At 37.9% G+C, this 107247-nt stretch overlaps 3 protein-coding genes and 2 long non-coding RNA genes across 5 annotated transcripts; 1 reads left to right on the forward strand and 4 right to left on the reverse strand.

Moving 5' to 3' along the window:
* Nucleotides 1-6: 6 nt before the first annotated feature.
* Nucleotides 7-4536, reverse strand: LOC136250616 (uncharacterized). Its single transcript, XR_010698599.1, has 3 exons — nt 2841-4536; nt 1293-1364; nt 7-1240 (listed from the first exon to the last, which is right to left on the reverse strand). It is a non-coding gene; the product is annotated as an uncharacterized lncRNA (long non-coding RNA).
* A 7136-nt stretch (nt 4537-11672) lies between these two features.
* On the reverse strand, nt 11673-78105 carry LOC136248451 (transient receptor potential cation channel subfamily A member 1 homolog). The gene is made up of 15 exons (XM_066040231.1): nt 77986-78105; nt 72819-73055; nt 72105-72303; nt 66950-67883; nt 66683-66866; nt 63095-63202; nt 61587-61675; nt 61386-61529; nt 54955-55081; nt 44662-44801; nt 40183-40292; nt 35865-36075; nt 25736-25832; nt 13667-13841; nt 11673-11936 (listed from the first exon to the last, which is right to left on the reverse strand). Exons 2-15 carry the CDS (start codon nt 73041-73043, stop codon nt 11890-11892), a joined length of 2790 nt encoding a protein of 929 aa, XP_065896303.1. The 5' UTR covers nt 73044-73055; nt 77986-78105; the 3' UTR covers nt 11673-11889.
* On the reverse strand, nt 77850-82933 carry LOC136248452 (uncharacterized). The gene is made up of 3 exons (XM_066040233.1): nt 81659-82933; nt 77986-78091; nt 77850-77932 (listed from the first exon to the last, which is right to left on the reverse strand). The coding sequence occupies exons 1-3, from the start codon at nt 82931-82933 to the stop codon at nt 77850-77852; spliced, it is 1464 nt and encodes a 487-aa protein (XP_065896305.1).
* Nucleotides 82934-89063: 6130 nt separating this feature from the next.
* Nucleotides 89064-106541, forward strand: LOC136250617 (acyl-CoA dehydrogenase family member 11-like). The gene is made up of 15 exons (XM_066042847.1): nt 89064-89378; nt 90307-90539; nt 92596-92695; nt 93172-93286; nt 93447-93589; nt 94467-94541; nt 94594-94668; nt 94718-94812; nt 98792-98891; nt 99094-99234; nt 100614-100706; nt 101818-101895; nt 103111-103315; nt 105630-105696; nt 106252-106541. The coding sequence occupies exons 1-15, from the start codon at nt 89163-89165 to the stop codon at nt 106364-106366; spliced, it is 1851 nt and encodes a 616-aa protein (XP_065898919.1). The 5' UTR covers nt 89064-89162; the 3' UTR covers nt 106367-106541.
* LOC136250618 (uncharacterized) lies at nt 96687-98241 on the reverse strand. The gene is made up of 2 exons (XR_010698600.1): nt 98152-98241; nt 96687-97712 (listed from the first exon to the last, which is right to left on the reverse strand). It is a non-coding gene; the product is annotated as an uncharacterized lncRNA (long non-coding RNA).
* Nucleotides 106542-107247: the final 706 nt, after the last annotated feature.

The raw sequence follows: 107247 nt of genomic DNA on the forward strand, positions 1-107247 counted from the left end.
CTCCAGGTTGGTTAATACAAATCGTTACGTAGTTTTGTTTGTTCTCTACAGAGCATAGAAGGCATTGATATAGAAAGAAAACTTGAGGCAAAACCATGAACAAACAGCTCAAGCATTAATGCATTGACTGTTAACCCAAAAGTCCAGGGTTCGTTCGATTCCTGCCTGACAACTTTTTGCAGCCCACAGGACAAACAGCTCAGTTAGTATAGCACTTCTGTTGTTTTTTAAAAAAAGGGAAATTGGGTGCATGCTCATTTGTGTGCTTTCCCGCGTGTTCTATTAGAGTATGTGCCATCTCTTTTGTAACTCTTTATGATGTTAACTGCTTGCCTAAATTATAAATTTAATTAACCAGGGTTTCAGGAAGTGTACACCTGTGTGTTAAGAATTTTACTCCAATCTTTGCTGGCAATAGAGCTATTGACTGAACTACAGTTTCTGTGTGATAGAACATGTAATCACCATGCATGCTACACTTTAGGATATCATCTTTAATACGGTGAAACCTCACTTAGTGGCCACCTCATTAATAAGGCTACCTTGTTACAGTGGCCAGGTCCAGAAAGTCCAGAAGTATCTTCCATACTATTCCATTGATTTAATTTTCGTTAATAGGGCCACCTCATTAATAAGGCCAGTGGCCACATACTGCAGGACCAAACTGGTAAAACTAACACAATACACTCTCAATAAAGGGGCCAGCTGAACAGACAGTCAACGTATCACTGCAAAGTTGCTGCTCCTGAGTACCTGCCAAAAGCTATGCCAATAGTTTTAGCAATGTGCTTCATGCTTTTAGCAGCCATTATGCCTCAAGTAATGAGTAATCCTATCTGTGCATTATAATGAAACCTGTAGTATACGTATATAGTTGTTACAGCAACTATAGCCAGGTGTTGATTTGTTGAAAATCTTGATAACAAGGCCACTTTGTTTATGGCCAGATTAATGAGGTTTTCATTAATAAGGCCACCTCACTAATAGGGCCACTTATTGTGGGTCCCAAAGGTGGCCCTATTAATGAGTTTCACAGTACTGATTTGTCATTGTGGTTAGTGTGGAATGTCAAATGGTCCTGCACAAAGGGTAGGCACTAATGCTAGTAATCACTATATTTCACAATGACAAATATATATATATACCAATATCATATTAGTGGTATATAACTACAGTGTGACTGTAACTTTCCTGCGGATGACATGGTGTAGTTCACATACACACGTACCTTGACAGGTTCCTAAAGAAAAATAGCATTAAATTATAGAGGTAAAGGACTCCTAGAAACCTACTATAATAAGTTCCACTAATGTTTACTCTTTCACCATTGGAGATGTTCATCATTGCCATAATGGGAAGGTCCTCTGTAAGATAACAGGTCAATCCGCACATGTAATTGTATTGTTGACACATTAATGTAACCATATTTATGGCATTTCTCTATAACTTCATACCAGGGAAAAGAAACTGATACAGTACAAGGTTTGGATCAAAAGAATACCTATGGCTTATCTCATGTATAATTGTGACCAGATCTGCGGAAAACCCGACACAACTGTGCAAGCCTAAAATTTACAGTATAAAGCATTGAATACATTGGGTGAAATACTAGCATATTATTGAAAAAATTCCGTAAATTTTTTGAACACCTCTTTCTTAGTGAAAGAAGAGACTAACAATAAAACCCTGGATATTATTTGCCTGCTCAAGAAAAGTTGGAAAACCTTTGTTTCATTGCAGTAGACCCAAGGATACATAAGTTATTAGCATTTGTTTACGTCACATTGAAACAATCGTATGCAATCAATTTTTCTTTACGAATTTCGCCTTTGTATGCAATGAAGAAGAGTGAGTATAGGAGAAACTTACCCAGTAATTGATTCCCCTGTTCATGGCGAACATGATGGTGAAGCGTTCAGCTTCATACCTCAATCCGTTGGTAAGTTACAACCATTTGTGTAAGCGCCTGTAATTTATTTTCCCTATACTTGCTGTACAAATCGATTTTTCTGTTGTTGCTACTTTGTAGGACTGTAACTCCGAAAGTTATTGGCATATGAGACTGAAACTTTGCCAGAGGGTACACTTGGCAAGTAGATTACAAATATTTAATAAACAGGAATTGAAAAATGCGTAATTGTGTCGGGTTTTTGCAATCCAGTCACAATTATTAACAAAAGTATAATGCTAAATTGTGCCATAAAACAGGCTTGCAGTATAGTTACAGTAGGGGCCATTAAAAACTTTACACTTTGTTTGGTTTTAACAGTAGTTAAACCATTTGAATAGTTATATTAGAGCTATCTTTTTAACAAAGCCACAGATATACAGTAAATAACACATCACGGATCATTGTTAAAACTATTGTTTTAACAAATTGTTTTAATGATAGGATTTGTTAAAATGATTGTTTTAACAATACAAATTGTTAAAACTATTGTTAAAACTATATAACAATACAATTGTTAAAACTATTGTTTTAACAATTGTAAGAGTTAAAATAGTATTATTACAGACTGTTATGACAAATTACATAAGTGTTTTATTAAAATACAATGTTTCACTATTGTTTTAACTATTATTAAAACCAAACATAGTGTAAGCTTTTTAACGGCCCCTACTGTATGTGCTCCTGCTTCAAGGAATATTACAGTCCAAATATGAATTACAGTACATATGTAACACAAGATAAAGTTAGCATTGTACACACTTGAGTTCATTATAGGACTATACTATTCTAGTGGCTGTATGCATCATACAATTGTGAGTACACAACACACATAAATCAAAATTACAAAAATATGTATATAAATTATACGTAAATCTATATAAATACTTACCTACACAATCTTTTCCATTAACTATGGCCAAATGAAGAAGAGATACATACAACAAATGCACACACATGTAAGTTACAATAAACACATGTAAATGCAGTAAGTAAAAGGTGAGCACTGAGACGTGTGTACAGATGCACATACATACGTATATAGCCATCAACAACATATGTACATAGCAAAGTAACAAATTTAATGTTGATATATGTGGAACACACACTACAGCCAAATCTACTAACACACAACAAACTTATTTTGCACATTTTGTAATTGAAAATGATACACATATGTATCAATGCACACCAAGATATGGTATAACTAATACAAGGAAAAATTAAGAATTTTAAGTTCAAGTAGGGATCAAAGTAGTGAAACACATGGGAGGTTGTCTACACTTGTAGATACACTAGTGGATATTTAATCCGTGCTTCAGTCTATATAGCATGAATAGAGATTAGATGTCCACGATATGTACAGATGACCTCCCTTTTTTCACTAATTGAACTTAAAATTCCTAAATTTTTTGTTTGTTCATCTTTTTTGTAATTATGATGGGTGAACTCCATGCAGTGTTGGGTAGTTCATTACATAATAATATTACAGTAACAGGCTAGCTAAGTAATGCTTAGTACATTATAGTACATTGTTAGGCAGTAGTTAAGTAATGCTTAGTATTTCATTAGGTAATAATGGGCTAGACGAGTAACACATTGTTAGGTAATAATATTATTGCAACAAGTAGTAACGTACTACTTCAGTAATACATTACTTTATGGTAACTATCCACTGGATATTACTAGCTTAAGCCGTCAATACCACACATTTTTTCAAAATGTTTTATTGCCTATAAGGACAGAGGAATAGACTGGCTAAGTTTGAGCTTCATATGTTAAGAAGTGTGGCAAATACAGCATTAGACAGTTGGTCAAGCAAATAAATTGATATGTACAGAAGCCATCAAAAAAATAATCTACAAGCGTTTACATAACCATCATAACTTACCGATACAACAGTGTACAGAGTTGAATCTTGTTTCATTGTTTCGCCATGAATTTGTGAATCCTTCAAGGTATAGTTTTTGCCCAAGGTAGCTGTGCTTCTATATTTGAGAAGGAAGGTGAATTCACTGAAAAAACGATCCCCGGTTAGTTCTATTGTCACTGCAACATAAACAAATGCCTGTAACCCAGAAACCCTTCCATGTATGAAGAAAGATTTTTGAACTCCCTATGAACAGGCAAACATGATGAAGCCCAGAAAATTGGTTTGTTAATTCACCGACCAGTGAGATGATAAAACTTGCATAATTTTTTTCTGCAGTTTGCATTTTTTACCCATTGTTTTTAAATGCATTTTATTACAAAAGTACTATTGTGTGTAGACTGATGGTTTTCCCAAATTTGGTCACATGTTACTTTAAAAATAATAATAATATTATGTAACACATTCCATAAGTAACGTGTTATGATAACCCAACACTGCAACATATGTTATAAATTTATTTTGCATCTGAATGTGTGCTCCACTATCAAATTCTGAGAAGTGAGAGGTAATTATTCTTCATTTTCAACTATGTTCAGCCTGTTACACGGCTTTACAAATGAAGAACAGTGTGAAAAACCAATCCTACCACTACAGAAGATGTGATAGATACACTACGACCAAGAGTCCATAATAAGAGAGAGTGTCTTACTTCAATATGCCTTATCAAAAATGAACCCATTTAGTGGATCCGTATATTCTAGTGTACTCACACATAATACCAATGTGTTAAATCAGGTATATCAACACCTCCCCTTCGAAGTCTTCGATAGAGCCGCATTCAGTCACGTGCGTTTAACTGGACAGCACTGTTTCGATTGTGGGATTTTTAATTATAACGCGTGGTGTTCGCATGGAATGGATAGTATTATTCAAGATCCTACTTCGACCACTACCTCCCGACCTGGGAACCGAACTAACCGAGGAATTCGCTGGTTATTTGACGAATTGTCTGAGTACGACACCCCAGACGATGTATCACCTTTTTCAACAGCAGACAATGAGCAGGAATCCAATATGGAAGGGAAGTCATTCTCGGTACCTATCGAGCCAGAAGTGATTCCATCAAGTATCGTCAGTGCCACCGACAATGAGCAGGAAGGATTAATGGAACAAGTTATTCCATCAAGTATCGTTGCTGCTGAGCGCGACAGTCAACTTCAGGTAGTTACAACACCTGAGCAACCTGCAAGATCGAATTTTGTCGGCGAGCCGCCTACTGTGAGTTAACGTGCAGTTGCTACACCAATGGAGCAGCAAGAATTTTTGCAAAATACTGTTGACAATGTTGCAAGTAAATTTCCAGAACTAGCATTTACACTGAGATACGATGGCTTGAATAGCAGTAACCCCGTGCTAACAATATCACAGAGAGCAGTGTTTAATCACCCCCCACATGGATTGACTTCTTGAGTTTGTGTTACCATACAATACAAACACTACAAAGTTCATGTTCTGATGAGACTGTGGAGTGAAGGAGAGATTGAATCAATTGATGATGTAATGGAGCTTTGTGATATGTTTGACAAAAAATCGAGTTACATATTCTGTCCTGGAATTGATCCTGTGCATTATGAAGATGAATACCGCAAAGCTATTCATTTTCATATTAGAAGTGTTCGACTGTCCGAGTTTCCATTTTCTCAAGTTGATTCTGTCAACTGCAAGCTTTGGTTTTTGCCTGCATCAAATATAAGCTTAGCAGAGAAGGCTGCAAGTAAAGTAAAGTGCCCACCTTGCAAGCGCTTGGTGCATGATTTAAACTTACAAAGAAAACGCACTCTGGAAGAAAGCCCAAGCAAAAAGATTAAAAGGCAACACCCCTCTTCTAGAGCACGACTGCAGCACATGTCACCTGCCAGTCAGCAAGCACGTAAATGGTATGCTCAGTACCAGCGATCTAGCAATATTCGGAAACTGAGTAAGCTGGAGGATAGTGAAGTAGTACTCAGTGATGAACAGAATGAGGAGATGTGTGAAGTGATGGAAGCTGTGAAAGCTGAGGATTTGGATAAGCTGTACCAAGAGGGAGACCAGCATGGAGTAGGGAGTGTAATGAAGACATTGTGGCTGACAGATAAAGATCGCCAGAAAAACAGTTTTTCTTGAACCAGGAGGAGAATTGTAAGTACAAAATTCATATGTTTTGTATTTATCATGTCTATTCTCAGCTGTTGGAGGCCGTGGGAACCAGTGGAGCAAATCCTAAAATTACCATCCAAGTCCACCATGCAAGCATACACTGGAGCTTTCATGCATGCTCCGGGAGCAAGTAATGTCTGCATTGTTGAGCAAGTATCTCAGTATGTTTTGTTCAAAGAAGAGTGTCGAAAGAATGGACGGCAGGAACCTAAATCTGATGGAGCCTTGATATTCGATGAAGTGAAAGTGGCCTGTCAGTTAATGTGGAACTCCCGGAATCACCAACTGATGGGGTTAGCAATGACATCCAAGGATATGACATCTTTAAGTGACATCTACCGAATTCTTAAAAATCCTGAAGCTAACCAAACATCTTATATCTTGCAATTTATTTGGAGGGACCTTACCAGCAGCTATGATATAGTGGGTCCATACTATACGTCTACTGCCTCAGTGGAAGCCAAATTTGTAGTGGCTTGTGTTTTCGAGACCATTAGGCTTTTTCAGCATCATGGTCTGAAAACTAGTGTGTTGGTATGCGATGGTGGATCTTCAAATATTTCTGCAATCAAAGCAAGTCATGACCATCATGGGGCATATTCAATAAAACAAGAAGGAGTTGACAGAACCTTGGATGGTTAATCCATATAATCCTCCAAACAAGATTTTTTGGTTGATTTGCCCATCGCACCAGGTAACAGTAAAATATTAATCGATTGGGTTGATTGTGGGATACTTTTTTTATAGCTGAAAAACATGGTTAATCATTGTTTTCTTCAAAACAAGGAGGGACAAAGTAGTTTAAACAGGGAAAAGGCTCAGACTTTGGATGGAAAGCCATTACTGACTTGTATAAGAGAGAGCTGGTACGGGTCCACATCAATCAGGCAAGAATGGTTCCACGAATAAGAGAGGCTCACTGTTTACGAGACTCGATCGTGGACCAAACTTAATGTGCTGCCAGCAAAGATCATGCCGGTAAACATTATAAATCTGAGATTTCATGTATATTTATGACTGCATGTATGTATTATTTCATCAAATGCATGCTTCATGCAAACACATCAAATGTTACTTATTTTATATATACACAGCAAGAGCAAGTCCTGGGGGAGTTCTTTTGGTATGTGAACCAGTATCCTCCACCAGACGATGCTTCTGAAGTGCAGGAGACTTTGGCTTACTTGGAAGCATGTAGCTTGATTTTTGAACGGGGGTTCCTGTCCCATGGTCGTATCAGAAACTTGGACAGCGAGATACTGCAGAACATTGCAAAGGGGTATGACTACTTTTCTGGGTGGCTAACTTCTATACTGAAGGAAGGTACAGTATTGATTCTGTATTTGCAATTATGATATTGAACTGTTGGTTGTTAGATCCAAAATATTCCCATACATCATCAACCCAACGATCATTCTTCTCTTGGCAAAGTATGATTACTGTATAGCATCAGACAAAAATGCAGCAGTCAACCTAAGTGATTGCAAGAATTCATGTACTTTTTATTAGCCAGATAATTTTGTGTCGAGGTCGTTTGTCACTTATTCACTGTTTTTATTTTGGTTGTTTGTCACTTATTCACTGTTTGTATTTTGTTTGTTTATCAGCATGGGACCTACTAAGAATTGATGTGTATGGATTCTGAGCATTCTACAAGTGGTTTTTAGCAACATACCCCACTTATTTCATCTCTCCCTTGCGCTTGTCAGGATCAGCAGTGGAAAGTTTATTTAGCCAGTATAAGTTTACTGCTGGTGGGAAACTGGAGTCTGTAAATTATACCACTGCTTGTGCTGCTCATCTCATCAAGCAGTGTGCTGTTTCACATCATAGTGGTGTAAGCTACAGGGAAAGCATTATTACATCATTACATTTGATTGTTTGCATAATAAAGTTTTTAAAACTATCAGTTGTTACTTCCTAGCTTAGTTACTAATTGGGTATGATGCACTAGAAGTTTAGCTCTCAAATGTACATCAACTGTTGAAGCCAAGCCTTTCTTTGTTGCCAGTTGTTGTTTAGTTGCTGACAAGAATTCTTGAACTCTTGTATTACAAATCTTCCTTGTAAATGTGTCGAAAACACTTCTTAATGCATCTTCGGAATACACAGTTGTCAAGTTAAGTGATTTGGAGGACAATGCCTCTGTAAAATCATCAAAACTTTTTGGCTGTCCATGTATTCTTTCATGTGCTACCTAGATGGAAATGGGTCATTGACAATTATTGACGTCTAATTGCAAACTAACCTTAATTAAATTGTCCCCTTCCTGGTGTAGTCCATCAAGATTTACAATTTCCTTAACTGCAGTATCCAGTTCTCTCAAAAATGGTATCAATATAGGATCAGGTGAATACATGTATCCTTGATCATGATACTTCAGGTAACTTGGTATGTTGACTTTATCCTTGGAATTCATACAGTGTAGAATCGATATTTCCTGGGATAAGATATCCCTTTGACTATCTTTGCAAGTCTTGATATGTTTGTAATGAAGATGCAGCATGTCTGATATAGCAGCACCACCGAAATAAAAATATACATCATCTCCATCAGTTTCCTGTGTTGTAGAACTTGTGGTACTAAAACTGTTACACTGAAACAGTTAACATGATCAAGTAAACAGTGATACAATGCCGATGGTATCGTCATCATTACAGGATTACTCGCTGGGACAGGAACTTCGTTCTCTTCACAGAATCTCAGCCAAATTGCTCGCGATTCACCAATCTGATAACCGAAAAAATCATTCAACCCAATTTCTGACATGGCATATTGGCTGCCTAGTAAGAATGCACTGCAGTACTTTTGCCACTGAAACTGAAACTGCAAGAATGGGTCTGGCCCCTTTTTACATTCTTTATATAAACCAACAAAACATAGTCGGTGAATCATAATGATGTCCTTAAAGGGTTGCTCTGTATCACGAAGTATACTGGTAATTTCCTTTAGCTTTTCAGGAAAAAATTGTTCATCAAACTTGACACAAACCTCGCTTTGAAACACAGAAATCTACAGAATTCAAAGATGCCAATAACTCCTCTCTCTGTCTCTGGTTCATCGCTTTTGATTTTCTCTTCTTTGTTGGAGATAAGGAACTTTCTGACATCTGGGCTGGCTCATTACTGGCTTGTGTACCTTTTCGTGGACCCTGTGTCTGCTTCTCTATCTGTAGTCTGTTTTGCTACACTTTTCACCGTTCTAAAGGTAGCAATAAAATTCATGTACACGCTTCTCATGAAACATTTATACTTATCCAGCGTTGTTACTTGGATTTTTCGATTTATCCATCGTCCTTTTACGAGTTTTCCTCATTGCCGTAGCAGTTTCTACTAGGCATTCAATGGATCTAGACTGTGACTCTGCTGCATCGATATCGCCATTCGCCACGCTATATTGAACAGAGTTGTTAAGTGCAAACCAATTTTTTGGTGCAACTAAACTTACTTCTCATTATTACTCCAAGTATTTGCCTTATCTGTACCTTTACTTCTCGCTTTACTTCTTCCAACGACGCCATGCCTAATTACTGCCACTCATTAAAACTGATGCACATGACAGGGCGTGCACTTTGTAGATTAACACCAAGAGGCCATAATATAAAGGTAATCAACAATTCTTTGAAGGAAGCCAGTTCGCCCTATTATACTTAACGGGTTCATTTTTGATAAGGCATATTGAAGTAAGACACTCTCTCTTATTATGGACTCTTGCTACGACAGATAGCTAGTCAACACAGCCATGCATAGAAAAGCCATAACATGACATCGTAAATTGACATCTTGCACTGTCAGTGAAAAAAGAGACACAAAAGGAGGACAAAGATAAGTCCATGATGCATGCATTGTACGTACTACGGTTTGCTAAAAAGCAACTTTCAGGATTAACAGTGAAAAAATCAAGCCCATATACAGTCTTAACCATTATCGAATTACGCTTGGCATTAGTATGTAAGTCACCAATACTGTCAAGGTACGTACATACTGTGAAGGTATTGCAAGGGTGGTTTCTGGTCAATATTTTTGTGACTTCCATGATCTCTTATAAACAGTACTACCATGCTTTATGATTAATTTTTTAGGTATTCATGTATTGAACATATAGGTATTCATGTATTGAACATATACCAGTTTACACTTCTAATCTCATGGCATAATAATATAAGTATATACATATGTAATTACTACTCACCTAAAGTACACTGAAAGTCAGCTGCAAAGTATGTAGAAAATACAATTAATCAAATCTTAGATGCATATATAATATTTTACGTTTCATTTCAAGTTAATGTACTGGGATATCAATGTATTTCTATTTTGCTCTGAAAATTTACTCATTTCTAATTACATTCTATATAATTATATGTACTGCAGTCTAATATGTGCACAAAATGATCAGACTGATATCATTAACTGATAAGAGGATTTTTTTTTCCATGCCTTCAATATTAGTAAATGAAACAAGACTAGTGAATAACAGAGTATAATGTGTAGATATATATATATATGAGACTGTCTCAGCAAAAACCCGATTTGTTTGTACGACTTCCAAATATTTTCTTAGCATTATCTGCAGTGTCCAAGGAATGGATCACCAAAGTTTCAGCCTTCTGTGGTGAGTAGTTATGGAATTATAATGCTAAACAGTAGGAAGAGCGAGACAATCGATTTGTACAGCGACTATACTGAAAATAAACTACGGGTGCTTACATTTGCACCATTTGCATTAGTCTACAATGTTGCAATTTGGAAATGTTCACCATGGATTAGCAAATCAACTGAGGTATATTAGCCCTGTAGTCACTTATGCATATGGGTATGAAGGCAGTTTAGTTGAAGAAATGACAACAATCTTGTTTACATTTACCACATTGCAAACAAACATATGTCACATGCATAACGTTGGAGCTATGGAAGATTTTTGAACTCTCCATGAGCAGGTAAATAAGATGGTATATAGTTTTAATCAATTTGAGTCTTCCTTCTCCAAGTAATGGCCTGATAAAAACTTGCATATTTTTCTTTGTAGCATGCATAATTTTACAAATTTTGTTTAAATTTCGTTTTTCTCAATACACATGCTTGTGTTAACAAGTTGGGTTTTTGCTGAGATGGTCACATATGTGACTGGACCTGCAAAACCACAAATGTTTACACACTTTTTAAATTTTAATACATTTAGATAGCAGAAGGAATGATCAGTCAAAGTTTCAGCTGAGAGCTTTAGAAACTACAGCACCACAAAGTGATAACAACAGAACGATCAATTAGTACAGTAAAATGCGGAAAATAAACTACACAGGTGTTTATTTAATAAAAGTCTTTCCTATGACTGGTGCAAAGTGAAAAAAAGTGAAAAATAGACAAGAGTGAACTGTACATCAAAAGCAATGCCTTGTCTTGCGCTCATGTCTTGCATCTGTTTGAGAGAATACTAACACAAAACAAACAGTTTTGACACAAAACAGACGTATAAAATATTTACAGAAAACTTATAAGTATATCTACTTTGTTCGAAAATGTGGGATTCTTGCAGATCCGCTCACATAATCATTATAATAAAGTAATACTAGTAACTATATATATAAGGAGAAAGTTTCTAAGCAAGGAAAGTACTAAAGCTTTGCACAAAAGTATATTTCTATCGTACATAATTAAATTGGGGGTAATTATGTTATAGGCAGGCACAAAAGAGTATTTTTACATTTTGTCCTTTACAAAGAGGTAACCTTAGCTAAATCAATTATTGAAACTAGTTATGTTCACTTGTTGTCTAGGAAGTCATTTACAATATGCACAAAAATTCTTTTAGATGAGTTAATTGCATAATAATGCAGTAATAATAATGCATTCATAATCATTAACTTATCTCAGTTGATGTACTTAAATCCTTCATTAAATTTCTCCTTACCTATACCTGCAAGGGAATTAACATCAAGCAATAAAATTGTATGGTTTAAAAGGTATGTATGTATATGTACGTATATAAGCACACAAATAGGATTGCACAGGCTTTCATGCCTCTAATCCTCAATCACAATACTAATACATTATAGTTATACCACAGGAGGAATAGAATATTTTAGTTATGGACTCCAGTCCAAGGCGAAGCCAGGATGAGTGTTAATAGCTAAGACGTTCTACGACAGCTATAGGCTTATATCCAAGAAAAATACTGTGGTCACCTTTATGTATATGGCTTCATATCCAGCTTGCATAAACATGTTATGCTGACAATGCATTTTGATTGCCAACATTGCACATTTGGTGTTCACACCTTACTAGACAATACAGTAGTTACTAACTAATACTACCATATTGTCCGAGTAAATTCTTTGAAGTATGGCTTCACTGGGATATAATACATTAAAGCATTTGCATGGGTGAAGATCAAATGAATAAGTGCTATTATTACTGAAAGCACTGCGTATGGAAAATACAGCACTCCTGATCATGTTAAATCGCCAGAAGTAGCCAAAATGATGCTATGTGTTTTTTTATATAACCAAACTTGTACTATATAGACACCGATTGTCTGATTGCTGAAAACCGATGCAGTTTGAGTCTACACAATGAACGCTCCAAACAAAGATGACCAAAAAACACTTTAAATCAGTTAAAGTACTGCCACGCTTATAGAAGTGTACCGATAATCGGATCAGCTAAAATATTGGCCACCAATATGGTAATTTTTACCAATATCGGTATCGGTACAGAACAGCAAGAGGACCGATATTGCTACCGATATTTATACAGTAGCAATAGTTTGTACATAAACGGATTATGCATTGGTTTCTACGTTATCCATGTGGCTCTTTAGTGCCAGTGGCTTATTGTTCACTGTGCAACAAGCGCTACGCTACAAGAAGCCATACAAATACATGCGATTCTGGTGTTTGTTGCAGGAAAGCTTATCACAGTCTCTACAAATGAAGCAGTTATAGAGTACCTTTGTAATAAAAGGAAGGGTCACAGGATAACCAAGGAAACTTGCTGTACCAGCTTTCTCACAAGCCATTAGAATGCGGAGTAATGCATGTAAGGCTTCATGGGAGTGTACATAAAAATGTTTGTGGGTATCTAATTGTCTGGATTGCACAATAGAAACCCAAGCTGTATACCACCACAGGCAGAGTACATGTACATGTTGTGGTAAATGTACACTTTTGTTTGCTTAAAACTATAATGCAAATATCGGATCGGCTATCGGTTATCGGCTTCTTTTGGTGGCATCAATATCGGATATCGGTACATGCCAAAAACCCATATTGGTACACCTCTACATGCTTATGCAATATGGCACTCAGGTGTAATCTCAGCTGAATATAGCACTCGGCTTTGCCTTAGGCTGTATTAGTCTCTCGCAAATTCCCTTGTGCTATTTTCCCCATATTTAGCTTGCAGGGGTGCTTTAAAAGTTAAGGTAATAACTTGTAATATTTATGTACAGTGGAACCTTCAGTTTCCAACTACCATTTATAATTCTACATGATTGTTCTATTAGAGTAGTCTTTATGTTGTTACAACTTCAAGTTTACAACTTCAAGTTTACAAACTTTTCTAATACTGGGGACATTCAAGGGTTCTATTACCTGAGGTCCCTCTGTACATATGCACAAACACACACATGCAAAAATTCTAACTTACAATCATGACTATTTGGTGTTGGTGACAGCAAGGCAAAAGCAGTCAAAAATGAAAGGAAAATCAAATAGGTGAACATGTTGACAAAGTAGAAGTTACGTCCAAAGGATTTCCACTTGTGATCCAGCAGTTTTGTCACAATGGGGTGTTTGAGAAGCTCAATTCGTTGACTTTCAACCTACAATAATAACACATAGAATGTTAGATAAACTTGTTTGACTACTCATATATGATGCACATTTTAAAAAAAAACAAATATCAATAAATTAAACATGAATTGTTAGCCGAGAAAAAATGATATATCAAACTGATAAAAAATGTAGACTCCAGTTATTAGGAGCACATAGTTGATAAGTGCATATTGCCTTTTAATCCTTAATTCCTTTACAAAACGCATGCATTGTATCCACATAAATCACTATAGTGGGTATTGATATTCATGATTAATAACTTCTATAAGGAAGGGGTCCCACAGACTTGCAATTTAGATTTTTGGAATGCTGACAACATAAAGAATAAAATGGTGTACAAGTTTCACCAGTTTCACCATGGTTTAAACACAGCAGTGTAACATGTATAATGTTTTAAGAAGAAATTCTTGAGGTTTGCGAACTCTGTAGATTCTAATTGTGCATAAAGTTTATTTGTTGATCTGCAAGTTGATATATCAAACAGTACAGTAGTACCGTTTAAGTAGGGATTGCCCCAAAGCCACCAAAATTTCACCTTTGAAAATCATCCTAGAGACATCTTGCACTACGAAAATCACCTTATGGAATAGTACTAGTCCATATAATATATAATACAGCCTTAAATATAACAAAACACTTACAGATGGCCGGATATAGAATGATTGCCAAACTCAAATTTTAGTCTCACTACCTCAAGGCTAGAGGCCAAACGAAGCAGCGCACGGCCACTATTTTATACCACAATAACAAACTCACCAGTGGGATGTGCCTTTTGGGATTCCAATGAGTGTAGGCCCTCTGCACATTGTCTTTTCTTTTATCTTTAACCAGGCTGCTTGTCTTCTTTATCCAACGAAACCATAGCGAGGTGTTAATTTTCCATAGCAACACTTTCTTTCAGCAGCATATTTAGGCACCACAGAATTATTTCAGAGTTGGATTTCAGAACCGTTTCAGTCCTGGCACTACTATAAGAGGTATACTAGCTAGATATCTGCAACTTCGTGATTGGGATCCTGTTTGTGATAGGTTCACAACCACACCCATCAAATAAAGATTTAAGTTGACTAATAGTGATAGAGTACAGAGACCACACCTCTTAACAATCCAGCTATTTACTTAACAGTAAACAAAATGACCTCACTCCTAGCTAGCTTGTCTGACTCGAGATACTCTAATACAACAGTCATGCATGTATGATACTCTAATAGAGCAGTCATAAGATACACTGTAGCTATATGGCTATGCTTCAAAAACTAAACAAACTAGCATTTAAAAAAATTGTTAATTTAAAAAGTGAGGTAAGGATCTATCCAATAAAACGTAGTGAAACAAGAGATGCATGATGTATTACAACATAGCTTGGTGGGAAAGTCCCTACTTTGGCACATTAGCTTTAACAATCATTTTGTTCAATGCCAAAGTAGGACTTCCCACTGAGCTATGCTGCAATACCATCATTCATCTATTGTTTTACTACTTTTTATTGCATGGATCCCTACTTCATTTTTTTAATTAACAGTTTTTAAAAATACTATAATAAATAGTCCACCGTGGCACTGTTCCAACAGTGTCATTTCAATAAATCACTCAAGATCAGTTGCCTTGTTGTCATCTTCACAAGTAGAGCCTTCAAGTGAGCTATTGGTGATTGTTGCCAATCAAGGACAGATTTTCAACTGAAATCAAGTGAAAAAGTCCATGAAACAAGTACAGAAACAGTACTAACTACTTCATTATTAATATCTGAAACATTTGTAGCCAATACAGTTGTTACTTAAACAATATGCCTTTCTGTACATTTTTTTATTTTGCCACTATAGTGGCTGATGCGTCTTTAAGGGTTATGCACACATATGCAATATACTGGAGTGGACAACTGTTTACTATTAAGTTGAAATGGCTGCTGGTGCTGCAATCTCAATTACAAAATGAAAGCAGAAGATTGTTAAAACAAACTGAAATGTTATAGTACAACTCAGGGACATACCTAAAAATATAGTGCAGTCTGTATGTACGTAATAACACTAGCTGTATATGACTCACCATTTCCTTGATAGAAACTTACTAATTATTGGTGTCCTAATCGCTTGAAAAAAGTGGCAGGCACAAAAAATGATCTCTAGCAGAAGCTCCTAGCTGTCATTCATAAGTACATGTGCTTAACAAATATGGTTAATTTTACAAACAATTTCTTAGAAAATTATAAGCACATGCACCCTAATAACCAGAGTATACTCAATAAAATGCCATAATACCTAATTTACATTTGTAAACCAACACATTCCAAAAAAGGTGATTGGGCACATTCTGTGTAAGATCTCTGCTGTGTGTATTGCCCTCCCTTCTGCTGAAAAAGTCACAGTAGGACCTAAAATTAATTAATTAACAAGCAATATTATAAGCAAGCAGGCAGGCAGGTAGGCAGGCAGGCAGGCAGGCAGGCAGGCAGGCAGGCAGGCAGGCAGGCAGGCAGGCAGGCAGGCAGGCAGGCAGGAAGGCAGGCAGACAAAAATTCAAGTTTTGGTGATTTAAAAAAAATACTATATCCAGCTGCCTGTAAATGTTTCATTGTTTTTAATGCTGTATTTGATTTTAGATGGACTATAAAGGTGATTTTTGTCATGTAAGATGTTTCTAGGGTGATTTTTAAAGGAGGTATTTTAGGCAGCATGCGTCATTTTAGGGAGGATTCTACTTAAACAGTACTACTGTACTGTTTGTTAAAATATGAGTTTTAATTTGGTGATTTTGTAAGCGTCCACCAAATTGCCAAGTTTAATTCCACGTCAAAATTTCTGCTTGGTTGATTGGTTGTACTGGCCAGAATTTGGGTGATTAATCCCTCAAAGTAGGCCATTAGCCTGCTGGCAGTTCTATAACTACCTGATAAAGAACCTTGTGTGGGAGGATCAAAGCAAAAAAACGGTATGGTTCTATAAAAGCCATACAGAATGCAGTTGTTTTATAATGAGAATATTTTAATAGTCCCACAGTTCTACATCAGGTAGTCAGTGTTGGGTCACTACTTTTAAAAAGTAATATATTACTTATTACTCGTCATTGCCACTGTGATTAAACACGTTACAGTTATATATTACTTCAGTTTAAAAGTAACTAGTAATATGTTATATTACATATTTCACAATGTATATAGGTACTTCGTTAGGCAATAATATTACAATAACCTGCTAGTTAAGTAATGCTTTAGTACTTCGTTAGGTAATAATATTACAGTAACGAGTAGTAGTGTGCTACTTTAGTAACACATTACTTATGTAAACTAACTATCTGTTAGATATTACTAGGATAAGAAATGTTGCGCGTTATATTACTTCATTATTGCATTAAGTAATAATATTATGTAACGCGTTACACCCAATACTGCAGGTAGTTATAGAACTGTCAGGCGCTAATAGCTTGTTTTGAGTGATAAATCACTCATTCTGGCCAGTACAACCAATCAACCAAGCCAATCTATGCTGATAGCCTGCACTGGCTGGCTGACCAGTCAACCCAACCAGTAAGAGCAAAACTACTCGATTTAATTTATAGACATACTCGAAGATTTCTATGATGGTTGCTTGTGGTCAGCAGCAGTGAATGTTCTTACTACATTCTGTTCACATAAATGAACGACTCCTAGGAATATCATGGAAATATGCTTACTAAGTACCACAATCAAAAACTTTTTAGTCGTTGAGAAGACTGACTAGACTCATCCTCTCGTCTAATGCAGGTGCAACACAGGTGCAATACCTATTCTATACTACTCCATGAGTTTCTAATTGTTTTGTGTGTACCTCAAGCTATACCAGTTGAAGCACTGCCTAGGCTCGTGCTATACGTCAAATATAGCACTCAAAAAGTGGTCTAGAGATGAAATATAGCACTCGGCTTTGCCTTGTGCTATATTTGTTTCTTGCCCACTCTTTTATGTGCCACATTTGACGTATAGCACTTGTGGCAGTGCTTTAACTCTTACATATGTGACCGTCTCGCCAAAAACCCAACTAGTTCGCACAATTAAAAAAAAATTTTTTATTCACTCGCCATTATCTGCAGTGTCCAAGGAATGGATCACCAAAGTTTCAGCCTTCTGTGGTCTGTAGTTTTGAAATTACAGCGCTAGAAAGTAGGAAGAACAAGGAAATCGATTTGTACAGTGACTATACTAAAAATAAACTACAGGTGCTTGCATTCGCAGCCATAACTTCCGTTTGGATTAGTCTACAAAGTTGGAATTTGGCTTACAATGTTCACCATGGATTGGCAGATCAACCAAGGTATAGTTTTATCCTTGCAGTCACTTGCGCATAGGCGTATGAAGGCGGTTTGGTAGAAGAAACGATGACGATCTTGTTTACGTTTACCACATCATAAACAAACGCACGTGATACCCATACCATTGAAGCTACAAAAACGAAACAAAGATTTTCAAACTCTCCATGAGCAGGCGAATAAGATGGTATAATAGTTTTAATCGATTTGAGTCTTCCTTCTTCGAGTACTGGCCCAATAAAAACTTGGGTATTTTTTCTTGTAGCATGCATAATTTTATGAACTATTTTTAAATTATGATTTCTCAATACGCATGCTTGTGCGAACTAGACGGGTTTTTGCTGAGACGGTCACATATAGAACTGTGGGTCTATCAAAGTGTTCTATAACTGCCCAATATAGAACAGTTACATTCTGTATGGCTTTTATATAACTGTCTTTTGCTTCGATCCTCCTATGCAAGGTTCTTTATATCAAGTCACACGGTAGTGTGTCGTGCGGCCCAAGAAGCCGGCGCGCAACCCCGTGAGTATATTGACAGGAAGAAAGAAAACGCAATTTTCGCACCTCCGTAGCTCTGTGCTGCCTTGATGAAACAAGACAAATTTTGCTGTGTACATTCCCTCCAACTTCAGTACTCCACATTCCAAATTTGAGCGAAATCGCTTCAGGCATTCCTGAGATATGCGACTTCAAAAATTGGCTTAGTTTCTTTGTTTTTTTTTTCTTCTTCTTATTTTTCTTCCTCGTTTCGCACACTTACAAAAACTGCTATACAACGCGAACGCCATATCCGATTGCCTTGAAATTTGGCACACAGAAGGGGGGTATAACGGCGCATCTCTGTACCAACTTTGGCTGGAATACCATAAACAGGCAAAGAGTTATGAGCGATTATGCACGAAAAATAACACCAATATGTTGTCACGCCTACAGGGTAAACCGCGTATGGGAAGAAGCTGAAAATCGGTGGGTGAATAGTTAACTATTGAACCTCAAACCTTTTGTGGTTTGAAAGAAATCGAGCTAAAAACCAGGAAGATACAGCAAAAAAATCAACAGTGTGTAACAATTACGCAATCGAGATTAGCAAATTTATTTTATTATTATTATTATTATTATTATGCTTGCCACGCCTACCAGATAAACCACTTGGGGTAATGCTTTGAAAATCGCTGTACAGATGGAGTTATCATCTTAGAAAGGCTCTTCAATGGTGTAGAAAAATCAGACTTAAAGCCACGGAGTTATAACACGAAATCCAACTTGGTGTAGCAAGTGCGAGATCGAGATACTCTAATAGAGCAGTCATCCTAATAGAGCAGTCACCCTGAACAGAATTCAAGAGATCAGTTAGAAATAAGTAACCTGTATAGAGATCAGCTACAAACAAATCACCCTGTAGAGAGTTCAGCTACAAACAATTCACCCTGTTCAGACATCAGTTAGAAGAAGTTTTCTTGTAGAGACTTCAGTTACAAACAAATCACCTTGTTGAAAGATCAGCTAGAAGATGTCACCTTATAGATAGTTCAGTTACAAAGAAACCACCATGTAGAGAATTCAGCTACAAACTAGTGACCCTGTAGATACATCAGCTAGAAGAAGTTACCTTGTAGAGAGTTCAGCTACAAAGAAACCATTCTGTAAAGAGCTCAGCTGCAAACAAATCACCTATACAGAATTCAGCTACAAACAAATCACCCTGTAGAGAGATCAGCTAGAAGAAGTTACCTTGTAGATAGTTCAGCTACAAACAAATCATCCTGTAGAGAGATCAGCTAGAAGAAGTTACCTTGTAGATAGTTCAGCTACAAACAATTCACCCTGTACAGAGCTCAGTTAAAAGAGGTTTCCTTGTAGAGAGTTCAGCTACAGACAAATCACCCTGTAGAGAGATCAGTTAGAAGAAGTTACCTTGTAGATCGTTCAGCTACAAACAATTCACCCTGTAAAGAGATCAGCTAGAAGAAGTTACCTTGTAGAGAGTTCAGCTACAAAGAAACCATCATGTAGAGAATTCAGCAGCAAACAAATCATGTATAGAGAATTCAGCTACAAACAAATCTCCCTGTAGAGAGATCAGCTAGAAGAAGTTTCCTTGTAGAGAGTTCTGCTACAAACAAATCACCCTGTAGAAAGATCAGCTAGAAGAAATCACCTTGTAGAGAGTTCAGTTACAAAGAAATCATCATGTAGAGAGTTCAGCTACAAACTAGTGACCCTGTAGATACATCAGCTAGAAGAAGTTACCTTGTAGAGAGTTCAGCTACAAAGAAACCATTCTGTAAAGAGCTCAGCTGCAAACAAATCACCTATACAGAATTCAGCTACAAACAAATCACCCTGTAGAGAGATCAGCTAGAAGAAGTTACCTTGTAGATAGTTCAGCTACAAACAAATCATCCTGTAGAGAGATCAGCTAGAAGAAGTTACCTTGTAGATAGTTCAGCTACAAACAATTCACCCTGTACAGAGCTCAGTTAAAAGAGGTTTCCTTGTAGAGAGTTCAGCTACAGACAAATCACCCTGTAGAGAGATCAGTTAGAAGAAGTTACCTTGTAGATCGTTCAGCTACAAACAATTCACCCTGTAAAGAGATCAGCTAGAAGAAGTTACCTTGTAGAGAGTTTAGCTACAAAGAAACCATCATGTAGAGAATTCAGCAGCAAACAAATCATGTATAGAGAGTTCAGCTACAAACAAATCTCCTTGTAGAGAGATCAGCTAGAAGAAGTTTCCTTGTAGAGAGTTCTGCTACAAACAAATCACCCTGTAGAAAGATCAGCTAGAAGAAATCACCTTGTAGAGAGTTCAGCTTCAAAGAAGCAATCATGTGAGAGTTCAAGTACAAACAAATTGTCCTGTAGAGAGATCAGCTAGAAGAAGTTACCTTGTAGAGAGTTCAGCTACAAAGAAACCATCATGTATAGATAGTTCAGGTACAAACAAATCACCCTGTAGAAAGATCAGCTATAGAAGAAATCACCTTGTAGAGAGTTCAGCTACAAAGAAACTATCATGTAGAGAGTTCAACTACAAACAAATCACCCTGTAGAAAGATCAGCTATAGAAGAAATCACCTTGTAGAGAGTTCAGCTACAAAGAAACCATCATGTAGAGAGTTCAGCTACAAACAAATCGGCCTGTAGAGAGATCAGCTAGAAGAAATTACCTTGTAGAGAGTTCAGCTACAAAGAAACCATCATGTAGAGAGTTCAGCTGCAAACAAATTACCTGTAGAGAGTTAAGCTACAAACAAATCTCCCTGTAGAGAGATCAGCTAGAAGAAGTCACCTTGCAGGGAGTTCAGTTACAAAGAAATAAACCATGTAGAGAGTTCAGCTGCAAACAAATCACCTGTAGAGAGTTCAGCTAGAAACAAGTCACCCTGTAGAGAGATCAGCTAGAAACAAGTCACCTTGTAGAGAGTTCAGCTAGAAGAAGTCACATTGTAGAGCTACAAAGAAACTACCATGTAGAGTTCAGCTGCAAACAAATCACCCTGTAGAGAACTCAGCTACAAACAAATCGCCCTGTAGAAAGATTAGCTAGAAGAAGTTACCTTATAGGGAGTTCAGCTATGAACAGATCACCCTGTAGAGAGTTCAGCTACAAACAAATCACCCTGTAGAGAATTCAGCTACAAACAAATCACCCTGTAGAGAGTTCAGTTACAAAGAAACCACCATGTAGGGAGTTCAGCTGCAAAAAAATCAATCACTCTGTTGAGAGTTCAGCTAGAAGAAGTCACCTTGTAGAGAGTTAAGCTGCAAATAAATCACCCTGTAGAGAATTCAGCTACAAACAAATCACCCTGTAGAAAGATCAGCTAGAAGAAGTTACCTTGTAGAGAGTTCAGCTACAAAGAAACCACCATGTAGAGAGTTCAGCTGCAAACAAATCACCTGTAGAGAGTTCAGCTAGAAACAAGTCACCCTGTAGAGAGATCAGCTAAAAACAAGTCACCCTGTAGAGAGTTCAGCTAGAAGAAGTCACATTGTAGAGAGTTCAGCTACAAAGAAACTACCACGTAGAGAGTTCAGCTGCAAACAAATCATCCTGTAGAGAGTTCAGCTAGAAGAAGTCACCTTTTAGAGAGTTCAGCTACAAAGCAACCACCATGTAAAGAGTTCAGCTGCAAAAAACTCAATCACCTTGTAGAAAAATCGGCTAGAAGAAGTTACCTTGTAGAGAGTTCAGCTACAAAGAAACCACCATGTAGAGAGTTCAGCTGCAAACAAATCACCTATAGAGAGTTCAGCTAGAAACAAGTCACCCTGTAGAGAGTTCAGCTAGAAGAAGTCACATTGTAGAAGAGTTCAGCTACAATGAAACTCCCATGTAGAGAGTTCAGCTGCAAACAAATCACCCTGTAGAGAACTCAGCTACAAACAAATATGCAGTGTAAAAAGATCAGCTAGAAGAAGTTACCTTGTAGAGAGTTCAGCTACAACGAAACCACCATGTAGAGAGTTCAGCTACAAACAAATCACCTGTAGAGAGTTCAGCTAGAAACAAGTCACCCTGTAGAGAGATCAGCTAGAAACAAGTCACCTTGTAGAGAGTTCAGCTAGAAGAAGTCACGTTGTAGAGAGTTCAGCTACAAAGAAACCACCATTTAGAGAGTTCAGCTGCAAACAAATCACCCAGTAGAAAGTTCAGGTATGAACAGATCACCCTGTTGAGAGTTCAGTTAGAAACAAGGAATCCTGTAGAGAGATCACCTAGAAGTATCGCCTTGTAGAGAGTTCAGCTACAAACAAATCACCTGTAGAGAGTTCAGCTACAAACAAATCACCCTGTAGAGAGATCAGCTAGAAGAAGTCACCTTGTAGAGAGTTCAGCTATAAAGAAACCACCATGTAGAGAATTCAGCTGCAAACAAACACCCTGTAGAGAACTCAGCTACAAACAAATCGCCCTGTAGAAAGATCACGCTAGAAGAAGTTACCTTGTAGGGATTTCAGCTACAAACAAATCACCCTGTAGAGAGTTCAGCTACAAAGAAACCATTCTGTAAAGAGCTCAGCTGCAAACAAATCACTTGTACAGAATTCAGCTACAAACAAATCACCCTGTAGAGAGATCAGCTAGAAGAAATTACCTTGTAGATAGTTCAGCTACAAAGAAACCACCATGTAGAGAGTTCAGCTGCAAACAAATCACCTATAGAGAGTTCAGCTAGAAACAAGTCACCCTGTAGAGAGTTCAGCTAGAAGAAGTCACATTGTAGAAGAGTTCAGCTACAATGAAACTCCCATGTAGAGAGTTCAGCTGCAAACAAATCACCCTGTAGAGAACTCAGCTACAAACAAATATGCAGTGTAAAAAGATCAGCTAGAAGAAGTTACCTTGTAGAGAGTTCAGCTACAACGAAACCACCATGTAGAGAGTTCAGCTACAAACAAATCACCTGTAGAGAGTTCAGCTAGAAACAAGTCACCCTGTAGAGAGATCAGCTAGAAACAAGTCACCTTGTAGAGAGTTCAGCTAGAAGAAGTCACGTTGTAGAGAGTTCAGCTACAAAGAAACCACCATTTAGAGAGTTCAGCTGCAAACAAATCACCCAGTAGAAAGTTCAGGTATGAACAGATCACCCTGTTGAGAGTTCAGTTAGAAACAAGGAATCCTGTAGAGAGATCACCTAGAAGTATCGCCTTGTAGAGAGTTCAGCTACAAACAAATCACCTGTAGAGAGTTCAGCTACAAACAAATCACCCTGTAGAGAGATCAGCTAGAAGAAGTCACCTTGTAGAGAGTTCAGCTATAAAGAAACCACCATGTAGAGAATTCAGCTGCAAACAAACACCCTGTAGAGAACTCAGCTACAAACAAATCGCCCTGTAGAAAGATCACGCTAGAAGAAGTTACCTTGTAGGGATTTCAGCTACAAACAAATCACCCTGTAGAGAGTTCAGCTACAAAGAAACCATTCTGTAAAGAGCTCAGCTGCAAACAAATCACTTGTACAGAATTCAGCTACAAACAAATCACCCTGTAGAGAGATCAGCTAGAAGAAATTACCTTGTAGATAGTTCAGCTACAAACAAATCACCCTGTAGAAAGATCAGTTAGAAGAAGTTACCTTGGAGAAAGTTCAGCTACAAAGAAACCATTTTGTAAGGAACTCAGCTGCAAACAAATCACCTGTACAGAATTCAACTACGAACAAATCACCCTGTAGAGAGATCAGCTATAAGAAGTTACCTTGTAGATAGTTCAGCTACAAACAAATCTCCCTGTAGAGAGATCAGCTAGAAGAAATTACGTTGTAGAGAGTTCAGCTACAAAGAAACCACCATGTAGAGAGTTCAGCTGCAAAGAAATCACCCTGTAGAAAATTCTGCCAGAAACAAATTGCCCTGTAGAAAGATCAGTTAGAAGAAGTTACCTTTTAGAGAGTTCAGCTACAAAGAAACCATTCTGTAAAGAGCTCAGCTGCAAGCAAATCACCTATACAGAATCCAGCTACAAACACATCACCCTGTAGAGAGATCAGCTAGAAGAAGTTACCTTGTAGATCGTTCAGCTACAAACAATTCACCCTGTAGAGAGAGCAATTAGAAGAAGTCACCTTGTAGAGTGTTCAGTTACAAAGAAACCACCATGGAGATTTCTGTAATCAATATAATATTATGTGACCGGATTTGCGAAAAGGGGTCTTCCACACACATCCAATTCCGTAACCGTTGGAGACCATAACTCAGTGTTCAAGTACCATATTAACTTGACAATTTCACCACGTATTCAGCTATAGTGGTGCTCACCACTGTCCAAAATTCAAGGCAATAGCTCTTTCCAATCTGAAGTTATCAATTGTCAAAGTTGGCAAATTGGATGTGTGTGGAAGACCCCTTTTCGCAAATCCGGTCACATATGTATTATACAGTATATATAATTTGTACATTTACTGATAAAATATTTAAAGTACATCTACTTCATCTTTTCTTCTTCCTGTAGTAAAGAAAAAAACATAGGTTGAAAAAGTCCCAAAGCTGGCCATAGGCCGGCTTTGGGGTATACAAATACAAAAAGAAATGAAATCTAATCCAAAACAGCCAAGCTGTAAAAAAAGTGTGCGGCCCTTAGAAAGGCTATGGTGAAAAAAGATGTGAAATCCAAGGTGGCGGCCAAGAAATGGCTGTGATGGTAGGTTAATGGTAAAAATTTTAATAATGACAATTTAGGTAAATTTTGTGAAGCGGCACAAAAATTCACCTGAATTGTCGTTATTAAAATTTTTACCATTAACCTACCATCACAGCCATTTCTTGGCCGCCACCTTGGATTTCACATCTTTTTTCACCATAGCTTTTCTAAGGGCCGCACACTTTTTTTACAGCTTGGCTGTTTTGGATTAGATATCTTAATCAGTGAATTAAACATAGTGTATTCACAAATCTGACAATTTCAGTTAGGAACATCTTTTGCTCCAGGGTCAGATTAGTGAGGGTCCACCATACTTATACATTATATCACAGTGTGTTGTACTTATTCTTCATTATTAAGGCTAAGTTAAAATTTGTGGTAAGGAATTGTCTAAGAATTTATATGTCTAATTGGCAAATATGTTACCACATATGTAATACATACGTACCATAACTTGAAGTGGATGGTGTTGTTTTTTAAATCCTTTTGGTCCCCATTTGAATGGCTTACTCTTTTTTTTCTTTGGTGGTTTCTTCTTTTCTCCACTGTGGAAAATAAGTAAGCTGTGTACACAATGCTTATGAACACACATATATACATATTCATACATGCTTACAAGTTTGTTTGTAGATATTATAATAAAATAGTTATTCCTTAATAAAATAGCCATTGAGGTTTTGTAGTAATGATCAAAAACACTGTGATATAGATAAGGCCCTGAAAAGTTTGTATTACAGTATGCATATAAAAAGTATCATGTCATTAACAAACATCTTCATATGCTGGTTGAAAATTCAATTTAGTAAATGTACTGTTATGTACAAATTTTTTAGGTATGTAATTTTCACAGATAAACAATTTCAGGATTTTTATAGTTTTATTTTTAGGTTACCTATATAGCATAGAGGTAATCTTGATAATCATTAATTTTTGAGGATGAAAATTTTGTGGACAGTTAAACAATCATGAAATTTGCAAAAAAAAAAATGTTCCTCAAAAACTTGTGTATACAGTATGATATATTTCATTACAGTAACTGAGTGATACATGGTATCAAGAGTTCATATTATATATATATATATTTAGGAGAGTATCCAACGCTGTATTGCCCCTTCAAAACACACTGCGTTATAATACTATGCAATAGTTATCATCACCAAAGGTGTTAACTTGCTTCAAGAGCTATAAGGGCCTTGAAGTGCTTGCAGGTCTTTGCTTTGGTATATCAATGCCTATCAAAAAGTCTTTCATGGCGAAGCCATGTGTTGGAGTTTACTGAAATTATACTAAAATATTCAGATATGTTACACAACATTACGCAGTGTGTTTTGAAGGGGTAATACAGGCATTGGATACTCTCCTAAATATATATATATTATGAACTCTTGATGGTATATATACCATGATCATGTGAAACTTAAAATGCACCATCAGGTGAATATACTCACCTGTAGTTTGAGGCACGTGACACACTACTGAACGTCACACCCATTTGTAGGCTAATAGCCTGCCAGGGGCGCCAGTACGATCAATCACCTAAGCCGGTCAGGCCAAGAGCCTTTCTGCACCAGGTAACCAATCACCCCAGTTACCCCAGCCAGTACGAGTGTGATCGCTGGATTCGTTTTACAGACATACTTCAAGACTTCGATGATGGCTGCTTGTGGTTAGCAGCAGATAATGATGTCACTACGTTTGTTGAAATGAACGAAAAAGTCCTAGCAATATACAGAAATATGTTTACTAAAAGCCACAATCAATTTACCAACTCCATCGCTAAAGGAAGTATACAACTAATTCTACCATGCCTAACTATGGCGAAATATGTGTGAGTTAGTGTCATTGCATGTGTATGGTGTTCTCGTGCTCTATGGTGTGTGTTAATTATGAGGCATGGTATATGAACCATGGCTCACTTCGGTGTATTGCACTATATACATCCCTCATCCCAGTCATCAGAAATTCACTGGTGACAAACCCCTTGGCCTTGCCTCAGGGTTTTCCTCTGACTTTGGACTCAGGGGTGTATATAAGTGCAATACACTCGTAGCCATGGTTCATATATTAGAATTTACATATACTCACTGGTGGTTTGAGGTACACGACACTAATGCGTGTTATGTCTATTTGTGGGTGCCAGTACTATCAATCAAAGCCTTCGACAAGGTTCCTCATCAGCGTTTACTTTATAAGTTGAAATGGTATGGCATAGACAACAATATTTATCAGTGGATTAAATCTTTTCTAACAAATCGTCATCAACAAGTAATCATAGATGGCTCAATTTCTTCTCCAATTCCAGTTACTTCCGGAGTTCCACAAGGCACAGTCCTAGGTCCCATACTGTTTTCAATATACATAAATGATCTACCAGAAGTCATCAAACACTCCACAATAAGACTATTTGCTGATGACTGCATATTATACAGACAAATTAAATGTACAGAAGATGCTATTTTACTCCAAAGCGACATTAACTCCTTTATGGAATGGGCCTCGATATGGCAAATGAAACTCAACGTAGATAAATGTCACAGCATGAGTGTAACCCTAAGTAAGCTTTATACTATCTCAAGAACCTATTACATGGATAACTCTCCCTTGTCCCAAGTTGACAGTTGCAAGTACTTAGGTGTCATCATCCAATCAGACCTAAAATGGAACATGCATGTCAACTACATAACAGCTAAAGCCAACAAAACATTGGGATTTCTCAAACGTAATATCTCATGTGCCTCAATCCATGCTAAGAAATTAGCATACACCGTATTTATTCGTTCCCAACTCGAATATGCTGCAACAGTGTGGGCACCCTGGCAGTCTACCTTAATATCCCGGTTAGAGCAGATACAACGAAGAGCAGCCCGGTTTGTGACCAATACATACACACGTGACCCTACTGTTAGCATAACTAACCTTATGGACCAGCTGGACTGGGAATCACTTGAAAGCAGACGATTAAAATTAAGATTATCCATGATGTACAAAATTATCCACAATGAAATTGATATCCCATTTGATTTGTATACTAACTTTGCAACATATTCCAGTACAAGAAATTATCATCCTTTTAACCTCCTATCATTGCAAGCATCAAAGACCTCATATCAGTCCTCATTTTTTTCCAGCAACAATTTCACTTTGGAATGATTTACCTAACCTAGCTAAAGACTCTAATTCACTTGAAGTATTTAAATCTATAATTAAATTATAATTTACTTATTGTATTGAATTATTATTTTTTTGTGATTTGTCTGTACATTTTTCTTCATTTCTGAAGTTGTACAGTATAGGTAAATAATAAATAATAATAATAATCACCAAAGGCAGTTCAGGCTAATAGCCTTTGTTTAATCACCCCAGCTAAGAGTTCATTCAACCAATGGATTCATTTTATAGGCATACCTCACGACTTCAATGATGTGTGGCAGCAGGTAATATTGCTCCTACGTTTGTTGATATGAACGGAAAATTTCTGACAGTGCTATGATACACTGTCAAGTTAGATGCAACAATATGGGTAAATACCATATTGCATATTGCCTTTAAAAATATTGCAAAATATTGCTGTATTGTAATAATTATTTGGATTAGGGACTTTGGCGATGCTAAAGTACTATACTTGTTTAAATAGCTCATGGATATGAGCTACGTAAGATACAGCAGACAGTATTAGTGTCATGTGATGTATACCCAGTCAAAAGCTGCTAATGACCGACAGTTATTAAATAGGTATTACAATACAAGTAGGCAGTACTACAACCAGCACTGCTTGTTTACGAGGGCAATTGGAAACAGTGGAAATGGAAACCAGAAATGGTCAAATCATCATATAAATGTACCCTAGAGTAAAACCCTTGTTTAGTGGCCACCTCTGTACAAAGACCACATTATAATTAGATCTCAAAGATGGCTAAGGCATACTGACCAATTCATGGTCACCTTTTATAAAGATCACCTTTTATAAAGATCACCTTTTATAAAGATTACCTCTTTACAAAGACCACCTCTTCAAATTTCAATAATAGCTAGGTTCCAAACATCCAATGTCAGACCGCTTTATCAAAACAGCTAAAAAGACTAGGTTCTTTGTTGATATAGTAGGTTGTAGTGTACTAGCTACATTTCACTTGTGTGGAATATTTTTGTATGACACATTCTGGTACCACAGTATTATCTATGCTGGTACAAACTAAGTGATGATGGTATATGATTTGAGTGAAGGGTGGAAAAAGAGATGACATTGATTTGAGTCATGAAATACATGTTTGAAGCTTACCAAATATTACCATGTAGTGAGGTGGTCTTGATAGCCATCTTTGAGATCTAATTACAATGCGGTCTTTGTACATAGGTGGTCTTTAAGAGGTGGCAGGGTTTTACTCTAGGATACATTTATATGACGATTCGACTGTCTCTGTTTTCCATTTCCACTTTCCGTTTCTGGTTTCCATTTCCACTGTTTCCAATTGTCCTGTTTAGGATATGGCTTCTAGTCTAGTCACCACTAAAACATCAACAATTATGTACATTCTGGTGGCTTTGATGCCCGCCCTCCAGGAGGGTGGCAGCTGAATAGGCTAATTATCCACAAGCCACAGCCCATTACAACCCTGAAATATTATGCAATATATTGCAATATATTGGGGAAGACCCTGGGACCAAGGACCCAGGGACCCATGAGGATCCAGCTCTTTTTGGAATTTTATACACTTTGTAATATTCTATACTTATAAATAGGTACCTCTGCAAGTAGTCTTGCATGGCCAATCCACTTTTTCCCTGTCACAGTGTCTCACACGATGTTTATACGGGGTACCAATTAAAAATTATAAGAGCGCTTTTTTAAAAAGTGTCTAAAGTTGACTGCATTAATTTTATTGTCCACTCACCTGCTGCACAATGAGCATGCTAGTTAAAGTTAAGAAACATTGTGCAAACAATTATTCTGGGGAAATAACCATCACTAGCAGGCAGGTTTCAGACCAGGAGCTCGACAACTGGACCTCACACATTGTCGGCGCTATCACTTCTTTATGTCTCTGAGAGAGCGCTTGTATGGTCGCTCATAGCAAATCGCGACTGTGCGCTTACAGGAAGAAGTAGGCTATACTCACCACGCAGAGACGCTATGCGCTATCTAAGTCTAAGAAGTGCTGTTGAGTACTTGATTAATGCTGCAACAAAACCCAAAGGAGCTCACACAATGGAATCCTGTAATTTTTTTGTTATATGGCTTCTTTAGTATATGGAGCTGCTGCCAATAGTGTAATGGCGAAGAGAACTTCGAAAATTTTCAAGGTGTAGGGTGGTTGGCGATCTGTGGAATACGGGCTTATTAATAGGCCATGGACAAGCGGAAGGAGTCAGTAAGCATGGCTATATAGTTTTTAGCACGAAAAAGTGGATAACTTTTGCTGTACACGAGTGAAACAAAATAATACTATGAATAATAAGAATAATAAGAATAATAAGAACAAAACGGCAAATTTCAGTTTTGTCCCAAATACACATACTGTTTCCTTTTCACTTGATACTTACTGGTGGACCAATACTAATTGCAAATAACCACCAGAGAGTTGTTTTGAGTTGGAGGATGCTTTCCAAGGTGGTTTTTAGGCGTGCGTTCTATTAGAGTTTTTGCAAAAACATGGGCGATCCCTATTATGAACCCACTATCGTGGTTTATGATTATTATTAATTGTATGGATATACACACAGTACAAACAAATTATGTAGAGTTAGGCTGTAAGCCTTTGTTCATATCCATATCCTGAACTAGACCAATAGTTGTCTAACTTCAACTTGAAGGAAGCAGTAGTATGAGCTGAGACTACTTCCTGAGGTAAACTATTCCAGCTGTTAATTATATGTGGGTAAAAAAGTTAGATCGAGCATTCAGCCTGGTTTGAGATTTAAAAAGCTTCATGTGATGACCTCTAGTGTTGCTGACATCAGTTAAAGTAAAGAACTTTGTAGGGTCTATCTCATAATACCCATTCAGTATCTTGAAGACCTCAATGAAGTCACCACGTTGGCGTAGATGAAATAAAGTGTAAAAGTCTAAAGACTTTAACCTCTGTTCATATGGCAAGTGTCTAAGGCCACTAACCATCTTCGTAGCCCGCTTTTGGACTTTCTCCAATACGTCAATATCTTTAGCAAGACTGGGGCTCCATATAGATGCACAGTATTCCAAGTGCGGCCTAACATATGTCTTATAAAGAAACACAAATAGGTATTTTGAAATGTTAACAAATGTCCTTCTAATCAGGGAGAGAACTCTCGTAGCAGATGCTACTGCCTTAGAGCAATGCAGAGATGACTTAAGGTTACTGGTAATCCAGACCCCAAGATCTTTCTCTTGGTCAACTTCAGTCAGCTTAACATGTTCACCAGAATTGTCACACAGAACATATTCAGCAACAATGTGAGAATACCCCACATGTATAACTTTACATTTCAGTAAGTTTAGTCTTAATAACCATATATGACACCAGTTTTGAATACTGTCAAGGTCTGCCTGTAGCTTGTGGGTAGATGATATTAGCAGTGGTACAATCTCTGATGTCCTGATACACTTATCAGTACTGTATCAATTCCAGCTGATATCTGATAATTTGTTTACTGACACATGACTGTGAGACTTTATAAGTTACACTTGTGCATAATCCACTAAAAATGCTTGTAAAGTTAATGCTATGATGTTGTGCACCGGCCTAGCACAAATCAAATAAGACAAGGCTACAACTGTCACTGTTTGTTCTTGTGGTCACAGACCCAACAAATCATCTACAAATTACCTATGTACATGCCAGAGACAGCCCTCCAGTGGGTTGATATTAAACAATGAACTTGGGGACTGAGGACCTGAGAAACAGTAAGGATTCAACTTTTCTTGGAATTTTATATTCTATACTTAGAAAGTCATGGCGTTTAACCTCACGTGGTCAGATCAAGACACACGGTAGTGTGTCGTGCGGCCCAAGAAGCCGGCACGCAACACCCGTGAGTATATTGACAGGAAGAAAGAAAACACAATTGTCGCACCTCCGTAGCTCTGTGCTGCCTTGATGAAACAAGACAATTTTTGCTGTGGACACTCCCTCCACCTTCAGCACTCCACATTCCAAATTAGAGCAAAATCGCTTCTAGCGTTCCCGAGATATGCAACTTCAAATATTGGCTTAGTTTCTTCGTTTTCTTTTTCTTCCTCTTTTCGCACACTTACAAAAACTGATATAAAACACGAATGCCATATCCGATTGCCTTGAAATTTGGCACACAGAAGGGGGTATAAAGGCGCATCTCTGTACCAACTTTGGCTAGGATACGATAAACAGGAAAAGAGTTATGATTGATTATTCATGAAAAATAACACCAATATGCTGTCACGCCTACAGGGTAAACCGCGTATGGGAAGAAGCTGAAAATCGGTGGGTGAGTAGGTTAACCATTGAACCTCAAACCTTTGTGGTTTGAAAGAAATCGAGCTAAAAACCAGGAAGATACAACAAAAAAACCAACAGTGTGTAACAATTATGCAATCGAGATTAGTTAATAGAAAATGACTACTTGCCACGCCTACCAGATAAACCGCTTGGGGTAATGCTTTGAAAATCGCTGTATAGATGGAGTAATCATCTTAGAAAGGCTCTTCATTGGTGTAGAAGTATCAGACTTAAAGCCACAGAGTTATAACACGAAATCCAACTTGGTGCAGCAAGTGCGAGATCGAGATACTCTAATAGAGCAGTCATCCTAATAGAGCAGTCACCCTGAAGAGAATTCAAGAGATCAGCTAGAAACAAGTAACCTGTAGAGAGTTCAGCTGCAAACAAATCACATGTAGAGAGTTCAGCTACAAGCAAATCTCCCTGTAGAGAGATCAGCTGGAAGAAGTTTCTATGTAGAGAGTTCAGCTACAAAGAAACCATCATGTAGAGAGTTCAGCTACAAACTAGTGACCTTGTAGAGACATCAGTTACCTTGTAGAGAGTTCTGCTACAAAGAAACCATCATGTAGAGAGTTCAGCTGCAAACAAATCACCTGTAGAGAGTTCAGCTACAAACAAATCTCCCTGTAGAAAGATCAGCTAGAAGAAGTCACCTTGTAGAGAGTTCAGTTACAAAGAAGCCATCATGTAGAGAGTTCAGCTGCAAACAAATCACCTGTAGAGAGTTCAGCTACAAATAAACCTCCCTGTAGAGAGATCAGCTAGAAGAAGTTTCCTTGTAGAGAGTTCAGCTACAAACAAATCACCCTGTAGAAAGATCAGCTAGAAGGAGTCACCTTGTAGAGAGTTCAGTTACAAAGAAACCATCATGTAGAGAGTTCAGCTACAAACTAGTGACCTTGTAGAGACATCAGTTACCTTGTAGAGAGTTCTGCTACAAAGAAACCATCATGTAGAGAGTTCAGCTGCAAACAAATCACCTGTAGAGAGTTCAGCTACAAACAAATCTCCCTGTAGAGAGATCAGCTAGAAGAAGTTTCCTTGTAGAGAGTTCAGCTACAAACAAATCTCCCTGTAGAGAGATCAGCTAGAAGTTACCTTGTAGAGAGTTCAGCTACAAAGAAACCATCATGTAGAGAGTTCAGCTGCAAACAAATCACCTGTAGAGAGTTCAGCTACAAACAAATCTCCCTGTCGAGAGATCAGCTAGAAGAAATTACCTTGTAGAGAGTTCAGTTACAAAGAAACCATCATGTAGAGAGTTCAGCTTCAAAGAAATCACCCTGTAGAAAATTCAGCCACAAACAAATTGCCCTGTAGAAAGATCAGTTAGAAGAAGTTACCTTGTAGAGAGTTCAGCTACAAAGAAACCATTCTGTAAAGAGCTCAGCTGCAAACAAATCACCTGCACAGAATTCAGCTACAAACAAATCACCCTGTAGAGAGATCAGCTAGAAGAAGTTACCTTGTAGATTGTTCAGCTACAAACAATTCACAGAGAGCAGCAAGAAGAAGTCACCTTGTAGAGTGTTCAGTTACAAAGAAACCACCATGGAGAGTTCTGTAATAAATATATGTATTATATATATAATTTGTACATTTACTGATAAAATCAGAAATATTTAAAGTACATCTGCTTCATCTTTTCTTCTTCCTGTGGTGAAGAAAAAAAGACAGGCCAAAGCCGGCCATAGGCCAGCTTTGGGGTTTTGGGTTTACAAATACAAAAAGAAATGAAATCTAATCCAAAACAGCCAAGCTGTAAAAAAACAGTGCGGCCCTCAAAAAGACTATGGTGAAAAAAGATGTGAAATCCAAGGTGGCGGCCAAGAAATGGCTGTGATGGCAGGTTAATGGTAAAAATTTTAATAACGGCAATTTAGGTGAATTTTTTGTTTTTTTCCAATACCAAGCGGCTCAAAAATTCACCTGAATCGTCGTTATTAAAATTTTACCATTAACCTACCATCACAGCCATTTCTTGGCCACCACCTTGGATTTCACATCTTTTTTCACCATAGCCTTTTTGAGGGCCGCACTGTTTTTTTACAGCTTGGCTGTTTTGGATTAGATAACTTTTTCTCCATCTATATCAATTAGAAATTATAAGCTCCTACATACTCTTAAAAAGGGTGTGGACTGGCAGCTAACTGGTGCATAATGCTATATAACCTAATGTATTGCCTAACAACTAAGGTCAGAAACTTTGAGCAAACAAGTTCATGAAACAGCTATTCCAACCTTTGTGAAGTGATCTGGCACTGCAAATTACACAAGCAGCTCAACAACCAGACTTCTTGCTTTATAAGGAACATGAAGGCAAAGAACTGTTAGAATTCATAATACCCCCATGCGGCTGGAACAAGGTGTGAAGAATCAGTAGTCTAAATCCAGACCCTTTTTCACAGTAGGCTTTCTAGGCATCGTGTCAAGTAAAAGTGATCTGACCATGCAAGACTATAGACACCATGGCTTACAAAGGTGTCTATAGAATGTATAAACATTGTGAAGTACATAAAATTCCAAGAAAAAGTTTCGTGGGTCTCCAGGTCCTGAGTCCTTGGTCCCTGAGTCCACTTTATATCAACTTCCCTCCAGCAGTACTGTATTGTATTACTGCAGCTGAACAGGCTAATAATATGCTAGCCATAGCCCATTACAACTAGTTGATTATGGTCTAATTATTATTGATTACCAATCTGATTATCGGTACAATTTTAACATTTATCTCTGACACTATATGGGATGCATAAATTAAGTGTATTTTTTATTATTATTTTTTATTAATGCAAGTTCTGTAGGACACCTGGTCCTACAGCCTGCTCAAAGACTTTAGCTACTTAAGATGTGTTTGAAAAGTTGGAGAAAGGAGAAAAAATCCATGACTGGACCTAGGTAGCCTCGAACCTGCAGCCATCCGATTTACGCTCGAACGCTTACAGGAGTCTACCAGGTGGTCAGGATGTTTTCTCCTTGTTATTTTCATGTAATTATATCCATAGGAATTCTAGAGAGTAACTCATTATCTCTAAGTACCCCAAGTAGAACCAAATGGACACTAGTTTTTTTTGTTTTTTTGTTTTTTTGTATGCAACATGCTTCATTACATCAACAACATACTCAACATCATCATCATCACCACGACGACGAGTATTGGTATTGTTATCATAATCATCATCATCATCCCACCAGCCAGGAATCAACTCATCCTTCTCTTGATAGTCCTCCAAGAATTCATAGTTGTAAGTCACAGTGTAATCATCATCTTTCTCAGTGCAATCCTTAGACTTGTTGTCAGTGATACAGCGATTTAACACCACAGTGGCAACTTCTACAATGTGTATTAATAAAGCAAATAGGTGGATAATGTATGTGTGGTGCTTTGAATTATGTTTGTCAATTTATGCTTCCAAATAAAGTGTGGACTAGACCACATGTACATTCAGACTTATTCTGATAAGACTAAAAATAAAATTATGCTCTAACATTGGTTTACCTCCATTACCACACACATTACCACGATGAACATCAATCGCAACTTTCTGAATCAAGAAATAGGTGGCCCTACTATCTCCAGACTGCTCCATGACCCAGGAACCTATCCACCACACCAATGAGCTGTACGTTTGTTGGTGCGGTGGATAGGTTCCTGGGTCATAAAGCAGTCTGGAGATAATAGGGCTACCCATGTTTTGATTCATAAGGTTGCCATTGATGTTCAACGTGGTAATACTGCATGGCAACAATTCTGTCGTCACAGGATTGGGCAGAATTCGCTCCTCTGCCCACAGTTTGAACAAGGCAAAGACTTTCTTTTTTCTTTTAGTTTTGTTTATGTTGCTGCTTATGGTTGCTGTATCCAATTCAGCCACTAAACCAAGTGTAGTGCTAAAATGACTAATGTTACAGTTCTAACACTGCTAAGTGGATCACTGAAGGCAGGCAACACGCTTGTTTGTGTCACTGCTTTCAAGAGCGAGCTGGAGTTATCTTGGGTTCTTACTACACTTCCCTTGTACTAATTATGCAGAAAGCCGATTTTCTGGGATGAAATAAAATGTGTGGACAATATAACAGGGTGTGGCATCATTGTTTTACTCACAAGAATATACATACCCGGTCAGCGCTAGAAGATACGCATCAAACCGAGTTGTATAATTTTGCCTCAAAATCTAGGGGCTTTTACAAAACAAACTACATTGCTTATACAAAGTGCAATCTAAATTTCTGATAAGCCCCATTAAACCCCACTGTTTGCTAGCTTTTGTATTGTGACTATTGAGGCTCACATGAAATTCCAAGCCAAAATATGCAATTAGCGTAATATTTTCAAGTAATAACCCATGATTGTGATTGATCATAGGCTAATAGCCCTCAGAATGTTATTAGCTCCAACACCAGAAAGTTACAGTCGTGGGATGGAGTCGGTACACGTTCACTTGAGCCCCGCGTTCACTTGAGCCCCCGCCAAATACAGTAATATCAAAAGTGAACACATGTTCACTCCCAATGGTTTTGTACTGGAACAGGCATGTTTTCATGTTGTAAACATGTTTGCGTGCCTGAATCGTCCATACTAAATGTATGGGATATTTTTTTAAAACCTCATAACTCACTTGTTCTTGTCCGTATCAAAGCAATTTTTTGATTAACAGTTCTGGCGTTTAAAGGGTTTCACAGCACTACTAAATGTTTGGGCAGCTGGCCCATGTAACAAGAATTATTAACAAGAAATGAGGGCTCAGGTGAACGCGAACCAACTATATTAAGTTACTATACTAGTCAAAAATTAGCAACTACACTGAGCCTTACTATGTAGAACTGTAAACTAGATCACCCCAGATCATACCAGATCAACCCAGTCATTTCCAAGATACAAGCGGTTGTCTTCTACTTTTCATTTTTCGTACACTTTGCAAAATCTGCCATAAAACACAAATGCATACTAGTCAAAGTGTTTCATATCTTTGAATTGGCTGGGCATTAAAGCCATGTGCAAACCACTTTCCCATGATACTGCCAGGACAATAATTATGTGCGTTTAACCCTCAAGTGGCGCCTTTGAACACAAACGGTAAAGTGGTATATAGATTTTACAAAACCAAACCAAATCGCACATCAGGCAAAATCAAACACATCACAAGTGGATAGCTACACTATCATACTACTAGTTTTAACCTTCAGCATTACTCGAACTACTTGAGGCTGGTTTTAACAGACGTCTTTTCTAGGTGGTATGGCAAGTTCTAATGGCAGTTTCTAGCTTAGTGAAGGGCCTGGCTAGGCAAAAATCAGTGGTTTGCTGGCAGATAGTCTGATATTGTTGGCCAAACATTTTTTCTGTTGATTGTGCTGCATACCAGCCACTAAGAAGCTAGCATAGCCCTGTAATCTCATGCCTGGACTTCAATCATGGTCTGACTCCATTTTGAAATCTATCTCTTTCCCACCCCGTCAACCCCCACCCCTTTGTGAGCACTCGTGATACTACTTCACTCATCCAACTGCTCAGATTTTTTATCTTATTTGGTGTTAAACTCTACAAACAGCTACAAGTACTGGAAGTGGTCTGAAAGGTAATAGATTGATGCATCTTTTGTGTAAATTTCATACGCATGCTTCTATCCTTGGAAAGTTATGCTAACTTGAATTCTTTAAAACCATTAATCTCGAAACTTCTAATGTGTGATTTGTAATGTTTTTACAAAATCCAGTTACATATATCATAGAGTACAGTAAGGCATCATAAAGGTTTGGCTTAAATATCACCCTAAAACCAGCCTCGTTTTTCCTTCACGACAGCTTGGCAGCATTGATTAGGTGTAATTGAGGCCAAAAATGCCTTCAAAGTAAATCCTTCCAACAAGTCTTTATGAAATTTTTAAATTTATTTAGCTGAATTTTCTACAAACTGACTGCCTGATGCCTCCAGCCAAGCATATAACTTCACAATAGATAAAGCTATAGGCTTGATTTCTCCACTGTTTAACATCACTTCGTCCCAAGACGTGCTTTTTGCTACTGCAGCAGCTACAATGCATGCATTGTGACTTACCTTTGTCCTTCTTTGTGTCGCAGTTCTTTTCGCTGACAATGCAAGGTATCAGTTTGTGATAGCACAATACGGCTTCCCTGTGGCTGTGTTGACTAGCTATAATGCTAAATGCTTGTATTTTCTGTAGAGAGTGGATTGATTGCAGAGACACTTCTCATATTGTCCTTCATTTATAATGCTGTGTATTGGTTGAAAATAAAGCATAATGGCCACTTCACTTTTCAGTAATTGATTGTTGAGGTGCATGTTCAGATGCGAAATTAACTTTATGGCATTCTTGGTGCCATTCTTTCTTTTGATATGGGTTTAGCAGTCATAATAATTATGTTATACAACAGTAAACAAATAAGTAGAAGGAAAAATTAGGAATATTAAGTTGAAAAAAGTAGTGAAACAAGGGAATACAGTAGCTAAAAAGTAGAGAGGTTGCCTATACCTGCAGATATACCAATGGATATTTAATCCATATATACTTCAGTCATAACAAAAAGTATTGCAAAACAAGACAGGTTGTTTATACCTGCAGATATACTAATGGACATTTAATCCCTAATTCAGTCTGGTTATAGACTGAAGTATAGAAGATAAATGTCCATAAGTATATCTGTGGGTACAGACAACCTCTCTTGTTACACTACTTTTTAGCTATTCTCTTGTTTCACTACCTTTTTTCCCTTTGATCCCTAACCCAACTTTAAATTCCTCCGCTGAGCAAAAACTGGCTGTTTTCGCAAATTCCTCAAATTCAATTTTATTATTTCTCTGTTATCTATAGTAACAAAGGAGTGGACAACCAAAGTTTCAGCCTTTTGTGATGAATAGTCTTGTAGTTATAGCAATAGACAGCTGAGACAGGAATAAACTCGATTTGTACAGCAACAATACGGCAAATAAATTACAGGCGCTTACATAATCGATCATAACTCACAACTGAAACAAGCTACGAAGATGGAATTTGGCTCAATCTGTTCACCATGAACTGGCACATTGATCAAGGTATAGTGCTTTCCCTGTGCGTCTCTGTGTGGACGAAGAAGAAGGCCGTTTCAACAATTAAATTATGATGGTAAACTTTATTTCTATCACATTGTACTTAAGCACCCATAACTTACGTACCGTACACTGTATGAACACGAAACAAAGATTTGCTTACTCCCAATGAACAGGAGCATCTATTGGTGTATAGGTTTCATTGATTTGAGCTTTGTTTCAGTACATATCAAAGCGATTGAAATGTGCGTAAAATTTTTATGTAGCATGCATGCTTTTACACAGTTTATTTCAATACGTTTTATATAAGCAAAATAGAATTTTGCGAAAACGGCTGGTTTTCACTCAGCGGGTCACATTTGTATACAAAAGTACTAATAAACAATAACTCACCTGGCATATTTTGGACAAGAAGTCTCATTGGCGTATAATTTTCCCAAGGAGTACACAACCTCATGGCATCTTCCCATTGTTCAGATTGAACGATAGCCAAGGCACAATCACTAAAATAGTATGAATTAGTATTATATACAAATGTATGTATGTGTGCTTGGGTGTGTACACCAATATACATACGTAACCATAACACATCATAGTAAACTGTGGTAAAATGCATTAACAGTAAGGCTATACCAAATTATGTTACATGGACTTCTTACCCTCTAGTAGTGATCCAGCAGGTCAAAATAAACTGCAGCTAACTGTTTTATCAAACAGTGCAGTAGTACTGTTTAAGTAGGGATCCCCCCAAAAATGATGAGTGCCACCTAAAATGCCGCCTTCTAGGGACATCTTATGCAATGAAAATCACCTTTACAGAATAATAATAGTCAATCTAACATCAAATACAGCATTAAAAACAAGAAAACACTAATAGGTGGCCGGATAAGGAATTTCTTTTTAAATCGCCAAAACTCAGATTTTAGTCTCACTGCCAGCCAGCCAGCCAGCCTGCCTGTTTGACCAGTCGTAAGGCTGGAGGCCAAACAAAGCAGAGTACGACCACCATTTTACATCACAATAACAAATTCACCAGTGGGATGTGCCTTTTGGGGTTCCGACAAGTGTATGCCCTCTGCACCTTGTCTTTCCTTTTATTTTCAATAAGGCTAGTCTTCTTCCTTCTCCATGCAATGAAACCATATTGAGGCATTAATTTTCCTATCAACACTTTCCTTAAGCAGCATATTTAGATGCTGCATACTTATTGAAGTGCTTACGCTCAGTAAATACCTGTAACTTCACAATAGGTTCAATGCCATGCCTAATAATAAATTAATTAATTAATGTGATCTGGTTGATCAATAACGATCGAGCACCAAGACCATGTCTCTTAACAATCTATCACGATGACTCACCCCATTATTATTGGCCTATCTGTATACTAGCACAATGAAATAGTGACACACACCCTGGTAGTGAAAGGCTGACTCGAGATACTCTAATACAGCAGTCACCCTAACACAACAGTCACATGTATATAGACAAAAAAATCAAACAAACTGGTATATTAAAATTATCAATTTAAAAATGAAGTAGGATTCAAGCAATAAAAAGTAGTGAACAAGAGATGAATGATGGTATTACGGCATAGCTCGGTGAGAAAATCCCTACTTTGGCATTGAACAAAATCATTGTTATAACATCCCAATGTAGGGATTTTTCCACTGAGCTATGCTGTAAAACCATCATTCATCTCTTGTTTCACTACTTTTTATTGCCTGGATCCCACTTCATTTTTAAATTAATAATTTTTAATATACTAGTTAGAGTATATAAGACTGCTCTATTTGAGTATCTTGAGCCGTTAAAGCCCCTTCTGAAATAATAAAGTGTAGGAGCTCCTTTTCCCTCCCAATTGCTACTGTACACCCACTACTGTTTGCACAATGTTTAAGAGTCTATAGTTACAATAGCACTTTTTAAAAGGATCACATGATTTATATATAATTATATTAATTTTGAGTTTGCCAAAACACTGACCTGTTGCATATGTAAGTCATGGCTTAACCGACAATGTAAATTACAGCAAGTGTACAGCGTAGATTTCTGAAACCCAGTTGGACAAGTCCAGATGTGTATACTTTACAATTGTACCATCTTATGCTATGCACAATAGAAACAATGTTTTATACTATTAGTGGTACAGCCTACTAAGGGTTGAGACTTTGTGTATCACTTACATATCAAAGTCACTTGAAATGAAACAATGCATTCCTACATATGTAGCCACATAACTACTCATGGATACCTATCTAACCACATTATCAACATCATTTAGGCGAAAAACTTTGCCTGTACAAAATGGTACATACGTGACTGGATCTGTGAAAACCTGGCAAAATGGCGCAAGCTTAAATTTACACTATGAACTATTGATTACAATGGGTAAAACACTTAAGCATTTCAAAAAAAATTCTGTAAATCTTTTTTCTTTGTGAAGAAAGGATCTAAAAGTAAAAACTTGGGAATATCATCTTATTCGTCTACTCAAGAGGAGTTCAAAAATCTTTGCAGTAGACCAACTGACGCATGAGTTATGGGAATTTGTTTACATCACATTGAAGTGATCATACACAATTGATTATTTTTCACTGATTTCATCTCTGTATGTATGTAGTGAAGAATGGGTGATACAGGAATAACTTACCCAGCCATGAAATCCCATATTCATGGCAAACTTTGTAAGCGCCTGTAATTTACTTTCCCTATAGTTGCTGTATAAATCAATCTTTCTTTTGTTGATACTTTGTAGGGCTGCAGCTGTAACTCCAAATGTTATTGGCATATGAGGCTGAAATTCACCAGAGCATGCACTTGGCTTTGTAGATTATAAAATTAATATTCAATAATCCACAAAGAATTCAAAAAATGTGCCATTAAGTCGGGTTTATGCAGATCTGGATGTGTAGGTAATATTATATTTTCATAACTTTAAAATATCATTTACCTCACACCAATAATTTAATCACCATACAACTTGCACGGACAACTTAGATAGTAGAACTCAATGATACGATTATGTGTCTGTGTGATGGAAAACATCTCCAAGATTTCAACTATAGAGGTAATAGGACGTTCTCACATATATTTTACACCCCCTATATATGTAGTACTACAAAACATATTTTTACCATCTTCTCCCATCCCATCTTGTACCGTATAGCAGGCTATTTTTAACTGATGGAATAATCCCTACCCCATATGTACTGTAGAGAAGACTAGGAGAGTCCCAAGTGCAGCCCAACAATGGCCATTCTGGATCTGGTTATTGATGATGCTGTTTAACCATTACAATCACCAACACGCATAATACCGAGTTAAATTGAGAGCAAATATGTGACCAGATCTGCGACAACCCAACACAATAGCGCAAGCCTAAATTTCCAGTATAAAGCATTGAAAACTATGGGTGAAATATTTGCATATTATTGAAAAAATTTCGTAAATTTTTTGAACGCCTCTTTCTTAGTGAAGGAAGGGACTAAATAATAGTTAGACACCAAGACCAAGGGAACTAAGCGATTTAGTAACCCCAATGGCCCGAGGCTGTAGCGTCCCGAGTGCAGCGAGGGCGCTACTAAGGGCCAGAGGGGTTACTAAATCGCTTAGTTCCCGTTGGTCGCGGTGTCTAACTTATTTAGACTATGGTTTAAAGTACATACCTTTATAGCCAGAGCATTAGGGTGGCGTGAAAGAGCAATGTAGAATGGCAGAACGGTTTCTTCCTGAAGTCCTTACAGCACCCACAAAAATAATTATTCTACCGGTAACCAGAGTAACGGCTAGAACTACAGTAGATACACCGTTTAGTCTACTATTTGTCCAGAATTATATCGCAGAACACGGAGAAGAATTGTATTACAGTATTATCAAGTACTCCAGTGTATCTTTCGTGTTATAATTATTTTTCAAGTACAAATTGCCTGAGGGCGGGTTACTAAATGGACATGTGTAGGTGACTAAATGAGCATGTCAGGTGACTAAGTGATTTAGTAACCCTCTAAATGAGCTGTATCATAGTCTAAACCTGGATATCATCTTATTCACCTCCTCATGAGGAATTGGAAAATCTTTGTTTCGTTGCAGTAGACCCAAGGATACGTAAGTTATGAACGTTTGTTTATGTCACATCAAAGCAATCGTACGCGATCGTACGCAATCGATTTTTCTTCACAAATTTTGCCAGTGATGAAAGGTGATAGAAGCACAAACTTACCAGTAAATGATTCCCCTATCCATGGTGAACACGATGTTGAAATTGCAGCCCAGTATGTCAATCTGTTCGTAAGTTACAACCATTTTAGTAAACGCCTGTAATTTATTTTCCCTATACTTGCTGTACAAATTGATCTTTATGTTGTTGCTACTTTGTAGGGCTGTAACTCCAAAAGTTATTGACATATGAGGCTGAAACTTTGCCAGAAGGTACACTTAACTAAGTAGAGTATAAACATTTAATAAACAGGAATTCGAAAAATGCACTATTGTGTCGGGTTTTCGCAGATCCGGTCACATAATATATTTATGTCAAACTATTGGATGCTGATGTGTTAAAGATATCACAGAAAAAGCAGAGTTGAAGAAATCTCGGGGAATTTGCAAGTGTTTTAATGCTGTCACATTGTGCTTGCTTTGATGAAAATGGCTTGCTCTTTTGAAGTGCAAACACTTTGCTGGGATACATCTCAATGTATGCTGATGTACATTTAGTTGTGTCCCTGTGAAGAAGTATACATGGTAAATCTATCCTCTGAAATTCCTTTGATCTGAGGTACGAAAGTGTTACATACATACGTACATACATACGTGCACGCATGCATGTATGCATACATACATACATACATACATACATAGTACACACATATATACCTATTGCCCTTCAGAACAGCCTCCCCCAGGCAGTTTAAATCACTGTAATATTCCTCCAGTGTGACATCTGCATTACTCTTGAGTAAACGTTTCACAATTCTCACATGACCATTTTGGCTTGCAGCAATCAGTGGAGTAGTCTATAGAAAAATAGAATCTACCTGCCTATATAATTCATACTTTCAAAATTAATGCAGTCAATTATTGACTGATTCAATTATTCCATTGATTGATGAATTAATTAGAAGTTCTTCAAGTACATTTGGCATAGCTGTTCTTCGCTGTCCAGAGCTGCACACATACAACACCCACCATCAATTGCAATGAAAGATTCATAACACGATGAGGCCAAACAAATGATACAACATAATAACATGGTACAGACATCTGAATATCTTTGTAGCACTTTAAAGATTTAAAATATGCTGAAGTGACCAAACTGAAATACTTAGGGTTTCAAAAACAGATTCATGTCATGATACTTAAAGAGTCAGATGCCCAGTTAAATATTATACATTGATGGAGTTATCAACTGGAATACTGGATGGTGCCCTATGAGGCCTGCCCTATATTTTTCAGTCATTAAAATTCCCACAGAGCCATGTTCAGAAACCCTGTACCTGTATTTCGAATTGCACAAAATATCTTAAAGCATGCCTTCCTGGAATACAACCTCTTTTCAGACAAACTGACTGCTTATCACAAAAACCTTTCTGCTTAGACACATGGGTATGGATGCCAGCACACACAACCCCCATAAAACTTATGAGAACTAGGTGTGCACCCCATGGGATGAATGTCTCGTTAAATATTCATTTATAGTACAAAAGTAATAAGGCATTCTTAGAATTCAAAACCATATTTTTAAGTAAGATGTTAGCTCATTCTGTACCTGATTTAAATAAAGCTGGCTGTTTGCAAAAACTGAGAAATGTGTGGATAATACCAATCTAATCCAAAACAGCCAAGCTGTAAAAAACAGTGCGGCCCTCAAAAAGGCTATGGTGAAAAAAGATGTGAAATCCAAGGTGGCGGCCAAGAAATGGCTGTGATGGTAGGTTAATGGTAAAAATTTTAATAACAACAATTCAGGTGAATTTTTGTGCCGCTTGGACTTAGCAAAAAATTCACCTAAATTGCCGTTATTAAAATTTTTACCATTAACCTACCATCACAGCCATTTCTTTGCCGCCACCTTGGATTTCACATCTTTTTTCACCATAGCCTTTTTGAGGGCCGCACTGTTTTTACAGCTTGGCTGTTTTGGATTAGATTTCATTTCTTTTTGTATTTGTATACCACAATATAGGCCGGCTTTGGGACTTTTTTTAACCTGTCTTTTTTTTCTTTACCACAGGAAGAAGAAAAGATGAAGCAGATGTACTTTAAATATTTCTGATTTTATCAGTAAATGTACAAATTATATATATAATACATATATTTATTACAGAACTCTCCATGGTGGTTTCTTTGTAACTGAACACTCTACAAGGTGAATTCTTCTTGCTGCCCTCTCTACAGGGTGAATTGTTAGTAGCTGAACAATCTACAAGGTAACTTCTTCTAGCTGATCTCTCTACAGGGTGATTTGTTTGTAGCTGAACTATCTACAAGGTAACTTCTTCCAGCTGATCTCTCTGCAGGGTGATTTGTTTGTAGCTGAATTCTGTGCAGGTGATTTGTCTGCAGCTGAGCTCTTTACAGAATAGTTTCTTTGTAGCTGAACTCTCTACTAGGTAACTTCTTCTAACTGATCTTTCTACAGGGCAATTTGTTTGTAGCTGAATTTTCTACAGGGTGATTTCTTTGAAGCTGAACTCTCTACATGGTGGTTTCTTTGTAACTGAACTCTCTACAAGGTAATTTCTTCTAGCTGATCTCTCTACAGGGTAATTTGTTTGTAACTGAACTCTCTACAGGTGATTTCTTTGCAGCTGAACTCTCTACATGATGGTTTCTTTGTAGCTGAACTCTCTACAAGGTAACTTCTTCTAGCTGATCTCTCTACAGGGAGATTTCTTTGTAGCTTAACTCTCTACAAGGTAACTTCTTCTAGCTGAACTCTCTACATGATGGTACTTTGTAGTTGAACTCTCCACAAGGTAACTTCTTCTAGCTGATCTTTCTACAGGGAGATTTGTTTGTAGCTGAACTCTCTACAGGTGATTTGTTTGCAGCTGAACTCTCTACATGATGGTTCTTTGTAGCTGAACTCTCTACAAGGTGACTTCTTCTAGCTGATCTTTCTACAGGGAGATTTGTTTGCAGCTGAACTCTCTACATGATGGTTTCTTTGTAACTGAACTTTCTACAAGGTGACTTCTTCTAGCTGATCTTTCTACAGGGTGATTTGTTTGTAGCTGAATTCTCTACAAGGAAACTTCTTCTAGCTGATCTCTCTACAGGGAGATTTGTTTGTACCTGAACTCTCTACAGGTGATTTCCTTGCAGCTGAACTCTCTACATGATGGTTTCTTTGTAACTGAACTCTCTACAAGGTGACTCCTTCTAGCTGATCTTTCTACAGGGTGATTTGTTTGTAGCTGAACCCTCTACAAGGAAACTTCTTCTAGTTGATCTCTCTACAGGGAGATTTGTTTGTAGCTGAACTCTCTACAGGTGATTTGTTTGCAGCTGAACTCTCTGCATGATGGTTTGTTTGTAGCTGAACTCTCCACAAGGTAACTTCTTCTAGCTGATCTCTCTACAGGGAAATTTGTTTGTAGCTGAACTCTCTACAGGCGATTTGTTTGCAGCTGAACTCTCTACATGATGGTTCTTTGTAGCTGAACTCTCTACAAGGAAACTTCTTCTAGCTGATCTCTCTACAGGGAGATTTGTTTGTAGCTGAACTCTCTACAGTGATTTGTTTGCAGCTGAACTCTCTACATGATGGTTTCTTTGTAGCTGAACTCTCTACAAGGTAACTGATGTTTCTACAAGGTCACTAGTTTGTAGCTGAACTCTCTATATGGTGACTTCTTCTAGCTGATCTTTCTAGAGGGTGATTTGTTTGTAGCTGAACTCTCTACAAGGAAACTTCTTCTAGCTGATCTCTCTACAGGGAGATTTGTTTGTAACTGAACTCTCTACAGGTGATTTGTTTGCAGCTGAACTCTCTACATGATTGTTTCTTTGAAGCTGAACTCTCCACAAGGTAACTTCTTCTAGCTGATCTCTCTACAGGGAGATTTGTTTGTAGCTGAACTCTCTACAGGTGATTTGTTTGCAGCTGAACTCTCTACATGATGGTTTCTTTGTAGCTGAACTCTGTACAAGGTAATTTATTTTAGCTGATGTCTCTACAAGGTCACTAGTTTGTAGCTGAACTCTCTACATGATGGTTTCTTTGTAACTGAACTCTCTACAAGGTGACTCCTTCTAGCTGATCTTTCTACAGGGTGATTTGTTTGTAGCTGAACTCTCTACAAGGAAACTTCTTCTTACTGATCTCTGTACAGGGAGATTTGTTTGTAGCTGAGCTCTCTACAGGTGATTTGTTTGCAGCTGAACTCTCTACATGATGGTTTCTTTGTAACTAAACTCTCTACAGGGTGACTTCTTTTAGCTGATCTTTCTACAGGGTGATTTGTTTGTAGCTGAACTCTCTACAGGTGATTTGTCAGCAGCTGAACTCTCTACATGATGGTTTCTTTGTAGCTGAACTCTCTACAAGGTAACTTCTTCTAGCTGATCTCTCTACAGGGAGATTTGTTTGTAGCTGAACTCTCTATAGGTGATTTGTTTGCAGCTGAACTCTCTACAATATGGTTTCTTCGTAGCTGAACTCTCCACAAGGTAACTTCTTCTAGCTGATCTTTTTACAGGGTGATTTGTTTGTAGCTGAACTCTCTACAAGGAAACTTCTTCTAGCTGATCCTCTCTATAGGGAGATTTGTTTGTAGCTGAACTCTCTACATGTGATTTGTTTGCAGCTGAACTCTCTACATGATAGTTTCTCCGTAGCTGAACTCTCTATAAGGTAACTTCTTTTAGCTGATGTCTCTACAAGGTCACTAGTTTGTAGCTGAACTTTCTACATGATAGTTTCTTTGTAACTGAACTCTCTGCAAGGTGACTTCTTCTAACTGATCTCTCTACAGGGTGATTTGTTTGTAGTTGAACTCTCTACAAGGAAATTTCTTCTGGCTGATCTCTCTACAGGGAGATTTGTTTGTAGCTGAACTCTCTACAGGTGATTTGTTTGCAGCTAAACTCTGGCTCTACATGATGGTTTCTTTGTAGCTGAACTCTCTGCAAGGTAACTTCTTCTATTGATCTCTCTACAGGGCGATTTGTTTGTAGTTGAACTCTCTACATGGTAGTTTCTTTGTAGCTGAACTCTACAAGGTGATTTCTTCTAGCTGAACTATCCCTTTCCATGGTTGCATGAACTCCCTACAAGGTAAATTTTTCTAGCTGATCTCTCTACAGGGTGAATTGTTTGTAGCTGATCTCTCTACAGGGTGACTTGTTTGTAGCTGATCTCTATACAGGTTACTTGTTTCTAGCTGATCTCTTGAATTCTCTTCAGGGTGACTGCTCTATTAGGATGACTGCTCTATTAGAGTATCTCGATCTCGCACTTGCTGCACCAAGTTGGATTTCGTGTTATAACTCTGTGGCTTTAAGTCTGATTCTTCTACACCATTGAAGAGCCTTTCTAAGATGATTACTCCTTCTATACAGCGATTTTCAAAGCATTCCCCTAGCGGTTTATCTGGTAGGCGTGGCAAGTATTTGTTTTTTTATTAGCTATTCTCGATTGCATAATTGTTACACACTGTTGGTTTTTTCGTTGTATCTTCCTGGTTTTTAGCTCGATTTCTTTCAAACCACAAAAGGTTTGAGGTTCAATAGTTAACCTACTCACCCACCGATTTTCAGCTTCTTCCCATACGCGGTTTACCCTGTAGGCGTGACAACATATTGGTGTTATTTTTCGTGAATAATCGGTCATAACTCATTTCCTGTTTATTGTATCTAATCCAAAACAGCCAAGCTGTAAAAAAAGTGTGCGGCCCTCAGAAAGGCTATGGTGAAAAAGATGTGAAATCCAAGGTGGCGGCCAAGAAATGGCTGTGATGGTAGGTTAATGGTAAAAATTTTAATAATGACAATTCAGGTAAATTTTGTGAAGCGGCACAAAAATTTACCTGAATTGTCGTTATTAAAATTTTTACCATTAACCTACCATCACAGCCATTTCTTGGCCGCCACCTTGGATTTCACATCTTTTTCACCATAGCCTTTCTGAGGGCCGCACACTTTTTTTACAGCTTGGCTGTTTTGGATTAGATTTCATTTCTTTTTGTATTTGTATACCCCAAAGCCGGCCTATGGCCAGCTTTGGGAATTTTTTAACCTATGTTTTTTTCTTTACTACAGGAAGAAGAAAAGATGAAGTAGATGCACTTTAAATATTTTATCAGTAAATGTACAAATTATATATACGTGACCGGATTTGCGAAAAGGGGTCTTCCACACATATCCAATTTACGAACTTTGGCAGTTCATAATGTCAGATAGGAAAATAGCATTGCCTTGAAATTTGGACAGTGATGAGTAACAACATAGGTTAATGCATGAACAAAATTTCAGGTTAGTATCTTCTTTGAGCACAAAGGTATGGTCATTCAAGTTCATAGAATTGGATGTGTGTGGAAGACCCTTTTTCGTAAATCCGGTCACATATACTACATATGTGACCGGATTTGCGAAAAGAGGCCTTCCACACATCCAATTTGCCAACTTTGACAATTGATAACTTCAGATTGGAAAGAGCTATTGCCTTGAAATTTGGGCAGTGGTGATTTCTTTGCAGCTGAACTCTCTACATGATGGTTTCTTTGTAGCTGAACTCTCTACAAGGTAATTTCTTCTAGCTGATCTCTCTACAGGGTGATTTGTTTGTATAGCTGAACTATCTACAAGGTAACTTCTTCTAGCTGATCTCTCTACAGGGTGATTTGTTTGTAGCTGAATTCTGTACAGGTGATTTGTTTGCAGCTGAGCTCTTTACGGTTTCTTTGTAGCTGAACTCTCTACAAAGTAACTTCTTCTAACTGATCTTTCTACAGGGTGATTTGTTTGTAGCTGAACTATCTACAAGGTAATTTCTTCTAGCTGATCTCTCTACAGGGTGATTTGTTTGTAGCTGAATTCTGTACAGGTGATTTGTTTGCAGCTGAGCTCTTTACAGAATGGTTCTTTGTAGCTGAACTCTCTACAAGGTAACTTTTCTAGCTGATGTTTCTACAAGGTGACTAGTTTGTAGCTGAACTCTCTACATGGTGGTTTCTTTTTGTAACTGAACTTTCTACAAGGTGACTTCTTCTAGCTGATCTTTCAATAGGGTGATTTGTTTGTAGCTTCACTCTCTACAAGGTAACTTCTTCTAGCTGATCTCTCTACAGGGAGATTTGTTTGTAGCTGAACTCTCTACAGGTGATTTGTTTGTAGCTGAATTCTGTACAGGTGATTTGTTTGCAGCTGAGCTCTTTACAGAATGGTTTCTTTGTAGCTGAACTCTCTACAAGGTAACTTTTCTAGCTGATGTCTCTACAAGGTGACTAGTTTGTAGCTGAACTCTCTACATGGTGGTTTCTTTTTGTAACTGAACTTTCTACAAGGTGACTTCTTCTAGCTGATCTTTCAATAGGGTGATTTGTTTGTAGCTTCACTCTCTACAAGGTAACTTCTTCTAGCTGATCTCTCTACAGGGAGATTTGTTTGTAGCTGAACTCTCTACAGGTGATTTGTTTGTAGCTGAATTCTGTACAGGTGATTTGTTTGCAGCTGAGCTCTTTACAGAATGGTTTCTTTGTAGCTGAACTCTCTACAAGGTAACTTTTCTAGCTGATGTCTCTACAAGGTGACTAGTTTGTAGCTGAACTCTCTACATGGTGCTTTCTTTTTGTAACTGAACTTTCTACAAGGTGACTTCTTCTAGCTGATCTTTCAATAGGGTGATTTGTTTGTAGCTTCACTCTCTACAAGGTAACTTCTTCTAGCTGATCTCTCTACAGGGAGATTTGTTTGTAGCTGAACTCTCTACAGGTGATTTGTTTGTAGCTGAATTCTGTACAGGTGATTTGTTTGCAGCTGAGCTCTTTACAGAATGGTTTCTTTGTAGCTGAACTCTCTACAAGGTAACTTTTCTAGCTGATGTCTCTACAAGGTGACTAGTTTGTAGCTGAACTCTCTACATGGTGGTTTCTTTTTGTAACTGAACTTTCTACAAGGTGACTTCTTCTAGCTGATCTTTCAATAGGGTGATTTGTTTGTAGCTTCACTCTCTACAAGGTAACTTCTTCTAGCTGATCTCTCTACAGGGAGATTTGTTTGTAGCTGAACTCTCTACAGGTGATTTGTTTGTAGCTGAATTCTGTACAGGTGATTTGTTTGCAGCTGAGCTCTTTACAGAATGGTTTCTTTGTAGCTGAACTCTCTAAAAGGTAACTTCTTCTAACTGATCTTTCTACAGGGTGATTTGTTTGTAGCTGAACTATCTACATGGTAATATCTTCTAGCTGATCTCTCTACAGGGTGATTTGTTTGGAGCTGAATTCTGTACAGGTGATCTGTTTGCAGCTGAGCTCTTTACAGAATGGTTACTTTGTAGCTGAACTCTCTACAAGATAATTTCTTCTAGCTGATCTCTCTACAGGGAGATTTGTTTGTAGCTGAACTCTCTACAAGGTAACTTTTCTAGCTGATGTCTCTACAAGGTGGATAGTTTGTAGCTGAACTCTCTACATGGTGGTTTCTTTGTAACTGAAATTTCTACAAGGTGACTTCTTCTAGCTGATCTTTCAATAGGATGATTTGTTTGTAGCTTCACTCTCTACAAGGTAACTTCTTCTAGCTGATCTCTCTACAGGGAGATTTGTTTGAAGCTGAACTTTCTAAATGATGGTTTCTTTGTAGCTGAACTCTCTACAAGGTAATTTCTTCTAGCTGATCTCTCTACAGGGAGATTTGTTTGTAGCTGAACTCTCTACAGGTGATTTGTTTGAAGCTGAACTTTCTAAATGATGGTTTCTTTGTAGCTGAACTCTCTACAAGGTAATTTCTTCTAGCTGATCTCTCTACAGGATGATTTGTTTGAAGCTGAACTTTCTAAATGATGGTTTCTTTGTAGCTGAACTCTCTACAAGGTAATTTCTTCTAGCTGATCTCTCTACAGGGAGATTTGTTTGTAGCTGAACTATCTACAAGGTAACTTCTTCTAGCTGATCTCTCTACAGGGTGATTTGTTCATAGCTGAATTCTGTACAGGTGATTTGTTTGCAGCTGAGCTCTTTACAAAATGGTTTCTTTGTAGCTGAACTCTCTACAAGGTAACTTCTTCTAACTGATCTTTCTACAGGGCAATTTGTTTGTGGCAGAATTTTATACAGGGTGATTTCTTTGCAGCTGAACTCTCTACATGGTGGTTTCTTTGTAGCTGAACTCTCTACAAGGTAACTTCTTCTAGCTGATCTCGCTACAGGGTGATTTGTTTGTAGCTGAACGATCTACAAGGTAACTTCTTCTAGCTGATCTCTCTACAGGGTGGTTTCTTTGTAGTTGAACTCTCTACAAGATAACTTCTTCTTAGACTAGCTGATCTCTCTACAGGGTGATTTGGTTGTAGCTGAACAATCTACAAGGTAACTTCTTCTAGCTGATCTCTCTACAGGGTGGTTTCTTTGTAGCTGAACTCTCTAAAAGGTAACTTCTTCTAACTGATCTTTCTACAGGGCAATTTGTTTGTGGCTGCATTTTCTACAGGATGATTTCTTTGCAACTGAACTCTCTACATGGTGGTTTCTTTGTAGCTGAACTCTCTACATGGTGGTTTCTTTGTAGCTAAACTCTATACAAGGTAATTTTTTCTAGCTGAACTATCCATTTCCATAGTTGCATGAACTCCCTACAAGGTAACTTCTTCTAGCTGATCTCTCTACAGGGTGACTTGTGTGTAGCTGATCTCTATACAGGTTTCTTGTTTCTAGCTGATCTCTTGAATTCTCTTCAGGGTGACTGCTCTATTAGGATGACTGCTCTATTAGAGTATCTCGATCTCGCACTTGCTGCACCAAGTTGGATTTCGTGTTATAACTCCGTGGCTTTAAGTCTGATTCTTCTACACCATTGATGAGCCTTTCTAAGATGATTACTCCATCTGTACAACGATTTTCAAAGCATTACCCGAAGCGGTTTATCTGGTAGGCGTGGCAAGCAGTCGTTATTTTTATTAGCTAATCTCGATTGCATAATTGTTACACACTGCTGGTTTTTTCGTTGTATCTTCCTGTTTTTTAGCTCGATTTCTTTCAAACCACAAAAGGTTTGAGGTTCAATAGTTAACCTATTCACCCACCGATTTTCAGCTTCTTCCCATACGCGGTTTACCCTGTAGGCGTGACAACATATTGGTGTTAATTTTCGTGAATAATTGCTCATAACTCTTTGCCTGTTTATTGTATTCCAGCCAAAGTTGGTACCGAGATGCGCCTTTATATCCCCCTTCTGTGTGCCAAATTTCAAGGCAATCAAATATGGCATTCGAGTTTTATAGCAATTTTTGTAAGTGTGCGACAAGAAAAAGAAAAATAAGAAGAAGAAGAAAAAAAAAACGAAGAAACTGAGCCAATTTTTGAAGTCGCATATCTCGGGAACGCGCGAAGCGATTTCGCCCAAATTTGGAATGTGGAGTGCTGCAGTTGGGGGGAATGTCCACAGCAAAAATCGTCTTGTTTCATCAAGGAAGCACAGAGCTACGGAGGTGCGAAAATTGCGTTTTCTTTCTTCCTGTCAATATACTCACGGGTGTTACGCGCCGGCTTCTTGGGCCGCACGACACACTACCGTGTGTCTTGATCCTAGCCAAAGTTGGTACAGAGATGCGCCTTTATACCCCTCCTTCTGTGTGCCAAATTTCAAGGCAGACGGATATAGTGTTCGCGTTTTATAGCAGTTTTTGTAAGTGTGCGAAAAGAGGAAGAAAAATAAGAAGAAAAAAAAAACGAAGAAACTAAGCCAATTTTTGAAGTCGCATATCTCGGGAATGCTTGAAACGATTTCGTTCTAATTTGGAATGTGGAGTGCTGAAGGTGGAGAGAGTGTCCACAGCAAAAATCGTCTTGTTTCATCAAGGCAGCACAGAGCTACGGAGGTGTGAAAATTGCGTTTTCTTTCTTCCTATCAATATACTCACGGGTGTTACGCGCCGGCTTCTTGGGCCGCACGACACACTACCGTGTGTCTTGATACCATGCACCAACTACATATTACATAGGAACTCACAACAAGTTCATCGTTATCTCCCTCTGTAAACTTTCCATCCACATCAGCTCCAGACTTCAACAAATAGTCCACTATTACTTCATGTCCATTTTCAGCAGCACAAGCAAGAGGGGTACCAGTATCATCACTAATTGTAAATAAATACATGCATATTAGAATTAACAATCACACTTTGTACACATTATCAATAGGGCTGTGCGATAATGGTAAAACCTATATCTCGATAAGTGACAACCATTTTATCTTGATAATCGATATTATCTCGATAATAATGTAATATTATAAGCACAGTTTTACATATTTATTGACATAAAGTCCTTGTCAAGTCAGAAATTTTACCTGTTCCTCATTTAATTCGATACCTTTCCATAAGTTTTTCATCTGACTGTGGTTGATATACACTAGATTACGGAGATTTACTATTATCTCGATAATGAAAATCATTATCTAATTTACAATAGGTGATTTAGGTATCTAGAATCTTTTTATCTCCCAGCCCTAATTATCAGCCCTAATTATCAACACTAATAGACGCCTGAAGTACATAAGATACATATGATACCAGAAGCCATGAAATGTTAATAAAATAGAATGGCCTTGAAAACTTTCCTAAACTTGCTTTATCATGTAGGACTGAATGGATTATCTTTCAAACAAGTGCTACTATGGATAATCTTATTGTGACTGCTCTAATAGAGTATCTAATCAAAAACAGCTAAGCTGTAAAAAAAGGTGCGGCCCCCAAAAAGGCCATGGTGAAAAAAGATGTGAAATCCAAGGTGGCGGGCAAGAAATGGCTGTGATGGTAGGTTAATGGTAAAAAATTTAATAACCAATTCAGGTGAATTTGGTGCCGCTTGGTGTTGGCACAAAATTCACCTCAATTGTCGTTATTAAAATTTTTACCATTAACCTACCATCACAGCCAATTCTTGGCCGCCACCTTGGATTTCACATCTTTTTTCACCATGGCCTTTTTGGGGGCTGCACCTTTTTTTTACAGCTTAGCTGTTTTTGATTAGATTTCACTTCTTTTTGTATTTGTATCCGGTTTTGGGGATTTTTTAACCTATCTTTTTTCTTTACCACAGGAAGAAGAAAAGATGAAGCAGATGTTGAATACTTTAAATATTTCTGATTTTATCAGTAAATGTACAAATTATATATATATAATACATATATTTATTACAGAACACTCTACACGGTGGTTTCTTTATAACTGAACACTCTACATGGTGACTTCTTCTAGCTGATCTCTCTACAGGGTGAATCGTTTGTGGCTGAACTATCTACAAGGTAATTTTTTCTAGCTGATCTCACTACAGGGTGATTTGTTTGTAGCTGAACTATCTACAAGGTAACTTCTTTTAGCTGATATTTCTACAGGGCAATTTGTTTGTAGCTGAATTTTCTACAGGGTGATTTGTTTGCAGCTGAACTCTCTACATGGTGGTTTCTTTGTAGCTGAACTCTCTACAAGGTAACTTCTTCTAGCTGATGTCTCTACAGGGTCACTAGTTTGTAGCCAAACTCTCTACATGGTGGTTTCTTTGTAACTGAACTCTCTACAAGGTGATTTCTTCTAGCTGATATTTCTACAGGGTGATTTGTTCGTAGCTGAACTCTCTACATGATGGTTTCTTCGCAGCTGAACTCTCTACAAGGTAACTTCTTCTAGCTGATGTCTCTACAGGGTCACTTGTTTGTAGTTGAACTCTCTACATGATGGTTTCTTTGTAGCTGAACTCTCTACAAGGTAACTTCTTCTAGCTGATGTCTCTACAGCGTCACTTGTTTGTAGCTGAACTCTCTACATGGTGGTTTCTTTGTAAGAAAACTCTCTACAAGGTGACTTCTTCTAGCTGATCTTTCTACAGGGTGATTTGTTTGTAGCTGAACTCTCTACAAAGAACTTCTTCAAACTGATCTCTGTACAGGGTGAATTGTTTGTAGCTGAACTCTCTACAAGGTAACTTCTTCTAGCTGATCTCTATACAGAGTGACTTGTTTGTAGCTGAACTCTCTACATGATGGTTTCTTTGTAGCTGAACTCTCTACAAGGTAACTTCTTCTAGCTGATCTCTCTACAGGGTGATTTGTTTGTAGCTGAACTCTCTACAGGTGATTTGTTTGTAGTTGAACTCTCTACATGATGGTTTTTTTGTAGCTGAACTCTCTACAAGGTAACTTCTTTTAACTGATGTCTCTACAGGGTCACTTGTTTGTAGCTGAACTCTCTACATGGTGGTTTCTTTGTAACTGAACCCTCTACAAGGTGACTTCTTCTAGCTGATCTTTCTACAGGGTGATTTGTTTGTAGCTGAACTCTCTACAGAGAACTTCTTCGAACTGATCTCTGTACAGGGTGAATTGTTTGTAGCTGAACTCTCTACAAGGTAACTTCTTCTAGCTGATCTTTCTACAGGGTGATTTGTTTGTAGCTGAATTCTCTACAGGGCGATTTGTTTGCAGCTAAACTGCTGAACTCTCTACAATGTAACTTCTTCTAGCTGAACTCTCTACGGGTGGCTTGTTTCTAGCTGATCTCTCTACAGGGTGACTTGTTTCTAGCTGAACTCTCTACAGGGTGATTTGTTTGTAGCTGAACTCTCTACAAGGTAACTTCTTCTAGCTGATCTTTCTGCAGGGTGATTTGTTTGTAGCAGAATTCTCTACAGGGCGATTTGTTTGCAGCTGAACTCTCTACATGGTAGTTTCTTTGTAACTGAACTCTCTACAATGTAACTTCTTCTAGCTGAACTCTCTACGGGTGGCTTGTTTCTAGCTGATCTCTCTACAGGGTGACTTGTTTCTAGCTGAACTCTCTATAGGGTGATTCGTTTGTAGCTGAACTCTCTACAAAGTAATTTTGTCTAGCTGATCTTTCTACAGGGTAATTTGTTTGTAGCTGAATTTTCTACAGGGCGATTTGTTTGCAGCTGAACTCTCTACATGGTAGTTTCTTTGTAGCTGAACTCTCTACAGTGTAACTTCTTCTAGCTGAACTCTCTACAGGATGACTTGTTTCTAGCTGATCTCTGTACAGGATGACTTGTTCCTAGCTGAACTCTCTACACGTGATCTGTTTGCAGCTGAACTCTCTTACATGGTGGTTTCTTTGTAGCCGAACTCTCTACAAAGTGACTTCTTCTAGCTGATCTATCTACAGGATGACTTGTTTCTAACTGAACTCTCTACAGTGTGATCTGTTCATAGCGGAACTTTCTACTGGGTGATTTGTTTGCAGCTAAACTCTTTGCATGATTGTTTCTTTGTAACTGAACTCTCTACAAGGTAACTTCTTCTAGCTGATCTCTCTACAGGGAAATTTGTTTGTAGCTGAATTCTCTACAGGGTGATTTATTTGAGCTGAACTTTCTACATGATGGCTTCTTTGTAGCTGAACTCTCTATTATTAGGTACCTTCTTCTAGCTGATCTGACTACAGGGTGACTTGTTTGTAGCTGAATTCCCTACAGAATAACTTGCAATGTAATATAACTGAGTAAATTATAAATGCAGCTAAATGCTTTATTAGGGTGACTGTTCTATTAGAGTATCTTGATCTCGCATTTGCTACATGTAGTTGCCTTTCGAATCATAACTCAGTGATTTGTAATCCGATTCTTCTGTACTACTGCAAGGACTTTCAATGATGATTATTCCAGCTACATACTGATTTTCAGCTCGTTGCTCTAAGCGGTTTGCCTGGTAGACACGAAAACTAATAGTTTTTTTGTTCATAAAAATCGATCGCATAATTTTGACACAGGTTGGATTTTGTGTCATATCTCCATGGTCTTTATCCCGATTGCTTTCAAACTACAAAAAGGCACTCCTACGATGGTTGCTCCATCTACATATCAATTTTCAACTGATTCCTCCAAGGAGTTTACCCTGTAGGCGTGACAGACCTTCGACCTTATTTTACGCAAATAACCGGTCATAACTCCGTGAATGTACATCGGATTCCTACCAAAGTTGGTACGGAGATCCACCTTGATGAGCCCTTTAAGTGTGCTAAATTTCAGCTCAATCCGAGCATGCATTCGTGTTTTATGGCGAATTTTGCGAAGTGTGCGAAATGAAGATGAAGAAGAAGAAACCGAAGAAATTAAAACAAAATTTTGTTCGCTCGTATCTCGACAATGGCTGGAGCGATTTTCTTCAAATTTGATATGTAGACTCCTCTAACTGGGCGGCACGTCTCTAGCAAATTTGGTTCCAATCGGATAAGGGATCAGAGAGCTACATAGGTGTGAAAACTGCGTTTTCTTTCTTCCTGTTAATTAACTCACGGTGTGGCGCGCCGACTTCTTGGGCCGCACAACACACTACCGTGTGTCTTGATTTTTATTGCACATTTTTTACATACGTACGTAGTTGTCAATTAACAGCATTGCTAATAACACTGTCAGCTATGCTGTCTTGACAACTAGCAATGCTGAATTTAACCCCAGCTAGCTGAATGGACTTTCGTTATCTTAACCTTCATAAAATGCTAATAACCTTCATGTGGTATGGTTAAGAGTGTGCATATCAGTATTTAAGCCTATCACTCTCGCATAAAAGTATAATGGCCATCATCACAAACAATTGCATGGATTTCCTGTCTTCACTGCATTAATCCCCCCATTAAACCTATTAACCCCCCTCAAGCCTTATGCAATCAGGAGCCACAATTTGTGGCTGATCATATATATCACTGGTCCTATTGCAAAATTGTAAAGGAGAACCATGGAACCCTGCACACCTACCAAAACAACCACCATCATTGAATGGCGGTTGACAAGTGAACAATATCAGCTTGAAACAAATGGCTGATTGTTCGTGGTTCTATTATTTAACAACCAACATTAAATGGGGTTTAACTTGTTAAACGAAGTTAATGGAGGGAGATAATTTGTGCGCGTTTGTGTAGTAACACATTGCAGCTAGCAAACATTAGAGAGTATACATAGGTATGTAGCACACCTGCATCACAACACTAGACGTAATATAGAACAGTAGGCATTAATTGGAAAACATTTGAACACATGCACAAGAAAAATACTCGTGCATGGGTTATTCCAAATGTGTAACCGGGTGGAGTAAAAGTTAGTAGGATTGATTAGTAGGACATATGACAGCATTGCTAATCTTAGTTCCTGTGTAATACTTCCTTGGATGCAAAACGCACTACTCATGTGTCTTGATGTGAGTGTGTGTGTGTGTGTGTGTGTGTGTGTGTGTGTGTGTGTGTGTGTGTGTGTGTGTGTGTGTGTGTGTGTGTGTGTGTGTGTGTGTGTGTGTGTGTGTGTGTGTGTGTGTGTGGATGCGTGCTGCATGCATGTATGTATGTATGACTCCCTTGCATTGGCCTTGCAAGCCAATAAGAGAGCTGCTTTGCACAAGGCGGACCAAGTATCTGACTTGGGTCCCTGTGGCCTATCCACCCTCCTGGGGGTTCTTTCACCTTGCCTAAATTCCAATAGATTGTAAAATAGGTTGCTCAGCGTCCCCTGGCTGGGTGAGCATGTGCCTTCCATGGAGAGTTGAGGTGGAGATGATGATCTCAAGAGAGATGATTGTCTCCACACAAGAAGATGTATATGTAAGTAGGTACGTACGTACATATGTATGTATGCATGTACATTATGTACATACGTACATACATACATACATACATACATACTAGGGCTGGGACGAAGCTTGAAATTTATATTCGAACATTCGCTAATAAAATATTCGAATATTCGAAGCTTCGGTGTTGGTAGGTTTTCTTGCATTTATGCTTTAAGTTTTATCTTTCTAATCCTTTTTAGTAAGTTTGTACGCATTTGGGTAATGCATAACAACAGTTTTGAATGGCGCGATCGAGCGATTGCAAATGGGCGTGTCCGCTATACTGCAATCATGCATAGTTAAATGCCGACTACTGGCTTTAAGGGCGTTTTCATGCATTATCTATCACTTTATAAGGCATTAAAGGCTTCTATCACGGTAGAAAGATAAATTTTCATTGGCTTAAAAACGGGCGTGGAAGGTGACAGTGATCACACAAGACGAACATTGATCGTACAAGGTGAATAAGCTGCTGCAATAAAGAACAGAATGTTTATTTGTAATTCTTTTTTTAGGTTATGAGTGCATTACGAAGCTTCGAAGGATAGTTTTATAATTCGAAGTTTGCTTAACCTTCGAACCTACCGAACATTCGAAGCTTCGTACCAGCCCTAATACATACATACATACATACATACATACATACATACATACATACATACATACATACATACATACATACATACATACATACATACATACATACATACATACATACATACATACATACATACATACATACATACATACGTACGTACATACAAGTATGTATGAATGAATATACATATGTCTAGGTAATTAACACAAACTGTACTAGAGTAACATACATGGCATCAATGTCTGCTTGTTTATCAATAAGAAGTTTAACAATGTCCAAGTGCCCACCAGAAGTGGCATGATGTAGGGGAGTGCTACTATCATCATCTTTTATTGTAACCCTTGCACCCTTCTTCAATAGTACATTTGCAGCTCTAACAAAACAATTTAAGTGTAAAAAACAGTTACTGCATGTACGTATAGTTGCTTACTCATAATGGCCACCTTTACAAGCTAAATGTAAGGGTGTCCGGTCATCTTCATTTCTCTCATCAATTGGAACCTCACTATCAAGAAATATCTGTGAAAGAAAATAAGCATATCACATACACATGTACATGCTGTGTAAAATTTTATACAATCTACAAAAATCCCATAACTGATAATGCAACATTTTTCACACTTCAGATCAAAGGAATTCCAGAGGATACATTTGCCATGTATACCTCTTTACAGATACAGCAAAATGTACACCGGTGTACATTTGTGATTCATTTTGGGAAAGTGGTTTGCACTTCACTTTCATTAGAGCAAACAGTCTTGATGAGGCAATGGTACTGTTGGTTTGTTTTTACAAACATTCCATTTAATACCTACATGATTAGTGCCACTAAGACTTTTGTCACAAAAAGTGGTACAGAAGACGTTTTGGTATCCTGTGAGTTTAGTAAACATATATACTAGTGCTATGGCTTATTCGAAAGCATTTTAGTATATTTTTTAATTGTGGACAACACCACATTACAGATACTATGAAATAATCACTCTTACAAATTCAGGGCCACCCACGGGGGGGGGGGGGAACTGGGGTATTTGGCCCCGGGCCCCCCATCAAGGGGCCCTTGAATAACTGTTTAAAAGATCGATATACTCTAATAGAGCAGTCAAGATCTAGATACTCTAATAGAGCAGTCACAGTTTCAGAAGAGCAGTGTAGCAGACTTGTAAATAAGGAGATATAGTTGATAGTTGGTGAGGAGCAGCTATTGTCATTGTCAGCACATAAAGACCTTTTTTTTGGTCTTCAACTTACAGCTAGGCTGAAGTTGTGATTCAGAGTGGAACCCTCCTTGTCCCTGGGGCCCCACTTTAACTCTTTGCCCTGGGCCCCTTAATTTCTCTGGGCAGCCCTGTCTGTCTACAATGAAACTTTCCTTTCTAGGTCTTATTAAAACTTTTCAAACAACACAACAGCCTTGAAACATTTGAATTCTATTTACAAAACTTTTCTGTGATACTCCAAGAACTTGTCCATTCATATTAACAAATGTAGCGACAACTTTACCTGCTCCTACCCATAATTATGCAAATTTTCAGCCATGTATATAAAATGAATCTAGAGTTTGCAATTGTATTGGCTTGGGTGATTGGTGGCCCTGTCATGGACTATTGGACTGTCATACATTAGCTGTAAGTAACAAAGGAACTTGGTGATGTGTATGCACTATGCCCTCGGTCTAGGGCTTTGGACATACATATTAGGCAATATTACCCCATGTTACAACTATTACAATACTTCCAAGGAAGAAAACTGATGAGTTCATTACCAAATTATCTGAAACAAATGTTGTATATATTACTCTATAGGCCAATCATAGTAAGGAAGCACACTAGAGAATACATATTATATCGTTTAGTATTCTTGAAAAATTATAGTTAAAAGTGGTTTAACTATTATGCATCAACACTCAACAGATACCACATATGTATGAAGACTAACCTTGACTAGCTCGACATCACCTTTAGCACAAGAAGAATGTAGTGGAGTGTTACCATTTCTGTCTTCAACTGCGCACAAGTCTCGGCCAGCATCACTTGCAATCACAACCTTGTACATGTATGAATATTATCATGCATCCTATGGTACCACTCAAAATGTAACGCCGTCTCATGCAGGTGATTAAAAAACTCACTGCGACATCCAATTCGTTTGTGAGTATTCATCCCATTTCATTTGGGATAAACACTTGGGTGCCATGCCCTTTAATTAGCAAGTTTTTAATTGCTCACACTTGCACAAGACAACATTACATTTGAGCGGTATTATACATAACATTGTACACCAGGCTTGTTGTAATTGTAATGATAATTAATTACTATTTTTTAAGTAATTACTGTTAAAAATTGTAATTAAACAGGTAATTAATTACTAATCATTACCAAATTTTGGGTAATCATAATTGTAATGATTAAATCTGGTAAGTAATTACAACAAGCCTGCTGTACACCAACATACTGACAATGTATGAATCCATATATACAAACACTGATATGAAGCCAATAGTCACAACATTTTATGTATCTTCCATATGTTATATGCTTTATGGAGGAGCTTGGTGTGAAGGAGACATCCTTGTTCCCAGCTCTTAACTGGACATAGACATAGGTTGACCAAAATAGGAACTAGGGTGTACCGTAAAGAAGCCATTATGTGTACAGATACTTATATCTAATCCAAAACAGCCAGCTGTAAAAAACGCGTGTGGCCCTCAAAAAGGCTATGGTGAAAAAAGATGTGAAATCCAAGGTGGCGGCCAAGAAATGGCTGTGATGGTAGGTTAATGGTAAAAATTTTAATAACAACAATTCAGGTGAATTTTTGTGCCACTTGGTCTTGGCAAAAAATTCACCTAAATTGCCGTTATTAAAATATTTACCATTAACCTACCATCACAGCCATTTCTTGGCCGTCACCTTGGATTTCACATCTTTTTTCGCCATAGCCTTTTTGAGGGCCGCACACTTTTTTTACAACTGGCTGTTTTGGATTAGATTTCACTTTTTGTATTTGTATACCCCAAAGCCGGCCATAGGCCGGCTTTGGGACTTCTTTACCCTGTCTCTTTTTCTTTTCTACAGGAAGAAGAAAAGATGAAGCAGATGTACTTTAAATATTTCTGATTTTATCAGTAAATGTACAAATTATATATATAATACATATATTTATTACAGAACTCTCCATGGTGGTTTCTTTGTAACTGAACACTCTACAAAGTGACTTCTTCTTGCTGCTCTCTCTACAGGGTGAATTGTTTGTAGCTGAACAATATACAAGTAACTTCTTCTAGCTGATCTCTCTACAGGATGGTTTGTTTGTAGCTGAATTCTGTGCAGGTGATTTCTTTGCAGCTGAGCTCTTTACAGAATGGTTTCTTTGTAGCTGAACTCTCTACAAGGTAACTTCTTCTAACTGATCTTTCTACAGGGCAATTTGTTTGTGGCTGAATTTTCTACAGGGTGATTTGTTTGCAGCTGATCTCTCTACATGGTGGTTTCTTTGTAGCTGAACTCTCTACAGGTGATTTGTTTGCAGCTGATCTCTCTACATGATGGTTTTTTTGTAGCTGAACTCTCCACAAGGTAACTTCTTCTAGCTGATCTTTCTACAGGGTGATTTGTTGTAGCTGAACTCTCTACAAGGAAACTTCTTCTAGCTGATCTCTCTACAGGGAGATTTGTTTGTAGCTGAACTCTCTACAGGTGATTTGTTTGCAGCTGAACTCTCTACATGATGGTTCTTTGTAGCTGAACTCTCTACAAGGTGACTTCTTCTAGCTGACCTTTCTACAGGGAGATTTGTTTTTAGCTGAACTCTCTACAGGTGATTTGTTTGCAGCTGAACTCTCTACATGATGGTTTCTTTGTAGCTGAACTCTCCACAAGGTAACTTCTTCTAGCTGATCTTTCTACAGGGTGATTTGTTTGTAGCTGAACTCTCTACAAGGAAACTTCTTCTAGCTGATCTCTCTACAGGGAGATTTGTTTGTAGCTGAACTCTATACAGGTGATTTGTTTGCAGCTGAACTCTCTACATGATGGTTCTTTGTAGCTGAACTCTCTACAAGGAAACTTCTTCTAGCTGATCTCTCTACAGGGAGATTTGTTTGTAGCTGATCTCTCTACAGGGAGATTTGTTTACAGCTGAACTCTCTACATGATGGTTCTTTGTAGCTGAACTCTCTACAAGGTGACTTCTTCTAGCTGACCTTTCTACAGGGAGATTTGTTTGTAGCTGAACTCTCTACAGGTGATTTGTTTGCAGCTGAACTCTCTACAGAGTGACTTACTTGTAGCTGAACATTGCATAAAGTAACTTGTTTGTAGCTGATCTAGATGAACTCTCTACTAGGTAGCTTTTTTGTAACTGAACCCTTTACGCAGTGACTTGTTTGTAGCTGAATTCTCTACAGAGTGACTTGTTGTAGCTGAACTCTCTACAAGGTGACTTGTTTATAGTTGAATTCTCTTCAGTGTGACTTATAATGTTCTGAATCTCTACAGCAACATACTTGTAGCTGAACTCTCTACAGGATGACTTGCTTGTAGCTGAATTGTCTATAAGATTAACTGTTTGTAGCTGAACTCCCTACAGAATAACTTGCAATGCCATATAATTCTATAATGGAGTAAGTTATAAACGTAGCTGAATACTTTATTAGGGTGACTGTTCTATTAGAGTATCTCGATCTCGCATATGCTACACGTAGTTGGCTTTGGAATCATAACTCAGTGGTTTGTAATCCAATTCTTCTGTACTACTGCAAGGACTTTGTATGATAATTATTCCAGCTACACACCGACTTTCAGCTCACTGTTCTAAGCGGTTTGGCTGGTAGGCGTGAAAACTAATAGTTTTTTTATTCATAAAAGTCGATCGCCTAATTGTGACATAGGTTGGGTTTTGTGTCATATCTCGATGGCCTTTAACTGGATTCCTTTCAAACCACAAAAAGGCACTCCTACGATAGTTACTCCATCTACATAGCAATTTTCAGCTCATTCCTTCAAGCGGTTTACCCTGTGGGAGTGACAGACCTTAGACCTTATTTTACGCAGATAATCGGTCATAACTCCGTGAATGTTCATCGGATTCCTACCAAACTTGGTACTGAGATTCGCCTTAATGAGCCCTTTAAGTGTGCCAAATTTCAGCCCGATCCAAGTACGCATTCGTGTTTTATTGCGGATTTTGCAAAGTGTGCAAAAAGAAGAAGAAAAAAACGAAGAAAAAAAATCCAAACTTTGGCCGCTCGTATCTCGGAAATGGCTAGAGCGATTTTCTTCAAATTTGGTATGTGGACTCCCCTACCTCGCCGGCATTTCTGTAGCAACTTTGGTTTTAATAGGATAAGGAATCACGGAGCTACAAAGGTGTGAAAATCGCGTTTACTTTCTTCCTGTAAATATACTCACGGTGTGGCGCACCGGCTTCTTGGGCCGCACGACACACTACCGTGTGTCTTGATATGCATACAAGTATATATTGGATCTAAGAGTTAAAGTACTCTTGATAATACGTATGTCATACCTTCAGCATATCCACACGACCCTTTTCAACAATGAATTGAACAATGTTATTGTTGTCACTGTCAACGGCCTCAACATCAGCACCAAGTTCAATCAGTTTGATAACAGCATCAGCTTTACCAGCAGCAGCAGCTGTTAGCAATGGAGTTCTACCATTGTAATCGTCCCATTCCATTTCAGCATCTCTATGAAATTATAATATACACATGGATTTACCGAAACATATTTGGTTCATGCATCATATTATACACAGTGAGAAGCTGCTCACTTTTCAACCAAAAATTCAATGGCATCAACTTGGTTGTGTTTAGCAGCGAAGTGGAGAGGGGTGCGATCATTCCAGTCTTCTTCATCCAGTAGATCTTCACCATCTGGAGAATCGTATATAATTTGAAGGATCGAGACTTTGTTGAGTGAAGCAGCCAGATGGAATGCATTAGCACCATTTTCATTTTGATCAGTTACTGGTGCTCCAGTTTCTAGGAGAAATTTGATGATATCTTCAGCTTCAGACTTGACAGCTAGCAGAAAAGGAGTATGGCCACCTTTTTCTGTTTGGCGCAAGAGCTCTTCTTTATCTTCAGCTCGCATATCAATTATTGTCTTCACTATTTCCAACTTGCGTTCTGCAACGGCAACAAGTAGTGGTGTCATCTCCTCGTTATTTTGTGCTGCAATATCTGCACCCTTTTCAATTAGTTGGAAGACAACATCTTTTTCCCCCCCAATACAAGCAGCATGCAATGGTGTATTTTTGTTATGGTCTTTCTTGTTGATATCAATTTTTTCATTAATGAGGAGCTCTTTCACCATAGCAGTGATTCCTCTGTCACACGCAGCATGTAAAGCAGTGATACCAGCCTCGTTCTGATTGTTAACATCTACATTGTGGCGGAGCAGAACATGGAAGGTGGTATCGATCTTTCCTGTCTCGTCTTTCTCCGCTGTAATTTTTTCAACTTTTGCCTTTTTTTGGACTTTAGCATCTTTACTGACAGTCTGAACTCTGTCACGACCACCCTCATCAACTTTGGACTTTGTTCTTGCTACTGGTGCTTTAGAGAATCGCTTTTCTGCTTCATCTGCTCTGTCTGGGCTCTGCTCCTTAGTATGTTCTTCTTCAAACAGATGTTTTGGTAATTGACGAGCAGCCAACACCAATGGTGGATTCTCAGCATCATCTTCAGTGGAACACTCCAAGTCTATATAACCATATGTAATTACACAATGATGTACATGCATATATTCTTAACTTATTATAATAGTACAAATAAAAAATCAATTAAGCAGTGAAACAAGGTATATGAATGATGGTAGCTATTACAACATATCTATGTAGCTACATTGGCATGTTACCATGCACCATCTGCTCAATGCTAAGGGAACCCTACTTAATTAATATATTTTTATTTTGTGTTAACTATTTTGTTATAGCATAGCTATGTTATACTGTATAGATCCAAATTTTCATGGTTTTAAATTTTCGTGAGCGATGGAATAATTTGACAAATATAAAATTTCATGATAAAATTTTTGTGAATGCAGCAAATTTCATGAACCAATAGTTTTGCGGGTGCTACTCAAAGGTTGCTGGTAAAATTCTGTGAGGGAGTTATCAGTAATTGTGCTATGAACACGATTTAAGTAACCATTATACAGACAGCTGGCTGCTATGCCATAGCTACATGCGTATAGGTCACGAACCACCACAGGACGATTGCAATACCAGAATCAATTTCAGTGCCATTTTCAATAAGTGTGTGAAAGATACTGAACATATCGATCTATGCGAGGATGGATGATGCTAGCCTTGCAGTGGTAACATAAGCGTATAACTAAAAAATTCGAGGTTACCATGTATATCAAGAAGTATGGACAACTTTTATTGGTGAAACTCTGCCATGCTCCCCAGGAGATGGAAACCCACATGACCCATTCTGTGTGAAAGTAACCAAAAGAGATGTTGGAACTGTTGGACATCTGCCAATAACAATAAGCTCTTCATGCTCAGTGTTTTTGCAGATGGGAGGAGCAATCTCTTGTAGAGTTAGTGGGAGCAGATGCTATTCTCGAGATTTAGACCAAGGCGGGTTGGAGATACCATGTGTGTTGGTGTTTCAGGGTAGCAACTGTCTTGTCTCTAAAGCAAATAAAATGTTGCAGCTATGTGAACAAAAACCAAATAAAGCTAATAAAGCCACTACTGCACAAGACACACCAAAGGAAACTTTAAAAAATGGGGAAGATGTCTCAGGAAATCCAGCCAAAAAAATTAAAGATGAAGAGGAGGAAAGTACATCAAGATGTGACCATAATAATGCAGATTTTTGGCTGCATCACAAAATCCGACTGTCTTTAGAAGATAGAAATGCCGTGTCCAATGGACAACAGTTAAACGACAAGCACATAAATTTTGCTCAGATTTTTGAAGGAGAAATTTCCAGACATCACAGGCTTACAGTCAACATTGCTACAAACTAAATTCAAGCTTGACATTTGTATGCCATTGGTTCAAATTCTGCATGTCCATGGTGATCACTGGATAACAATTTCCAATCTACAGGGAAAATTTTAATTTATGATTCCATATTCAACACAGTTGATTCTCATGTAAGGCAGCTGGTTGAAAATATTTGTGGTTCAGAAATCAATACCAGCATCCATGATAAAAAATGCCAAAGCAAGCTGGGACCACAGATTGTGGTGTCTTTGCTATTGCTACCTCACTTCTACACTGAATAAATCCTAGTGAATACACACAATCACTGATACGATCACATTTAATCCAGTGTTTTGAAAATCTTATTATTTAACACCATTTCCTTAAGTTAAATATAGCTACATGTACTACAAATAATATTAATTATTGTAACTATCACTGTTGTAACCATACACTTATGTGCTGTTTTAATAAATACAAAAGCTACTTGTTAAGAATGTCTAAAATTCCAACATGCCTAAAGCCATTGACAATAATCTCAGGTCTAGACTTGAGGTAATCGTACAACTCAATCATCCATCTTGCCCCTACAGGTTTCACAATGCTTAACCTGAGATGCACAGGTTGTAGTTGTCTGCTCAAAGGGCCACTTCCGAGCTGCTCAGTTATTTTGACAGCATACCATTCATTAAATTTTGCACGAAGGAAGTCCTTTGCGCTGGTTTATTAATGCTAACATCTAGAGGCTGCAACGTATCCGTACAGCTGGGTGGCACAATTACATAACAGATGTTATTGGCTTTTAGTAATGACAGCACCCTATTGGTAACTTGACCACTGAATTCATCGAAGATAACCAATGAAGGGTAAGTTGGTGGGAGTTTCAAAGTTACCTTCTTTTCTTGTAAATAAGGGAAAATGATCTTGCTGATATATTCCACCATTGTATCCTCATTGCACAAGTGGTTGTGTGTTGCTGTGATGTGCCATTTCGGTGGAAATGAGACAGAAGGAAGGCATTTCGTTGTTGTTCCTTTGTAAACAAGTTGAACAGGAAGAAAATCTCCTATTAAACTCCAAGCAAAAACTGCAGTTATCTGCCTCTTATCGTTAATGCCAGCAATCTCTACCTTTTTTGATCCCTCCTTCTCCATTGTCTACTGGGATGTATTTAATCCCCATCTGGTCCCAGTTTATTATTAGATCATAAGGTATCTCTGCCATTTCTACAACTGCCTTGATGTCAAGCAAGAACTGGTATCTTACTTCTTCAAAATTCTTCACAATCAACTTGGACTTTGTTGTTGCCTTCCACTTAACAAAGTTCATTTTCCCCAAGAAATACTTTGCCCAACTTTTTCTTCAAGGCGATGTGACCACCATTGCATTCTAATGACATTGGCTCTCAATGCTGCACTATTCCAGTCCCTGCAGCTATTACAATGGAGGTGTTGACAACCTCTCCAGCTTCTCTTATGGCTTGGATATATAAACGTAAATCCTTGCTTAGCTTGTCACTTAACATTGCTGGCCTACCCCTCTTCTTTTTTTCAAGTTCGTCAATGGAAATTATCTTGTTAGTTTCTTTTCTGTACGATTCAGTAGTTCTGATGATCTCCTTTTTCCAGTCATTCACTGTACTCCACTTCAACTCTGGATGCTTTGCGGCAAAATGCTTGATAGCTGTCGCCGTGCCGTGTTGGACAGCATAATTACCAATGGCAGCTCTCTCTTTGTCAGTATAAAAGGCATAATTCCCTTACTTTCCATTGCCTGATGGATGGCAGTGAGAATCATCACTAATAAATTTTTGCACCACGTTATTTGCTGCCTGAATTGTAGACGATGGCACAAGCTTCGACAGTGGCTCATCCAGACTGGGCAGGATTGCAGCCACAGCACTGGAAGATGAGGTGGCAGATGAATTTGAAGACTTTGGCTTAAAATACTTGTAAAGAGACATCACTTCCGTTTGAACACTGAGACTTTCTAATAGTTATTGTAATAATTTCGTGAATAATATTTTTGTGATCACATGCAAATTCACAAAAATTTGAGACCACGAAAATTTGGAGCTATACGGTACACATGTAGCTGTGACTGCTTTATTAGAGTATCTTGTCTCAAGTGGGCAAAAGATTAAGGGGAGTGGTTTGCAATGCTTAGTTTTACAAGAGCAAAACCACAACTGATTGCAGCTACATCATGAGGGTGGTGATCATAGTGTGTTCTGATCATTTAGGGGTGTGGTTGTACCATACAATATTTTACTAGTACAGCTATACATGTCTACTCCACTTGTGGTAGCTTAAGCACTTTTGTAGCATCTAAATATGCTTCTCTAAGGAAAGCATTTATGCAGAAAATTAACTTCTAGGTATGGTTTCCTTGCATGAGGAAAAGACGACCATGTAATTGAAGACAAAAGGAAAGGCATAGCACAAAAGTCAGAACAACCAGAAAAGGCGCATGCCACATGCCCATCACAACCAGATAAGGTACATGCCACCAGTAAGTTTTTTATTACAGTGTGTGCGACTATGGTCAAGGCAGGTAAGTAAACCAAATATCAGGTTTGGTGATTTAAAAAAAATTAATATCTGGTCGTCTGTGAGTATTTTCTTGTTTTTGATGCTGAATTTGTAGTTGGATGCTTAAAGACTATTCCGTAAAAGTGATTTTTGGCATGTATGATGTTTCTATGATGACATTTAGCACCCATCATTTTAGGGGGGAACCCTACCAAACAGTACTACCGAGCTGTTTGATAAGCAAAACAATACTTAATGACACTTTGAGGATTAAACCATACCAGGAGCAACTTTTTCAGGATAAAGCAAGGACAACTACCATATAGTCCTTGTAAAAAGAACACTGTATGGATCACCTTATAATTTAGTAATCCTTACTATTATTCTTAATGATAAAACATAAATATAATTATTCTCTATGTCTGTATACATTAACATTAAAACTTCCTTACCTGCTCCAGCTTTTGCAAGCTTTTCAAGTATCTTCACTTTGTTCCTCAACACTGCAATGTGCACCGGATTCATATCCTCATACGTGTCATCATTATAGTCACACTCATCAATTAGTTTGTCTCCCCAGGCATCTACAGGATGCACTTCCAAATATGCAATCCACTCATCAACTACAGTCTCATTTCCAACCTTCACTGCCTGTGTGTTAGAGATAAATCATATTATGCACATGTCATCAAATTTATGTAGTTATTTAGCTATCTTAGTAAGTACAGAGAAATGATGAATATAAACTACACTTAGGATTCATCTGATATGTATATATGCCCATGTCCTCAGGCCTGCAGCCCTCAGGCTTGGGCAGATACATCAGGCAAATCCCTCTTGGCAATGGCATGACTACCATTATTATAGTGTTTTTTTTTCAAGGGGGATATTTTTTGTTGCGATTTTTGTGGATTGGCAATTATACACAAAAATTTTTGCCCTCAAAATTTGTGCTTGATCAGTATGGAATTGTTTAAGTATTATAAGTGCCCTGAAGAAGCAAAAATTTTCCTCGTCAAAATTTTGGATGTGGCAATCTGCAAAAAATTTCCCCTCAAAAAAATCCTGCTATACAGTATTACATACAATATAAATACCTTGTAAATTTAGACAATTACTAAAGCTGCAACTTAGCTACAAGACAGCAGACATGTCACTGCACTAACCTGAGTCAGTTCCATTCTGGGCTTCTTAACCCTAACACCTCCTACCCTACCACCAGCATCAACAGTATCATGACTCTGTGTGCTAAGAGTACCACTGTGGTATGAGCCAACATCAGACTTGTTGTCGTTATCATCTTCAGCAGCATTATCTAGTGGAAGTAGTTCAATTCCACTCTGGTCTGCTATTTTATCAATCCCTTCTTCATGAGAAGAGTGTGAAGACATTGTCTAATACTCCTATGGGTGGTAAAACAGCAGATTTTATGAAATAAAATAAAAACAAGTTACATAATTTTATGTCTACCATATTGTACATTTTATCAGTTATAGTGTACAGAATGACACTTTTCTGCTCTTCAAAGAGTAATAAAGATTTTGGTTCCTTTCTCTAGATTAATATGGGGTGTAACTAATCACTGGACTGGAACACTGGACTGACATATTTTTAGTTTTTTCACATGATTTATTGAATCTTGCTAGCTATGGCTCTTCAGGGAACCTTCAGCCCACTACTAAACGAGCAATGCAATAAGCAGAAACTAACTTCCATCGATTTCATAACTATATATTATGCTCTGCCCCACTTATAAGTCTCAATACTCCTTACCGTTATATGTGATAGCAATAATTAACCAACAATTAAGTACTGGAGACTAGGTTGTCCTATATTATGTCTCAGATGGTCTGCATCACTCTATTTTATTCACGGATATCATCGGTAAGTTGAGTTTTGGATAACCGTTGCTATCACATTCCATGCAGTACAATAGTAAGGAGTGTATACACCCTGTAAGTGCTGTAGAACATAACAAGAAGTAGTGAAATCCTTAGAAGAATCAGTCCAGTAGTCCAGTCCAGTGTTCCAGTCCAGTGATTAGTTACACCCGATTGGTACATACGTACGTACTTACAGTTTTCAAGGTAGGCTGGATGCATTGTAACATGCTCAGTGTGAGAGACTGTAAGTTATCCATCAAGATAAGTTGTACGTCGTGAGCGATGATGCAAAAAGTACATGACTTATGGTCTCTTACACCACAATGCAATGGTTGTCTCACTATTATTTGTATCATATTATTTTACTTTACGGTACTGCTCAAACACAACGTCATCTGTGAGCAATTAAAAACTCACTAATTAAAGGATGTGGCAACCATTTCGCTTGTGAGTATTCATTCCAAACGAAATGGGATGAATACTCGCAAGCGAAACAGGTGCCACGCCCCTTAAATAGCAAGGTTTTTTATCACTCACACTCTCACGAGACGATGTTGCGTTTGAGCGGTACTGTATATGACCACTTCATTCACTATATACCAATGCTGTAGACTTAACAGAAACTTAGACTTAACAGACTCAACAAAAAGGACATTATGTTTCTCAAAAACCAGATTATCTTCAACCAAATCTCTTGTCTCAACATATATATGTATAGACACAATGGGCACACATGGCATCTTAATAGGAAACTAAATGCATGTATTAAGCCATCAATGCTTGAATGTTTGTCTGGCTGCTCCTATTCATGTTGAATACATAGTGTAATCTTATACACCTGATTGGATGATAACAATCACCAGATTGTGTGGTATCAGATCATACCACGATGAACAATAAGTAGGACATTTTAGTAGCTTGCATTCAAGTGACCATATTTGCAAGAACCCAAAATGAAAATTAACACAATTGGCAAAACATCAGTTTTGCAATGAAGGAAAATGCTACTAGCAAATTGGTACCATTGTTAATGCTAAAAGCGAGTTAAAAGCTTTTATAATATTTTTTTTATTTATTAAGGCTTTACAGCATACGTGCTGAAGGTCTGTAGGACACCTGGTCCTACAGCCTGCTTTGTTTCACTGTAATCTGAAACACAAGCATTTCCCGTCAGAAATACACTGTCATTGTGTTATCCAAGTTTTTTTCCTTAGCCCTGATTATAGGAAGGATGAACAAAGTAAAACAGCTATGACAGAAAACAAGTGGTCTGGCCATACATGACTAGATACCATGACTTAACAGATGTATTTAGAATGTATAAACATTGTGAAGTCATTGATAATCATACAGTGCAGATAGTGCTATATAGTAGGGACCACAAAGGAGTAGGCGTGGCCCACGAAATAACATCACCCAAAAACCAGCCTCAATTTTTCCTGACGACGATGAGGCAGGTAAAACTAAACCCAAACAAGCTCTCAGATTGACCTGAAACGCTTTCAACAAGTTATGGAATTTAAAAAATATTAATTTAATGAAACTTTCTACTGACTAACTGCCTGACTGACTGCCTGACGCCTTCAGACAAGCGTAACTCGATAATGGCTAAGGCTACGGGCTTGATTTTTTCACCAACATCGCTTCGGCCCGAGAGGTGCTTTTTGGCATACCGTAGTACGTATAATGCATTCTTCATGGACTTACCAGTGTCCTCCTTTGTGTCCCAATCATCTTTGCTGACAGCGAAAAGTGTCGATTTGGCGATAGCACGTGATGGCTTCCCTTCATAACGGAAATCGTCTGTAATTTTCATAGTGGCTGTTTTGATTGCAGAGGTGCTTTTCAAACAATTCTCAATTCGTACTGCTGTGTAACGGGTTGAACACAGCCGACAACAAAGCGTAATGGATACTTCACTTTTGAGACGATAATTGATATAGCTGGGGCGTGCAGCGCCATTTCAGATGCGGTATGCATGGGTTCACCAGTCACAATAAATATTTACAAAAAAAGTTAACAAACAAGTACACAGAAAAATTTTCAACTAGAGTAGGGACCATAGCACATCGATAAAAAGAGCTGGAGTAGTGCATAATATTAAATCACAGTAAAACAATAAGAAGTGTTATATCCCTACTGTGCTCAAGATACCATAATGGAAATGCACAGTAGGGATATAACACTTCTTATTGTTTTACTGTGGTTTAATATCGTGCACTACTCCAGTTTGTTTCAGTACTTTTTATTGATGTGCTATGGTCCCTACTCTAGTTGAAAATTCCAAATTTTTCTGTGTACTTGTGTTATATATAATTCCAAGGATTCCCACAGTCTGGGTCCTCTGTTTATACCAACCCACACACCAGTTGCAGGTTTTGCAGATCAGGTAGTTATACATAAAGCATCCACTCTAAAAAAACTGAAGTGTGCTTTCACACTGTAATGATGTTATGGTGCATGTACCATGACACCATTGGTGTGCAAAGCACACTTCATTTATGGAGTGTTAATCGTTTTTTAAAAGAAACCTACACATTTATACAAAGGTCATAACCCCCACTGCACGGTATGCTACTCTCCCACATAGCTACAATAAAGCAATAACTTGCTAATGAAATTCATTACGCCTACACTTCTTCTCAAACCCATGAAAACTATTTGCATGCATTGCATATGAACTGTCAAATATGTCACATTATTACAACTGATTGCATTCCATTAGTATATTGACCTAGCTCTGTCTGTATAGTCATGACAACCATCAGGACAGTTTAACATTCATAATTAAATATCTTGTAAATGGGTGCAAAAAACAGATACCATATAGGTATCAGTCAACACTTTGAACCACATGCACAAATAATTACTTGTGGATTCAAGAATAGGTAACTATACCTATATACATGGCTTTGGAGTAATTGTATAGTTTTGTTAACTTTCAATAGATCAAATCTCTAGTGGTTAAACCATATATAGGTACATACATGGGTGTGTAGTTTAGTTAGGTCCCACATGCATACACTACATTCTTTGACCATGGAAACAACATACTTCACTCTGATATTTGCATACTTGATGCAGCTACTTTGATTTTTAGCTAGCTACTCTGTTGACAAAAACAACACATATGCATGTATATACACACATTCTTTATTATTACTCAGCTACAGCTATGCTGTTTTAGGATGTATTGGTACAGCCCAAGCGCAACATCGCACTCGCTCACACAAGCAATGTTGCTCAAGATTTTGTGGCAACTGTTTCGCTCGTGAGACAGCGTGGCAGCTGTTTCGCTCACGAGAATCGCAAGCGAAAGAGTTGCCACACCTCCTAATTAGCAATTTTTTAAATCTCGAGCAACATTGCGCGTGCGAGCAAGTGCACTTGGGCAGTACCGTACAAGATAATCAAGTGGCTACTTGTTTAGTAGTTGACCTCAGTCTACATGTCACTTTTATTAGCATGTACTGCAGCCATGCCATGGGATTGGTCAGTGGACTGGACTAACATATTTTTAGCTTTTGCACTTCTATGACTAGTCTCGCTGGTTAAGGGCCCTTAGGGAAGCAGCAGCCCACTAGTAAACACTGAATATGAGCAGTGTAATATGTGAAAACTGTCTCATAGTCAATCAGAATTTTGCTACTGTTTGTTATACCACTATACAGGTGTATAATGCTTAAGGGAATGTGACAGTGATAGTTAATCAGCAATGACACTCCTTTGAGATATCCCCAGAGCATGAGCTTCATAGTGCCTGACTTCTGTTTCAGCATGGGGCTTACCAATTAGAGATTTTTCAGTAGGCACTATAATTACATAATTCCCCCTGCACTGAAATGCAGGTCTGGTCATGCAATACTATCTTGCTACTCGAGCCACGCCCTAAGGATATTCTGAAGAATATCACCAACTTGTAAGTTAATTGCTATGGCAGTCGTGTTAATTCCCTGCAGCATTATACATCAGGGTAAGGAGTAAGTGCTGTCAGTATCAAACAGCACATAGCGAACATGATTACTACTCGGACAGTTTTCGCATATTCCAGTCTGCTTGTAGCTATTAAATATTTACAACAGTCCTTAACTAGTGAGACTCAGAAATCCACAATGTTAAAAACCAAAAATGTCAGTCCAGTAGTCCAGTCCAGTGCGATCGAATTGCCATAGATTTATGAATCCGGCTATGCCACGGTGTTCACGCCGGCCCCAGCCAAGGTTCAGATCGTACCACGAAGCAATGTAATTAGCAGCCATTTTAGCTAGCGGTAGATAGTAACTCATGATGATTACACATAACACGTAAGATTAATCAGTTAGCAGCGCGAATAGTCTCTTTTGCACGCCAGCATGCAGTTAATTCCATGTCGGCTAGCAACATTCGAATACTCACCACTAGAGTAAATTATCGATCAAAAGCACACAAGAAACATTACAATAATACTCACTAGCACAGGGAACGGAACGGGTGCTCAAGGAAGGTCTCTTGAGTACTTGCTTGAGTAGTTCACGCCGGGGGTTCACGCCCAGTCCACCAACCGTATACGGATCAACCTAGACACGTAAACGATATTTTAGCGTAGTATTCTTAATTAGCAATTACGTTTTGATGGTATCTGCATTTTACATTGTAATCCGTGTCTCTGTGATGTCACAAATCAATATTGACAGCTTGTGGACCTGACATTCATTTCCACAAAGGGCAAAGCGTACCCCTGATGTAGTCTCGCCCCCAGACCCTGTGGTAGCTACAAGGTCTGGGGGCAAGACTACCCCTGATGATAGAAGTATATGGTTATATATGGGTTGTTGAGACTGATCCAAAGTGCATGCTTTGCGCCACCATTCACCTTGTAAACTACTGACCACCATGCAAATCATTGTCTGCATCGATGCAAATCATTGTCTGCATCGCAACAAGAAAATTTCATAAACAAGTTGATGTTGTGCTACTTCTAAAAACCAGGCGCCAAGCAGCTAGCTAACTCATCTGGAATAACTATAGACAGTATATACTACTATGAATTAACCAACTATGTATTACTACTTTACAATAGGGTAGTTTGATAATATAATTAGCTATTTCTCGTATTTCGTAATTCATGAAATATTCGTAATTCGTTTAATTACGTTGCTATGCACTGCTAAGGAAGCGTTTGTTAAATAAACCGCTTTAACCAACATATTACGCACAAAACTATCTTCTAAACTGTTTATAGTGTGACTAACGTGTTTTTTCACACAAATTCTCTCGACAAAGCCTCAAAGCTGCTCTTCATTTTCGTTCGCGTACGTAAGGGATACGCCCCCTTTCAACTCGAAGCGATAGGCTATTCCTGGCAGTGTACGAGGCCTGCACCGTTGTTTTTCAGTTGCTAAATGCCTGAAAACCTCAAGGGGAAGGTAGTCTGAGGAAAGTCACCACACCCGTATTTCAGTCCGCAGAAAAGAAACCACCTCAGAGCAAAGTTCACCGACTTCATTTCACTTTTACTTCTTACGTAAAAGCTGCTTTTACCGTTATTAAACGATTTTGCTCACGTGGGTGCGTACGGACAAACATAGGTAGACACACACACACACACACACACACACACACACACACACACACACACACACACACACACACACACACACACACACACACACACACACACACACACACACACACACACACACACACACACACACACACACACACACACACACACACACACACACACACACACACACACACACACACACACACACACACACACACACACACACACACACACACACACACACACACACACACACACACACACACACACACACACACACACACACACACACACACACACACACACACACACACACACACACACACACACACACACACACACACACACACACACACACACACACACACACACACACACACACACACACACACACACACACACACACACACACACACACACACACACACACACACACACACACACACACACACACACACACACACACACACACACACACACACACACACACACACACACACACACACACACACACACACACACACACACACACACACACACACACACACACACACACACACACACACACACACACACACACACACACACACACACACACACACACACACACACACACACACACACACACACACACACACACACACACTTTTACGGAAACAATTACAGTAAACCAGGCGCACGCCCACAGCCGGCCTTCGGCCGCTGTGGGCGTGCGCCTGGTTAAAAAAAAAACAACCTTTTTTTCTAGAATAGCCACTGTCAAATGGATTGTCCCTGATGTGGTTAATGGATATTGGTCCAATTGTTTGTAATATATGAAGTTGTTCCATTTTCTAATTGGTAGTCTATTCGAAGCCCCCAATTTCCTTGGTTGGTCAGGCAGCACATAGAGCTGAGGCCTAACCAGAATTCGCCATCAAGGAAGCCAAGCCCATCTTCATATTCTACCCAGTCTCTATTAGTGAAATCAATACTCACATCTTGTCTCCTCATTACAACTGTCCATCCTCCTCCTCCAGAAGTAGTGTCACAATACAAGTAAGCATTGGAGCACAAAATTGTCAATAGTAAAGATACCTGAGCTCTTTATGATTATGATTATGATTATGATTAGATACTGGAAAGACAGCACTCAGTGCTGGTTACATCCAGGAGGGGGGGGGGACCCTCAAAACAAAAAGGGGGTTAATTACAACAAATCTAGTCCAAAAATACAATTATTAAACTGTTCTAGTGACTCTGTATCGATGATGTGATTAGGGAGGTTATTCCATTGCTTGATAGTTCCTGGAAAGTAACTCTGTTGGTAAGCAAGTGTTCTAGTTGGAGGAATTATATATCTGTATTGGTGATGCAATCTAGTTGGATATGAAGTAGGCTTGAAATACTCAGGGAGCTGGATAGATGGCAAAGCGTGATGTAATACTCTATATAGTAAGTTCAAACGATCAATACATCTTCTGCTCTGTAGACTCTTCCAATGCAGTTGATCCAACAGGTAAGTGACACTACTCATTGGATTGTAATCCGATGCTACCCATCTTGCAGCACGACGTTGTACCTTCTCTAAAGTATTAATTAAGTATAGCTGGTGAGGGTCCCAGACACAACTAGCATATTCCAGCAGAGGACGTATTGATGTTAAATAGGCTGTTATCTTAACTTCTTTGGAGCATTTACTTATATTACGTTTAAGAAAGTTGAGACTTTTAGTTGCTTTGCCGCAAAGATGATCGATGTGGTGGGACCAAGACATTGATTGGTGGAATATGACCCCTAGATATGGATGCTGACTCTTCAGTTCCAGAGCTTTATTGTCAATGCTGTAGGTGGTGAGCATGGGAGTTTTGCTTCTTGAACAACGTAGAAAAACACACTTTTCAACATTTAGTTTCATTTGCCAAGTTTTAGCCCAGTGGAAGACTTTATTTAGATCTTGTTGTAGGATACTATTGTCTTCTTCTGAATCAATAATTCTGTAAATAATACAGTCATCGGCAAAGAGACGAATCGAGGAGTTGATATTTGTAGATATGTCATTGATGTAAAGTAGGAACATTAATGGCCCAAGTACAGTGCCTTGTGGGACACCTGACTTTACTGGAACAAACCTGGAAGTTACATTATTTAGCACTACTCTTTGTTTGCGTTGTGTTAGCCAAGCCTTAATCCATTGATGAAGGTCTCCTTGTATTCCATAGTGTGATAGTTTCTGTAATAATCGTTTATGAGGAACTGAGTCAAAAGCTTTTGAGAAATCTAATAAAATTAGATCTATTTGTTTCTGTTGGTCCATTACCTTTAAGATTTCCTCTGTTAGCATTACTAGTTGGGATTGACATGAGTACTTAGGCCTAAAACCGTGTTGGCAATTATTGAGGATATTATTTTGGTCTACATGATTCATAATTGAGTGAAAAACAATATGTTCCATTACCTTGCAACAGGTAGAGGTAAGAGAAATTGGTCGATAATTATTAGCTGAGTTTCGGTTGCCTTTCTTATGTACAGGGACAACATTTGCTGTTAGCCAGTCAGTTGGAAGATTGTTGGTGGTAAAAGATTGAGTAAAAATTACCTGGAGTATAGGTGCAATTTCAGCTCTGCATAATTTCAGTATTTGCGTAGGAATCCCATCAGGACCTGGAGCCTTGCTAGTATCCAATTGTTGAAGTAAGTTTTCAATTCCTTCGGTTGAAAATATAATGTGGTCACAAATGGGATACGTAGGAATGTCCAGATTTGGAGTTTCGTTATCTTCGTCAGTAAAAAAAGTGTAGAACTGATCATTAAATGCATTAGCAATGTCAACAGAAGAAGTAAGCAGGGAGTCATTACTTTCTAAGGTGGTAACGTTTGGATGGTCTTTCTTTAAGTTCTTGATTAATGACCAAAATCGTTTTCTGTTGTTGCAGTGGGAGTCGTCAAATAGGTATTTACAGTAATTGTTATGAGCTTTATCAACTAAACTGTTAACTTCGTTCCTTAGCTTCCTGTACGCTTTCCAGTCGTTTTCATTTTGTGTAGCCTTAGCTTTGTTGTACAATCTACGCCTTTTAGATATCTTACGTTTAATTTCTCGATTTAGCCATGGAGCTTCTTTGCGATTCTTGACCATTCTTGATGGAACGTGCCTGTTCGTCATTTCAAAAATCATATCTTTGAAATTATTCCAGTTATTTTCAACAGGTCTTTTGTAGGGATCACTCTGGAAGAACAGGTCTTTAAAAGCTCTAACATCTTCTAGCATTGATTCTGTGTTTGCTTTGTGAAAAAGGTAAGTTCTGTGCGGATTGTTATTAGGTGCATCGCAAGTTGTATACAATGTAAAAGTAACTGCTTCATGGTCTGACATTCCAGGTACAACCTTGATGTTGTCAATAAGATATGGTGATGTTGTCAGGACTAAGTCCAATACGTTATCGTTTCTCGTAGGTTCAAGTATCTGTTGTTCCAAGCTGAAATCATTAATTACGTCAACAAACAGGTTATTCACTTCTGCTCCATATGTTGGTCCAGGTTTAACATGACCGATTCCGTCACTCCATTCTATACTAGGAAAGTTAAAGTCCCCTGCTAGTATAATATTAGATTGGTTTCCTTTAGTTCTACTGATGTGTTGAAGGGCCTCTTTCAAACTTAGGATAGGGTTGCTTAGAGCATCAGGTGGCCGGTAAAATGAGCAAACAAGGCATGGCTCATGAGAGACTGGGTAAATTTCCGCCCATATCATTTCAGCATTTTGTGATAAGTTGGGTTGTTCTGTGAATTTCAAGTTTTTTGTAAAGGCGAGAAATTGTATTGAAATTACTGTTGCTATAGCCAAGACTGCAACGCCTTCTCCACTAGACATTACTATATCTAATCCAAAACAGCCAAGTTGTAAAAAAAGTGTGCGGCCCTCAGAAAGGCTATGGTGAAAAAAGATGTGAAATCCAAGGTGGCGGCCAAGAAATGGCTGTGATGGTAGGTTAATGGTAAAAATTTTAATAATGACAATTCAGGTAAATTTTGTGAAGCGGCACAAAAATTCACCTGAATTGTCGTTATTAAAATTTTTACCATTAACCTACCATCACAGCCATTTCTTGGCCGCCACCTTGGATTTCACATCTTTTTTCACCATAGCCTTTCTGAGGGCCGCACACTTTTTTTACAGCTTGGCTGTTTTGGATTAGATTTCATTTCTTTTTGTATTTGTATACCCCAAAGCCGGCCTATGGCCAGCTTTGGGACTTTTTTAACCTATGTTTATTTTCTTTACTACAGGAAGAAGAAAAGATGAAGTAGATGTACTTTAAATATTTTATCAGTAAATGTACAAATTATATATATAATACATATGTGACTGGATTTGCGAAAAGGGGCCTTCCACACACAATTTGCCAACTTTGACAATTGATAACTTCAGATTGGAAAGAGCTATTGCCTTGAAATTTGGGCAGTGGTGATTTCTTTGCAGCTGAACTCTCTACATGATGGTTTCTTTGTAGCTGAACTCTCTACAAGGTAATTTCTTCTAGCTGATCTCTCTACAGGGAGATTTGTTTGTAGCTGAACTATCTACAAGGTAACTTCTTCTAGCTGATCTCTCTACAGGGTGATTTGTTTGTAGCTGAACTATCTACAAGGTAACTTCTTCTAGCTGATCTCTCTACAGGTGATTTGTTTGCTGCTGAGCTCTTTACAGAATGGTTTCTTTGTAGCTGAACTCTCTAAAAGGTAGCTTCTTCTAACTGATCTTTCTACAGGGCAATTTGTTTGTGGCAGAATTTTATAAAAGGGTGATTTCTTTGCAGCTGAACTCTCTACATGGTGGTTTCTTTGTAGCTGAACTCTCTACAAGGTATATAACTTCTTCTAGCTGATCTCTCTACAGGGTGATTTGTTTGTAGCTGAACGATCTACAAGGTAACTTCTTCTAGCTGATCTCTCTACAGGGTGGTTTCTTTATAGCTGAACTCTCTAAAAGGTAACTTCTCCTAACTGATCTTTCTACAGGGCAATTTGTTTGTGGCTGAATTTTCTACAGGGTGATTTCTTTGCAGCTGAACTCTCTACATGGTGGTTTCTTTGTAGCTGAACTCTCTACAAGGTATATAACTTCTTCTAGCTGATCTCTCTACAGGGTGATTTGTTTGTAGCTGAACGATCTACAAGGTAACTTCTTCTAGCTGATCTCTCTACAGGGTGGTTTCTTTATAGCTGAACTCTCTAAAAGGTAACTTCTTCTAACTGAACTTTCTACAGGGCAATTTGTTTGTGGCTGCATTTTCTACAGGGTGATTTCTTTGCAGCTGAACTCTCTACATGGTGGTTTCTTTGTAGCTGAACTCTCTACAAAAATAATTTCTTCAAGCTGATCTCTCTACAGGGTGATTTGTTTGTAGCTGAATTCTGTACAGGTGATTTGTTTCTTTGTAGCTGAACTCTCTACAAGGTAACTTCTTCTAACTGATCTTTCTACAGGGCAATTTCTTTGTGGCAGAATTTTATACAGGGTGATTTCTTTGCAGCTGAACTCTCTACATGGTGGTTTCTTTGTAGCTGAACTCTCTACAAGGTAACTTCTTCTAGCTGATCTCTCTACAGGGTGATTTTGTTTGTAGCTGAATTCTGTACAGGTGATTTGTTTGCAGCTGAGCTCTTTACAGAATGGTTTCTTTATAGCTGACCTCTCTACAAAGTAATTTCTTCTAGCTGATCTCTCTACAGGGAGATCTGTTTGTAGCTGAACTATCTACAAGGTAACTTCTTCTAACTGATCTTTCTACAGGGCAATTTGTTTGTAGCAGAATTTTATACAGGGTGATTTCTTTGCAGCTGAACTCTCTACATGGTGGTTTCTTTGTAGCTGAACTCTCTACAAAGTAATTTCTTCTAGCTGATCTCTCTACAGGGTGATTTGTTTGTAGCTGAATTCTGTACAGGTGATTTGTTTGCAGCTGAGCTCTTTACAGAATGGTTTCTTTGTAGCTGAACTCTCTAAAAGGTAACTTCTTCTAACTGATCTTTCTACAGGGCAATTTGTTTGTGGCTGAATTTTCTACAGGGTGATTTCTTTGCAGCTGAACTCTCTACTTGGTGGTTTCTTTGTAGTTGAACTATGTACAAAGTAATTTCTTCTAGCTGATCTCTCTACAGGGTGATTTGTTTGTAGCTGAATTCTGTACAGGTGATTTGTTTGCAGCTGAGCTCTATACAGAATGGTTTCTTTGTAGCTGAACTCTCTACAAGGTAACTTTTCTAGCTGATGTCTCTACAAGGTGACTAGTTTGTAGCTGAACTCTCTACATGGTGGTTTCTTTGTAACTGAAATTTCTACAAGGTGACTTCTTCTAGCTGATCTTTCTACAGGGTGATTTGTTTGTAGCTGAACTCTCTACAAGGTAACTTATTCTAGCTGATCTCTCTACAGGGAGATTTGTTTGTAGCTGAACTCTCTACAGGTAATTTGTTTGAAACTGAACTCTCTAAATGATGGTTTCTTTGTAGCTGAACTCTCTACAAGTTAACTTCTTCTAGCTGATTTCTCTACAGGGTGATTTGCTTGTAGCTGAACTATCTACAAGATAACTTCTTCTAGCTGATCTCTCTACAGGGAGATTTGTTTGTAGCTGAACTCTCTACAGGTGATTTGTTTGAAACTGAACTCTCTAAATGATGGTTTCTTTGTAGCTGAACTCTCTCAAGGTAACTTCTTCTAGCTGATGTCTTTACAGGGTCACTAGTTTGTAGCTGAATTCTCTACATGGTGGTTTCTTTGTAACTGAACTCTCTACAAAGTAGCTTTTTCTAGCTCATCTTTCTACAGGGTGATTTATTTGTAGCTGAATTCTGTACAGGTGATTTGTTTGCAGCTGAGCTCTTTAAAGAATGGTTTCTTTGTAGCTGAACTCTCTACAAAGTAACTTCTTCTAGCTGATGTCTCTACAAGGTCACTAGTTTGTAGCTGAGCTCTCTACATGGTGGTTTCTTTGTAACTGAACCCTCTACAAGGTGACCTCTTCTAGCTGATCTTTCTACAGGGTGATTTGTTTGAAGCTGAACTCTCTACAAGGTAACTTCTTCTAGCTGATCTCTCTATAGGGAGATTTGTTTGTAGCTGAACTCTCTACATGATGGTTTTTTTGTAGCTGAACTCTCTACAAGGTAACTTCTTCTAGCTAATCTCTCTACAGGGAGATTTGTTTGTAGCTGAACTCTCTACATGATGGTTTCTTTGTAGCTGAACTCTCTGCAAGGTAACTTCTTCTATTGATCTCTCCACAGGGCGATTTGTTTGTAGCTGAACTCTCTACATGGTGGTTTCTTTGTAGCTGAACTCTACAAGGTGATTTTTTCTAGCTGAACTATCTCTTTCCACAGTTGCATGAACTCCCTACAAGGTAACTTCTTCTAGCTGATCTCTCTACAGGGTGACTTGTGTGTAGCTGATCTCTATACAGGTTTCTTGTTTCTAGCTGATCTCTTGAATTCTCTTCAGGGTGACTGCTCTATTAGGATGACTGCTCTATTAGAGTATCTCGATCTCGCACTTGCTGCACCAAGTTGGATTTCGTGATATAACTCCGTGGCTTTAAGTCTGATTCTTCTACACCATTGATGAGCCTTTCTAAGATGATTACTCCATCTGTACAGCGATTTTCAAAGCATTACCCCAAGCGGTTTATCTGGTAGGCGTGGCAAGCAGTCGTTTTTTTTATAGCTAATCTCGATTGCGTAATTGTTACACACTGTTGGTTTTTTTGTTGTATCTTCCTGTTTTTTAGCTCGATTTCTTTCAAACCACAAAAGGTTTGAGGTTCAATAGTTAACCTATTCACCCACCGATTTTCAGCTTCTTCCCATACGCGGTTTACCCTGTAGGCGTGACAACATATTGGTGTTATTTTTCGTGAATAATCGCTCATAACTCTTTGTCTGTTTATCGTATTCCAGCCAAAGTTGGTACCGAGATGCGCCCTTATATCCCCCTTCTGTGTGCCAAATTTCAAGGCGATCGGATATGGCGTTCGAGTTTTATAGCAGTTTTTGTAAGTGTGCGACAAGAAAAAGAAAAATAAGAAGAAAAAAAAAACGAAGAAACTGAGCCAATTTTTGAAGTCGCATATCTCGGGAACGCGCGAAGCGATTTCGCTCAAATTTGGAATGTGGAGTGCTGCAGTTTGGGGGCATGTCCACAGCAAAAATCGTCTTGTTTCATCAAGGAAGCACAGAGCTACGGAGGTGCGAAAATTGCGTTTTCTTTCTTCCTGTCAATATACTCACGGGTGTTACGCGCCGGCTTCTTGGGCCGCACGACACACTACCGTGTGTCTTGATATACCAAAGTCACAATTGTAATATTACTATTCACTGTTAACACATCATAACTGTTCAAGCACACTAGGTGAATGACTTGCTTTTATATACATGTGTGATGTTGTAATACCATATGGTCCATGCAGACCACCATAAAATTGTCTATTACTACAGATGTATAACCACATTGTAGCTACTTGGAATTTCACATCTGCTGGTTAACTAGGTGATTACCCTCATGGCATAGGTAGCAATGCAGTGCTCATAGTGTATTGACCGATTTATGAAAAGGGATCTTCCACTTCTATGAACTTGCAAGTACCATAATCCAATATAAAATGTAAACCTTCATCCATTAAGCTATGTTGTTCACGTTAGTTAATAGCCTTACCCAATCTGAAGTTATTAGTCACCAAGTACTATGCAAGAAGGTAAATTGGATGCAGGTGGTAGACACTATTTTTGCAAATCTGGTTATAGCTATGTATCACATTCATTGCCAATTAACTAGGTGGGAAAATGTTTCAGGTTTACACATGCAAGTGTACGTTGTGTACAATTAACACTACAACTCTCTATCAAAGTGTGCACTAGCATAGAATGCACAAAACCATAAAACAGGATGCTTACACTGACTCAGAGGAGGTTAGACACGATTTAAGTGCCCCTGGAACAAATTATGCGAAACTCATTTTATTGAAGAGGTTTATACATCGATCTCAGTTTAATTCGGTAAAGTATCAATATAGAATACGTACGTGGCAATTCTGGAGAAGTTCTACACACCAAACTGCAACTTATTAATTTCATCGCAATCACCAAGCACTTTTACAAAACAAAGTGCATCACCTTGAAGCTTATGTGAAGCACCATTTGAATATCTAATCAACCCCAGCCAACCCCATTGTTTTTCAAAATTGTATTGTGACTATTGATGGTCACGTGAAATACCAAATAAAAGAATGCAATTAAGGGCAATATATTTATGTGGTGCTTAGAGCGCATCCAACCTCCTCTGACACTGACTAGTGCAATTTTCAGAATCGACTCCATAATTAACAAATCCAAAGATTTCCTAGAATGTACAGTTACATGCATATCGCACATTCATTGTGCATATAACCAACCTCATCATCTACACAAAATAAACAGCACAGTTCATTCTGTTATGGACAAATATTGTACATCATAGTGTTCACTATAATCTGATGTGGTGAATGTTTTACGCAAAGCATCACTAACAGAGTTCACTGGCACTGCATCACTGACAGTAGCATCTAGTTCACTATTTGTTGCTCCAATAAACTTTAAGTTACATATTCCAAAGTCTCTCCAGTTTGTACAAGGCTGTTTTAGTATCATTCTCAACTTACATGGCTTCTCTGCTAAACAACTGTGCTCTTTATTTAGAATTACCACGTCCTGGCTACCACGTTCACTTCCACTGTGCTGCATCAGCTTCTTCTCTTTAATACAAGCAGTCCAGTTGTCCTCCGGTGAAGTCTTATACAACAGTGTGAGCGAGAAGGTGTAGAAGTTTCGAAATACTACGCTGTGCAATTTCCATGCTGGCTCCAAGCATAAAAGCGACACATCAATAATTTGACATCTGTTTAGCAATGTTTCCTTCTTGTCTTCAGCTGAAAGTTGGAACAGCTTTAAATTTAAGCGCGCCTCTAATGAAGCCATATTTTATATAACGCGCACCTTGAAAATAGCTTAAGGTGTGCCAGAAAGCTCGGCTGGAAGGCAATCACGGAAGGGGCTGCACGACCTCTATGGCGACTAGACGTTTTCTAAAGCGACACAGTTGGCTATCGGTATGCCCAGTGTCGAACAGCCGACTATTCAGTGCCAGCAGTGGCCTGTACAAATCTCCACCGTTTCAGCGAGCCAAGAGAGGACCATTCTATCAAGATCCTCCGACTCTGTATAATCCATTTGTGGAAGATGTCACAACCAGATCATTTTTGAAGAGGATACTACCAGACAAGGTGTGTGCTGACACTATAGTAGTACCGAGTACTGTTGCTGCCTCTTCAATCTTATACCAGCTAGTCTGGTATACTGAAGATGTTCTGTCACGTGCAATCCATATTGTGTGTATTCCGCATGTATGTTTGCATAAATGTGACTATCTATGAGAGCTAATTATACCTTATGTTGCTGGTCCTGCAGCTAGTTTATCCTTCTAGTTTACTGCACAAATATACTCTTCTTGGTCTTGTTCTCTGTGAACTTGTCTGTTTGTAAATTCCTCTTTATACGTACTCTGAGACAATCGTATGGCTTTTAGCCACCAACTTCTCATCTTTGAACAACTTGCCTAGATATTAACTGTCACTTTAGATCATTCAACCACCATGCAATAAAAGAATCTGTGCTATTGAAAAGATAGGCTGGATCCCTTCTCCCTCATGTTACTCTCATCCCTGCCTAAAATTTGATAGTACATAAATAGAATAGGTACTGGATTACGGGGATCATGTGATGTATTTGTTGAATGTTTCTCATCACACTATCAAGGTATATGCACTACTTGTCTATTACAGCAACAACGAATAGTGGGCACCACTTTCCTGAGGAGATTTGGTAGCAAGCTTGTCTCCCACATGTGTACTATGGGCATCTTTACCTCGCCATGCACTCTGCAATCACCTCTGTTTTGTTAAATAAACATTGTGCATGCTATTACTATTGTGTGTTATAGTACTGCTGTCGTGTGTTGTGTTTGTTCTGTTTATGTACTTTTGTTTTTTGTATGTTGTTGGATAGCACCTTTTACAGGCTTGCCCTTTGTACTGTATCCATGCATCCTTTTTTTTATAAATTAATAATAAATAAATACCTATACATGTATGAAGTGAAATACATGTATGAAGTGAAATACATGTATGGTTCATAACATACATTGTATTGCAGGTAGTTCCTGCAGCATTTGAAGACTTTGAGAAGTTTGGTGACAGGATTGTTGAGGAGGTTGATGGACTGGGTAGAGAAGTAGAGAGAAACCCTCCATCATTAATACACTATGATGCTTATGGGAGGAGAGTGGATGAGTTAATCACTGATCATTCATGGTATAAACTACATGATATATCAGCAGAGGAAGGTCTCATCTCCACTGCCTATCGTGGACCTTATGGAGAATGGAAGTATGTATGTACACACACTACAGTACGTGGAACCCCCATTAACGGACACTCCCTATAACAGACACCTCCTAAGTACGGACTCAATGCCATGGTCTCTACCATACTCTCAATGCCCACATACAGAATATTGTTATCCTCTGTACAACAGACACCTCTTTATTATATCTGCTAACGGACAACCTATGAGTACTCCTGCCATACATTTATTTTGTCTGTACATAACAGTTCAAAGTGCAGTTCCTCAAAGTCGACCCTCCACACTACTTAAGAAATAATCTGCAAATAACAGTATACAAGTAACTGCAATAGTGTTTTAAAAGAGCACACACGATCTGCACCAATATTCACATGTTACAAGTGTTGTGGAACATTTTAAATTTCAAGCTGAAGTTATAAATAAAATAGGTATGTGAACTTAGGGTATTGTTTCTCATCCTTTGCAGGGAGGTTGAGGTTATTTTAACTTGTTGCTAATCAGTCACACAACAATCCAAACACTCTGAAGGCTATATGTATACAAACAAATTAGCCATGAAATGTAAACTACATTGCATGCATAAGACACATGGCTTACACAAAACTTACTATGCATACAATATAGTCTGATAAGATAGGGGCACCTCCATAGAAAGGACAAGCAAGCATGGTCCCCAATTGCAAGTGTCCATTATTTAGAGGTTCCACATATACAGTATCAAACAGTATGGTAGTACTGTTTAGTAACATTCTCCTCTAAAATGAACACTACCTGCCATTAAAAACCATCATAGAAATATCATACTGACAAAAAGCATCTTCACCTAACGTAAAATCCACAAGGAATTACATATGTACAAAAGGCTGAATATTGAATTTTAAAAATATCACCAAAACCTGATTGTTGGTCTGTACGCCCACCCACCTGTTAGGCCAAACAAAGCAGCGTGCAGCCACCATCTCATGTCACAATAATAAACTCACTCATGACATGTGCCATTTCTGGTTCCGATGATACCTACTTTCTGCACTCAATTACATGGTTGTCTTTTTCATGCAATGAAACCATACAAAGGTGTTCATTTTTCATATCAACGCTTCCTTACACGGAAATTTTAGAAGTATTTGAAGTGCTTCAGCTACTGTAAGAGGGAGTAGATACATACCTGTAGCTGTACTTGTTACTTGTTTTGCCAAAATAAACTATTCAATTGCAGCCACACCATTAAACGGTCAGAATGCACTGCCGATTAGAGCACAGTGAATATGCCCCTTGCTGTGCTTCTTATAGTATGTACAAGTTGAGCTGGATCCTGAAAAGCAGCCAAAAATTAAATGTGGATTTTTTTCTCGAGGGAGTTAACATTTCAGCCAACCAGATGATTAGTGGTGACAGCAAAGGTGTCAACAACAAACACGTACAATTTGGCTCTGTTACAAGTTCGGGAATAAGGTGTAATGGACATTGTACTTTTATGGCTTCCCCATAGGAAATGCATGGTGAAAATTTTGATTGGCCGTAAATATTATGTCGGACATTTGGGACAAAAAGATTTCAAAATTTTTTTAGCGGGTCAAGCACTACAAATGAGCCAAGATCATGTGTAATTGCATCCATGAGTTATTAATTGTTTTTGAGGATCCAGCTCAACACGTGCATACTATAGCAATCTAGCTGCAATCAGCTACAGTTTTACTGTAAAATCAAGTGAAGGCAGTGAACCACACCCCTTCTTTGTGTAGCTCACTCCAGATAAGCAGCGAGATCAAGATACCCTAATAAGGCAGTCACAGCCACACTTACTGTACGTAATAACTATGCTATAATAAAAGCTAGCATTATAATTTGTATGATTAATACATTAACTTTGTGGGAAAATCACTACTTTGGCATTGAACAAATGTAGGGATTTTTGCACATAGCTCCTGTATGTCTTGTTTCATCACTTTTTATGGCTGGAACCCTACTCCATTTAAAAAATAATATAGACGCATCATGTTGTTTGTATGTATATACGCATACTTACTCCTTCTTTTTGGGTTTTTGATACATGTATATATTCAGGTATTTTTCCTCTAGTCGTTTGTGTCAGATGGTCAAACTTTATTTATTTGCTCCTTCATCTGGTCTGTACTCTTGTCCACTAGCCATGACTGATGGTGCTACTAAAATCTTAAAAGTACATAATATTTATCAGTGGTGTGTGTACATGCACGCACGCGTGTGTGTGTGTGTTGTATATGTTTGTACACCATACCTTGTATACGTATGTGTTTATCCACACGTGCATAATCAGTGCTTGATATAATGGTCGGACATCTGACATTTTCCGACCAACATTGGTATGTATTTGTCTGAGCATGTTCCATTTTGGTTCGGACATAAATGTTCAATCATAATGTACTTAAATATTGGTAGAAAATTCACTAAAGATAAAATGCATACTAGACTTGACAAAGTTTCAAGGCAAAAAATCTGAGCAAGCCTGTACAAATGTCTCATCAAATATATTTTTGTTCAGACACTATATCCTAATAATTTGGCTTTCTTATTTCAAGCACCGATCAAGCACCGATAATAAAAATGTAGTTGTTACACTGCATAGCTTTGTTAGTTGATAGATTTACTTATTACACAGTATTTATTCACTTGTAGCCACTGAAGGACAGCAGATATATTAATGCATATGATCATCTAACAAGTCAGTCTCCAGACAAGTTCTGGACATCAGGTCAGTGGATGACTGAGAGGAAAGGAGGATCAGATGTAGGTGAGTATAGTGTACCTTATGAAATCACTCTTATCTTGAAGAGTTCAAAGTACATGTACTCAGGCTGTCTGTATGTTCTATTAGAGTATTGTATGATTTGTATGAAGTATAATATCAAAAGTTAATAGAACTATTGATAACATTGAATGTGTCTTTACAGCTGCTGGTACAGAGACACTAGCTATACCACAAGCTAATGAAGAGTACAAGTTATATGGTTACAAGTGGTTCACCTCAGCTACTGATGCTGACATGACTCTAACTCTCGCTAGAGTACAAGATGATCAGGGTAATATCACAGACGTGAGTGTCTTTGTATAATAATGTTATCAGTGTGGAGCTGTTCACTGGTAGTGCTGTAAATTGACTTGTACAATATGCCAAATCTAGCTGTCTTTCAACAATGCAAGACAATTGTATAGGAACAAAACTATGCTTGTGTGTTTAAAGGGCTGGCTTGTGTTTACTTTCTAGCATTTCAGATTAAATCAGAGCTATAGTGCAGTAAATTGAGTATTAGCGAAGGCCAGGAATTTATTTCAATAAATTATGTAAAATTATAATTTAAAATTGTCAATAAATTTTTCGAAGGGGAAATTTTTCAGGGATTGCCACCATCCAAAATTTTGAGGGAGGATTTTTTTTTTCTTTAAGGCATTTTCTGTATATAATTACTCAAACAATACTTTAATCGCAAATTCGAGGGGGGTGTGATTTTCGTGGATAGCTGCCAATTCATAAAAATCGCGAAAATTTTCCCCTCAAAGAAAATCCGCTATACGGTAGCAATGATACTATTCAGAGAATAAAATATTTCCAGAATTCCTACAGTTATTGACATCATCAATTGCTATAAGGCTATCAATTGTGCCATGAACATGCTTGGTTTATCCACAAATTCACAATTTAGATTAGAAACAAATATTTCATTTAACAATTATGTTCGTAGCTCAAAATAATACTTTATATCAAAGAAACTTTAGCAATGGCCCCAAATTACTCTTCAGATACTAAATTAATAATATCCAGATATTTAATAATACAGCTATCTATTTCAGCCCTAGTGCAAAGTATATAGGGTGTGTTACTGTATTACTTTGTACATATATGTCCTGTATGTACATAGCATTCTATGTGTGTATATGTGTTATAGCAAATAATATTGTTGTTTTTTGTGAAGGGAACAAGAGGCCTATCTTTATTCTACCTCGAAACTAAAGATGCTGGTGGAAATTATAACAATATTGAACTACAGGTGCACTGTAGTCTATTATATACCATTATTAACCATGTATTAATATGTGTAGCGATTAAAGGACAAATTGGGAACAAGACAGTTACCCACAGCTGAATTGCTACTGGATGGGACTATAGCATACAAGGTTGATAATAATGTACACTAGCACAATTGTTATTATTGACATTGAACAGATCAGTGAAACTGGTAAAGGAGTAGCTGCTATTGCTCCCATGCTGACCATCACCCGTATCCATAATAGTATATCTGCTGTATCAGCAATGAGAAGGTATGTACATAAGTGCATATTGTAATAATTATGTAATAGCAACATATAGAGGGTTTGCACGCGAAAAGTATTGCGGTACGAATTATAAAAATGCCTAACAACTGTTGCTATTCTGACATTTGTGAGGTTTACTTTTCAATGGCACGCATTGGGGCGAATACACTTACTTGGTCACCATGCTTTACCAAATAAGAGAATCTCAGTCAAAAGCTAGGATAAGGTTAGAAACAAACATTAAATACTAGCTCTAAGTTGGACAAGCGTAATATCAATTTTTCGTAGATTAGCCGTGAACATTAACACTTTGTACAATTATGACGACAGCTATGCTAGTTTATACAAGTGACTAAAACCTAGCGAACCTTACACTGAACCATTGAGAATGGCTGTAGCCTTCACTCACGTACCTCACAAATGTCTGACAAGCAACGGTTGTTAAGTATTTTACAATAATACGTCATAACGCATCATACGTGCAATCCCTCTATTGTATATGTACACACCGAGTATATACTTTCCTAATTGTGATTTCTGTATTGTTGATTCAACTTCATTGCTGCTTTCACTTACAGCTTAAATATGGTCACTCCTGTAAAGCTGTTGTTATGTAGGTAACAAGCCGCATGTACAGCACATGTGACTGATGCAAGGTTAGGTGAATATGCATGTTCTGCTGTCCCAAAGTGAATGAATATTACAAATTGTTTTTGGGGCACCAAGGCTTATAATGTTTACAGAGCTGGGCGATATACCAGTACGTTGTAGGAGAAGGTATTTTAATGATGCTGTTACTGTACCGGATGAATTTAGGAAATACTACTATACCGTCTAGAGTTAGATGACAGCTGGTTCATAACATCACCAGGTATTTCCTGCCTTTATCAATGTGAAGATACTTTACCAATGTGAAAGAGAACCTTCTAATTACATTATTAAAGTCATTTTAAGATGTTTCATGTTTCATCAACTGTCTATCACACTTTCCAAAGAAAGTTCATCTGATATATTAAAAATACAATCCATACCGTGGTATATTTAATTGACCGTGATACTTTGTATTATACTGTTCCAGCTCTGACAAATCTCATACAGCCCAGTTCTAATTGTTCATCTTGCAAACTAGCGTGAATTTATGCTGTGATGTAAAGGTGGTTGTGGCAAGTTCAAATATACGTACCATGTAACTGCTGTCTATGTAAACACTAATCAGACTATTGTCTGCTTGTAAACAAACTGGGGTAATTCTTAGAGGCATATAAAATTCCCTTTCTGTATATATACATTGTTCAAAACCACATTCCACCATATAAGTAGACCTGCTGGAAATGTACATGTTACTCTACATAATATATTTAAAGCAGGATGATGGAATGAGCAGCTTATATATGTGGTCAGCCATTGGTCAAGTGTTGCCAAAGTATACTGGAGATATACATCCATAGCCTATAGACCATAATTTTTACTGATGTATTCTAAATGATTCATTCATCATGCAGTTCTAGTGGCTCAAGTAGCACAAGCATTCATATGGCCACTAAACATTAATCAACGTATCAATCTTATCCAGTCTGTCTCTCCCTATAGCATAACTGGCTGGTTTCAAGGTTGGCTAATTGGCAACCCACACATTGGTTATCACCCAGCACAGCACTGGGATATAATTGCACATTAATTGAAACAATGCCAATTGTTGATTGTGGTACCAGATTGTTGGTCAATAACTGTTTGTTATGAGGCAGTGATTGCTATATGAGATACGTATGGGAAGACCTTCTAACAATGGGTATTATACAAAGGTAACCGCTTAATTCATGTGACTGTTAACACAGGTTCCAATCTAATTAAACAGTAATTTAATAAACGGTTGCTTCCTGTTTTCCCTTTATCATAGACATTTTATACACTTTCATTTCCAGAACTACAGTGTACAGCACATAACTATACATGTTTTGTCCTGATTGTAGAGGCTTTGGAGAAAACAAATATGCAAACATTACAAATTTTTGTGCGTATACGTACAAGGCATACAAAGAGCTGCAGATACTTTTCTTGTGTGTACAAGACTACAAGGATGTGGTCTTATAACTAAATGCTTCAATGATCATCTCCTCAATCACATGTGTGTTCATTGTTGTTTCTTCTCTGGTCTTCTTGTTGTTCCATTACAAAATTATGCATTTTGATTGTGACATAACTTTACTGTTAATCTTTTTGATGATTTGTAAAAGGTTGTATGGACTATAGGGACCAACATATTCTGGGAATTTTAATTTTCTATAAGCTTCTTCTATTTGGATGGTGTTACGTAGAGTCCCTGAGCATGACAGTTGTTCTAGGACTTTCATCAGTTCATCGTACTGCTGTTGGACTTGCACATTTGCTGTTTCTACTGTGTCTCTATCTGCAGGAGCTCTATATACTTTAGATGGTAGTTGTAAATTCTGTTGAATTCTTACCACTTTATCATTCACAGTTGGAATACAGGTATTATTAGCCCTTATCTCTATCAACTTGTCGCAGACACAATCCATCAGTTTAGTAAGCTTGTTATAGTGTGTGCTGCCTGGCTCTGCAGCATGGCTCACTTCAATGAAGCTGTTATTTGATTGAAGTAGTAAGTGAGTAGTAGATGAGTCATTGTAGTGGTCACTTGCTTGCAGTGCCTCCATTGGTTCACCGTGTTCTTCAACTGTATTTGTTGATGCATCTTCTGAATAGCTTGTATCAGCGTGTGGATTTATTAAAATTAGATTACCATCAACGCTACAGGAGTTTTGAAGAGCTACCAAACGTCCATCATTGTTTTCTTGACTGCATATGTTTGGTATTTGTGACAATTGTGATGCTGTTTCACTGGGTGGGCTCCTGGAGAGGTCACTGGATGACATGTTTTTCCACTTCTGTAGTAACACATAATATGTATTGTGCATATACATCGTATAGTATTATGTGTATATATACCTGTTAAACACAATTCCATATAGGGTGTTATATAATTAGGGGGATTTCTGTAAAGTATTCCCTATATGTAATGTAGTGACTAGTGTATTAACGACATCCTAACCACAGAGATTGTTTACAGTGACACACCCATGCCACACATAGGGTACACCCACTGTTAGATCACTTGCTACGATGACTTGATAATTGGCAAACCTCTCTATAATCAACACTTACACTTTAGGACCCAGAATTACACTGTACATGTACACAATATAGATACATGTAACTTGTAATTACCATAGTAAAATATGTACTCTATACCTACATCACATGTACACTTAGGTACAGATAAAAGTATTTACAATAGTAACAATATACAGTACAAGTTTCACTTACTTCACTTGAGTGCTAAAAGTGCTGATACATACAGTAGCTACTTTTAATCACTCACTGAAAATGAGTGTGCATTCCAAGTTATAGTCTTTTATGCATGATTGCATGAATGTATGCAAGTGTGCATGCATGCAACCTTGTTACTAAAGTATCTGACTTAATTATGAAAGTTACTCTTTGCATGAACTGAGTTGTTAGAATATTATGTGCAGCAGAATCAATGGTGCTAGAAGTACGTAGAATGGCTCAGTTGGTAGGTACTTGCAAATTTTGCCAGCTTGTGACAGCTTTTCAATTGCTTTTCTACTTTTTTCATGGCAATACCCCCATGTATGTGTTCATGCATACAAGCTGTATATTATAGCTACCACTACTGCTGTAGCCCTAATACAACATGCTCGGCGTCAGCTGTAATTTAGCAGACAAGCATGGAACACACACACACATACGGACACACATACGACACATATTCACAACACTAAAGTGTATTTACAAATACACCATAATAGTGTGGAGTTACATATTATGTTCTCTGAAATAACCTCTATGCTGTTGGAAATACCAATCACTATAGATGTATTATGTACACTGTAAATATGTTACTCTGTATCATGTACTGGTACTGTGAGATGTGTATTTCAAGGATACTGCAGTTATCACGGGATTACTGTACCAAGAGAGAAGTATTTAGAAGGTATCTGGCTGATACACCTCTTCACATGCAAACTCTAGCCAGAATGGAGGTGATTACACTTGTGTTGTATTTTTGTACATATTTTGCTGGCTGCCATATCATATACAATTATATATAGGACTACTTAATATTCCTAGCACTTATTAATGTGATACATACTGTAAAATGTGTACAGTGACCATATACCAAGCACGTATTAATTCTCACGTACACCTGAATACATATGCACATACTTCCTGTATGTACTTTAGGTTGACACCAAAGGATGTGTATTGTTCACACTGGATGTTTGTCGACTGTTGAGTTTAGAAGAGTCAGACATGTGTACTGACACACAGTCATATCTACTAAGACTACTGGTACCAGTACTGAAGTTGTACACAGCTAAGAAGGTCTGTAAAACAAGCTCATGTGTATTAGTTATTGAGTTTCAGGAGTGGATCCAGGGGAATCGAAGAGGGGAAATTATTTTGGGAACTTATTGACTGAAGCATTATACATATAAAGTCCAAAATCAGTTATAGTATAACGTATAGCAGGAAATTTTCGAAAAAGAGTGCTTGATTGTAAGTTCGAAAAAATATATTTGAAAGAGATTTTCTTTCCTGCGCCACACCTTAGATAATTAACTAGAAGGTTTTGCAAACTCCGCACACTAGTTAATTGCAGGAAGCTAACAATGGTTAGGGGTCATCCATTATTTTCAGCCTTTACGCAAGAGTACAAAGAGTACGCTAGGGGAGAGGGGGTTAATTAAATCACACATGCGCTTATAAAATGATGAATAATCTTTGTGTTTATACTGTACATAGTATCAACATTTATACAGTATGCTTTGTGAAGGAGGGAGGGGGTTAGAAAAAAGAGTACTCTTTGTACGCTTGCATAAAGACTGAAAATTATGGATGGTCCCTTACATTGATCATGTACAGTAGAATATGCTGCTTTGTTTATTCATTTAAGCATACATATTGATAAATGCCTATTTAACTTTGGTAGAATTGCATCTAGTTAGCTACCCCTTCCTCCTTTGTAGTTTGAACTAGTCTTAATGTTAGCTAATCCAAACGGCCTGCAGGTAGAGCCATGACTAGTTAGCCCTTCCAATCATTTTCACTCAGGCTAGGATTGCAATTTTCTCTTATAGGCTTCAAGACTTGTGGTATCACTCATGAAGTTCAATCCTGTTTGCCTACCACACTGAGTGGCCAGTTCCTATTGCTATACTGATGAGGTCTAGCTGATATTATAGTAGAAAACAAACAATCAAACCTTGTTTATATTTTCCTTTCTAAGATGTAATATTAGTCCTTGTAGCTAGCTTTCAAAACTGCATTGTTATTTTCAAATTTTTTGAAAATTTAACCTTCCCACTATATGGTATAACCTCAAGCAACCAAAGTAGTCAAATTTTCTCCTTTTCTTCACTACCTCAAGTGTATTAAAAGGCTCTTGAAAACACTACTAGTCCATGAAATAAGTTGCTGTTTCATATAAATTCTTATGTATGAACACAACATTTCATGGACAGGATATTTTTCATGCAAAATTTTGTATAAATTCATGGAAAATCCTACCCAGAAAATTTACATGAAAAATTTCATGGACCTTTTCATGGCTCCTTAACAAAACCTGTAAACATTTTACCAAATCACCAATTTTAATTCCAAGTCAAAATTTTTGCTTATACGGTACTTCATGTTTGGAGTATTATTCCATTCATGAAATTTTGACTCGTAAAGTGCTACAAGTTTTTTTTTCTCACTGTTAGGCTGTTGCTACAACTTCTGAGGGTTTAGAAAGTTTTGGAGGTTTTGGTTACCTGGAGGACACTGGATTGCCAGTCTTTCTAAGAGATTCCCAAGTTAGTGTACAACTAGCTAACTGTAATTGTGTTAAGATGCTGTTCACTATGTACTGTACAGGTATATATACATTGTTGTAAGCAAAGTAACAATACAGTACTTTTGTACATGTCTGTCCACCCTTGCTGTAGTGTAGATGCAACCTGTCCAACCAGGTCACTGCATTAGGAGGTCACCTGTTTAAACTAGCCATTATGATTATCCCCAAATGTGTCATTTGTGTACAAAGCAATCTGGTTCCAATGAATGTTTGCCTTCTGCGTTTCAATGAAATGGTCATCCAAGGCTTTAATTTTCCATATCAACACTTTCCTTGAAGGAGTATATTGAGACGTCATAAACTATTTGAGGCACTTAATGGACTGAGTATCCTTGGACTGTAGTATCCTTGGTAAGAGATCTGGTAGTAGCTAAGCTGGACTCACATAACGATTCCAATGGGCCACACCCCCTTAAATGATCAGAACATGTGCTTTCACACCTCTAATAATCAGTGCTGAGGCCACGCCCCTCACTACAATCTAGCTCCATAGAATACAAGGTATTGTACCATGTCCCCTAGCTTTAAAAAATGAAACCATGATAATCCCGAAATTTGTTAGTCCACAAAAATTGCATACCTATACGTATGGGATTGATAAGCCAAAGTCAAGTGTTGTATTAGTCTTGAGACATCCCCTAAGTGTTGTACTTTTCATATACACAAGGATAGGTGATGCTTCAAGCATTGTGTGGTCGTCTTGCTTAGAGCGTTTATCTCAAGTACCTGAACCATTTCGATTTTCTGTGATCAGACTATCAGTACGTGTTAATTGATATAACCTATTTGTAGTCATAGAACAACTGGTAGTAGTCTGGCTAGTTTAACGATTTGCAATGTCACACATGTGATCAATCATGTTGGGGTCATTTTCATAACATTACTTACATAACTGCACTGTACATGTATCTTCTGCATAAGATCCACATAGTTGTACTGTATGGACAGATACTACGGTAATGTGGATAATTGGCCATACAGGATATTTAGTACACATCAGCACTTTGATCCTCCCACACAAAGTGCAATAATGTATGTGTGTATTATCTACTAAAGTTTATTATCTATAGGTGTTGCCAATATGGGAGGGGACCACTAATGTTCTTGCAATGGATGTGTTAAGGTCTATTGTAAAGTCTAATGGAAAGGTACAGTGTATAGTGTACAACAAACTACATTCTTCAACGTTTTAGTTACATGTTTCAGACTCCCTGTATTCACAGGCTTTATAGCCTTCGCACAGGTCCCTAGTGGGATAGCATTTAATAAAACTACATAGTACATGTAAATGCACAATGTGCATGTATAAATTCTCCATGTCACAAAACTTTGTGTCAGAAGTTTTCAAAAAACTAAATTACAGTATAGTACTGATTGACTTACAACACCTATGCAATGGGGTAGAGCTTGCATTTATATCATGATAATGTACATCACAATGGGCCTTATCCAAAACTATGTGAAACCACACAAGTGTCGTATACTATCTGTTTTATGAGCACTATACTTTCGCTACATTTCCGCATCACATCCATGATATTTTAACTGGGGGTGTAGTTTCTATAGGAGCCGATTGGAGAATGGAAAGTTGAGCATATAAGAGTAGCTCTAGCTTTACGAGACACAAGTATGTTATATTGTTGTTAAAAATATGGCAGTTTAAGGTGGCAAAAAGTTTAGAAGTAGGCTTTTTGATAATGTGCGCTAATTAGAGTCGGCACAAAGAACATGTTACCACGTTAATCTAGCGTTCATCATTGTTTCAATTAGCCTACATGCTTTTTACATTGCTAGTTACATACAGACATAGTGCAGTTACAATTCATTAAACAAATCTATGGAAGTTTCTAATTAGCACACGCAGCGAAATAGTATATCTGTTAATATAGTACAATAATTCAATAATGAATTTGGCACAAGAATGATAATAGATTTTTATAATCACGATTATTGAACAGCCAAGTAAAGTTAATGGCAAGTTCAATGGTATCTTTGCACAAATGTCAATTCCAACAATGGTATCAATTGCTTGCTAGCTATTATGATGATACGTCCATTTATGCAATCGCTGATACTGAGGTGAACTCGAAGGATATGTAAGCATTTGCGCCAAAACATTGGATCACATGAAGTATTTAATTATGGGAGTTTATTTTCATTTTCAAAGATCAACTAGACTTAGGATTTTATTTTCAAAAAGAAGGGCCTTTTTGAAATAGAAACTCTTCTACATATGCATACAGGCTTGTGTGTGCATAATACATGTACGTACACACGGTATATGTGTGCTCATATGCAGTGTGTCATGTACCATACTGGATAATGTATATCATCATGATTGTTACTCATACTGTTTGTTATAGGCTTTTGAAGCTTACTGCTGGGAGATCAACAACAGATTAATTGAGTGCAAAAAACCAGGTACCATGGATGAAGAGGTCAAGACAAGCATTGCTAATTTGAACCAGATCACAAACTTCTTCAAAACTGCTAGTAGCAATGGAGATGTGCTCACATTAGAATTAGCTGGAAGAGACTTTGCATATGCAATAGCTCAAGTGTATGTTGGTATGTAAGTTGTGTGTGGGCTTGTGTTTAAAATCCACTATAGTACGTACATGCATGGCTCTAATTGAGCACTCAAGGTGAACATTTTTATTTATACATTATTACTGTGTATATAGGTATGGTGTGTATCAGGACACACTGCCAACACATGGTAGTGTGTTGTGCAGCCAATAAAGTTATTGATAGGAAGATAATAATGCAATTTTCACACATACGTAGCTCTGTGCTACCTTTGCAAAGTGAGACAATTTTTGCTAGAAAGTTCAGGTACATTACAAGACACATTACAAGTTCCGTGTAGAGAGTTAAACTACATTACAAGTCTCCCAGCAGAGAGTTCAGCTATGTTACAAGTCACTTGGTACAGAGTTCATGATGAGCTACAACTAAGTCACTCTGTAGAGAGTTCCGCAGGAGTTATAATACAAGCTACCTTTTTGGTACATGCATGTAATATTTCATCGCAACTATAATGAACAACTAAATAGTTCAATTTAAAAAAAAATACTTTTAAGAAAGAAGCCAGTAAAAAAAAGTTTGCCCCAAAACTGGCTTTTGGGACTTACCGTACAGTCAAAGTGCATGTGTCTATTAAGTGCATATTATATAGTTATACAACGGCCACGAGTGCTCTGCCTGATATAAACGCAGGAGCCTGAGGGCCGTCAGGCCCGAAGGCAAGTGTGTTTATACAGGCAGAGCACGAGTGCACATTGTATAACTGTTATGTACCACTCACCTAATAGGTGGGGAGAGTCTCACAAGACAGCTATAAACACTTATAAAGGCCAGGTTTCTAACATCGATTGTGTGTAACCAAGCCGGACGTTGCGATGACGTTCCCTCTGCAGTACTGCAGCCACCTGAGATATTGAAAGCTAGTACGCTATGGGTTATATCACTAACCTGCATTCGCTGTTCGACTCTCATCATGTAGTGCTCAGCGTGCCATATAGACTAAGCACCAGACTAATCGCCATAGTGATTCTTTCGAATGAAAAAAAGCAGCTAAATAGACGGTTTAAGTAAACAAAACCTAACTACTAAACGATACTAGTCTAATTCTTACTATTCACGCTGGCTAAACTCAAATCTGGTGGCATGACAAAACTGGTTACCACAATCGAACGTAAAGGTTAGTATTATTTAGAATATATTTGTTGTATTGAGTCATTGTCGAAGTGGACTACAGTTTAATCTGGGCTAAGATGGCACCAGATTAGTAAGGTGTATAAGTACGTTTATATATATGTAGACTAGAGTTGTGGCCACCTGCGTTGGCTTTTTCGATCGCCATTGGCTGCTTGTAAACATTATACGTATTGGTGACGTTATGGCCCACAGTCGACCTTTACATGTCAGGCTATAAAAGAATTCGAGTGGTCTGTGAAGTGTCTTTCCACCTATTAGGTGAGGTGTCGTAGTGGTCTTCGCCACCGGCACTTGTGCTATGCTGCACAAAACCGCAGCCAGTGCAATATCTGTATATTGCACTGCGGTCAGTGCATTATAACTTATAATACACTCACTGCGGTCTGCAGCAGTGCAATATACAAATTATGGCACTGGCAGTGCCTTTGAACTGCCCACGCAGAGTGGTACATTATTTGTTAAAGCGCATACACACTTCTTGTGATTAACCATGACTGCAATGTGAGGCTCAACACATTACAGAGTACTCACAGGAAGAAAAGCTGGAAAATTAATGTCAATGTCTCCTCGAGCACTTATGTCTCCCTTGAGGTCTCCCTTCGCTATGTATACAGCAAATCAATCTTTTGGATGGCAATATTCTTGTTCATAACAAAGGATTTCACCTAGACGTGAAGTCAAAATTCCTTATACACTGCCGTGGTGACTACTCTATTACAAATGTAGCGATTCTGTGTTACACACCATAATTATTTATTGGGCATATACACTTAACAGATAGTATATTCATAAGCACATGCACTTAACAACCTGATTCTATGGTATAATTACTAAAAGAAGTGATATCTATGCCAACAACAACCAAGGTGCGAAAATAGGGTGCAGCCTCCAAAAAGGCCAGGGCAAAAAGTTATCAAATCAAAGGTGGCAGCCGAGAAATGATTACAATGATGTTAATGTCAAACAATTTTAATGATCACCCATCATTAAAATGATTGACATTAGCATCATTGCAACCATTTCTTGGTCATCACCTTTAATTCCACAACATTTTCACACTGGCCTTTGCACCCTTTTTTCACATTTCAGCTGTTTTTTGTATATAGATACGGTATACATGTATGCAAGCTTACTGTGAGTTCTAAATTTGTTACCCTTCTAGGTTTAGTTTTAATTGAACAAGCAACATCAACCCAAGCTACTATTACTGACAGAATTGCTGCTACTAGGTAAAGGCATATGTGTTGTGTGCATGTGCACGTCTGTGTGTGCGTGTGCATGCATGCGTACATATGTGTGTGTGTGCGTGCATACATGATTTTCTCAGTAACAAATGTACCAATGCTAACATAGAGATGTACTGGTAGAGTCAAATTTACGGTAGTGTGACTACCTTGAGTATATGGAAGACAAGTATATGTGTTCTCAAGACCTGATACACTCACTGTACGTTCTCAGGCTTTACATTAACATTGTGCAGAAGATTTTTGAAAGAGTACTGTATGTATCTTATTACAATTGTTTAAACCTCATGTACTAATGTAGACAAGCTGTGGAAATTAATATTTACAACAAACAAGATTTGTTGTAAAAAGAACTAAATTGTTTCTAGCCAGATGTATATATCTAAATGGTAAATATAGCAATTAAATTTTCAGCAATAAATAATCTCTGATACTGTGAATTTTGTTTTGTTTTGGTGCCAATATGATACATACATGCTGTGTATGCTGACACGTACATATGTTTACACATGTATCTACTGTGGTTAATGTGCTACATAGATGGTGTGGTCAAGCACTTCCCATTCAGACAATTGATTGTTATACTAAAGAAACTACTAACATGGACAAACTACTAGTGATGGATGGGTATAAGCTTCAAAGAGATAGACCTTGACATTGTGTACAGTAATTATGAATAATGTATTTTGTGTGGTCACTGTCAGTTGGTCTGTGATAATAGGACATGTTATATAGTTTGTATACTTGTAGATTGTATTATCATACATGTATGTATGTGACTGGCCGAGTGATAATCTCACATTTTAAAAATATTATGCTAATAAAATGCAGTATTATTATTACTAGGACCGAGTCACATACAATCAAGTACACGTCCAAATGGGACAACCTAACAACAGGGGCAAGGCATATATAGTGTACAACTAGCAGACTGTGGTCAGAAGAATAATTATTACAAACAACAGCTACTCCCAGTGGTGCAATAACAGTATTATGCAGTTACATTACACATACATAGATCAGCATGATTTTCTGAGCTGATAACCATAGGTGTGACTGCTACAACAGAATTAAGGGTTTGAAACTGACTGCTGTATTAGAGAGTAAGTGACTGCTCTATTAGAGTATATATCAATCTGAGCACATCTGCAATTAAACATGCACAACTTGGCTACTTTAGTGATTTTAAGTAACAAACCAAAGACAGCACTGTGTGGGTAATTAATAGTGCCACAACTAAGTGGCTACTCTAATAGGGTATCTTAGTACTTGGTTGTATAATTAGAGTGTTCAGCACTGATGGTGTGACAGCAACATGTGCTGCAGCCTTTGGATTTATAAACATAAATGGAAACTTTAACATTAAAGTGAAACAGAAAATGGGCCAAAGGAAGGGAAAAAATCCCTCCAGCTCCAGGATTCGAACCGCAGACCACCCGATGTCTAGTCAGGTGCCACACTTAGCCTCTTCCAGGAGGGGTGGATTTCCATTGTTATTATTATAGAGTAAAAACTCAATGCTACAGGAAAATATTT

The sequence above is a fragment of the Dysidea avara genome, chromosome 3, assembly GCF_963678975.1.
Source record: "Dysidea avara chromosome 3, odDysAvar1.4, whole genome shotgun sequence".
Classification (NCBI taxonomy): Eukaryota; Metazoa; Porifera; class Demospongiae; order Dictyoceratida; family Dysideidae; genus Dysidea; species Dysidea avara.

What these genes read in the sequence shown, in the direction of transcription:
- LOC136248451 (XM_066040231.1), bottom strand. Translation starts at nt 73,043, where the DNA reads ATGTCTTCACACTCTTCTCATGAAGAAGGGATTGATAAAATAGCAGAC. An exon ending in TGTAAAGGTGGCCATTATGA is followed by an intron (nt 61,530 to 61,586) that starts GTAAGCAACTAT and finishes TTGTTTTGTTAG; the next exon opens with AGCTGCAAATGTACTATTGA. An exon ending in GCTGTTCTGAAGGGCAATAG is followed by an intron (nt 40,293 to 44,661) that starts GTATATATGTGT and finishes ATACTATTTTAG; the next exon opens with TGATTGTGCCTTGGCTATCG.
- LOC136248452 (XM_066040233.1), bottom strand. Translation starts at nt 82,933, where the DNA reads ATGTCTAGTGGAGAAGGCGTTGCAGTCTTGGCTATAGCAACAGTAATT. An exon ending in AAATTGCACCTATACTCCAG is followed by an intron (nt 78,092 to 81,658) that starts GTAATTTTTACT and finishes TTACGTGTCTAG; the next exon opens with GTTGATCCGTATACGGTTGG. An exon ending in CCGTTCCGTTCCCTGTGCTA is followed by an intron (nt 77,933 to 77,985) that starts GTGAGTATTATT and finishes AATTTACTCTAG; the next exon opens with TGGTGAGTATTCGAATGTTG.
- LOC136250617 (XM_066042847.1), top strand. Translation starts at nt 89,163, where the DNA reads ATGGCGACTAGACGTTTTCTAAAGCGACACAGTTGGCTATCGGTATGC. An exon ending in GGACCTTATGGAGAATGGAA is followed by an intron (nt 90,540 to 92,595) that starts GTATGTATGTAC and finishes TTTTTCCTCTAG; the next exon opens with TCGTTTGTGTCAGATGGTCA. An exon ending in ATCAGGGTAATATCACAGAC is followed by an intron (nt 93,590 to 94,466) that starts GTGAGTGTCTTT and finishes TTTTTTGTGAAG; the next exon opens with GGAACAAGAGGCCTATCTTT.